The following is a 144179-nucleotide window of genomic DNA, read 5'->3' on the forward strand; positions in this document are numbered from 1 at the left end:
AATTCAAGCCAACCGAAAGAGACTTGCTTCAGTGCTGTAAAGTTCATGAAGTCAGAGTTACGGAAATTGCAGGAAAACAACTTCATAGATTCAAGAACTACATGTCCAAACACATTCAATGGCAAATCAAACAACGCTGCATGATTATCAAGGTTATCTTCTGCCCATGTTGGGTCAGAAAAATCAAAGCCTAAGCCTTTCACATTATGTGTGATGGCAAATGAAATGCAACGTTGTATATCCCCATGAAAATTTTCAGGCTTAGATAATGTGAGTTGAAACTTATCTATATCACGTCCTTGATAGTTTTGGATCTGTTGCAGTGCAAAATCCATGAAACCCCTTCTTTGAGAGGCTTGCATTTCTTGAGATTCACGAAAATCTACGAAGGCTCTCTCATCAAACTCAATGTTCCTTGTTTCATGCCATATGTAACGCCAACGTTTGGACAAAACGCTAGTCCTTACGGCTTCTTTGAAGGGAAGGAAAGAGATGATGATCACGATCAAATGCTCACTCAACTTTCTGAACATGTCCATGTTATCAGCCATGGCTATGGAGAGATCAGTGTGGTTGCTGTGATGGCGAGTTTCTAAGATAATATCCAAGAATGAATTTGCAAGAAGGGTTTGATGGGATTTGTATTGGTAAGGCCTGAGACCAATGGTTGCACCGTTTGGATTATAGTGAGTTTTGGCGAAAGGTTGTGTCTTTTTTATTTCTACCAAACCAAAGAGCATATATGGAAGATTTGAGGTGTGTAATTGTAACTGAAAAAAAAAATGCTTAGAAGATTCCTTTTTTTTTTTTCGTTTGATCTCTATTAAAATTTTTACACAAAAATCTCGAAATACATTTTTATGCATCAAGTTTTCAAAACAATACAACTTTTTTTTTAATAATAATTTTTTTTTTTGAAAACTTTTTTTAATAATAAATTCAAAATAAGACAACTAAACATTTAACGTTGTAATTGGTAACCACGGTGTCCTTTTTTCCCTCTCTTTAATGTTTTTTTTTGGGGCTGGGGAGTGTTAAGCAAGTAGTAAAAATTTTTTTTGATAAATGTGGTAAAAAGTTTTTGGTAACCATGGTATCCTTTTGTTTTTTCCCCTCTTTAATGTATTTTGAGGAAAAAATGTAGTAAATTTTATCGACCGGTGGATGGAAGATGTTTCTTTACAAGTACATTATGTTATTCAGGCTAATTTAGCCATTTTGTCTAAATAAAGTTTGATATCTTTCTTCTTGAGAAAAAAAAAAAAAAAAAAAAACTCAAAAGATATGTTTATATAATTAGAACTTTCTCAAAAAAAAAAAAATACGTTAGCATACTTAGTACCTGTTTGGTAACTAATGAATTTCCTAGCGTCCAGCGTTTTGTATTTCCCCTTTTTTTTTTTTTTAGAAGCGTTCTGTGGCTATGGTTTGTTTTCTAGTGGGTCCTATGCACTATTTATGGGACTCACAAATCTCTTTTTTCAACAAAACTTTTATTAAAAATGGGTATTACGGTACTATTCACACATTTAAAAATTATTTTGCTACAGTGTTTTCAGTTTTCAGCCAAATAAACAATATCCAAACGCACCTTTAATATGCTTAATAAATAAATATGCCACCTCAATAATATTTAGAAAACAACTCGCAATAACTCAACATTATTCTAACTTTTAAGTAGAGTTCATGATGTGTTTTTCTATCATAACTTCATTTCTTCTTCCTTGAATGTGTGTGTTTATTTCTCAAAACAACTCAAGTGACTCATTGCCACATATCTATATATAAGTACGGAATTACATTTAGTGGATCGAAATAGTAGGAAACAATCCATATTTAGGTATATATAGATTATAGAGTTTTATTGTTTCTGCCACTAGTCAACGAAAAAACGAAGGTGGAGAGAGTGAGGTATCAGCTTATTTTACTTTTTTTAAAACTCTTTGTTAAGACAAAACAAAATATAAATAAATAAGTAGAAGATTCCATTCTTCTTCTTTTTTTGCCTTGTTAAGTTAATCTCTATTAATCTATGTGCAATTTAAAGTTTTAACACAAAAATCTTTCGTAATAGTGCATCAAGTTTGAAAATAATTCAACTTTTTTTTTTTGGATAAATACAAAATAAGACAAGTGAACATTTAACGTTCTCATACAAAATAAAATATATCTGACTTTTTCACGTTCTCATACAAAATAAAATATCTGACTTTTTTAGTAACCACGGTATCTTCTTCTTTTTCCCCTCTCTTAATTTTTTCATAAAAGTTCTTTTTACAAAATAATTAATATATGCACTAGTGTATTTTTGAAATGAAAAAAAAAAAAAGTAGCAGTAATTTTGTTTAACCAGCGAATTTTAAACTCAAAAAATATATTTATATACATAATAATCTTTCCCAAAAAATTGCTAAGCATACTTAGTATGTTTCATATTTAAAACCTCATAATGACTTAATTTTACCATGACTTTTAAATAGATTATATGGCGTGCATTTGTATTAGAACTCTCCTTCCACTTCTTGGTATGTTTGTGTTTGTTTCTTAAAACAACTCATAATGACTCAATGCCACATACCTGTATAAGTAAAGAGTTTTACTGTTGCTAATACTAGTCAACAAAAAAACGGAGGCAGAGAGTGAGATTTAGATTGATATTAAGAAAGTTGACATGAGGCACTCAAGTATCATATTTCTACGCCACACTGGTATGGTGTGCTCTTTGAAAGAAAGAATCATTGTTAAAATTTATGGTTACAGGTTTAGAAATGTGGATAGGGTGGGAGTCTAATTAATTAAAATTTATATAAAAAAAACTAAAATTTAGGGTTGATTGTAATTTAAAATATTTAAGTTTGATTTATAAGAAAATAGAATCTTTACATTGGCCATTTATATAAATTTATTTATTTAGAGTTTGTGGTATGCTTTTGTGCTTAATCTCATTTCTTCCTTTTGTGTGTTTGTTTGTTTTCTTAAAAAAAATAGGTTCATGATATTCATGGACATAATAGATTGCCATTTCTTTTTCTCAAGATATTGCCAATTATTAGAATAGTTTTAAGGAAACTTATTAAGTACGTAGATAGCCGGTTAGACTTACTTGTTATCCAAATTTATAACCAAAACAATTTATTACTTGTGAATAATATCAACATTATTCATGAAATGCCAACTGTGCTTTCATTTCATAATAAATGCGAATTTCACTATGCCTTTTTAACATCAAATCACTTGTATCTTGGTCTTGTAATGCTATTTAAACATTATTTTTATGGGGCTTGGCTTATTCCTGTACTTTTTTAACTGGATATATATATGTCCTTTTGTTTTAATTATATACAATGACCTCTCTCTCAAAAATTCCTTTTTAAATATTCTACAAAAAATGCAGGCTATAGCCGCGTTTTTAAGTGGGGAGCATTATGCACTGGAGATAAGCTAAACCCATTTTTATGGATAATGCTTCCCACTTTCCACCTAGTCCCTAATTTTCTCAAGCATTGAAATTTGTAGTGCCAAACTAAGGAGGATTTACATAGTTACTATAGTGAAATATATTCGTATAAAAGTTAATTTGATCTTATTCATTTATTATTTGGGCTGTTTTAGCTAAATAATACATTTTGACAACTTATTTTGTCAAATCTCTCACTCTTCTTTAGCTTCACTCGTGGCACTTGGTGGGTTCCATTGTTGGATCACTGAGATTCTTTTTTTTCCTAGGAGGCAAATATGCATATCTATTATGTTACGATGCATTCTTCACATTGAGAACATATGAGTTCTTCATTATTCCCTTCAAAGCAACATTTTAGCAAGTAGCAGAGCTAGTGGAGGCACAACACCTTAACACAGAGTGAGTAGCATGGGGAGTGGCCAAGCATCAGTTGAAGTTGTTGACTAAGTCACATATATAGGTCCTGATCGAGCTTATGCTTCTCGTGATCGTGGTTGCCTTTATAGATAGTTATCGATGATTAGGACCTTCTTGATCGAGACCTAGAAGCATACCCCTCATTAAGGGCTACTCTTCCAACTTCTGGTAGATAGGCATAGATAGATCCATCCATTAAAGCAAGGATAGATGCTTCATAAGTTGATAAGTTTGAGCACCAGCTTACCTTCGTTGGGTTCCTTCTATCTTGACTCTATTTTTTTTTTTTTTTTTTTACTTTTTACTTAATGAAATGAAGGTCAACAAAACATATCTTTCAAATTTATATCCAAATATAGCCTCATTTTAAAATTCGACTCCTGAAAAGTCAAGTTCGACTTCAAACTCAACTCTTGTGACTAATGTAGCATTTTTAAAAAAAATTGAAACATGTCTATGTCACTCTCATTGTCGTTTGCCTCTCTCACACTCAAACCCCCTCTATCACTCTTGTCTTTGTCTCTCGCACTCTCAAATTCTCTGAATTTCGGATCTCACTCATCTCTCCTCTCCCTCTTTAAGTAATTGACAACAATAGTCCCAAAATCCACATCATTGGCACTCTATCTCGTCAATAATTACCATCATTCATCCAATTGCACATCAATCTTCTATCACTTTTTTTAGGGTTATGATTTTTTTAAGTTGTTTTTTGGTAATTTGGGGTTTCCCTGTTTGGTTTTTTACATTCCTTGTACTTAAGACATTACGTTAAAAAACGAGGGTAATTGTGTCATGCTTTCCAAAAAATTTGTGAGAAATCTTCATGTGGTTCTTTTCCTTAATCATTGCATGGCAAATATACTTGTTTGTGAAGTGTTTAGTGTATGATTATATGTCATGGGTTTTAATTAAAACTAGTCACTAACTCATGCGATGCACGAGATAGTTTAACAAAATTAAATTGTGGCACATTTACATAGCAAAATGGTAGAAAAATTAAGGACATTTATTGAAAGCTTTCTCTAATATTCAAATGCTAATAAGCAAATATATTAGAAAAGAGTACACGGTACTCATATTTTGCATGAGGACAATAAAATTATAAAATAAAAGATGAAGGAAAAAATATCAAGAGAATACAATTTGACTAAAGAGCGAGAGAAGTAACTCATACTAAATATTAACAATCAAAAAATTCTTATATGTAAATATCTTACATATTATAACAATGACAACATATTAAATCAACCACATATAAGTGGAAAGTCTTGTGCCACTAAGTTCGAAGCTCATAAACATGAACAACCTCCATATCATTAGGTTTTATATGGATTGGGGCATTCAAGGCTTTCGCAATATCAATGCAACATTGTAAAGAACTCCCCACACTTGAATTGTGCTCCATATAAGCCTATTAAAAATTACCTCTCGATACAGCTGGTTGTATTGCATCAGTTTGGGGATTTCAAGTTTCAGCCTTCAGAAAAATAAGAAAAAATAACATCTATCTGAATATAAAATTAAGTCAAAACAAATATAATATAAGTCATGAAGTCAGAAAAAGTAAAATCTTAGAACAAATTAAAACTAAATGTGATTGTCCCTTTTGTCCAACTTAATTTTGTCATAAAATATCTCTCTTCAAAAAGGACAATATTTAATGTTGTCCACTATTCAAATTTCTGTAGTTTGATTAATTTAAATATCCTAGTGCTATATCCAACCAAGAGTCATAAAGAAATGTAGAGGGAGGAAGGCTGATTTAAACGAAGAAAAATGAAGGCCTCTAGAAGAATTCAAACTCATATCAATAACAAGCATCACCTCCAACTTAAACATTAGAGCCCTTATGTTTGGAATTTGGGCAATTTATAAGATTGAAACCATGAGATATTTATCAGTGTGGTACTCTCAATTACAATGATTAAATTATCATGCATGAATGTGTTTATGGAGTGGTCTCACACCCTTGGCCCAAATGATATGCATTTGGCTGTAGTTTTTATTGAGGTCTTTGGGGTTTACTTTGGGTACACAATCATGAGGCCTCTCCTAAATTTTCAATAAAACCCAAAAACCAATGCACTTTCGTGGGCTTTCAAGTGTGAAATCATAATTTCAGCTATAATATTTAAGCTTGTAACTTTTATATACATGCAGAATCATTACTTCTTCTATTTTTTGGTAGTCGTAAAATCATTACTTACCTCTTGCATAATTGGATGCCAATATGCAAGCATCACAATGTGAATTGATTTAGGTCTTTTATTTATTATGTTTGATAAAAACATGTATTTTAGTGCTCAATGTTTGTTTCGTAATTAGAAACTCTTCTCAAAATAGTTTGTGAATTCAAGTATATCTTATGTTTCCTAGAATGTAAATGGAACACATAAATAACATTAAATCTCATGCTCAAACCTTATGTCCCCATTTAATCGTAGTTACTTGTAAAACTATTGAATCTTTGACTTGTATAATGGCCAATTTTGGGTATCATATCTTCTACCTAAAAAGCAACAAACCCCAAATAAGAAATTTGGGCAATAGCAAACCAATGTCTCCAAGACATTTATTCAAGAAAAGATTGATGTGAACATTGTAATGGAAGGGGGAAATAGAATAATGTAAAAATAAAAAATAATAAAATTATTATAAAAAAAAAAAGGGAAAAGCAAACACACGCGCACACACATAGCTGAGCAACCCAGATTTAAGATTTTAGCATTTGGTTCATTTCAAATATTCTAAAAAGATTAAACATACTAAACACAAAACATACTGACCAAATAGGATCATGCTCTTAACTCTTCGAATTAGTAAGTAATAGTTTGTCAGTGCCACCCTCCTCTTGAAATCAACATAGGTAAATAAGCATATCCATAAATAGAAGAATTTGTGCAAAAATTACAGCAGACTAATATGAAAACAATTGTAACTAATCAAATAATTCACCACATTTAGACCCTAAGCCTCACATTTGGTAACATAAAAAATCATGACAGCAATAAAGTGTAGGTTCATAAAAGAATTTTATGTGTTGTACTGTCCTGAAACGGTTGTTTGTGGAATTTTTTTTTTAAATTCATATAATAGCTATTTTTAGTGTGTTATAGAGTAGATCATGTGTGGCTCCCTTGTTGCTATGTTGCTACACTATTCACAGGTTGCTACTCTACACCTAGTCTAGTGCTAGTGTATTAGTGATTTGGCCATATGCTCTACTACCTGGCTAATATACCTACTGTGGGTCCAAATGCTAACACCAAAACAAAAACAAAAAAAATCAAAGCATCAAAAATACCAAATTGTAATCAGCCCATCAACATTTTTTTTCTCAACAAAGAATAGTAATCAAATAACATCACCCAAGCAAACAATAGAAACCATAAAACCTAGCAAAATAAAAATTGTATGAAACAATTCTGAAGTTTAAACACTATACTCTAACTTTGTACAGCTGATACATACCTTCAAGTACTCTAATTGGTCCAAAAGTCTTTCGTAAAGCTCTCCGGTCCTTTCAAACTCATCCTCTACTATTTCAAATCAACGTATGCCTATTATTAAACAAATAAGAAAAGAGAAAAAATTAATGGTAACAGAATTCTTTTACAACACAACAAAACCAAGGGCAAGTATATAAAACAATACTAAAGAGAATTGTTTTTTGAATTAATAGCTTTCTCTTTTTGTTTTCCTAAACTCTGTGTTTTTCAAATTTAATAAACTCAATTACTTATAATAAAAAAAATCTTCATTTACACATACCTAAACAATAATACAAATACAAATACTAATAAACAGGCAATTAAGCTAAGCTAAACCAAATCTGTAAAAAAAAAAAAAAAATTTAAAAAAACCTAGATAGCAAAGAAAGAAGAACTTGAAACTTAAACACATGAAAGCAAAGAACATTAAAGCAAAAGTTGTAGGATTGTTGTCTCCAAGTTGCTTAAGATCTTGAGGGTTGGAAGGCTCTTCAATACTATCTCCATGTCCCCACTACCAAATACATCCATATACACCAACTTATTGAAACTCAAACTTATACTTAAGCACAAAATCAAAGTGAAAGAATGCTATTAGTCTTATTTTATTGGTACCTTATTGTTATTGATGAGAAGCAAATGTAGAAGCCACAGAAACAATTCCATTTTTTGGTCTTCACCGCTGAGAGGTCACCAAAACAATCAAACAATTAAAGTAGTGGGATCTTCATCTGGTGTATAGTGTAAATAGAAATTTGGCTTTTAAAAATTTAAGATTAGAAAATAAAAATAAAATATTGATGATGTGGAAAACCTATGGGAGCTGCAAAGCTAATGAGCAACCTTCTTCGGCAATCCAATTAAAAAACTTAGCAATCAAAAACTCAATACCCTAAGAAAAATCATTTAGAAAGTAAAATCAACATAACAATCATCTATACCACAGCATAAAACAGGCAATAACAAAATGTAAAAAAAAAAAAAAAAAAACATCGAGCAAAAGAATAGAGCTCAAGAGAAACAGGAATTTAGAAATACCTAAACTGAATCATCCAGCTTCTGTCAGTATTTATATACTGTGAGGAGAGGAAGACAGAGAAGGGAGAGAGGCTAACGTGAACTAAATTTGAAACCGTAAAATAAAAGGTGGGGAAGGGGAAGGAACTAAATTTGCATGAGAAACAAAAGGTGAGTGTGAGAGGCCGCGGAATTTAGGCCCTCTCAAAATAGAGATTCGGGCGCTTGTAAGGGCACCTCTCTTTTGGGGTAGTGGTGTGGAGTTGTCACTTATTTTTTATAAAATAAATAAATAAATAAATACAAATTACATGTTCAAAATACTTCGAATGTCATTGATTGAATAAAGAAAAATACAATTTTGGTAAATTAACCTTACAAGGCTTTGGGTCCTAGTTACAATCTAGGCAAAAGAATACAAAGTTTTGATCCTAGTTACAATCTACTAAAATTAAAAGACAAAACACTAATCTACCTATCCAAAAATCCTAAGCTCAAGGGTTAGGCTACAAAATGGGAAGGTGTTAAGCACCCATTCCATCCAAACTGAGTCTGGTCTTCTAGACTCTAATGACCAATATACCATTTTTGCATGATGTAGAATGATATGTTGAACATACATGACAAACACTTGACAAAAATTAATCTAAATAAATTTGCCTTATGGATATGTCCTCTTTCTTAAAGAAAATTCGAATCTGTTTTGAGGATAAAAAATAAGACTTGGTTTGTTAAAAAAAATCAGATATGTTTTTGTTAAAAAAAAAAAGATTTTGTTAAAAAGAGTCAGGTCTGTTTTTGTGTAAAGTTTGAAAAAAAGTGATTTTATCAAGAAAACTCAGATCTGTTTTGTAAAAAAAATGAGATTTTGTTAAAAAGAACCAAATCTAATTTGCAAAGTAAAAAAAAAAAAATTAGGTTTGAAAAAGAAAAAACAGATCTATTTTTAAAGACCCAAAAAAAAAAAGACTTTTTTAAAGACGATTCACATTCATAAGGTAAATTTATTATGCATGTATCACATGTTAAAAAAGAAAAGACTTCAACCTAACTTTCAATCCCTTCTTTTAAATTTCAAAATCTGCAATTTTGTAACAAAAATAAACTTTTTCTGAAAGAAAATCAGATCTTTATTTAACGAAAATACAAATCAGTCTTGTATCAAAAAAGTTCAGGTCAATATTTAATGAAAATACAGATTAGTTTTGTGTTAAAAAAATCAGATCTATATTTAATGAAAATACTGATCAGTGTTGTGTGAAAAAATCAGATCTGAAAATACAGATCAGTTTTGAGTTAAAAAATCATATCTATATTTAATGAAAATACAAGTCAGTTTTGAGTTTAAAAAAATTAGGTTTGAAAATACAAATCAGTTTTGAGTTAAAAACAATCAGATCTGAAAATACAAAACAGTTTTTTTGAAGTTTAAAAAATCAGATCTGAAATACAGTTTGTTTTTGAATTTGAAAATAATCTTTGATAGTCATTAGCAGATTTTTTGACTTAAGAAAAAGAATTACAATAAACAATCATCTTCTAAGATTAAATTGTGAATGCAAAATCGAGTGTCTACAATCATCTACTTGCATTATTCTATCGGTCGCAACGGTATGTCATTAGCAGATTTTTGCATTATTCTAATAATGCAACTCTACATGTAATTAGATGATTGTAGACACTCGATTGAACAATAATACAACTCTAAATTTTGGGTGTATGAATGGTCACTCTAGTCATCTTCTAAGATTAAATTGTGAATGCAAAATCGAGTGTCTACAGTGGGGAAGAGGAAGTAACTAAATTCGAAATGATTAAACAAAAGCTGGGGAGACAGAAATTTGTTATCGCCAAACAAAAGGTGGGGAGACAGAAAGTTGAAAAAACAAAAGGTTTCGGTTGAAAAAGCTTTGGGTTTGAGCTTTATGGTGGAATTAAATTTATAAGAAATGGGCTTTATGGTGGAGATAGGGTTGGAAATTACTTTAGATTTATTAGTATTTTAAAATTGAGAAAAAATATTTTAAAATTGTAGGACAAATTCAAAAAAGATGATGGAAATGACATAGATGATGACATGGCTTAACGTGAGCGTAGAAACATTAAATACTACGCTTCAGCTTTTAGTAATATATATAATATATATTAGGCTTTTAATTGACATGGGTATATAAGTTTTGTAATCAATAGCTTCTTTTCATGTACTTAACTTTTATTTTATATATTTATGTGCTTGTTGTGGACAAGCTTTGTTACTATTCATATTAGTCATTGTTGTCCTTGTTGAGGATTTTATTTTGATACCTGTGGTTAATGAGATGCAATTTGAATTGTTCTAGAGACTTTGTATTAAGGGAATCAATACCATATCGTACTGGCCAAGCTAATATGACAAGTATTAATCCTACCAGCCAATCCCCCAATACATAAACATATTCAAATTAGGGCAAGACTTAGGTAGAGTACTTAGGTGATGTTCCTTAGGTTCCCTTTTTAAGATTTTGTCATGTGAATTTTTGCACATGAGACGGAAGTGTATTTTTTAGTTAAGTAACCACGTGACTGAATCTTAAGAGAGGAACCTAAGGAACAGCACCTAAGGTATTGTACCTAAGTTTTGTCCTTCAAATTAATTGTACTACTTTATATATTGGACTTATTGATGAAAATCGGACATTTCAGCCATAAATCACTACCAAACTGATACCAAAAAAAAAAAAAAAAAAAGGTCAATTGTTGGCCTACAAATCGATGCCATACCAATACAACAAAATTAAGTCAATCGTCGGTCATAGCAATTGTCATCGCATACCACTACATCACTAGTCACTACTACGACACTGATCATCCTCTTCCTAATGTCGTTGTTGCTTCTTCTTCTCCTTGTTTCTTTGTCTTCTTTTTATTAAGAACTTTAACTTTCTTATTCTATATGCATGAAGTGAATAATGTAAATAAATGATAAGGAAATTGAAAAGTTGAATTCAATTTTTCAAACTTTTTATTTACTTTTAATTATGTAAATAGATAGGAAAAAACTTAGGCGAAAATGCACTTTTATCCCTACATTTTGGGCCGATTCTCAAATTAGTCCCTAAATTAATTTTGCTACTAGGCCAGTCCCTGATTTCAAAAAATCGATTCTATTTTGATCCTTGTCGTCAGCCCAGTAACAAAAAAAAAAATCAAACGTGGCAAAAGGAGCGCATTGTTGGCATGTTAGATGTGACGTGACTAATAAAATAATAATAAAATTTTTTATTTGACATTTTTTAAATGCCACATCATCATTTTTTGAATTAAAAAAAAGCCATGTCAGTATTTTCTAAATTAAAAAAATAAAAATAATTTTTATATTTCAATATTAGTTTAATTAAAAATAAATAAATGAAAATAAAAATTATTTTTCAGTTTTAAAGATTGAGAAAAAATTTTATAGCAACTTTCTCAAATATTGTTGAACTTTCTTGACAAATAAACACATCACAAAATTTAAATATATCAATTTTTAGACACAAAATTAAAATTTCAAAAAAAAACATTTGAAAACCCCCCACAAACCCAAAACAAAATCCAAAGATTCATAACTCTCTCAAGCACTCTCTCTCTCTTCAAATGCAAGTTCAAATCTCTCTCTCTAACTCACCCTCTTTCTTTTCCTCTCTTACTAGTGGTGGTGGTGGTGTCATCCCACAATGAGGAGCGGAATGAGTAGCGGCGGACGGATTGAGTTGCAGTCAATGAATGGACCTCAATCTGCATTTGGAGGGAGTCGATTGGGTTGGAGGTTGGGGGAAGAGAGAGATCGTAGATCTGGGTTTGCTTAACCAAACGAAAATCTCTAAAGTTCTCTTTCTCAAATCAAAATATCCCTCTCTTTCATCTTTCTAAAGCTCTAAAGTCTCTTTCTCTCAAATTGTGGATCTGAGAAAATCTCTAAAGCTTTCTCTCGGATCAATGTTTGTGAAGTGGTGGTTGGTCTGGTGGTGGGTGGGTGTGGATCGTTGGATGGGTTTGATGTTGGTGTGGGTTGCAGTGGCTTGATGGACTAATTGATGATAGTGGTGGTGATTGGTGGTTTGTTTAGTTCATGTGGGTTTCAGATTGCAGGAGTAGTTGGTTGGTTGGTCAAATCGAGAATCGGCCCAAAATATAGGAACCAAAAGTGTCTTTTCGTCAAAAACTTATATAACTTTAAAATTTTGTCTTTTACTGTATCATATTGATATATAAGGTCATGTCTTCTTCTCGTCTCGTCTTTATATCTTTATCGTGTTTTTATTAAGCTCGTTAACTTTTCTTGTTTTCTTTCTCCACTTGATGTGAATGATGTAAATAAATAAAAAAGAAACTAAAAAGTTAAATTCAACTTTTCAAACTCACCTTTTATTGTGAATGATGTAAATAGAAATGATAGAGTTTATTAAACTTTTAAATTTTTTCTTTTAGTGTAAGTATCTCCATCCACCACCATATTGGTATATCAGGTCACGTGGCCTTCTTATTCTTCATTTTCCATCTTATCTCTATTTCTCTATCTTCTTTTTATTGAGTTTTTAAACATTTCTTGTTTTGTCTGCCTAATGTAACTTATGTAAATAAATGAAAATGAAATTGAAAAGTTGAATTCAACTTCTCAAACTCTTCACTTAGTGTGAATGAAGTAAATAGATGAGAAGGAAACTTACTTAAATTTTAAATTTAGCCTCTTAGTGATGTATATATCAGGTCACATGACCTTCTTCTTCTCCTCCTCCTCGTGATGTCCTTGTTAATTTCTTTGTCTTCTTCTTATTTAGCTTTTTAACTTTTCTTATTTTGTCCACTTAATATGAATGATGTAAATAAATGAGAAGGAAACTGAAAAGTTGAATTTAACTTTTCAAACTCTTCATTTACTGTGAATGATGTAAATAGACATAGGAAAGAACTTATTCAACTTTTAAATCTTGTCTTTTAGTGTGATTATCTCCACCAACCATCCTATTGATATATTAGGTCATGTGACCTTCTTCTTCTTCTTCTTCTTCTTCTTTTTGTCTCGTCCTTGTTTTTCTGTCTTTTGTTTTATTAAGCTTTTAAAAAAAATTTATATATTTTGTCCGCTGAGGTGAATGATGTAAATAAATGGGAAGAAAACTGAAAAGTTGAATTCAACTTCTCAAGCTCTTCATTTAGTGCCAATTATGTAAATAGATGGATATGACACTTAGGGTCCGTTTGGATAGAATTTATTATTAAAAATTAAAAATTGAAAACTGAAAACACTGTAGCAAAATAATTTTTAAATGTGTAAATAGTGATGTGAGACCCATTTTTAATAAAAAATTGATAAAAAGGTACGTGAACAGTGCACGCATAGTACGCGCACAGTGCGCGCACTGCGCATTTGTCCCCTACAGCAGAAGAAAAAAAAAAAAGCAAAACGTGAAAACTGAAACGTGGAAACGCAAAAACTGAATCCAAACGCCCTCTTATTCAACTTTAAATTTAGAGGGCGTTTGGATTCAGCTTTTGCATTTCCACATTTCAGTTTTCACGTTTTGCTTTTTTTTTTCTTTTTTTTTTTTTCTGCTGCAGCTGCAAGGGACAAATGCGCAGTGCGCGCACTGTGCACCACTGTGCGCATACTGTGCATGCACTGTGCGCGCATTGTGCGCATACTGTGCGTGTACTGTGCGCGCACTGTTCAAGTACCTTTTTATCAATTTTTTATTAAAAATGGGTCCCGCATCACTATTTACACATTTAAAAATTATTTTGCTACAGTGTTTTCAGTTTTCAGTTTTTAATTTTCAGTAATAAATTCTATCCAAACGGACCCTTAGTCTTTTAGTGTGAGTATTTTCACCCATCATCATATTGATATATCAAGTCACGTGACCTTCTTCTCATCTCGTCTCTGTTTGTCTTCTTCTTATTAAGCTTTTTAAATTTTCTTGTTTTGTCCACCTAAGGCGATGATGTAAATAAATGGGAAGGAAACTGAAAAAGTTGAATTTAACTTTTCAAGTTCTTTATTTATTGTGAATAATGAAATAGATAGGAGGCAACTTATTCAACTTTTAACTTGTGTTTTTTAGTGTGAGTATTTCAACCCACTCTCATATTGATATATTAAGCCACATGGTCTTCTTCTTCTTCTTCTTGTCTTGTCTCTATTTCTCTATCTTCTTTTTATTAAGTTTTTTAACTTTTCTTGTTTTGTCTATCTGATGTGAATAGTGTAAATAAATGGGAATGAAACTAAAAATTTGAATTTAGTTATTCAAATTCTTCATTTACTATGAACGATGTAAATAGATAAGAAGGCACTTATTTAACTTTAAATTTTGTCTTTTTTGTGACTATCTCCACCCACCATCATATTAATATATCAGGTCACATGACCTTCTTCCCCTTCTCTTGTCTTAAATTTCAATGCATTCCAATCATACCAGTCCATTTTAATGAATTTCAGCCTGAATTGGTTACACATTGTTTCTTCTCTCCTTTTTAACTAATTTGTCAACTATCGCACTCACACCATATCATTGTTGTGGGCACCAAATCCTGTTGGGATGATGGTATTTGGGCCCCTAATTAAATTGTTAGGTGGGCTATCACACAATCCTACCAATTGGGCTCTAAGCTTCGCCTAGTTTAGCTTCCCTAAGCCTTAGTTCCCAACCCTCACCAAATTTTCCCTTAACCCCTGTGTTTCCCCCTCTATGCTTTCCTTCCTCTAAAATTTTCCAACCCCTTGTTTTTTATTCCCCTTTCCCTTTTATAGCCTCTTGCTAGTGGGGTCTTCATCATTGCCTCCCCACTTCACACTTATTCCCACGTCCCTCAAAATCCCAAGGGATCCTCATGACTTTAAAGGATTCCCTCGGAACTTGTTCCAAACGCCAATGAGTACTCAACAGTGAACTTCCCCACAAGCGCAGCTTGCCCTCGATTACTGACCCTGCCATGTAAACGTCTTGTGCCTGCTTTCCTCTTTACCCATCAATGTATAGGCCGATCATCTGAAACTCCCTCTACGTGGTGTCCATTTACTTGTCATCCCGACCTTGGGGTTGGGCCTGCAGTTGTAAGGCCCGAGGTCAACTCCCTCCACGTGTATCACAACGAGTTACCCCGATGGGCCCCAAGCCCTATTTTGGGTTTTGATTAAATGGGCTTGTTAAGGCCTTCTGGGCCCAATCCCCCACAATAGCCCCCCTCTCCCCCCGCAATCCTATTATCACTTCATGATATTAGGGTTGGGGACTTTCAGCTCGACACACGGTGGAATCTTCGAATGAAACAACAGTTGCGCCTCGGGAAGGTAAACTGTGGCATTTATTTTGCATATTCAATGACCCAGATTGATTCAACACTTCGATTACTAAGGCACGCATGCGCTGAGATAGCGGTACACGTTGTTCAACTGCTTTTTAGTTTGCATTAAATGACCTCTCCCCCTATATATCTGCCTTTGTATCTCTCATAGTTTTCTTTACATCTTTTTAAATTCGTAACTCCCTTTGCTCTCCTTTCCCGAGCCCTTAGAACTCTCCTGTGTCTCTCCTTCTCACCAAGAAGTAACTCTTGAAGTCTTCCTTCCTACTTCTTTCTCATTTTCAATCTTCCATGGTTATCTTAGTAGACAAATATGAGTTTCTCTCATCTTTTAAAATCAGATGTTAATGTAGAGTTATTTAGGACCAAGTTCAACATCCCTCGTGATGTGAACATATTATACTGTCACGAGGATGATATTGAGGGTCAAAGGCTTCCCCACTTTGTCTTTTTTCCTTTGATGTTTATATTAGAGGGCGGAGTTAGGTTTCCTATAGATCCCCTCTTACTTAGGACTTTAGGTTTTTATGGGCTCTGCCCCGACTAGTGTCTGCCTAACTTTTACCAGGTAATGAGTTGTGTTGGGTGCCTAAACCGAATATACAACCTTAATCTAACCCACCATGACATTAACTTCCTTTGCGCCATTCAGGGGAGTCTAAAACACTATTACTACCTCCAAACCCGAAACACCATGGTTAGGCTGATTTCATACCTTCCAGATTCTAGTAGGAACTCCGCAGGGGAGTTTGTTAGGGTGAGCGAGAACTGGCTTAATGGAGAGCTGGCCTGCCCAACTTCTCCTCGCCAGATAGGTTGGTATTTTTATGATGCATAGATTTGATTACAACCCCACTGTTACTGTTGCTATTTATTTTGTTGGTTTTTTTTTTTAATTCCTAACCGACCTTTCTCCACTTTTTGTTTACAAATTCCAAAAGGTTCCAACCCGACCTCAACATTGTACGTGTTGCGGAGCTGAACTTCGTCCTCCAATCCGAAATATTTGTTCACTATGACAGACAACTGAAGGCCTCTAATTTGATCCTCGGGTGCACCCTCGCCTACACAAGTTATCAAAACTCATCGGGGGCTCTCACAGTCGGGAGCCCACTCCTATCATACCTAGACGTTCGTCTACCAGGGTTCCTGCCGCCCAATTTTATGAGCAGGAAGGCTAGACACCTAGGGCCTAGGATTGTCCAAGCAGGATCACTTGAACCAGTTCGGGACGGTTCAGGAAATACTGTGTTTCAAGGTCGGGTCGTGCATATCCCCATAGACAACCCAGTGGTGGACAAACCAAACCCGCAGAATCCTCCTGCCCCAATGGTTCAATGGCACAACATGGCCTTTAAGCGCTAGTTCCCAACAGCGCAACCGATCAATGGACAAGCAGTACCCCTGGCCACCTCTTAAGGGGCTAATCCAACCGCCGCACCGTAACAACAAGAAAAAAGGAAGAGGAAATGGGGGGCCGAAAGTTGTCGTACTGAACCAACCAACCAAACCCCAGTTACCATTGTGACCACAACGCCGACTACCCCTAATGAGGAGGCAGCCTGAGGGGCGAGCCTCGATCGACAACCAACTGTGATTGGCTCTTACGTGGCCTCCACCTCTTCTGCTGCTGGGTGGGAGTGCACCTTCTAGTTGGGAGATAAGGTCCTCCCGATCGACTCATCTGTCCGTACCTATTGGAATGGTCTCGGTGGAGAAGTCTCCAACAGTCTCGAGAAGGCTTTACTGCTTCCCAATGACATGGACCACTATGTTGACTGTTGGGACGATGATCTCATCTTCAAGCTAAAGTGGCACACTATAGCTGTGAGTGCTCTTACTTTATGAGTTTGCCTCTTGAATTTAATTTCTTCTTTATTTAGTTATGTTTCAATTTTTCTAAGTGTTAGCTTTTGGTTTGTACTGACTCTCCTTATAATTTTTGATGTCTCAAGCTACTTAATTGACCCACGTGGTAAAGGGTCGGTACAAAGGGATGGTGGAGGAGGCTAACAAGGAGAAGGCTTTGAAGCAAGTGGCAGAGGCCAACTTGAGTGAAAAGACCTTGGAGTTGAGCTCGGTGCAGTGCCAGGTGACTACGGTTGAGAATGCTTGGGAAGTTGCCGAGAAGACTGCCAAGCAGCTGCAGATGAAGCTAGATGAGACTGAGGTCAAGCTGGTAAAGGCATCTAGCGTCGTCTCAGCTCGGGACAAGAAGCTTGTTGATTTCAAAGAAACATTGAAGAATTCTGAGCAAGTCTTTTGCAACATAGGCTTTAGAGACGCCGAGAGCTCAGCCAGGCTTGTTATCTTCCAGTCCCGAAAATTCAAGTTTATGGAAGGCTGGATGGCCGTAGTGAATGCTCTCGGTCTACCAAAGAATTCCTCCTTTAGGGATGCCAACCAGGTCCCCTTGCCGAAAGACCCCCCTGTGGACACTCAAGCAGATAACCAAAATGGAGAATCTGATGATGAAGGGAATGACAGCCCGGGAATGAGGGGGTTATCTAAATAGATCAATGCCCATGTTGTGGTATTGAATGAAGAGAACCCGAGCAGCACTATCCCAACCGATGCCTAGAGTGCCCAGACAACGAACCCGAGCCTTACTATCCCAGACACCGTCACTGCTCCCAAGACGACGACTGCCGACCCCCAAAACTCGTCCAATTAATTTGCTTCTTTCTGTTTTTCTCCCTTTTTTTTTTTTGCTTGGTGTTTTGAGCGCTATGTTTCAGATTAAATTTAGTGCCCTTCTTGTAGTACACTTGAATTTTTCTTAATCGTTTTGTATGTTAATGCTTTTATTTCATTTCTTTCCTTTGCAAGACTTGTCATATTCTTCTTGCTATAATTGAATTTTCATTATCAAGCAATTGTTTAACTAAGACTCTCTCTTCCTTTTTGTATGTATGATTTAATAACCCAAAACGAGATGGTGCTTCCATGCTCGAAAAATAAAACTGAGACCATGTTTATGTCCTTAGAGAAAAGTCATTAAGGTTTCTACATGGTCGGTGACTGAGGTCAGGCCGAGGCTATGTTTATGTCCTTAGGGTAAAGTGATTAAGGTTTCCACTTGGTCAATGGCCGAGGCCATGTTTCTATCCTTAGAGAAAAGTCATTAAGGTTTCCACATGGTCGGTGACCAAGGTCAGGCTGAGGCTATGTTTCTATCCTTAGGGTAAAGCGATTAAAGTTTCCACATAGTCGGTGGCCAGGGTCAGGCCGAGGCCATGTTTCTATCCTTAGAGAAAAGTCATTAAGGTTTCCACATGGTCAGTAACCAGGGTTAGGCCAAGCCCATGTTTCTGTCCTTAGAGAGAAAAAATAAAATTATTAAAGCATGGCAAGCATTCTGTATAACGATGTTGATTCTGAATTGTTCATTCTGCGTTTATTTACAAAGTTGAAGTACATCTTACAACTATTACTTCCTTCACTATCATTTACTTAGGGGTAGTACTTCTTGAGATTACACGTTCCATGGTCGGGGTAGGGGTCGCTCTTCTATATCTTCAAGGTAATAAGCCCTCATTCCAGCTATGGCTGTCGGTAAGGCCCTTTCCAATTCTAAGCAAGCTTTCCTTCATTCCAATCCTTCATGTTCCTTACGGCCATCCACAGGACTAAGTCGCCTGGCACGAACTCCCTGGACTTCACTCCTCTATTGTACCCCTTAGCCAGCTTCTGTTGGTAATCTACCAAGAAAATGGCTATCGTGTCCCGCCTTTCTTCCAATGTATCCAGCATACCGACCAATCGGGCATCATTACCTTCTTAATCATAGCTATCAACCCTCATGCTCAACAAATTTACCTCAATCGTTACCACAGCTTCTGCCCCGTAAGTCATGGAAAAAGGGGTTTCGCCCGTTGACCTTTTCGATGTGGTCCTGCACGCTCAGAGAACGCTCGGTAACTCCTTAGCCCAGTTTCCCTTTGCTTCTTCCAGCCTTTTTTTAAGACCATTCACTAGGGACTTGTTCGTTGCCTCTGCATGTCTGTTGCTCTAGGGATATGCTGGTGCTGAATATCTGTTAACTATCCCATAGCTACCATAATACTTACGGAAGGTTTTGCTATCGAACTGCAACTTGTTATCCGAGAGAAGTGTACGAGGCACCCCAAACCTTGTTACAATATTTTTCCAAACAAACTTTTTCACATCCATATCTCGGATATCTGCTAGAGCCTCTTCCACCCATTTTGTGAAGTAATCGGTGGCAACCAATACGAACCGTCTATTCCCGATGGCCCAAAGGAATGGCCCTATTATGTCTAAATCCTATTATGTCTAAGCCCCATTGTGCAAAAGGTCAAGAACTGATGACTGGGTTCAGATTCCCACCTGGCTGGTGAATGATCGGGCCATGCTCCTAGCACCGATCACACTTTTTAATGTACTCAGCCGCGTCTCTTTGCATGCTTGGCCACCAAAAACCATGTCTCATAGCTTGGTGAGCGTGAAATCTCCCCCCTAAATGTCCTCTACATATCCCCTCATATAACTCGGCCAACAACTCGGTAACCTTGTCTGGATGGAGGCAGCACAAATAGGGACCCTCAAACGAGCATCGAAACAAAATTACCATCTTAAGACAGCCAAAACTAAGAGGAGGTCCTCTTAATCTTCTCCGACTCCTTAAGGTTATTAAGCAAAGACCCATCTGACAAAAAGGACATGTAGAGATCCAACCAACTCAGGTTCATTTCAGCTATCGACACAACTACTACAGTTTGCTATATGCTTGGCTATTCCAGCAACTTCATGGAGATCATTTAGGGCATGTTCTCGTATGATGATGAGGCTAAGGTTGCCAACGAGTCTGCGTGGATGTTCTGACTCCTCAGTATCCTGGCCACGCTCACTTTCTAGAAAGTTGGTTGTAAGGCTCTGAACAACTTCAAGTACTGCTACATGCGGGCATCCCTTGCTTCGAAGCTTCCCTCCACTTAGCTCACCACCAAATTTGAATTTGAGAACATATCCACCTCTTCTGCCCCTAAATGACGGGTTGCTTTGAGACCAGAGATGAGGGCCTTATACTCGGCCTCGTTATTGGAGGCACGGAAACCCAATCTCAACGACCTTTCCAGCCAAACCCCCTCGGGTGATATCATTACTATCCCGATCCTCAATCCCCTTATGTTCAGTGGCGATGCCACGTACAGCTCAGGGTGTTCCCAGGAACACCCTAACCTGAAAAAAGAAAATTTATATATAATAATAAAAAAATTTATATTTGCTATGTATTAGGAACACCCTCAATCACAAAATTAGGAACACCATCAAATTAAAAAAAAAAGATATTTGTTCTACTTTCAAGCAAAAAAAAAAAGCCAAAAAAAAAAATTGTAACAATTCCAATCCCACGACAAGCCCGCGGCAAGCCCAAGTGCCCAACAGATTACAAACAAACCCATAGATTCTCACTAAAGGCTTTATAAAAAAAATAATAAAAAAAAAGAAAGAAAAGAAATCACGAAGCTAACCGAAAGACAGACAGAGGTCACAAAGCAACACCGCTTGTTGAGGCTCATCCAAGCCAATAGACGAACGAAGATCGGATCGTCGTCGTCGCTCGCCCAGTCGGCAGTCGCCCCTCTGTGTCATCATCACTCATCGAAGGACTAAGATCGCCAAATCGACAGATCCCTCGCCGGCTCATCCACTCGTGCCTTCAGGCCTCCCTGCTCGCTGCTCGGTTGCTCTGGTGCTCCTTCCAACCCTCCCTCAAGGTATTTCATTTTTTTGTCTAAGCTAACTTCTCTCAATTTCTCTCTTTTTCTCTCTGACTCTCTATCAGTCTCTCACTCTCTTTTTGACTCTCTCTCTATCTGAACTGAAAAGTCTGAAATGAAAATTATGAAATGACTCTCTCTCTCTCTCTCTCTCTCTCTCTCTCTCTCTCTCTCTCTCTATTCTTTAATAAAACTAACTCAATAACTCTCTCTCTCTCTCTTTTGATTGGCCGAACTTTAGTCTTTAGCTTTATTAAATTTTGTCTGTTTTTGACTTTTTGAAAATTGAATTTGGCTTTATCAGTTTATCTTATCCATTGGTGTTGATATTGGTGTTGGTGTGTGTAGTGTGTTGGTGTTGGTGAGATATTAATTGTCTTTTAGTGTAATTTGTGATTGTGAAATTTTTTGATTGGTAGGGGCATCATAAGGCGGGCTTGTGTGTTGAGTAGGGTGGGGTGGATGGGCACATGGGGCCAAGTTGCACAAGTGCACATTACACAGTTTTAGTGCTTTAATTATTGTTGCTTTAATTACTGTGCTACACATGGGATGTGTAAATAATGTGCACATAGGTGGCTCTTTTAGTGCTTTTAGTGTAATGTGCACATGGGCCTAAACAATATAACAAATTAAAGTAGTATAATTAATGACAAACAAATTAAACTTTTAAAGCAATATAGTTTATTGTTAGGCTAAACAACAATAATCAAAGCAGTATAATAAACCAATACATTATAAAAGACAAACAAATTATATTATATTAGGCTAAACAACAATTAATAATTTTATAATTAATGAAACAACAATATAACAAATTATAACTTATAAAAGACAAACAAATTAATGAAACAACTAAACAACAATAATTAATAATTTTATTGCTTGGTTATGTATATTGAAAAAGATGTAGCTTGTAGCATTGATAATGAGACTATCATGTAACGATTTCAAAATATGAAAACTCGTAGAAGGTAATTGTAAATTTCATATATTTGCGTGTTTTTTGATTGTTGTTGTTGTCAATATATAAAATTTTCTTTTTATTAGATTGTGTAATTTATGCTTGTTAAGGAACACCCTAAAAAAAATTCCTAGAGTCGCCACTGCTTGTGTTCAAGGCTCCATCCACATATACGCGCCACTTTTTAGCCATAACTTGGCATACCCCAATTGGGGCCTTTGGTTCGGGTGTGAACTCTGTAATGAAATTTGCCAGCACCTACCCTTTTATACCACTCCTCAATTTATACCGCATGTCAAACATCCCAAGCCTAGTTCCTCACTTGGCTATATGCTCTATGAAGTCCGACCTCCTCAGAAAAGACTGGAGTGGGTGTTTGGTAAGCACCCATACCATATAAGCCTAGAAGTAATGCGGTAGCTTCCTCGTAGCATGTACAAGAACTAGCGCCGCTTTCTCTAGCAACAAATACCTGGTTTTAGAATCTACTAGTGTTTTACTAAGGTATTACACTGGCCTTTGCACTCCATCCTTCTATCTTAACAAAACCGAACTTATGACATGATCAAACACTACGAGGTACATGTACAGATCCTTCTCAGGGTCAGGCCAAGACAAGATAGGAAGGCTCATCAAATACGCTTTCAACTCTTTGAATGCCAAGTCACACTCCTCAGTCCATTGAAAACCCTTCTACTTCTTCAAAAGTTGAAAGAAAGGCTTGCATTTATCTGCTGACCTTGAAATAAACCTGCTAAAGGCAGCAACCATCCCCGTGAGCCTTTGCACTTCCTTTGAGTTAATGGGGGGTTAAAACAGTTGTATGGCCTTAATCTGATCGGGGTTGACCTCTATTCCCCGAGTAGTTATCATGTAACCTAGAAATTTGCTTAACCTTACACCGAAAGCACATTTGTCCACGTTAATTTGCAACTTATGTTACCTCAAAATCCCAAACACTTCTACCAAGTTAGGGACTTGTTCTACTTTTTTCTTGGTCTTGAAGACCATATCGTCAATGTAAATTTCCACCGTCTCACCGATCCAATCATGAAACATCCTAGTCATCATTAGCTGGTATGTTGCCCCCACGTTCTTTAATCTGAATGGCATCACTGTATAATGGTAGTTTGCATCGGTGTATATAAAGGCAGTCTTCTTTTGATCCTTGGGCGCTAGGGCAATTTGATGGTAGCCTTGGAACACATCAAGAAAACTTATCCTCTCATGGCCAACTATTACATCCACTAGCTAATTTATCTTCGGTACAAGGAACGGATCCTTCAAGCACACTCGGTTAAGGCCAGTGAAATCCACGCTAACCCTCCACTTCTCATTCTTCTTTCTTACCACCACTATGTTAGATAACCACTTGGGAAAAAAACACCTTTTTGATAGCCCCTGCCTTCTTCAATTTCCTCACTTCCTCTATCACTGCTTCCATGTGAGGTTTCACTGATATTCTAGGTTTTTGTTTCTTTGGAACAAAAGAAGGATTGACGTTTGATGGGGTGCAAACTCCAATATCGTCCATAGAGGTCGTCCAGGGCAAGACCAAGAAAGCAAAGGTTGAAAGAACCTCGTTTGTAAAAAGCTCGTCCATGCAGGAAGGTGCTTGGACGAAGCTTTGCGTGGTCAAATTTTACAAAACCACATCGTACCGTCCAAGGGAACCATCAACCTCGTCTTGGGAAGGTCGTCCATAAACTAGTCCAGGGTACCTTCGGATGAAGACCCCTGGACGAGCCCTTGACACTTAGGAAAATTCCTGAGTGTGTACAACAACTCTGTATCACACGCATAACTTTCAGTGACCGTTATGTGAGAAAAATGTAACTCCTAAACAGTTGAGGGAGTTATCCCTGAACCCTCGCACCTTCTCAAATCCAAGGGAGGTTACAAGTCTAATAACTGTTCTTAGGACACTATATAAACGCTTATTCAGACCAAACGAAGGTATGTTTTTACACATCCTAAAAAGTTGGAACTCCAAAATTTGAGAGAGAAAAACTAACTTTGCCATTGGAGGGTTCTTGGCCGGCAACCCCGGTCACCTTTGATTGCTTTTCTTCCTTTTTAAGGCCATCAAGACAGCCAGTAATCCTTTCAAGTCCGAAGCATCCAGCCTACTGATTTTCTTCGCATCATCAACGTTCAACCACTACACAATAAATGCCGAATCCACCCTGGGTACTTCATTCGGGCTCCAAGCGAAAACATCCAAATTCTGCACCAACGCCAGCAAGACCTTCACTTGATCCTTTGACTACATATATCTCCCCATTTGAAAGAACCTATTGTTATACGATAGAATTCGCACCCGAACCAATTCCTTCACACTATCTTACCCTGACTGGCCCTCAGCAACCTGTAATTAATATAACTGCTCGACCTCAACATGATCTTTCTGCTTGTTCTCATGGTCTATGGCAGTTACTAAGCACTGCCCTGCTACCATCTGGTCGGCCCACACCGTCGCCTCCCCATTTTCAAACGGGAACTTGATCTTCTAGTGTAGTGTGGAAGGTACCGCTCCTATAACATGAATCCACAGTCGTCCTAAGATCATGGTGTACGATGAAAAAGTGTTAACCACTATGAAATTCACTTTACCTTCCTTTCCTTTAGTCATTACGGGGAGTTTTATATGTTCCTTAGGTATCATTATCTTCCAGTCAAACCTAACCAAAGGGGTATCATACTTGGTCAAATCATCTAGCTTCAATCCCAACCCTTTATAGAAGTCAGGATACATGATCTCCACCCCAGTGCCCTGATCTACCAACACCCTCTTGACTAAAAATCACCCAATGCTCGACATCACCACCAAAGCATCGTCATTAGGCTGAGACATTCCCGCTAAGTCCTCTTCACTAAACATGATCGGGGTCGAGGTCTTTCTAAGCCTTCAATAATCCCTAGGGGCGGTGGGAGCACATTGTTAGCCCGACTCCCCGAGCTATAACCCGCGTTCCACCCTTCTTGACTAACCAGGAATTCTTTCAAATGCCCCTCTTTCACAAGCTAATCTAAATGGTCCTTCAACACTCGACATTACTCAGTGGTATGGTCTTTCTCCCTATGGTAAGTGCAAAACAAACTCTAGTTCCTTCTGGGTGGGTCCCCACCCATTTTTCCTGGCCACCAGAAGTAAGGCTCGTTCTTAATGCGTTCCAATATTTTGTAAATAGGCTCTTTGAATGTAACGTTTATCCCTTAGGGGTGCTGTGTCGATCCATCCTCTGGGGCCTTCGACTCTCTTTTCGCTCTTAGTTGGAACTTTTCAAGACGATACTCTCTACGATATTGGGACGTGGCCAGGACTTTGCCTTTGCCCTGCGATCGGTCATCTTCCAGTCTCTTATACTCTTCTATTCTCCTCATCAACTGGTGCATGTCTTCGGGAGGCCATATGGTTAGAGCGTCCCTTAACTCTGACTCCTCAGGAAATCCCAATCGGAAAGTGTTGGCTGCCACCTGTTCATTCCCTCCTTCGATTTCATTGTATAACTCCCAAAACCTATTTGTATAAGATCGGAGGGTCTCTCCTCTTCTCATTCTCATAGATAACAGTGAACCTATCAGTTGGGGAACTTTGCAACATGTTATGAATTGGGCACCAAATGCCTGCACTAGCTTTCCAAAGTTTCGAATAAAACCCTTCCATAGACTGTTAAACCACCTCATAGCAGTGGGTCCAAGACTGGACGTGAAAACTTTGCACATCTAACCATCATTCTGCGAGTATAGTGACATCATTTGTATGTAATGACTTATGTGCTCAACTGGGTCAGTTTTTCGATCATAAATAATGAACGGTGGGCGATTGAACTGCCTCGGCATCTTCGTGCGCTCTATCTCCTCAGAGAAGGGTGATCAGACTGCTCTCCCTAGCGCTCGACTCATGTCATCCAATTTCATGTTATCATGGCCGTGTCGACCATGACTAGGAGATTCTTCACAATGCCCAATAGTTTCGTGACCTGTCCCTTGACCTTCGTGAGTCGCCCCCTCAAAATGACTCTTCTTCATTGTAATCAAGATCATCAGAAGACTCTTCCTGGTCCTTTCTGCGGCGTCTTCCCCTCAGCTCAATCTCGAGGTCATCAACCTGCTTTCGTAGATTCTTCAGCTTTCGTAGCCGGTCCCTATGTTGATACCATTCAGGGATGTATGACATTGTTCGTTCCTCTTGTGAAGACCCTTATCATAATCAACTCTGGTCTCGTGTCCGTCCTGCATGTGTTGTTGTTCTCTCCTATGTTCCCTTTCCTGCCTCCTACGACCCCTCGAAGAGGCCCTTAATTGATTTCCCCCCACGAAACCCTCGCCAACCTATGGTCCTTCCATGGTTAGACAACACCAAACTTGCTTAAAACCTTGAGTGAAGTAGGATCCCCACAAATAGCACCAATTGTGAGCACCAAATCATGCTGGGATGACAGTATTTGGGCCCCCAATTAATTTGTAGGTGGGCTATCACACAATCCTACCAATTGGGCTCTGAGCTTCGCCTAGTTTAGCTTCCCTAATCCTTAGTTCCCAACCCTCACCAAATTTTCCCTTAACCCCTGTGTTTCCCCCTCTATGTTTTCCTTCCTCTAAAATTTTTCGAATCCCTTGCTCTTTGTCCCCCTTTCCCTTTTATAGCCTCTTGCCAGTGGGGTCTTTATCATTACCTCCCACTTCACACTTATTCCCACGTCCCTCAGAATCTCAAGGGATCCTCACGGCTTTGGAGGATTCCCTTCACGTGCATCATAACAAGTTGCCCTGATGGGCCCCACACCCTATTTTGGATTCTGATTAAGTGGGCTTGTTTAGGCCTTTTAGGCCCAATCCCCTACAATCGCTTTTTTTTTTTTGTTGCTAACATCACCTCTCTTTTTTTTTTACATTTTTTAGAAAATCTCTCTCTCTCTCTCTCTCTCTCTCTCTCTCTCTCTCTCTCTCTCTCTCTCTCTCCACCATAATACTAACAAAATGAAAGCTTTTACATTATAAAAATATAGTATAAATATTTTAACTAAATTCTTCTAAAAAAATATATTTCAACTAAGTGATTAGCCTTAATTTTTTTTATCCAATTTCTTCTCCTTTTTTTATGGGTTGTCCTTCTTTTTTTCTTTTTTATTATATATTTTGAAATGATATATGGTGTTGTTGTTATTATTATTATTACATAAACATAGCAATAATTTCAAAACAATACACCAAGATACACTGGTACTGTATTTCGTTCCAATGGATAAACCAAAACGGTTACTTCAATGGAATTCATAACTTTGATGTAAATAAATGGGAATGAAGCTAAAAAGTTGAATTCAACTTTTCAAACTCTTTGTTTAGTGTGAACAATGTAAATAGATAAGAATGAACTTATTTAACTTTTAAATTTTATCTTTTAGGGTGAGTATTTTCCAGACTTTTAAATTTTATCTTTTAGTGTGTGTATCTCTAGCCACCATCATATTGATATATCTCACACGGATCCTATTTTCTCTTCTTCTAATCTTGATCATCTCTATTTCTCAAATCTTCTTTTTATTAATTTCTTTTAACTTCTCATGTTTTGTCTGCCTAATGTGAATGATGTAAATAAATGGGAAGGAAACTGAAATGTTGAATTTAACTTCTCAAACTCTTCTTTTAGTGTGAATGATACAAATAGATGGGAAAGAAGCTTATTCAACTTTCAAATTTAATCTTCTAGTGTGAGTATTTTCTTTCTCATCCCTATTTCTCTACCTTCTTTTTATAAACTCTATAATTTTTCTTGTCTTGTCCACCTAATGTGAATGATGTAAATATGGTAAGAAAACTGAAAAGTTGAATTCAACTTTACAAGCTCATCATTTTCTATGAGATGTAAATAGATAGGAAGAAACTTATTCTAATCTCAAAATTGTCTTTTAGTGTGAGAATCTCCACCCACTTCTTCTTTTTTTATTAAGTATTTTTTTATATAACTTTTCTTCTTTTGCTCGCCTAGTATGAATGATGTAAATAGATGGGAAGGAAATTGAAAAGTAAAATTAAAATTTTTAAACTCTTTTTTTTTTTTTTGGTGTGTGTGAGTGATGTAAATAGATGAGAAGGAAACTTATTCAACTTTTAAATTTTGTTTTTTAGTATGGGTATCTCCACCCATCATTATTGATATATCAAGTCATACGGCCTTTTATTATTATTATTGGTTAGGCGTTAGTACCATTTTAAATACTCTTAAATTTTAACAAATTATATAAACTTTGACTAATATATATATATATATATATATATATATATAGAGAGAGAGAGAGAGAGAGAGAGAGAGAGAGAGAGAGAGAGAGAGAGATCCCTAAAACAGTATACTAGTATTAACTGATAGCAAAAGTTGATAGCAAAATATTTTGTTCTATCTTGAGCAAATTGAAACAACCTTGGTACTATATTAACTCTCTTGCTCTGTATACACAACTTAATTAACAGTCTTATTGATGTGATCACATATTTTTTATTTGCTTATCGTGCAAATTGTTTTTAATAACTATTATTGTGGAATAATGATGATTTTTATTATGAACTTTTGTTCATGTCTAAAAATTATTTTAAATTGAATTTTTTTTCCATTTTATCACAAGTGCTTCTCTCACATAAATTACTTGTGCAATTGTATTTGGATGATTCGTCAATGTAGTATTGTAGTTAATGTGAGCGGTTAAAGTTTGTTAGATTAGTTTTCATGCAGTTGATACAGTTACAATGTCTAGATTAGTTACAGTAACTTTATTATGATGCCATGTTTCCCTATATAGTGATTAAGGCTCATTGTTTAGTTTTTAGATCAATTAATGCAGCTTGCGTCTCCCTGATTCATACTAGTGAGCGCATTATCTCCCTTCATGTTACCTAAGCGCATAGGGTTGCTCTCAGTCTCAGAGAAGTCATTTCGTACCGTACCGATGAGTATTTACTGTACCAATACCTAGGGCGGTACATAAATACTCATATATCCTACCAACTTAAATATTAGTCATATCAGGTCCATTTCGGCTGTATCGAGGTAAATACATGATTTTGGTTGGTTAATAGATACCAGACCAATAAAAAATTTACAAAAATGGCCTTCTCTCTCTCTCCTTAGGTTGGAATGAACTTACGTCTGTCTTCGCCTCTTCTCCTCCTTACACTGGCAATTGGTGGTGAACAGTGGCACTGGTGAATAATTATATATGGTTGGAATTTTAGAGTTTGAAAATCAGTGCTAAAGTTGAGAGAGAGAGAGATAGATCTGTAAAGAGAAAGTGGAAGAGAACCTAGAAGAAAAAGAATAACATGTGGTATGAAGAGATAACGTATGTGAAGTGATATGAGCATCTCCATTAGCTTAGCCAAGTTTTCACACTTTTGGAGAGTAAACAGTTTTACCTACCAACTTTTTCAAATACATATTTCAACAAACTCTCTATCATTTTTTTATCACATTTAAATATTATTTTTTCATTATTTCTTTAATCCTTTTTATTCTTTATTCTTTTATCTATTTGTACACAGCGAAAAAGTGAGAGTGGTTTCACGGAGAAAAAGAGAAAGTGGTTGAATCATTTAATCAATAGAGAGAGGGGCTAAATATTTTAGTCATAAAAATTCATTTGGAGAGCAACAGTAAGACTCTAGGTGTGCAGAGCACTATAGCTAATCTATTCTATTTTTTGCATTTTGAAGAGGTTGTTGGAGCTGATTTTTTTGAGTTTGCTCTCCAAAGATGGCTTTGGAGAGACTATTAGAGATGCTGAATCTTAGAAATTGGAATTGCATTAGTAGGCAACTACCTAGGCATTATAAGGTGTGTAGTAGAAAAAAGAAAAGGGTTGAACGAAATAAGTGTGGGGGGGAGGTTTCAAGCATATGGTCGCGGTTGTGTTTTTTTTTTTATTATATATAGAAAATAAATATAAATAAAGTTAAAACTAAGGGGGGGGGGGGGAAACGTCTGGAAGAAGATAAATAGAATGGGTCAAAGGCATTGTAGTTGAATTAACACTTTCCTATGCACAAAGTGCTTGAGGATTTAGAGAGAAAGAGTTTGAGTTACAAGATTAGCAACATATTATAATTATCTATAAAAAAATATATAAATAAAATGGAAAAAGGGTTGGGTTTTTTTTTTTTTTTTTTTTTTTTTTTCTTAATTGATAAAAGGGCTTGGGCCAATATTATGCGTGTTATGCATTAAAAAAAAACACAAAATTATATTAACGGTTCAATTGTTATTAAAAAATATATATTAAATTTGTAATAGTTTATTTTTTAAAGATATTAATATAATTATATATTATATATTAATGAAAATAACTAAAATTATATTTAATTATATATATTTATATAAATAGCAGCAGTCTCGAAACGGTACACTAGAATCAGCCAGTGTTGAAATATATTATACCCTTGACCAAACTGAAATGACTTATGAAATTGACTCTCTTGATTACTGCCCTCCCCTCATACACCTTATCCCCTTTTACACCTTTTCTTTTAACCAAAAAAAAAATTCATTAAATGCGTGAATATTTCATTCACTTCTGTAACTAACTTGTTAGCATTTAGAATGATTTTTAGCACAAAGAGATAAGAGCACCTTTTACAAATATGGTCTAGTTTTTATCTCCACAATAAGATTATTGGTGTAGAGAAAGACCCCTTTCATTATACAATCATATACATTATAACCTATGGTAGTTCCCAATTTCCCATATCTGGCCATTTTGTGGATAACAACTTTTGGCAGTTACACTTGCAACTAGGACGACTCACAAATCTCAAATCTGGTAGGATTTTTTGTAAAATGGGTCTCTATCACTCTCTAATCATTTGTTTGCATTCCATCTAAAAAATAACATTGACAACAATGGTCAATTTTCAAAGTAAACACATATAAGTCATTGGACATTTTAGCCTTTTAGGTATGGTTTTAAAAATCAGAACGGTCAAAAAACACAAAATAAGTCGGGTTCTTGGTTTTTATTAGTTGAACCAACAATTTTCCAATTTAAACCATCAATTTTCTTTGATTTTGTTAAACTAGTTCTAGCTCTAGTTCTCGATTCAACTGATCGGTCTAATTCAATTTTTTAAATAGTGCTTTTAGATCTCTATTTGTGACCAATTTTACTAGACATTTTAGGCTGCGTTTGTTTCACATTAAAACCAGTTTCGGAAAGTATTTTATACCATTGTGTGTGTTTGGCACCAATTGAAAATGTTTTACACTTTGATCGTAAAATACCCCTTCTCACCCGTAAATCCATTTCCATAGTTGTTTTACCTTCAAACCACATTTTACAGACTGAAAAAGTGGAGAGAGAGAGAGAGAGAGAGAGAGAGAGAGAGAGAGAGAGATGAGTGTGAAACCAGAGAGACAGAGATCGGAGTCGCCATCATAGTCACCGCCGGAAGCTCATTGACATCGCCATCTAGATCGTCACCACCCAAGACCGATCCACCCAAAATCGATCTCGTTCTCAATCCACCCAAGATCGAGCTCGTTCTCAACACACCGATCTCGGTCTCCCTCTTGTTCAACGTCGCCAATCTGGCCGCCATCGACCATCAACCCACTTCACTCCACCCCCAAACCCACTCGATCTGGTCGCCGAGAAAGAGATAGATCGAGAGTCGTTGTTGGAGTGCAAGCAGAGGGATTTCTACAGCATCTTGGTGGCATCGATGAAGTAGGAGGAGGAGCGGCAGCGGGTCGAGTTGTAGTAGAGGAAAGACAGGCTCGTCGCGAAGAATCGGCTGATAGGCTCGAGGGATTTCTCTGTTTCTCTCATTCTGTTTGTTTTGGTCACACAATCAATCCATCCCACAAATCTCTCCATATATATATAAACTCCCCAAAACCCAATCCCTCTATAGAAATCCCCATCTTTCCCGATCTATCTCTCTTTCCCTCAATCTGTCACTCTTTCTCCCTCAAATCTCACTCTTTCTTCCTCTTGCTCAATGTTTTTATTTTGATTTTTGGTTGTGTTAAAGTGTATATTTTGAAATTTTCTATTATAAAATTTGTTTGGAAGCTAAGAAAATGTAAAAAATTTGTAGGAAAATAGAATTTTTAGAATGTTACCAAACACGAGAAAGAGTTTTCCAGACTAAATTCCATTGCAAAACCAAATACCTGGATTTCATTTTCTTTACGAGAATTTATTTTCCCCTGCATTCATTTTACACTCAGAATTCATTTTACATAGAACCAAATGCAGCCTTAGTGTTACCAATTTTATTAGGAATTTGTCAACTTGTAAGACTAATACAACAACATGGCATGTTTGGACTTTGACTACTTATTCGGTTTATTTTGAGTAAAATGTGTGTTGGTAGGAATGAAATTTACATGCTAAATCTGTATTAGGAAAGAAAAGCTAGTGAGTTATGTTAACGACAAACTTAGATTATCTTCATCTATCATATGATAAGTTTAAAATGCTAAGAAGATCAAAGCTCCAAGAGTATAAGCTTGTGTTCATCTTTCTAATAACAAGTTTAAAGTGGATGACAATTATTACGTGTGATGAAATAGAAATAATTAAAAAAATCAAGAAAAAATGATAATGTGACGTGTATCATTGAAAAACAATTATGTCAAATAGAAAATGCCAAATTTTGAAACTTACCCCCTAAGTTTCTATATTTTTCATTTTAGTCCTCTAAGTTTGTCTTATTTCATTTCAGTCCTTTAAATTTTTTTGGCTAAAATGCAAAACTCACCCTCTAAGTTTCACAACTTTTCATTTCAGTCCTCTAAGTTTGCATTTTGTCATTTCAGTCCTCTAAATTTCAAATCTCCTCAATTAAGTCCTCTGCTAACTCACATCCATATCTGCTATTAACTTACCCAAAATGATGTCATTTTGGCTATAATTTAATATTTGATTATTTATTTCTTAATTTTAAAAAATGTTAATTAAAAAAAAATGAAATTAAAATAACCCATTTACCCCACGGTCCCCACCCCACCTCTTCTAAAGAACAAAAAAAATCCCTAGGCTAACCCAAATATGAAAGACTAAGTGCCCGTTTGGATCTGCGTTTCCTATGGTGTTTGCATTATTATTATTTTTTTTTAAAGATCAGCGCCTGATGCACTATTCATGGGACATGAACAATGCATCAAGGCATATGAACAGTAAAAAAAGAGTGAATAGTGTTTTTTCACACATTAAAAAAAATATTTTGTTACAGTGTTTTCAGTTTTCAGCAATAAGTTTTATCCAAATGGACCCTAAGAGGGTGAAAGAGAGATCCAGAGGGAGAGGAGGTGTTTTCAATGGTTCTACTCCAAGGTTTCTTGGTGGCTCAGCTCCACTCTAGAAGGTCTACTCGACGGCTCCGACCAAGAAGAAGAAGAAGCAATAGATGGGAGAATATATGATTAGAAAAAAAAAAAGAAAAAAAAAAGAGCTTTAAAGTGGAAAAAAAAAACATAGCTCTTTGAATTATCATTTTTCTTTTCAAATTTTCCTCAAAGAACATTTTTTTTTTCTTTTCTGAGTCTTCTTTATTTTACCTTAACTACTTTTATTGCTATTGTTGTTGTTGTATAATTGTATTATATGTACATAACAAAAATTTGGATGAAAAGCGAGGCTTTGTGTTGTTGTATTTGGGAAGTCTTAGGATCAGTGTTTAGTTTGGAGAAATTTGTGTTCCTGTGGATTGGTTGGTGTCTTCAAGCTTTGTTGTTTCTCACAACTGCTACGGTTTTTAAGTCCTTTTTATTCTCATTTCTTCGACTTTTTTCTTCTTCTTTCTTGCTCTTTTAAAATTTGTATTTAAAAAACCCCATTATCTTAGGCTGTTGAGTTATAAATATTTCTCTCTTTCTCCCTCTCAATCTCCCACATATCGGATTAGGCTGAGGATTACATGTTCTTCAGATGAGGTGGGTTAGGGGTAATTGGGGTTGTTTTAATTTTTGAGTTTTTTTATAAGAAAATGTTGTTTTAAATTAATAAATAAATTATATAATAAATATTAAATTATGGCCAAAACTAACAGTACGGTGAGTTAATAAAAGACTGAATTGAGAAGATTTGAAACTTAAAAGACCGAATTGACAAAATACAAACTTAGATGATTGAAATGAAAATTGATGAATATATGACATTTTTTATTTTTTCAAAAACAATTTTTTTTTATTAGGAACACTTTTAACAAATGAATTTTTAAAGTTAAAATTTTGTAAAGATGAATAAACAGGCTTTTAGAGGGTGAGTTTTGCATTTTGGCCTTTTTTTTAGCTTTAAGGTAAAATTCTACTCTATTATAATCTAAGTGTGTATGTGTGAAGCTTCGTCATAAAGACTTAAATTCCGACTCTTACCTCTCACACATCATATCTCACACCTCACCAATATTTATATTTATAGAATATCCATCATACCAAGAGTGCACAATATTACGTTGCTATTAAGTTTTAAAGCACTCAAATTCAAACTTCCCATTGTTTTGCTTTAATTTAAATTTAAAATTAATTTTATTACTTTATTTTCTATAATAAAAAAAAATCCCCTTGTACAGTAACAGACACCCTCCCCGTAAAATAAGAGAAACCACCCCAACCCGAGTGAGAGGGAGGAGGAGTTTGCTACGAGTAGATAGGACACGATCCAAGCCGATTCCCACGTGGCCAATGCCCATTGGTCGCCAAAACCAACTGGACTGAAACCCACTAAATTGTGTATACACTCTAGCCTTCCCCCAAAACCCCTCTTCTCAATCACTGTGAAAACCACACACACACACACACATACAAAATACAAACCCTATCAGTATCACCACCGAGTTGGCGAGTTCACTCCGATTCTCCTCTCACTCACTCACTCGGTAAGTTTTTCTCTTTCACTCCTTTGTTTTCCTCACAACATTTCATTTTCCCTAAATGCTTTCCTTCTTCTTTGGAATTTTCTGTCCAAACTAACGGAGCCTTAGCCCTTAGGGTTTTAAATTCGTAATTTATGTCCGACATTGGGGATGAGAGAATGAATGTAGGGTCATATTCAAAACTGAGTTTTGAGATTATTTGTTTTATAATTTCATTTTACAGTGATTTTAGAAATTTACTGATGAATTAGTTAGGTCTTAGTTCAACTTTATGGCTTAGGTGATTTAAGTCCAACATTATGATTTTTTGTTTTCGAAAGTGAAATGATTGATAACTTTAGCTAACAACCAATGTGCTATGGAAATATACTTTTGGGGTTGTTTTTTGTATTGTGAGTTGGAAACTTATAATGGTTGCACCCAGTGCACGAAGCTTCGACTTTTGGGTTGGAAACTTATGTTATGTATAATGTCTAGATGCTTGTTTTGATGGGTAATGGCTGAATTTTTGTGACTTTATGTTGAACTTATTTTCAGTAGGTAGTACATTGTGGATCAAGTATGGGGCGCGATGTATCCAATCGTTCAGAATCTCCGGTTAGGGGGCGGAGGTCTCCTCATAGGAGGAGTCCATCTCGAAGAGAAAGATCACCCATCCGACATAGGAGTTCCCACAGAAATGGTTCGGAGGCAAGAGAGAAACATTCTGGTCGTGCCAAGTCTCCTAAGCAGGCACCTTTGAGCTCTCCTGTTGCTCGGTCACCTTCTCCCCGGACAAAACGGCTGAGGAGAGCTCAGGCTGAAAGGGAAGTTGATAGAGAAACTGAGAGAGCTCGCTCGCCTTCTCCCCAAACAAAGCGGTCGAGGAGAGCTCAAGATGAAAGGGAGGTTGAGAGAGAAACCGAGAGAGAGCATGAAAAGAATCATGGCAGGGGGAGTGATAGGGGGAGACAAAGGGATACTGGGGATGAGAGAAAAGAGAGAAGGCCAGCTAAGCATGATAATGAGGTTGAGAGAGAAACTGAGAGAGAGCATGAAAAAAATCATGGAAAGGGGATTGATAGGGGAGCACATAGGGAAAGGGGTTCTGAGAGAGAAAGTGGGGTTGAGAGAAAAGAGAGGAGGTCGAGGAGGGATGATAATGAGGTTGAGAGAGAGCGTGAAAGTAATCATAGCAGGGGGAGGAGGGATGATAATGAGGTTGAGAGAGAGTGTGAAAGTCATCATAGCAAGGGGAGCGATAGGGGGACACTTAGGGAAAGGGGTTCTGATAGGGAAACTAGGGGCGATAGAAAAGAGAGGTCAGGTAGAGATGATAGCAAGTCTTCAAAATCAAGACACGAGCGGTCTACTTCTCCATTTGATCGTCATCACAAGAGCAGGCACAGATCTCAATCACCTCAACCAGCTGCTGATTCCAGAGATCGTGACGAGGTGTCTGGTGATATCCACCCCTTCAAATGTCTTTCCTCATTTAGTTGTTTTCTTATGATATTTTTCACTTCAGGAAAACCAATGCAAGAAAATTGTTTTGCTTTTCATTGTAAGATGGAAAAAGTTATTTTGCAGATGACCCTTGATTCCTGAACATTCGTTTTCATGGGTCATCACAAAACTCATTATCTTACTATTTATATGTTGATTTTTTTAGGGGTACTACCTGTATAATTTAGATCTGAATCGAATTCATGCTCTTGTGACCTTCAATTCATAGTAAGGAGCAATTATTGTGTAACTAGTAGACTATATAGGACCTTCTAGTCAGTTGGATGATGTCACTTGATTTTATGAATGGATAGTTTTTGTTCCCCAATCTAACTATCCACAAGAAGGTAGGCAATTGGGAGAGATTGTAAAGAAAATAGGATTAAAGTAGAAGCATGCCTGTTATACTGGAAGGTTTAATGGTGCCTTTAATATTTTGTTGTTGTGAAACTAGGAAATAATATTTTATCATAAATTTAATTCATATTAGAACAAGTTTAATGAGTTCAAATTGGAAACATTAAATTAGAGTTTCCAGATTAATTTCAGCTTGACCTCTGAGCTCTAAATTTATTTATTCTTTTAATTTTGGCATGCATTTCTCTGATGCTCATAGTCATAGCTCAAAATTAAATTTAACAATCAAAGTATTTTGGAAATTATGATTCTTGATTTCTGAGCGTATGATTGGAGATTAGTGATGCATATTTGTGGATAGTGTTTTTCATTGCATTTTTTATAAAGTGACTGACTGTGATATCATTGGTCAACCTTTTCAGGTGACAGACTTAAGAGGATCTGAAGAGCGGTAAGCTGCTGATGAACTGCAAACTCTTCACTTAGCTTCAATAAGGAACTTGGTATCTCTAGTTTAGAGTTTACTTTTATGGAAACATTAATGATATAAGGTGAGGAATTTAAAAAAATAAAAATAAAAATAAAAATAGAAAACAAAGAAGTCACTTATGATGTCCAAATTAAGCTTGTAACTTGGTATTTTAGCCATATTATATACTTTAGGTGTATATTGATTGGTGCAATCCATTGGAATCATTATGTTGTTACCAAGGTGTAGGGCCAGTTTTTTCATAAAAGACAAAGTTTAGCCACAAAATTGGTTGTAGCCTTAGGCAACAACCTTATTCAATATCTTTTTATTGGAAGTGAATTTTAACAAATCCACCATTGGATGACATATTCTTCTTATATTTTCCATGCTTGCAAAATTTCTAGAAAATTGAAGATCAATAGCTATGTCATCAATAAGCTGTTTAAATTACAAATTTTTGTAATTTAAAGTTATGCATAAAATATAAGCTTATAGATTATATAGTAAATAATGTCCGATTAACACAAAATTTGATACGTGTATTAAGAGCATAAAGAACATGCAATTTAACGGTTAAATTTTCAATGTACTAATATTTATTTTATTGAGTAAGATTGTAGCTTAATGCGACAACCAATTTTGTAACTAAACTTTATTCTTTCAGAAATGCTTCTGCTTTCAAAAAGCAGAAGCTAATCTGCAACCTGTTGGGTATTTAGTTACTTTCATGGTGGGTTTAGGAAGATTTTAAAGAAGTAGCTCAATGGTAGCTCTTTAACACTGCTGAGATTCTCTCATTCCTAAAGCTCGAAAAGCTGCAGCCTGATCAACCTGCCCTATTTTATTGACTAATCTTTCATCAGTTTATGATGTGATGGAAGTGGTGAATTTTGCATTGGAGTAATGCCATCTTTTCCTTGTATTTGTGACGTATTGATTCTTTTTAAATTGATGGAGAAAGAAAAGGAATTTATGCATAGTGTTCCCTGTTATGTGAAATTTTCAGTTCCATCATCATAGTTATGTCTTATACCCTTGGTTCTGGATTTCAGCTCTCTCTTTCCCCTGCCAACAAGGGACAAGTGTCATGTATAGTTGATAAACAATGAAATTAATATAAAAATCACAGCAGCTGCAAAGAACAGAAAGAATAAATTTTGAGGGATTTGGCTTCAAAAGAAAAGAAATTTCTGAAGCAAATCTTGAGAATCACTTAACTGATGTCCTTAAAAATAAAAATGTAAAGTAAAAGATGTAATTTGGCGCTCTGTAGTTCAAGGATCTGAGTTTGCTCCAATTGCACCAAAAATGCCTTTTGAATTTGCACCTTTTAGCTTAAGTAAATTAAATCTGAGTTAATAGACTTAACTTTGTCTTTGTTTACTTTTCTTTTTCTTTTTTATTCTTTGATCTTTCTCAAGATTAAGAGTGCACTACTATTTTGAAATCAGTCTTTGATGCTGAGAGTGCAAGGACATATTTATTTATTTATTCTTATATAATTTTGGTGTCAATTGTATTTTTATTGATCAATTATATTTTAGTTATTAGTAGCTAATTAGGTTATTTGTATTGTATTAAATTCTTAGAGTCCTCTTTCTTGCTTAGTGCTGACTGCTGACACCAAGCAGGCTTTGGTGTTGACGGTTGCCTATCTTTTATTCATTGTCTTGGTTTTGGTTTTGGTCTTGTCCTGCGTCGGCCTTGACATAGCTTTTGACTGGTGGTTGCTTGCTGCTTGTGCAGGAATAATGAGAATGATTCAGTAGCTAAGATGAAGGCTGCCCAGGAGGCCTTGGAAGCAAAGGAAAAGGTATCATTTTAGCTTGGTTATTGCTTTGTGTCATAATGCCAAGATTATGGTTTGTTTCTTGGTTATCTGTGCTAACTTACCCCTGTTGACCTGAATACAAGTTGTGGCAAAAACAGGTCTTTGTTATCCTTAAATTCTGAGCAGTCTTATCATGGTGCAAAGTTTGTTGTTTTAAATGGGTAAAGGCCAATGGCCTATAGGCCAACCAGCATGTCATTGTCCACCCCATTGGGTGGGCACGTCTGGGGGTTGAATCCTCCCAACCTCTTTACCTAGCCAAAAAAAAGGGTAAAGGATATCGGTTGTAATCCTATTTACTCACTGCTTCGTTTATTGCAGCAAAAACCTTCATTCGAGTTATCAGGAAAGCTTGCTGCAGAAACCAATAGAGTCAAAGGTGATTTTTTATTTAGTAGAATTTGATACACTATTCACATTGTGCTGTTTGCTTGGTAGCAAAGGACTATCTGATTCAATTGTTCAATTGGATGTAAAAATGGTTTTTACCTTAAATTTTTTGTCCTTTTCTAAGCGGGTGTTACTTTGTCAGGTGTGACACTTTTGTTCAATGAACCCCCAGAGGCTCGAAAACCTGATGTAAGATGGCGGCTTTATGTTTTCAAGGGTGGTGAAGTGCTAAATGGTAAGTCTTATAGAGCTTATATTTGCAAGTTTCCAATTGCTCTCTCCTTGTTCTTGCTTCCCTTCTTGCGCCATACTCTGAGATACTTATTTTGTTCCGAACATAAATGTGTCATTTTCTTGGTTGGGCAGGTTTTCAGTTTTATTCACAAAATCGAGTAATTATTAGGTACTCCTAGAGCATAAAGAATAGTGCTTCCTTCTCTCACATTTATGATGGGTTCACTTATTAAATTCATAATGGGGTCCATTATAAATATGAAAGGAGGGAGTACCATTTTTTCATTGATACAGCGTGGGCGTGTAGAAGCAGAATCTGTAACACACAATTACTACAACTCTTTCACGAAATCTAAGTTCTACAAGAACACTAGGCTAGTAGGCAAAATAATAGAGAAAACATTTCTAACAAACTTTTATTAATCAACACATAACAATAATCAACCCCTCTATAAAGAGTATTTATAGGAATAGAATTTCTCCTACTCTTTTGAGGAAAAGAAATAATAAACCTACTTCTACTTGAGAAAGGAAATACTATTTAATTAGGAAAAGAAAAACAATTAAAATTCTAATTCAACTAGGAAAAAGAAAACAACATAAACTATTAAAATATTTTATTCTTCCTTATCCAATCTGCATCATTCTCTTGGGGTTGGGGAAAACTCGTCCTCAAGTTTTGTGGAAATCTTCCACGATCAATTGGAACCCCAAATAATCCTCTCCATCCTATTCTTTTGTGCAAGACAAGACGAATCAATATGTTACTTACCAATCTTTTCTCATTCATAATAAACCTTGATGTACAAGTTTTTATTCTTGACCTCTTTTGCCGCGGTGGGATATATGAAGCAAGTACTAAAAAAGAATCTATGCACACATCCATAAACTTCATATTGCCTCCTCTGCAAAAATTACTTAAAATCACTTGTTCGCGCCTCTTGTTAACCTCTATTAATTCTTGTTCAATAAAATCCTCCTAGAAGGGATCAATAAAGTTTTCCAAATTAATATTAAATATATAATCAGGAAAAATTTTGTTGAGGAGCTCATCAACCCCGGTGAAATCGTAGTGTTTAATGTGATCAAATTCAAACTTTAGTAGATTGAAACTTTGTTCATCAATAGAGAACTCATCTATTGTTGAACAAACCAATTGTACCAACTTATGATTGTAATCAATAAAATCAATGACCTCTTGTTTTTTTAATGTTGAAAATCTCATCAACTGTGTGAGTTATGGGCTCACCTCGTATGTTTATGACTTTATTTTCATCAAGCTCAATCTTGTCTCCTTAACTATAATGTTCAAGATAGTCATCATAAATTGGTGGAGAATCCCAATTTACTGCACAAACTCTTTCAATGTATTCATCTTCCTTTTTGATTTTGTAGTCCTCCTCCTCAACATCAAAATACTCCTCCTCCTCCTCCTCCTCCTCCTCCATATAACATGGATTTGGATGGCAATTTTGAGGTCAGTTTTCAACCGCTAAGGCGGCGAGCTGCTTTGAAAGCGCATCAAACCACTTATCTGCTCGTTGAAAGAACGCTTCTAATTGTGCATCGTGTGCAACCTCATCGCATTCATACATGTCATCTATGGCAACAAGTCTTCCCCCACGTGCTTCTCTTTGTGCCATGGTCGGAACCTAGCCTTGCTCTAATATCAACTGATGCAGCGTAGGCGTGTAGAAGCAGAATTTGTAACACACAATTACTACAACTCTTCCACGAAACCTAAGTTCCACAAGAACACTAAGCTAGTAGGCAAAATAATAGAGAAAATCTCTCTAACAAGCTTTTATTAATCAACATATAACCATAATCAACTCCTCTATGAAGAGTATTTATAGGAATAGAATTTCTCCTATTCTTTTTAGGAAAAGAAATAATAAATCTACTTCTACATGAGAAAGGAAAAACAATTTAATTAGGAAAAACAACATAAACTATTAAAATATTTTATTCTTCCTTAACCAATCTGCATCATCCGTGCTTCAGGAGTATCTAAAAATTTTCTCTTAAAGTTATCAAGGTTTGAAGATTCTCTCAAAATATTTTAAAATGTCCTTTTTGCCCCCACTCGGGGTGCTTCAGCGGTAAGAGAGAGTTCCTGGACTAATTGTAAACCCAGAAGTCTCTAATTCAACTCCTAGCTAAGGCATTTTGCAATTTACCCGATTTCTGCTCAGTGGGGGTGTGTAGGCATCTGGGGTTTGCTCCTCAAGGGTGGTCCCACTGACCCATACCTTGAGGGGGTTCCTTGTAATAAAAAAAATTAAAAATGTCCTTCCTGTGGATGAGACATAATTAGCAATCACTATATTTTTTTATAATTATATTCTCATAATTAAGGGAACATCTTTATTGAAAATTACCTTTTTTTTATTATTTTTTATAAATGGAAAGCACATGTATGTATCTTATACTACTAACATCTGTGAAATGGGGGTAAACTTCATTATTTATAATTGTTACTAAAAAAAAAAAAAAAGCTTTTCCCCAAGAAGATAGTTTTGACTGGTCAATTTTAGTTTCTCCTAGCCTTAAGGATTAATCCTTTATTCCGTTTTCTTTTCAATGACAACTTTGTGTTTGATGATGTTCCATGTGATACAAGCACATTTTTTCATTAAGATATTTTCTTGTTTTGCATGTAATAAGTCCTTTCATTCTTCTTGCATTATTAATTTATGTTTGTGATAAATATTCTTAATGATCAAAAAAAGTTTTTATAGTTCCTTGTAATATTTATGCGCTCTAAGAAGTACATATCTTCAACAGAGCCCCTTTATATACATCGTCAAAGTTGTTATCTTTTTGGGAGGGAACGAAGGGTGGCAGACATTCCAACAGACCACCCATCCTGCAGCAAGCAACATGCTGTTATTCAATTCAGGTATATTCATATTTAGCAGTTTCATATTTTTAATCGGCATTTTTGAACACTGTTTTAACTTTTGCCGCCTAAATTGTCAGACAAGTGGAAAGGGAGCAACCTGATGGTACAGTATCAAAGCAAGTAAGGTAAGACTAAAACTGAAAACTGATTTTTGATTTCTCTAACTCATTGGATAGAGATTTGTTTTGGTAATCAGAATATCTTCAATCTAATATCTAAGGGCCTTTTTTTTCTTTTTTTTTTTACCATGGCAGGCCTTACTTAATGGACCTTGGAAGCACTAATAAAACTTATATTAATGTAAGTTGCTCGTATTGGTATCTTGTTTCCATTTCTTTATATATATATATTGTTTCTTGTTTTTTTGGGTGTAAATAGTGTTGACTAATTGAAATTAGCTCATCTTTTATAGCAATTTTGTGTAACATGTTTTCTTGTGTTTGCAGGATAATGCCGTTGAACCTCAACGCTATTATGAACTTATAGAAAAAGACACTGTTAGATTTGGTAATAGTAGGTAGGCCACTAATTAACATTTAATATATGCTTTTGATCGCATTTAGTATTATTTTATTCAATTTGATGATGAAATTTTCAATTGAATGTGAATGTATGTTTTAATGTGTTAGTAATAGTTTGTGACTTGATTTTTTTTCAACATGATTTGATTTTTTCATAAAAGCACATTATAACTTTTTTGCCCCCCTTTTCTAAGATGGTCCAAATAAAGAGTTCATCCATTTTCGTGTAAGATTTGTAATCTCTACAACTTTTATTTTTTTCTAATTGAAGGAAACCATTGGTTTGCTCCCCCCCCCCTACCTCCCCCTTTCTTCTGTATTTAGTACTAGGAACATAGTCTGCTGAATAGATTAAGGTGGAAAAGGCAACTCCTGTGTCTAGATGTGGTGATGTTCTTTGAAATATTTAGGTAATTCTTGGTCTAAATATGGGTTGTTGTGACTAGTGACTCTTATACTGTCGGCTATTTTGAGTCTCTTCAACAATATCAAGTCATCTATTCATATTTGTACCCAGGGAAGTGTGAAATTTCAGCTGTAGGTTTGTGGTTTTACTATGGACTATCCAAAAACTGTAAGCTAACAAATCTTGTTTTGGTTTGCATTTGGATTTTTATGAAAGAAGCTGGGTGGGTATTGATGGAAAATACAAACATTAAAAAAGAGAGGAGGGATATTGAAATTGAGATGTCTGTGATCACAGCTAATTAATTGAGTGGAATCTAAAAGCATGTAAAGTTCAAGTGATGAATTATGATGCTCCCTTTAAATGTAGTGCAGCCCATCTTTCTCACGTTCGCACAACAAAGTTGGGGTTTGTTCTTGAAAGTAAAGAAAAGGGAAGTAAAACTTCGTTAATCGCTTGTAAATCCTAGATATATAATATTGTGCAGCATGAGAGTACCTGAGTTGAGTGTTATTTTATCATTGGAGTTTATCCATGCAGAAAAAAATTATTTGCAATGGTTCTAAGAAATAGTACTGTTTGTTTGCAAACGGTTGTTTTCTTATGGGATTGATGAGTTTCATTTTTCATATAGTAGTTATATTAGGGAGTTTTGGACTTGTAAAGGAACTCCTGATTTCCTCCGCCTTAAATTTTAGGGGTTTGATTATCTTAGAATATGAATTTGGTCATATTGATATGTAAAACCAGAGGAATAAGGATATTTGGAAAATGTTGAATACATTTCGTTTTTGTTCCCTAAGCAAAGTTGAATCTTTCTTGGCCATAGGATACCATAAAGATTTATGGTGTTAATTATAAGCAATAATTTGTTTCCAAGAAAAAAGGTTCCTATCACCTTTATAAGAGATAAAGATAGCAATTCTTGTGGCTTCTCAGCCAAAGGAATTCTATCCATGATGACCCCAAAAGCATTTTTTTCTTATAAACAGTGAGCACTTGTTTCCAGAAACCTTTGTAGGCTCAATCTACCCCTCCCTTCTCTTCCTCCTCTTCCAGAACTGGTTTTTCCTGTGACCTTATTTGTGTGTGCGGTTATGAGTTATGACAGTTATAATCGTTTTCTTGTTCAGAAAATTAATTTTTTTTTTATAGAAAGAAGTAACTAGAATGAGCAGCTTCAGAATATGTAAAGACTGGATAAAAGAGTGTTGAGCTCTTTACATTGGATTCCGATGTGTGAATAAGTTTGAGCAATTCTGCCTGATAGGCCTGCTTGTGAGTAATCTTACTGCGTACTAAACTCATTTAAAGAAAATTCTTCCGTAAACATGGGAGCTTATTAGTCATGTGTGGTTAGGAAAATTGATTTATTCATTGGTTGTCAAGTGGGTATGTATTGAACTGAAGAATTTTTTTAGAATCACTACACTTAAGAATTTCTTGTGTTCTGCTGCTGTTATGATTTCTTGACCTTACTGTATTAATCTGAACAGTTCATGTTGCATCAGTTTAATTTGTTTATATATATTGGTTTTTGTAGCCGAGAGTATGTGCTACTGCACGAGGAATCGGCCGAGTGATGGGCAAATTTTGGCTACTCGAATGTGCCTCCTTTCAACATGAGGAATATATTGATTCGTTGATGTGTGGGAACTATTTGAAGTGTATTTGTGCTGCGTTTTCTATGGGTGCAATTCAGTTTGATTGTCTTTTTGCCAATGGTGCTGGAAGGAACGGTTTAAATGGCTTAAGACATGTATCTTCATATACAAATTATGGAAGACAGTATTTTTTGTGGCAGTCTCACTTGAGTCAATCTCTCTTCATTTTACATTTCTTTGTGTCAGATCTTATTACTCTGTTGATTAGGACTTACGCTGCTGGGCATATAGCTTGCCTGATCACTTGCTCCAGCTCCAGGTTTTTTGGAAGTAGGGATGACAAATTGACAACAGAGCGAGGTTGGATCAGAGTTTTCCTCAGATTTCCTAATCCAATGTGCTATGCTGATGTTGAGTTTCACTTTCAGCCTTAACCCCCTGATTTTCCCCTTAATTATTGATAAGTTGCACATGCACTTGCTGAATTTTGAAATTATGATTAGGACCTCATTCTTCTCATTCTTTTAGGGAGAAAGTAAGTGTCACTTGGGAGAAGTGCCAGTTGAGTCCCAATCAATGTTCAGTGGTTCACTACAAAAGAAAAGCCATTTGATGAATTTGATACTGCAGACTAGTAAGGACCTCCTGTCAAAGATTGATTTGACAAATTTGAGGCTATTAGCAATCACAATAGAGGATCTCCTAGGTACTTGCTGAGTAGATTTAAAATGGAAAACATGTATGGACTATGCACAACTTTTTAAATTTTAGCGTTCATGTGATTAGTGGTTATTTTACCCTATTATAACAAAATATTGAATCTCAATCCATTTATTATAATTACTTGTTTGATGAATATGGTAAACAAAAAGAATGTAATTGTTATTTATGTTTTAAAAAATTATTATAATTACTTGTCAAGGTTATGGTTGATGGTTCAGTAATTAAGCTCTTAATTTGTGGTATATCCCCGTTTACAATATATATGAAATGGCCAAGAGTCTTGTATTTACAAGAGAGAGTTCAAATTATTGGTAAAACCTTTTTTCTTTTTTGAGAATCAAATTATTGGTAAAACTATTTGTTTCAACCTAAGGGGTTTGTTCGTGGTAAGACAAAACGGTGGGTTTGGCAACTTGGCACAGGTGGTGAACAATACGTAGAATGTGGAATGTGGGTAGGTAGTAGGTACATGCAAAATGAATAACATCACTTGCATGTCTTGATTTTTACATTTGGTGTAAAGTCACTAGCATTTTGGATCAAACTGAGATCAGCTCAGATTTGAATCCAAAAAAGAACGTTTCATTCATTTACGGTTTCCCTAAAAAAAGTGAGCAAATAGCCCCAAAACTTAAATGAATAAAACAACTTACTATCAAAACCCGGAAAAAAGCGAAAATCACTTCTTCCTAGACCACCACCAGCACCGACACCCCAACTTTTAAAATTATTTATTTATTTATTTATGGGAACCAGCACTACATCAACTTAACCTTTAGCTGTTTTAAAAAAACAACTAGCGTGTACACAGATATTTATGGAGATGGAATGGTAATGTTGTTTTACTAATATTGTTTAAATATTGTGAAAATACGGGTGAATGAAAAGGAATTGTAAAAATGCGTATTGTGTTGTTTAAATAACAAAAATTGTTGTTTAAATACCTCTACCAAACACCTCATATTATTTTATTGTAACTAATACCTAAAAAAAAATTAAATAATTTGTACTTGTCAAAGTCATGAGTCATGACCCTATAATTAAGTTTTTGATGTGCAGTATATTTCCCTCCAAAAACCACTAAATTTGAAAATGGTACTAAATATGTGTATAAATAGCATATAAGAAAAATTATAAGATCACAACTAATTCTACACTTGTTTTCATAACTATCCAATGTGGCTGAACGTGAGTGCTGAAAAAAAGTTATAGGTCTTAGTCACATTGTGCCACATAAAATTGTTGTAAAAAATTGGTGTGTAATTAGTTATGGTCTTAGAATAACTCATAATGTAATCCATATGATGGAGTGTTTACAATTAGGGTTAGCCCTATCACTAGGCCAATTAGTCAGTCGCCTAATGCCTCCAAGTGGAACAAGACCCCCAAATTTTAACCAATTGAAATATTTTTATATCCTTAAAAGTATTTATTATGCCCAATAGATTAAAAACAAAAGAGTAATGTTATGAACACAACAAAATATCACAATAATTTCACAACATTTCTAAATTAAAGTGCCAACTCACACATTGGGTCCACCACAATCTCTAATTTAAATCTTTTGCTATGTTAATTTAGGGATTTTGAATAATTATTGTGACTTTTTTGTGTGTCCCTAGCATTACTTAAAAGAAATTGTTTAACAAAGGCACACATAAAAAAGGAAAAGGAAAAGGAAAAGGAAAAAAATTAGTAAAGTGTAAGTGGATCACCGTCCACTCATTTCTTTTTAATAAAAATTGATATTTGTAGATTTATATATATATATATATATATATATATATATATATATATATATATATATCTATATATACTATTTAACAAAAAAAATTAATTAAGTTTTCTGAAAAATTAATCACATATCAAAAGGGTTTTCTAGATAATTTGTTACTAGCAATGAAAACGATATATAATAATAAAAAATTAGGTGAAAGTCTCAGCATTTTTAAAAGAAAAAAGTATTAAAAAAAAAAAGATAACTTACAAATGAACAAGAAATTCATTATAAAAAAAAAAACAAATTTTGCATCTAAACAATTTAGAAGAATAGATTTTAAGTTAAAAATTATTTAATAAAATTTAAATATATAAAAACCACAATTTAAACGTTGCCTTAGGTCACAAAATCCCTTAGATCGGCCTTGCTTACAATTTGTTATTGAAGTGCTTATACAAATGAATTCAAATAGGGCCTTCATGATAAATAATTTTATGGTTTTTTCAATAGAGGATTGATAAAAAAAAATTATATAAAAAGACCTAAGAATTACATCATAGTTGGCATTAAGCTTTAGGTGTTTAATATTGCCAATAAATGAATAAAAGTTTTAAAACTATATTCAATTTGAAGCCCAAATGAGTTATAAGACCCTTGAGTCTTTGCTAATTTTTGATATTTTATAAGCATAAAAATAGAGAGAAAGTATGGGCTTGTTTGATAGTAGAACTTAAAGACTGTTTTGTGTAATTTAAATGCTTAAACTACGAGCCTCACATTTAAGCTTTGTGTTTGGTAAGGAAACTCTTGTTAGGATATTTAGATAACACTCCTCACTTTAAGTGATTTAAAGAATGTATTTAGAGAACTCTTTAAAGCAATTTTAGAACTCAAGTAGTAGTATTCGGTGGCACTGTGATAAATATTGTGAAAAATGTGGGTCTCACCAAAATGACTTGACATGACAAGTTGACTGCTCCTCTCTCTCCCTCTCCCCCTCACTCTCTTTATGCTCTCCTTTCATCAACAATGCTCCTATCTCTCCCTCTTTATGCTCTCTTCAATAAAATAAATTATTTTACATTATTCATGAGAGTAATACACACTTTTTCTAAAAAAAACAAATACCTGTACCAAACACCCAATTTTGTGGTTTCAGTTTAAAAAGAATGTTACAAAAATATGCTGCCAATTTTTTTTTTTTTTTTTTGCATTATGAATACTCAAAAAATGCATTTTAGTACACTTTTTAAATCACAGCTTTCATATTGATTTGAAAACCAAAATTACAATACTCTTACCAAACGGACCCTATACATTTTACACCATTTGATTTTTTAGTTTTAAAGGGAGGTGTTATTTATTTAAGTAAACTACTTAGACATATAGAGCACCTTTGTGGGATACCCAGTCTACCCAGACACATTAAGTTTCATACATAATAATGGTACACAAAATAGAGACAACTAAGGTTGTCAAAATCGAGATCCTACGTAGGATCGTAGGAGGTAGGTGGGATCATGAATTGTAGAATCGAATCGTGGATCGTAAGATCTTACATTATTTGAGAAAAAAAAAACAAAAAATACACATTGTTGTGTTAAATAATCACATAAATTATACATTCATTGATATAATTACTATACATCACTACATCCATTTGTAAGTATCATTTAAAGATGCCAAAAACCTCAAAATGTGACACTCTATTAAGATATTTTTTATTTGAATCCAATTGACACTCTCTCTACATTACGGTGGAAAAACTTAGTCTATTAGGATTTTATTTTTCATTTGAGTCCAACTGAACTTTCTGTCAAGTTAAAAAAGATTACGAGAAACTAAGATCGTTTGAGATCATCAAAATTGTACGATGCTACTGATCCTGAACGATCGCAAAAATCCTTGAAAAATCCAAATCGTTTTGAATAGGTGAGATCGTAAAATCGTAAGATCGTAGGATTCAGATCGGGATTTTAACAACCATGGAGACAACTATCATATTCATCTAAATTGGTCTCTTTTTTGCAAGCCCTTTTTGTTGATCCATCTAGGCAACTAGTTACTATTGGTTTCGCACAAAAATGTGCTCTACGAGGATTGTCTAGTCACGTCCTACAATTATAAATCAAAATAGCAATGTTCAATGCAAGTACACCATTAGATGTTAACCAATCAAAGTAGTACTATTTTGTGAATCAAATTTTCAAAATTAGTACATATTGGGGGACCTTTGGTGGTGGTTAGGCAATAGGTAAATGTATACATATCAATTCATGATGAAAATTATGCGCATATTGTTACCTACTTTGTATGTCCTGATTTGGACACATAATGGTCCTACACAATTCCTTTATTATAACCAATAGATTAAAAAATGAGTAACGTTACGAACACAACAAAATATCACAATAATTTTACAACATTTCTAAATTAACATGCTAACTCACACATTGGGTCCATTACAATTTATAATTTAAATTTTTTGCTATGCTAATTTAGGAATTTTGTATAATTAGTGTAAAATTAAAAGAAAACGGGTTCATGCATTACTTAAAAGAAATTGTTTATCAAAGTCACACATAAAAAAAGGAAAAAAAAATAGTAAAGTGTAAGTGGACCACCATCCACTCATTTCTTTTTAATAAAAAATTATCTTTGTAGATTTATTTATATACTAGTTAAGGAAAAAAATTAATCAAATTTTTTGAAAAAATAATCATATCTCAAAAGAGTTCTCTAGATAATTCGTTACTATATATAATAAAAAATAATTAGGTGAAAGTCTTTAGCATTTTTCAAAAAAAAAAAGTTAAAAAAAATTAGATAACTCACAAATGAACAAGAAATTTATTATAAAAAAAAAACTAAAAAAATAATTGCGTCTAAACAAATTAGAAGAATGGATTTTAAGTAAAAAATTATTTAATAACATTTTAATATATAAAAGCCTCGATTTAAATGTCACTTTAGGCCCCAAAATCTCTTGAACCGGTCCTGTTTATAATCTTTGACTTAAGTGCTTATACAAATGAATTCAAATAGGGCCTTAATGATAAAGAGGTTTGTGGTTTTTCTAATAAAGAATTGAAAAAATTATATATAAAAGACCTAAGAATTATACAATTTTTTGGCATTAAGCTTAGGTGTTTAATATTGCCAATAAATGAATAAAAATTCAAAACTATATTCAATTTAAGGCCCAAATGAGCTATAAGATCCTGAGTTTTTGTTAAATTTGATATTCTATACACATAGAAATAGAGAAATATTTATGCATTTTACATTTGTTTAGTTGTAAAGGGAAGTTTTATTTATTTAAGTAAACTGTTTATACATAGAGAGCACTCTCGTGGTATACCCAAATACATTAAGTTTCACACATAACAATATACACAAAATAGAGACAACTATCATATTCTTCTGCATTGATCTCTTGTTTACAAGTCCTTTTCGTCGGTCCATCTAGGCAACTAGTTACTATTGGGTTTCGCACAAAATCGTGCTCTAGGAAGATTGTCTAGTCACGTCACACAACTAAAAATAATAATAAAAAACAGCAATATTGGGGGACCTTTGGTGAATCAAATTGCTACTATTTTGTGAATCAAAATTAGTACATATTGGGGGGACCTTTGGTGGTGGTTAGGCAGTAGCTAAAACGTATACCCATCAATTCGTGATGAAAAGTATGTGCAAGTAGTTGCATGTCCTGATGTGGACACATAATTGGTTATGGTCCAACACAATTCCCACTGCATATTCATAACATAAAATCTGGAGACCAAAGCTGATATGACATCATCAGAAAAGAATCCAAAAACGATACATTTTTTTTATTGTTTAAAAAGTGGTCAATAGATTTATGGTCCGTTTGGATAGAACTTATTATTGAAAATTAAAAATTGAAAATACGGTAGCAAAATAATTTTTAAAAAGGTAAAAAATACTGTTTATTCTAAAAGTTACTGTTCATTGGCCTAAAATTAATTTTCATGACTAATAAACAGTAACAAACACGCGTTAAAAAAAAAAAAAAAGCCAAAACTTTAGACGTGGACGCACGTCTGGGCTATCCAAACGCCCTCTCAATATTACCTAACCAAAAAAAAAAAACTTGCCATAAAAAACCCAAGTAAGCAAACAACTGTTGTTCATTACTAAAATGGCATCAGCTGCTGCTGCCGCCACCACCACCACACCAACCCATTCTTCTTCTATTAGAACTCACCGTTTCAAGCCCTCTACACGTTTGCCCTTCAGGTTCCGCAGATTTACGCCCACCTACCCCTCTGCTTCTTCGCTCGCTATCTCTTGCGCTATCTCCACCCGTGACCCGCCGGAGCTCCGAATGGACGACAACGGGTCTTCCACCCCACTCCAGCGACCCGATTCGTTCGGCCGTTTCGGCAAGTTTGGCGGGAAATACGTCCCCGAAACCCTAATGCACGCCCTCTCCGAGCTCGAGTCTGCTTTCCATGCTCTCGCCGGTGACCACGAGTTTCAGGTTCTCTCCTCCATTTCAATCCTTTCAATTGTGTTTGGTTCCGTGGAAATTTTGGGAAAAAGAGTGAATTTTTCTTGGGGGTGAAAATGAAATGCTTGTTGTTTTGTTTGGATTTTTAGTGTGGGGATTGATAAGACTATGAAATTGAACCTTAATTGCTTAATGTGATATTTACTTTGAGGATTGGATAATTTGTTAGTAAAAAAAAAAAAAGGAACTAATTTTGTGGGACTTGTTGGGGTTCTTCATTTGAATATTTCTTTTCAATTTTGGTTTGTTTTTTTTTAGCTTTGGCTGTGTTTGGTTTTGTTGGAAATTTGGGAAAAGAAATTAGTTTTGAGGGGCAAATTGGTATGGTATTGAATGCAGAAAAGATTTTGGTGTTGCTAGAGTAGAAGCTCTATATTGCAATTTGAAAAGCTTTGTTTCATTTTGTTTGGAGCTGTAACAATGTGGGCTAATGAGCTATTTAGCTCAAATGGTACTTCCTTCTCCTATAATAATGGGATGGACGGTGAGTTCGCGGGTTCTAGACCCACCCCAACATTTGCAGCTTACCAGTAATTAAAAATAAAAATAAAATGAAGGGGATAAGGATACCGAAATGTGGGGTTATTTTGGTTTCCTTAAGTTTTTCAATTACCAAATGGAGGGTATAAGGATGTAGGATTAAGGAAATGGTTATCTTGGCATAGGCTTTTATTGCCTTGATTTTCATGTGTTATGGAAGTATTAGCTTAGTGTGGGATTGATGAGACTCTGGTATGGGCCTTTACTGCTTATTATGAATTTTGAGGAATCCATTATTGATTACAAAAAAGAAGTTTTTGTCTTACGTCTTGGCATTGCGATGACCCTTCGTTTTTTTAGAGAAAATTTTTACTTGTTTTAGTTTGCCAAAGCTGAATTAGATGATAAAGTTTCAGTCTTCATTGAAAATGTAACTGCTACTCAAGTATCTTGGGGGGAAAAACTCTGATTGCGTGTTTATTTCTGTGTGAATATATGTCAAAGTTATTGAATTATAGGGAAAATATTTGATTTTGCAGAAAGAACTGAACGGGGTCTTGAAAGACTATGTAGGGAGGGAGACTCCTCTTTATTTTGCAGAGCGGCTGACGGAGCATTATAAACGTCCCAACGGTGAAGGTCCACTCATTTACCTCAAGAGAGAAGATCTGAATCATACTGGGGCTCACAAGATCAACAATGCCGTTGCCCAAGCTTTGCTTGCCAAGCGGTTGGGCAAAAAGCGGATTATTGCTGAAACTGGAGCTGGTCAGCATGGAGTTGCAACAGCAACTGTTTGTGCTCGGTTTGGTTTGCAATGTATCATTTATATGGGTGCACAAGATATGGAGAGGCAGGCACTTAATGTCTTCAGAATGCGGCTTCTTGGAGCTGAGGTTAGTTGCCATAGTTTTCATCCTTTAGTTCTTTGAGCTATGTAGCCTAATTTATACATAGACCATTTCACAATCCCATGGTTCATTTAACTGGTCTGATTATACATTGCATATTTTCCAGCACTGTTTCATTTTCTCTCTTCATAACAAAGTTAAAGTTATCCTAGAAATTGAGGAAACCTTTGTGATGTTAGCAGCCTTATTTGCATAATGTTTTTTTAACTGGCACTTCATTTGTGTAGGCATGATGGTTTTTTATTTTATTTTAAAATATCTGAAGCAAACTTCGTACTATGTACAAAGCAAGGCCAACAGAAACATACTTCTGGCTGTTCTTATAGGCAGACAGTGCTAAGTGAGATTGTTGCCTAGGTGTTCCATTCTGAGCTGGTTTTACATTCTTTCTTTGCTATTAAGCTTTTAGGTCGCCCATATTTTACTTATATTATGGAATCCTTCTGCTGATAATTAACAATCTCTTGGTTTTGCAACTGTTTGCAAGGAGTCTTTGGGATTGGGAACACAATTTGTATACGTCATTGATTCCTCTTTTAAATATTTTTCTTTCTTTCAATTATTTTTTTTCATTATATGCCACCATCAAATTCTCTTAAAAATCATTTTTAGGTTCTTGGGATGACAAGATTCATTTTGTTCCTGATATATTACTAATTGTAGTATTTAAAGGGCTCAGATGGATTTTTATGTTGCAGTTATCGTTTAATTTTTATATGAAATTGCTCTTGCCAATGTTGCATCATTAAATTATGAATTTCTCTTTTCCTATTACAGGTTAGACCAGTCCATTCTGGGACAGCCACCCTGAAAGATGCAACATCAGAAGCTATTAGGGACTGGGTAACAAATGTAGAGACAACCCATTATATTTTGGGCTCCGTTGCTGGGCCACATCCATACCCCATGATGGTTCGAGAGTTCCACGCGGTAATTGGTAAAGAAACCAGAAAACAAGCTCTGGAAAAATGGGGAGGGGGACCAGATGTTCTGGTAGCATGTGTTGGTGGAGGTTCGAATGCCATGGGACTCTTCCATGAGTTTGTAGATGACAAAGATGTAAGGTTAATTGGTGTGGAAGCTGCAGGGTTTGGATTGGACAGTGGTAAGCATGCTGCTACTTTGACAAAAGGGGAAATTGGAGTTTTGCATGGAGCTATGAGCTATTTATTACAGGATGATGATGGGCAAATCATTGAACCACATTCTATAAGTGCGGGGTAAGACAGTTGATTGATTTTTTCCTTTGTCACATTTGGTGTGTTTTATGTTGTATTCTTTCTAAATGTACATATTGTCTTTATGGCTTATAGCTTGGATTATCCTGGAGTTGGGCCAGAGCACAGTTACTTGAAAGATATAGGACGTGCTGAATATTATAGTGTCACAGATGATGAAGCATTAGAAGGTATGGCGTCTACAAACTGCTTTATGTTTTCTGTTGTATTCTTGGGGTTTTGCCCGGGGGGGGGGGGGGGGGGAGCGTTTGGAAGGGGGGTCAATTATGTCTTACATGATGATGAGTATTGCATTGCTTTGATTGTTGCTAATAATATGTTTGTATCTGCGACATTTGACATTATTATGGGGATGCATGTTGTCTCTTTGCCAATATGAGTTTAGTCCTTTGTCTAATAGGATAAAATTTGAAACTTAACATACAAGGCCTAATTAACACTGTTATCAAAGTAGAGTCCTCTAATGTACTATGATAGTATGATTTATTTGTCATTCAACCATCAATTCCTTGTCTCCTTGTAGAAGTCATTTTCTTTTCAGTTACTTTTCTTGCCAAGAAAAAGAAGGTAAAAAGGCCTCTAGTAGCACATGGTTGATCATCTTCTTCCTTTTTCTTTTGGGGAGAGAGAGAGAGAGAACAGTTTCTATGTATTTGAAGTTTAGACAAACTAGAAAAGAATTAAAAAGAATCACATTTTCTGAAAAAAAAAAAAAAATCCATTTTTTACAACACAGATGGTTGTTGATCAAAGATGGTTATGATGAAAACTTTTTCTGCTGTTGAAAACGTCAACCTTGATTCCATGTTACAAACGTATTTTGTCCCACACTCACCTTGTTTTGGATTTGCAATCTTGTCATGAATGACTTGATATGACGAACTAACCGATACAGTTTACTAGAACATTATCTTACCTCTAGCTCTACATGAACGGTTTATTTTCAGAAGAATACATGTTAATGATGGTTTAGGTGTTGGATTACAGTATATTGATAGTACATAATCTTAATAGTCTTGTTGGAATTCTATAAACTTGGGAAGCCACCATGTATTGGCTTGGAGGAAAACTTTGTCCCCCCATAAAATGCCTGTTTGCTGTTTCCAACCGATAATGAGTCCCTGAATGCTTTTTTTGAGGTTATGTATGAGCAATCTACCATCACTGACAAAATCTGATATTTCACTGTTGCCCTAGGTTGAAGTTGCTTTCAAAATTGTCTTATTATCCACTTAAATCAGTTCCTTTATTGGTTATTTTTGTATATGTAGCTTTCAAGAGATTATCGCGACTAGAGGGCATAATCCCAGCTTTGGAGACGTCTCATGCACTGGCTTATTTGGAGCAGCTCTGCCCTACTCTCCCCAATGGAACTAGGCTTGTGCTTAATTGCAGTGGCAGAGGGGATAAGGATGTTCAAACAGCTATCAAGCTTTTGCAGCTTTGATGGTGGTGTTCATGTATGCGGTATGCCATTACAAATAAACTAAAGAACACCCTCTTTGTTTTTTTTTTTTTGTTGGGTTGAGATGTTTCAGTTTTGTTTGTCACTTGTAAGACTATATTCAACTCTTTGACAATCAAGTTTAAAACAAATTTGGAATGTATAAATGCAGTTATGACTTATGACTGCAGATCATCTTTATATTGTAGTTTTCAGTGAATGGCTGCAGATTGCTTGAGAGTTTCATCTGGGCATCTAGGAGCATTCTGATGCTTATATTTGAAAGAGATACTTTGTCGAAGTTCATATTTGAAATATAAGAATACATGTTCGCATAATTTGGTGGTTCTCAAACACTGTTTTAATAGCTTGACTAGTTAAAATTCTGGTTTACAGATAATGGTGTTTGATAGCATTTTATCAGTGTGCAACATACCCATTAGTGTCCAGTTCCTAGATTTTTAACACACAGTGGAACACCTCTTGAAAAGATACCACTTGATCAACCTTGAACCGAAATCCACTCCACAGTCCACACCAACACTGCAAAATCACAACTCCAAAGCACATGAGAAACAGTTTCAGTCTCTTCCAGCAAGTAGAAGATATTCCTTTGTGAATTAAATTTGTTGTTGTAGGAAGTATACAGACCCTCACTTGGCTAACGCCACATAAATGATTTGATTCGCTTATGAGGAACCGAGACAGCCCAAAGGCCATTCCAAAAATAATGCACACCCATTTGATTGGATGAAGAGCCCTCTGATTTTATTTTATACCTTAGGAGTCGCATCCTTCACTAATAATTCATGAATTTTTCACAACAAATTTTCCATTTGAGGTTCCCATCCACAATGACGAATCCGGCTGCCATCTAATCGTCTATGAGACAAAGGTATACTTGATTTGGGAAGCTTCAAAGGGGGAGAAAAATAGAATCAGTCAACTGAGAATTCCACAGTGGTTGCATATTCTGGAAGAACTGTACATAGAGAAACTATCTTTGTCCCTGTTGTGATGACAGTCATTTATTACCTCTTTCTTGTTTGAGAAACTTCTCATTTTGAAACTGAAGCCATTTATTACCTCAAACCCGAGCTGTGTCATCAATCTCAAGTCTCAACCCGTTAGCAATCACACCCCTTGCCTGAGCTAGACTGTATGCATAAGAAAGAGCGAATAGGAACATTGAACTGACTAGTCTGGAATATATTTGATTTGAAGGCAATAAGAGTGATTATTGACGGCTCCACCCTTGTTTAGCTACAAGAGCTCAATTAAAAGCTTCTAGTCTCAAAATCCAATTCTTGGATCTACATAATTTATCCAAACTTTTAGTCAATCATTTTTCCCTTCCTCACCATTTTGGTCCCACCAAAATCTACTCATTAAAGAATTTAATTCAGAACAAAGCTGTCTAGTATTCTTAAGCAACTCATGGCATAGATTGAGATAGCCTGGGCTACTGTCATGGTCAAGATCTCCCTATCAGTTACAGATAAAATCTTCTCCTTCCATCCTTTCCTTCAATTTTTTAATGGACAGAACTCTTGATCTCTTCAAAAGCCGTTCTCTTGCCTCTGCCAATTAAAGGAGGCCACCCAAGGTATGTCTCAAAAGGAAATAGAGATGTTGCAACCATAACTCTCCCAATATCATTCTCCACAACAGGAAAAGTGTTTGAACTAAAGAACAAAGACATCTTATTACAATTCAAGGGTTTCTGCTCTGATACCATTACTACCCAGGATAGGCTGACCTAACAAGGATGAAAGTCCATCTCTAGCATTGTTGCTTGTAAATTCCCTCATTCCACTCTATCATACACCTTACCTTACTCAAATTCAGCTTAAGAACCATGTGTGGACTCCTACTCCTACCCCTTATCTTGGTTTTCGCCAAGATGTTGTTTATTATTAATCTCCTAGGAACTTTGAATTCTAGCGATGGTGTAGAGCAGCAGCTTTTTCATCCTGTTAGTTTGAACCTTCATCACAAATTCACACATCGATCACATCACATGAGCTAACAGGACGAAATTATTATTCTCTGTTCCCAATAGCCTGGCACTTTTGTCTCAAGAAAACCAAAGTTTCAGTCTACTCTCTCCACGCCCATGCGTCTTACACGGATGTATCGACTATGAACTATTAAGTGCTTACAAATTCGCGTAGGAATCCCATATCGAGCAGATACGATAAAGTTGTGTAAGATAGCTGATATAAAAAGGCAGCTCATTGTATAGCTTAAGCACGCAGCCACGCGGTGAGCACAGAGCGAACTATTCTTTCGCCTTTTACTAAAGAATACCGTGTGCACGCCGCAAATAGTGGCATACGCCTATTTTTGGAGGAGATTTTCTTATGGGAAAGCTCCTAAAATGCTAGTTTAACATTAACCGAGACATATAAATTGGTATAAATTTAAAATTAAATAAAATAAGATAATTAAATATAGAAATGTGTAATCTATTGCAAATTGTTTGGTCTAATAAGGGAGACATTATTAACCGCTTTAACCTTTTAAGAAAAAATAAGTTAAAAATCTCCTAAACTAACTTTAAACAAATTTATCAAAAAAATTATTTGAAAACGTTTTTTTTTAATAATTTGAATAAAGATGACAGTGGATATCACAATTTAAGTTTTTAAGTTTTTTTTAAATTAAAAAATGCTCCCACAAATAAATTAAGGGCATAAAGGAAAAATTAATAAATTTATAGTATTTGACTTTTCAAACTAGACATAATTTTGGAATATCCTAAAATAGAATGCAAGCCAAACAATTTAGGACAAATGGAGTATTTCTTTCGTGAAAGAAGATTAGGTATTTGGGTTACAAATTTATTTAATAAAATAAATATTATTATATATTTTGAAAATTTAGTATTATTTAATATATGATTTATATTTATTATTGATCATTAATTTTCTAAAATTTTTGCAAGCATGAAAATTATAAGAAGATGTAATCTAATGGAATGAGTAAGGTTGTAGCTACAATCAATTTTGTAACTAAATTTTGTCCTTATTTTATATCATAACTCTCACAAGACAAATAAGAGAGATCAAATCTTAAGCAAACCATGGTCTAAGATAACGCAATATAAATATAAAATGTTAGTATAATAGTAAAATGTTGTATTATTGTTATTTTTATGCAAACTATTGTTCATTTTTAAAGAGTAATGTTATTTGTATGCAAGCATGAAGCTTATAAGAAAATATAATTCAATGGTAAATTTATCAGAATTAACCTCCAATAAAATGATAATGAGTAAGGTTGTAATTTTATGCTACAATCAATTTTATAACTAAATTTTGTCCTTATTTCATATCATAACTCTCACAAGACAAATATGAAAGATCAAATCTCAAGCAAACTATGGTCTAAAATAATGCAATATAAATATAAAATGTTAGTAAAATAGTAAAATGTTGTATTATTGTTATTTGTATGCAAACTATTGTTCATTTTTAAAGAGTAATGTTATTAGTATGCAAACTATTGTTGTAGTGTACAATCTTTATCAGCTAAAGTCAAAATGTTTAAAGTCAAACCCAATACAAATTGGATTTTTTTTTTTTTCGTTTTCGTATTAGTTTTAGTTAGTTCTTCCTCTATTATCTCCCTCTCACTCGCCAAAATCATGTCAAGATCTAATCAAATGTCGGACCACATTTATTTATTCCTTTTTCTTTTTCTCAAATGCTCTCATTTTCATACGTTTAAAGCACTAGCATCAGGTGTGTCAAATGCCAAATATTTGACATTTGACACACCAAACACCCAAAAACCCCTCACATCAGATATTTTAAATGTTAAAAGATTTGGCATAGGCGAACAATACCATTCCAAATTTGGAATGGTATGGATACAAATGGTAAACCAACAATTTAATTTTTTATAAAAAATTCTTTCCTTTCAAATATTCGATTTTTTCTCTCTCCTCTCATAGATCTGTCTCCCCGTTTGTCTCTCAGCCCTTAGCTCCTCTCTCTCTATCTTAGCCTCTCTCACTCTATTCCCTCTATCACAAGCCGCCAATCTCTACCACAGATCTTTGCCCACAGCTATCTTGCCAAGCCCCGATCTCGCCACGGTCTCTGCTTCCACTCACCATAAAGGTGGCTCTATTCTCATGGATTCTCTCCGTTCACATTTCTCTCTAATAGCAATGATAGGTGGGTCGGCATTGGTTTTAGGGCTATGTATATTGCCTTTATTGGTGGTGGTGATGGGTTATGTGGGTCATTAATTTGGTGGTTTGTGGTTTGTTGGGTTTTGTGGGTCTTTAGATTTTCTGGTGGATTGGCGTTTGTTTTGGTGGTTTTGGGATTATTTTGGTTGGTTAATTTCTAATTCGATCTCTTCATTTGTTTTTGTTTTGTTTTTTTGTTTTTTGTTTTTAAGTAGAATTGGGTGGTGGTGAGTTTGTGGTGGTTGGTGGTGGGTTGCACCTATGGGTGGTGGTGGCGGGTTGTACTAGTGGGTGGAGGCAAAGGATTATGCTCATTTACGATGGTGTAGGCTTTATAAATTATTTGTTTTTTTTTAAATCCTGTAGAAGTTTTATTTATAATATTTTAATGTGTTATGATATTAAAATAGAACATTTGATGAATGGAAAATTGTAAAATGATGTGTTAAAATAGATAAAATAAATTTTTTTTTTGGTGTGAAAATGACATTTGTTTAGGATAATTGATGCTCTTACTCCTCTTTACAGCTCACCTTCCTCCTATATATATATATATATATTTTTTTTTTTTTGCTTTATTTTTTTCCTCCTCATAACTCTCTTCCTTCATCAGCCTTATCATTTTCCTCATCCCCATTGACTCCACTTATTTTTTAACTTCTCCCTCATCTCCACCTCATATCAGTTACTAGTTTTCTTTCTTGCTTTCTCTCTTGCCTCTCTCTTTTCAATTTTTTTTTTCTTTTTCCTCTTAGGTGTTATAATTTTGGGCTGGTGCACTCATTTCACTTGGCATACCGAAATTTTGACCGGAATTCTGGTAAAGGCTGAAACTTGTTACTAGTGTAAGTACTTTTTTTTAAGCTTTGATCTAAATCGCAAGAACCATCCACAGTTTTCAAACCTGGGCAGTTCAACCTTAGTTTGCATGGTTCACTATTTTTTTGGTATAAAACGGTTGTTGAGATATTTAGACTTTTAGATATTTAGGCCTTGTTTGAATGTAGGAGACCCCCTCGCTCATCACTCATTACTCAAAACCCATCACTCATCACTTATCACTCAATAACTCATCACTTTTCACTGAAAATTCCCCAACTTCCTTAGGTGGCATGTTTGACACTTGTTTCCAACTTCTAATGACTCAAAAACTTCAACTTTTTGTGATACCCATTGCCTAAGCACCATGTCAGTAGTTGATCTGAGCTCGGGCCGGCAGGGTTGGTTAAGGTGAGGCTCAGTAGGCGTGGCTAGGCTGAGGGTGTGTAAGGAGCTCTGAGCTTGGATATGAAATTTGGGTTTATTTTTTGTGTGGGTTGGTTTTTGGTGTGAAGGAGCCATTGGTGGGGTGAGTGAAAAGTAGCGCCTGATGTGACAATGCTCTAACCGTGGGTCCCTCACATGTGTGTGTATTTACAAAAATACCATCATAACTCAATTTCCATAACTCAAAAACATCTAAAACTTGTTTTCAGTTTTTGTAACTCACTACTCAAATATGTGAGAATTGAGTGATAGAAACAAAATCTAAAAACTAATCCAAACAAGCTGCATTTTCATGGGTTGTACCATTTTTGAGTGATGAGTGATGGAAATTGAGTGATAAGTGATGAAAACAAGGAAATCCAAACAGCCCCTTAACATTTCATATGATGAATGGCTTGTTGGACGGACAAGATATCCATGTCCAAAATCTCTATTTAGGGGTGTTCGTGGTTCTTGCTAGAACCACTACAAAACTAAGATCACCAAAAAAAAAAAAAAAAAAAATCCATTATAGATTATAGTAAACTAAAAGTACCACAAATATATACAAAACAACATCAAAATCCATGATAGTAAAACCATACACAATTATACATGTTAAACAAATATAACTTGTAACAAATAAAATGCTTAACAAGCAACAACCATGAGATCCATAAGTATAACAGTGTATACACTACTAGACTACTAGCCATACCAACTAGTTTCAATTATCACTACTATAATGGAAACAAGTCTAAAGCAAAGCATGAAATAAATTACAAACCCAAAACAAGTAATAAATTACAAATCCAACAAGAAATTGTTTAAATAAATATGAACGCAACAAAAAAGGTTCATCCATCCAATGCTATACTTGAGAGAGACTAAGAGTGTGAGATGAAGATGGAGAATTGAATGGAGCTTTTTTGAACTTTTGATTTTGTATACCAAATGAAGCAGTTTTTAATGTGAAACTGGAACATACTAACATTGGGCTAGCCACTTCCTTCATATAATATTCTATTATTATTAATATATGGGTGCGGTTTACTATCACTTTTGGTGTGGGGCAGTTATTCCATTTTTGGATGGTTTTGATCAATTTGGACGTGGTCATGTAGTTTGAGTGGTTTGGTAAACACCCCTATCTCAAATCATGCTAGCCAGCCATCATAATCTTATGAGCTATTGTGGATTTTGAAAAGAATAGAACTCCAAATCCTTTTCCTTCTCAAACATAGCTAAAAATAGCTAGACATTTTCTCCATCGTGGCTTTACAAAATAAAAGACTATCATAAGCGAGCGAGAAAATTGAGTTTCTCTTGAGATTGACAGAGCCCAATATTGCCTTCTCCCTTAGCATGTCTCATTAAGGCAAACAAACCTTAGCACAAATGATAAATTGGTAGGGAGACAATATTCCCCTGCCTAATTCCTTGCCCGTCTAATGTAGCCCATAGAGACACCATTAATTAGAATAGCATATAAGACTCAGGAAATACATAAAGATTATACAATGATACTAACCTAACAAAAATGAAATTCCATCTCAGCATTATTACTTAAAAATATCCCCATTCCACTTTTATCATATGCCTTACTCAAATTAAGCTTATGAGCCATGTGTGGACTCCTGCCTATTGTCTTAGTTTTCATATAATGCAACATTTCAAAAACCACCAAGATGATGTCTGTTATTAATCTCCTAGGAACAAATGCTCTTTGATTTTAAGAGATGACGTAGAGCAGCACCTTTTTCATCCTGCTAAGTAGAACTCTCCACGGTCATAGATATGTCTTAACGCATGTATTATGTGCTTTCAAATTCGCGTAAATGTCCCATATAGAATAGATACAATAAAGTCGGGTAAGATAGCTGTTATAAAATGGAAACTGATTTGATTTACAGACCACGCAGCCACGCGGTGAGCACAGAGCGAACTATTCTTTCGCCTTTTACTAAAGAATACCGTGTGCGCGCCGCAAATAGTGGCATACGCCTATTTTTGGAGGGGTTTCTCCTAAGGGGAAGCTCCTAAAAATACTAGTTTAATGTTTTCAAAACCTTATTTCAGTCTCTTTTAAGAAATATAGTTAAAGAATACGCAAACGCAATTACAGGATGGAAGTTTTAGTTATTTAACTACATAGGAGGTGATGTATATAACGTATGATGAGTGTCTTGTTGGATGGACTCATACTAGCCAGCCATCATATATAACCTCATCACAATGAGACTCCACAGCTTGAGCTATTGTGGATTTTAAGAGAATAGACTCCAAATCCTTTTCCTTCTCTAAATCTTTAGCTGTGATATATGTAAACTTTAGATATTTAACTACACAGGAAGTGATGTATATAACATTTCATGATGTGTGACACAAGGTTTTCAGGTCATAACCTCATCACAATGAGACTCCACAGGTCACACTTGAAGTATGACGTTTCCAGAAACATACTTAGGAGGTTGAGGTTTTGATGCATACAAGTTATAAAATATAACACTTGAGGTGAACATGCTTGTGTGATCATAGGAGTGGCAAAATTCGACACGACCCGCGAACCCGACACGACTAACCCGTTTATAAACAGGTCATGGGTTGAGGTTGAACGGGTTCGGGTCATATTCGGATTGACACAGCTGGCCTGTTTATTAAACGGGTCGTGTTCGTGTTCAACATGTTTAACCCATTTGACCCGATTAGGTTATAAAAGTTATTTTACCATTTTACCCTTATAACCTAGGTATATAAGCTTAGATATTTGGTCTTCCCCTCAAAACCAAACCTCACGCCTCTCTCAAATCTCAATCTCAATCTCAATCTCGTCTCTCTTCGTTTTCATCGTCAATCCTTACTTTGTCTCTAACTCTTGTTCTTCTCCTCAAAGCTCCAACCGCCCCTCTTTCATTTACACCACACTACGGATACAGATCTACAGATTGATTCTACACTATAAAATCAAAGCCTTCCCATGTCTCTCAACCTTCTACTCTCTCTTCCCCTCAAATCCCTAGCCGACCCCTCTAATTTCTCTTCTCCTCAAAACCGTGGCTGCACTCTGTTCTTTTTCTTCAGCTTTCAACCACCAAATCCACTAGCAAAGTATATATGTCACATCAAAATAGGGGAAAACCAAACCCTATTTTGCAGAAAAACAAATACTGCAAAAAACAACACAGCAGGAAAACTACACTGCAGAAAAATAACACTGAGCAGAAAAAATCACTGTGCAGAAAAACAGACACGGCAGAAAATAACACTACAAAAAACACCACTGTGCAGAAAATAGACACTGTGCAGAAAAACAGACACTGTGTAGAAAATCTAGTAATTTTATTGAATTTGATAGTATGGAGGGTGGAACCTTTTGGACTAGTAATTTTATTTTGAAGGAATGAAAGAATTATTTGCTTTTGTTATTATTTGAATTTTTATTACTTGATTTATGGTTGAATTATAAATTTAGATATATGAGAGTCGATAACAGGTTATTCAGTTTAAGTTTGATTAAACAGGTTGTTTGGGTCATAATCAAACGGGTCATAATCAAACAGGTTGTTAATAGGTTATTTTTGTCAACCTTAACATGACCTACTAATTAAACGGGTTAAACGTGTCGTGTCGGGTTACCCGTTTAATAAACAGGTCGTGTTAGGGTTGAGGAGTCCTGACCCGTTTACTAAACAGGTCGGGTTCGTGTTGATCCATATAACATAATGATGATGCAAGAAAAATTAGTAGGTTGGATGCTCCGGATTTGAAAGGACTACTCGCTCTCTAATGGCCTGAAAAACAAAGGAAAACGATCAAAGGTGACTGGGATCGCTGGCCAAGAACCCTCCGATGGTAAAGTCAGTTTTCTCTCTATATTTTTTGAGTTTCAATTTCTTGGGAAAATGTTCAACGTACCTTCTTTTGATTTGAATGGCTGTTTATATAGTGTCCTGGGGGCAGTTATTGAAATTGTAACCTCCCCCGGACTTCAGGAGGTCCGGGGTTCTTGGATAACTCCCATAACCACCTGACCGTTGCATTTTCTCATACAACGGTCATTGGAGGTTATGCGTGTATTACGGAATGGTAAAATGTGCTTAACAGTTTCAAGTGTAAAAGCCTCGTCCATGAGTCTTTACGTGGACGAGTCCTCTCGGGGTGGGCTGCGCGCATCCTTTGAACGAGAGATGTAGCTTTGCTATCACCCAAGGACGGCCTTGCGCGTTAGCTATCTTGATGCTAACTCCTGGACGGCTGCCGAGGTGAAGACCGTCCAGGGACGGTCTGAGTGCCTTCATCCCTCATCAGTTGCCCCCTCGTCCAGGGGTTATGCAGCGTATCAACAGGCTTTAGGACAAGCTTCTTCTTCCCCCACTTTTTTTTTTTTTTTTTAGAAGCGTTCCACGTGTCACACATTCATAGGGGGTTGGTCATGTAGGTTTACTTCTTCGAGGCATATGGCACGTGTCGCTTTTTCATTGGTTCCATCATTGCGATTACCGAGACTTTTCTACCTATAAATAGTGGTTTCCCTCTCATGCCCCTTTCACTTTTTCAAATTTTCTGCTTTGACACTCTCGTCTGTCGCTTCGTCTAAGAGTATCCCAGCGTCCTTAGAATCCTTCGTCTAGAGCCAGGTACTTTCTTTACTCTAACTCAAGCTTTCCTTTTTAAGTGCTAGGACGTTCTCAATGGCCTCCTGTTCGTCTAGCGACAGTGTGGTCAAGGCCATAGACGAGTATCACGACTCCTCTAGTTATAGTACCTCCAACGTTGACGGTAGTAGTAGTGGTCACACAACTGAGGAATACACATCTGGTGTTCCTGGAGTTCCTGTAGAAACCTTTCATGAGAGTATTAGGACGAGGACGGCCTCTGGGGCTGATACCTCGACGAGCATCCCATCGTCCTCTCCTGAAGAGGAAATAGTATATAGTTGTGCCATGGAAATTCCTTCAAAGACGGACGAAAAAAGGTTAGACGCTCTTAGGAGTTGGTTCCAGATTCCAAATGATCTGAACCTTAGGTTAGCCATCCAAGAGGAATGGTGTTGTCAACCCCATTTCGGGATAGGTGTTTACGAAACTTACCTGTTAGGGGGGCTTAGATTTCCTTTAAATGCCTTTACGAGGGAATTGCTTACCAGACTGGGCTTGGGGGTTTGCCAGTTTAACCCCAATGCGTGGAGACTTATTGTCTCTATGCAAGTCTTGTGGAAGGAGGTTTTTGATGGGAACCGTCCTATCACCGTGGACAAGTTCCTGTATTGCTATAAACCCTTCGAAATAGGTCAATCTCAAGGCTTCTATCAGTTTACAGCTAGGGGCAATGACTGTAGATTGATTAAGTCTTTGCCCTCGTTTGACAGAAACTGGAAGACATAATTTTTCTTCGTCTCTGGTTTCTGGGCAGGGCGTTCTATTGAGGTTGGTAGAGATACATTCCCTCCTTATACCGGAGAATTAGGGAACCTTTGTCAAGAAGGTATGTCATGTTTTTCCTTCACTCTTTTTTATTGATTTTGTTGTGTTTTATCTTTAAACAGTGGTCTAATCTTAATTTTCCTCTTCTTTTTGCAGCTGCTAGGCGTCCTTCTTTGAGTAAGCTCCATCACGATCGCGTCCACAGGGCTCGTCTACACCCCGAGAGAGATTTTCACTCGTTGGTGACCCTTCGACGTCTACATAGGTGGGGACTTGGCCCTGACCCTTCCGTCGAAGCCCTTGCACACGAACTAACCGTCCGTAGACGTGAGTGTTTTTATCCTTTAAGACGTGTGTATTTTATTTTATTTTATTTATTTTTATTATATATTTTTTTATATATAATTCATTTGTTTGTTTTTATTTTTAAGAATGGCAACCATGAAGGAAAATAAGGGAAAAGAGGTGGTTGAGGAAGTGGCCAGACCTGAAGCTCGTCCTGCTTCTGGAGACAAGAGAAAGAGCTTGTCCAAAAATTTGGATTTGGCTAGCCTACCCAGTCGTCGGGAAAAGAAGGCCAAGCATGGGTCGTCCAGGGCTGAAACTGCTAGGCCTAACCCTCCTTCCCAGCCGTCTGTCCCAGTTGTCGACATCGACTCATCCACACCTGTCAGCGTTACTCCGTCTAAGTCCCCTGCCCCTGATTCGTCCCAGCCTCCTCAAAGGATTTCTACAAATTTGCTGGAGAACGAGGATTTGGCTTGGGAGCGATTCCAAGAGGCTGTAAAAGGCGAGGTCATGGCTGCGTGCTACGACATGTCTTTGAAGGAGTTCGAGCACTCTGGCATCCACGATCTCTTTAAGGTAACCATTTTTGTCTCTTTAACCCTCTATTCTTCCATGTAGGCAATGTCGAAGTTCATAGCTGCGTCCAGGCAGGCCACAGAGATGGACAGGACGAGGATCCTTCTAGAGAAAAGAATAGAAGAGATCAAAAATGACTGCAGGACTTGGGCCGAGGTGGCAAGCAAGGCCAAGGACAAGGCTGAGGAGTTGAAGGCTTTGGTGGGAGGGTTGAAATCTGACGCTGCCAGGAAGGACGACCATCTCGACTTTCTTGAAAAGAAGAATGAAGAGCTAAGTCTCCTTCTTAAGAAAGCCAAGGACGAGGCAGTGGAGAAGTTCAAGGCGTCGAAAGAGTTCACTGACCTGTTGGACACTAACTATGCAGCAGGGTTCGAGGATTTTAGGATGGACGCTATAGACAACTTTCCTAGAGTTGACTTTAGCTCCATTAAACTTAATCTTGGCGCTGCTACAAGTTTCCTTCTCCAAACAGGTTTAGACGACGTTAATATTGAGGACGACGCCTCCACCAAACCAGCCTAGGACGACCCCAACGTTGACGCTCCCCCTTCTTGACAATTTTTAAATTAGTGTTTTCGTAGTTCATGTTGTTTTTCTTTTGGTCCGCTGTTTTTGGACCTTTCTTCTCTTTTTTTTTTTTCTTGAAATGTATTAGAGTACAATTACTTCGTCCAGAGTATTCTGGACGAGTTTATTGACAATTGCCTTTTAAAGGCGTATTTTATAAGGGTTTTTGGACGGTAGTCGTCTACCCTTTTTAATTCTTAATATCTGTTTTCATCTGTCATCGTTGTTTCATGGACGAGATTATACATTGTTTTCACCATTTATGCTAGTTTTTTTTTTTTATTTTTTTTTTATTTTAAAAAACAATGTTCTAAGTGTTGAATAATCGTCTACACAATTTCTTTATGGACGACCCACTTGGGACAATAATGACGATCGCATTACTTTCGCTCGCCCTTTAGGCATTATTACTCGTCTTCTCGCAAGGAGTTCATAACGTTTGTTTTACTCGTCTTGACTAGCTGCTCGTCTTTAGAATGCTATGCCTTAATGCCTACTTTCTTTATTAGACGAGTGGGCCTTGGCCTTTTCTTTTTGCTTTATACTCAATAAAAGGAAATCTGGGACGAGCATGCCTTAGCTTTTTCTCTATGCTTTATCCTTGTTTCAAGGAATGCTTTGGACGAGTGTGCCTTAGCTTATTTCTCTTTACTTTATCCTTATTTAAAGGAAAGCCTTGGACGAGTATGCCTTAGCTTATTTCTCTTTGCTTTATCCTTATTTAAAGGAAAGCCTTGGACGAGTGTTTCTGCGTCCGAAGATTTCTATTTGTCTTAGGCTTTTGCTCGCCCCTTCTGTGGGTATTATTATGGAGACTAGATCTATGCATCAAATGCATAAGAAATCCACACCATATTATTACATGAACATTGTTCACAAGCGTGGCACATGCTTATAAGCTAGTGCCTTATTAAAATACTTAAGAGAAATACATAACCTCGTCTTTCATAAGCTGGTCTGTAAGCGGTGCAAAAGTTTGAGAACTAGTGCACTTTTTATTCACAACACACCATAATAGTAGTAAGAACACAACAGTAAATATAAGCGAACATGCAAATCATAGCTGTAACTTTGCCACTGGCTTCCCTCGTCCCTGCTCATTGCTGATAGTACCTCCTCCACGTTCCAGGGATGCTCTAACTTCCGCCCGTCCAGAGCTTCCAGGTAGTAAGACCCCTGCCTCTTGCAGTTGATTACCCTGTAGGGTCCCTCCTAATTGGGTCCCAATTTTTCATGAGCTGGGTTCTTGGTTGCCAAGGAGACTCTTTTGAGGACAAGGTCCCCCACACTGAACCGTCTGGGTTTCACCATGGCATCATGCTGTTTGGCCATAAGGTTTTTGTACCTTGTTGTCCTTTGCTCCACATCCATTCTTACCTTGTCAATAAGATCGAGGTCAAGACGAAGTTGTTCCCCATTCTCTTTCTCCTGGTACTCCATCACTTGGTGACTAGCCATATGAACTTCCGCCGGTATGACAGCTTCACTTCCATAGGCTAGTTTAAAGGGGGTCTCCCCTGTCGAAGTTCGTACAGTCGTTCTATAGGCCCAAAGAACACCTGGTAGCTCGTCTGGCCATATCCCTTTTGCCCCCTCGAGCCGAGTCTTGATTATTTTCAGCAGGGATCGGTTTGCTACTTCTGCTTGTCCATTTGCCTACGGATGGGAGGGTGAGGAATAGTGATTCTTAATCCCAAAATGATTGCAAAAGTCCCTAAAAGGCGCGTTGTCGAATTGACGTCAGTTATCTGATACTAATACCCTGGGTACTCCGAACCTACATAGAATATTCTTCCATACAAAATTTTTCACGTTTTGCTGAGTGATTGCTGCAAGAGGCTCGGCTTCTACCCACTTGGTAAAGTAATCGATTCCTACCACCAAAAACTTCATTTGCCGGGTTCCCATGGGAAAAGGGCCTAAGATATCCAGTCCCCATTGTACGAAGGGCCATGGGGCCATCATTGGGGTCTGGTACTCTGATTGCTGTCTAGGTACATTGCTGTAGCGTTGACATTGGTCACATACCTTGACATAGGCTTTAGCATCTGCCTGTATTGTAGGCCAGTAGTAGCCGGCACGGACGATCTTATGGACCAGTGACCTCGCTCTTGAATGATTTTCACATGCTCCTTCATGAATTTCCCTTAGAACATAGTTTGACTCGTCAGGAGCCAAGCACCTTAAGTAAGGTTGGGAAAAACCTCGCTTGTACAATACTTCATTTCTGAGGACGTACTTGGCTACCCTGACCCTTAACTTTCTCGCTTCATCCTTGTCTTCGGGAAGCCTTCCATCTTTGAGATAAATCATTATTGGACTCATCCAATTTTCTCCTCCTTCTATCTGCAGTATGTCAGGGATGTCTATGCTCGGCATATATTGGATGTTGTTGTACTCGTCTGTAACTCCTGCCGAAGCTGCTTTTACCAAGGCGTCCGCTTCCGTATTTTCCTCCCTGAGTAGTTGAACAAAACTTACAGCCGAAAATTTTCGTGCAAGTCGTTTCACTTTGTTGAGGTATTTCTTCATTCGATCTTCCTTAGTATCACACATTCCATTTACTTGGTTAATGACCAGCTGAGAATCTCCTCTGATTGTTACCGACTCCGCCCCTAAGGACTTAGCCAATTCCAATCCCTTGAGTAGAGCCTTGTACTCAGCCTCGTTGTTAGTAGTTTGATACTGCAAAAGGGCTGCATACTCCAGCCTGTCACCCTCAGGGGACTTCAGTATAACCCCAATTCCTCTTGCATACAGTGTGGACGACCCATCGACATTGATCACCCATTTCTCAACACTTTCGTCCTTGTCCAGCTCAATTTGGCTGGGGGTGAACTCTGCGATGAAATCTGCCAATACCTGCGCCTTTATCGCACTCCTCGGGAGGTATCTGATATCAAACTCGTTAAGCTCAATAGCCCACTATACTAACCGTCCAGCAGGTTCCAACTTGCTCATTGCATTTTTTATGGGATGGTCTGTTAGGACGTTGATGATGTGAGCCTGGAAGTAATGCCTCAGCTTCCTGGAAGCCGTGATCAGTGCAAAGGCTAGCTTCTCCATCATCGGGTATCGTCCTTCTGCTCCTCTCATTGCACGGCTCGTATAATAAACCGGTTTCTAGATTCTCCCTTCTTCTCTGACCAACGCTGAACTTACTGCGTGTGGGGACACTGCCAAATACAAATACAACACTTCCCCAGGTACAGACGGACTCAATAGCGATGCTGTCATGAGATATGTCTTCAAGTCTTGGAAGGCCCTTTGACACTCGTCCGTCCATTCAAATGCCTTCCTTAGGACTTTAAAGAAAGGCAAGCACTTATCAGTAGCTTTCGAGACAAACCTGTTAAGGGCAGCGACCCGTCCGGTAAGAGACTGGACTTCCTTGATATTTTTTTGTGGTTCCATGTTCAGTATCGCCTGGATTTTGTCTGGATTTGCTTCAATTCCTCTGTGCGACACCATGAACCCCAAAAAATTTCCTGACGAAACTCCAAAAGCGCACTTGCTTGGATTTAATTTCATGTTGTACCGTCGCAATGTATCGAAAGTCTCTTGAAGGTCGTCTAGATGTTTGCCCTCGTCCTGGCTCTTTACCAGCATGTCGTCTACATAAACCTCCACATTTCACCCGATTTGAGGACGGAACATATGGTTAACCAGCCTTTGGTAAGTTGCCCCTGCGTTCTTCAAACCAAAGGGCATTACCTTGTAACAATACAACCCTTGGCTCGTAATGAATGAGGTCTTCTCCTGATCCGCTTCATCCATCTGTATCTAGTTGTAACCTGAGAAAGCGTCCATGAAGCTAAGCACTCTATGACCTGCCGTCGAGTCAACCAACTGGTTAATACGTGGCAATGGGTAACTATGCTTGGGGCAAGCTTTGTTTAAATCAGTGAAGTCCACGCACATTCGCCACTTGCCATTAGCTTTCTTAACCATGACCACGTTCGCCAACCAATCTGGATAATAAACTTCTCGGATGAACTCTGCGGCGACTAACTTCTGTACTTCTTCCTTAATGGCATTGTCTCGCTCAGGAGCGAAAATCATTTTCTTTTGACGCACTGGTTTTGAGTAGGGACACACATTCAGGCTATGGGTAATGACGCTCGGATCAATGCCAGGCATGTCCTCATGACTCCATGCAAAGACATCGAGGCTTTTCTTTAGAAACCGAATCAAAGCGTGCTTTGCCCCCTCTTCCATGCTCACCCCAATTCTAGTAGACTTCTCAGGCTGGTTATCGTCCAAAGGGACGTCTTCTAATGCTTTAGTGGGCTCCGCCGTGATCCTTCTCCCGTCTATACTCATTGCCTGCATGTGCTCGTCCATGGCCAGCATAGCTAAGTAGCATTCTCTAGCGGCCAGCTGATCTCCTTGTACTTGGCCTACTCCGTGCTCGGTTGGAAATTTGATGGACAAGTAGTAGGTAGAGGTTACTGCCTTCCAGCTATTCAAAGTTGGCCTTCCAATAATTGCATTATATGACGATGCACAATCAATAACGAGGAAACTTACCTCCTTGGTTATCTGCTGTGGATATGTTCCGACGACCACTGTAATGTGATGGTGCCCACAGGTTGCACCTTCATTCCTCCGAATCCTACCAACGGCGAGTTCACTGGTCGAAGCTAATCTCGTTCTAGCCTCATTTGTTGGAATGCGGGGTAGTAGAGAATGTCTGCAGAGCTGCCATTGTCTATCAACAGCCTCTTGGTCATGTAGTCAGAGATGAGTAGGGTGATGACTATCGCGTCATCGTGTGGGTGGTGAAGTCGTCCGGCCTCCTCGTCCGTGAACGTAACAGCCTGATGGTCTACTTCCCTCGTCTTAGGAGGTCGTCCAGACAGTTGGATGTTCTGCACCACCTTCAGGTACGTCTTCCTTGACTTGGATGACTGCGCTGCCGAGTTTCCTCCTATAATTACCCTTATTTCTCCTAGTGGGGGACGTGATGATTCTTCCACCTTGGCCTTCATTTTCTCATCTCTTTGGTCTCGTCCAAGGAAGTTCCTCAGTTTTCCTTGTCTAATGAGATTTTCTATCTGCTGCTTCAAGTCAAAACACTCGTCCGTATCATGCCCATGGTCCCTGTTAAAATGGCAGTACTTGCTCCTATTACGCTTGTTGGGGTCTCCCTTCATTTTATCTGGCCACTTCAAGGACGGATCATCCTTGATCTGCATAAGAACCTGCTCTAGTGGCATAGTCAGGGGCGTGTATTGCTGATTCCTCGCAGAGGAACTGGCCTTCTTACCATCCTTATCTTTCCTCTCGTCTGTCTGAGCTTTCTTTGGACGAGGTCCTTGATCCGAATAACGATGGTGACCCGCTTCCGAGCGTTCTGCCCTTTTTCTTTTCTTGGCTATGATAGCGTCCTCAGCATTCATAAAATTCTGGGCCGAATGGACGAGAACGGCCATGGTCTGTGGTTCCTGCTCGTAGAGCTTATGAATGAACAAGTCAGAATTGACCCCATTGTGGAAAGCAGCTAGTAATAACTTGTCATCCATCTTGTCCACTGTCAAGGCCTCCCTATTAAACCGGGTGATAAAGGATCGCAAACTCTCATTTTCCCCTTGCTCTATGGTCAGTAGACTAGAGGAGGAACGCTTGTGACGCTGTCCTCCAATGAAATTGTTGACAAACAACTTACTCAACTCTTCAAATGATCCCACCGAGTTTGGGGGTATCTTGCCGAACCATACTCGCGCTGGTCCCTTAAGTGTGGTGGGAAAAACTCTACACATAATCTCGTTCGGGACTCCTTGTAGGTGCATGGTCGTCTTGAAAGTTGCAATATGATCGCAAGGGTCGCGATTTCCATCGTACGAGTCCAGAGAAGGCATTTTGAATTTTGGAGGTAGGGGGTGACTGCTGATGGAAGCCGTGAAAGGGGAGTCCGCTCGGTGAACCATATCATCCACTGGGTTCGCTCGCCCTATGTTTTCCCTCATTTCATCCATGGCTTTTCTCATCTATTCCATCTCTTTTTCCAAGTGTGGCACCCTTCTTGAAGCGGTACCCCTTGTTTGATCTTCGGACTCGACGTTTTCTCCTCCACCTTCCTGACTCGATGCCCGTCTATCCGCGTGCCCATCTTGGCGCTGCCTCCTAAGGTTGATCTCCCTATTCAACTCTTGGTTTTGACGTGTCAGTTCTGCCATAGCGGCGGCCATGGATTGTATATGTTGAATGTAAGGCGGTTGCATGACAGGCGCTGACCTGCGATCGCGAAGGGGGTTGCTAGAAGCATCCCTACTCTCCTGGTGGCCTGGGCTTGTAGCCCTTGATCTTGTTCGAACCATTCAGCCTTTTGTCTGGGAAAGACTAATCCTTGACAACGAAAACGCAATCGAATGAAAAGAACAGTGAACAGTGCTCGTTTGTTTTTTTTTTTTTTTATCTTATTTCCCACAGACAGCGCCAACTGATGATGCAAGAAAAATCAGTAGGCTGGATGCACCGGATTTGAAAGGACCACTCGCTCTCTAATGGCCTGAAAAACAAAGGAAAACAATCAAAGGTGACCGAGATCGTCGGCCAAGAACCCTCCGATGGTAAAGTCAGTTTTCTCTTTATATCTTTTGAGTTCCAATTTCTTGGGAAAATGTTCAACGAACCTTCTATTGATCTGAATGGCTATTTATATAGTGTCCTGGGGGCAGTTATTGAAATTGTAACCTCCCCCGGACTTCAGGAGGTTCGGGGTTCTTGGATAACTCCCATAACCACCTGACCGTTGCATTTTCTCACACAACGGTCATTGGAGGTTATGCGTGTATTACGGAATGGTAAAATGTGCTTAATAGTTTCAAGTGTAAAAGCCTCGTCCATGAGTCTTTACGTGGACGAGTCCTCTCGGGGTGGGCTGCGCGCATCCTTTGGACGAGGGATGTAGCTTTGCTATCACCCAAGGACGGCCTTGCGCGTTAGCCATCTTGATGCTAACTCCTGGACGGCTGCCGAGGTGAAGATCGTCCAGGGACGGTCTGAGTGCCTTCATCCCTCATCACATAATACTTACAGCTCAACCCGACACGTGAGCACGAATTGCCACCCCTATGTGATCATATATGAAAATATAAATATTGGTATGTATGAAGTGTACAAGTGTGAAAATATTTATCGTATTTGAATTTTTTTTTTAATTAAAAAAACCACTTTCTTTTATTGATTAAAAAAAAACTACTTGTAAAAGAGCATATTTGATGATCGATCTTTATAGAAATATTGTTTTCAAGAATAAATTCTTTAAAAAATTGAAAATACGACAATGAGGTATTTTTACATGTTCTACGTCAAAACTATTATTGATACCTATTTTTGCTAATCCATGCCCAAAGGCCCAATGAAGAGAAAAGCCCAAGTCAGCCTGAAGAATGAGTTGAGGTGTGGGCAAAGAAAAGGTAACTGGGCCATACTCCAGGAGCTCAAAAGGTAAGAAAACACAAATGTGGCCCAGGCAATAGCAAAAAAAGAAGAATATATGTTGAAAATAGAAAAAAAAGCCCAAAGTAGGCCTATGGACCCTCTTTAAGAGAGGGGTAATGCATAGGAGTAGAATGACCCTTCTTGAAGAGTAAAATGGGTCTTGAAAAGCCCAAAAGTGAAAGAGTAAGATAAGGCCCGACAAATGTTGTCCAGCAAAATCCAATGAAAAAGAAGGGAGAGGAGCCGAAAAGCCAATAGGTCCAACCCAACAGGATGTAATATGGCAAGCTCAAGAAGCCCATGCCACAATTACACAAGAGATGAGGGAAAACCTTAATTTTGCGAGGATAAAAACAGTGAAACAACACCAGGTAATAGCGGCAGAGAATACATGGGAAAGAAAGAGACAAAGCATAAGAAAGAAACAAAGTGGAACAACCAAAGTCCCACGAACTTGTAACCTAGCCAATGCAAGGGAGGTGGGAGCTGTGGCTAAAGAGATTACAGAAAGGATGGTTTGGAGGAGGAGGAGATGGCCTAATTTCAGCATCCTGTCAGGACCTCTTTTGGGAGATTCTCTACTAGGAAAGCATGTTTGCCAAAACGGATAAGAAATTGGTGAGAATCGTTTGATGCATGCTAGAGAGTGAAGACAAAGGGAATTAAGACCCAGGAGATACATAAATACATTACATAATGATACTAACCTAACAAAAATGAACCTAATGGGGTTGGTTGAGTAATTGGGCACTTAGTCCCAAAGTGGTTGTCTTGACTCTCAAGTTGAGGTAAAAGAGCCTAAGTTTGAGCCTAGCACTTTGAGAAGACTCTCTAGGCTAGTGATTTACCTTTTCCCACTTATCGCAACAGTGATTAGTTACTTGGTTGAAAGTTTTGGGATACACTAGGTAAAAAAACCTAACAAAAATGAAAGTCCATCTCAGCATTATTGCTTTCCACTTTAATCATATATGCCTTACTCATCAAGCTTAAGAGCCATGTGTGGACTCTACTCCTTGTCTTGGTTCTCATATGATGCCACATTTCAAAAGCCACCATGCTGATGTGTGTTAGTAATCTCCTAGGAACAAATGCTCTTTGATTTTCAGTGATGATGCAGAGCAGCCCCTTTTTCATCCTGTTAGGTAGAACTCTCCACGGCCGTAGTCTTAGCTCTTAACGCACATATGAAGTGCTTTCAAATTCGCGTGGATGTCCCATATAGAACAGGTACAAAAGAGTTGTACAAGATAGGTGTTATAAAATGGAAACTCATTTCATTTTCAGGCCACGCAGCCACGTGGTGAGCACAGAGCGAACTATTCTTTCGCCTTTTACTAAAGAATACCGTGTGCACGCCGCAAATAGTGGCATACGCCTATTTTTGGAGGGGTTTCTCTTAAGGGGAAGCTCCTAAAAGTACAAGTTTAATATTTTCAAAACGTAGTTTCAGTCTCTTCTAAGAAATTTAGTTAATGATCAAGCAAGTCCAGAAACTAGAGATCTTTAGCGGTGGTATATTGACTCTTAATTACGTAGGAGGTGATACATTTCATATGATGGGTGACTTGGTGGAAGGACTCCTATTCATGCCAATGAGACTGCACAGCTTGAGCTATTGTGGATTTCAAGATAATAGACTCCAAATCCTTTTCCTTCTCGAACACAGCTAAAAATGGGTTTTCCTTTTTTGTGTTGAAAGCTTCATTAAACTGCTTGAACAATAAACTAAATTAATATTTGAGCTTGCTTTTCTTCATCAAAATTTCAACTCTTTCCCTACTTCGGCCACAAAGAGTTTCAAATTCTTCCATAACCTCACAGAACCATCAACCATTTTTCTACAAGAGAAGAAGAGTAGAAGCATAGAGAACAGAACAAAAACAAAACGATGAACGAGGAGATAAGAGGTTTTAAAGCTTGGGGCATTGACCATTATACATTCACTAACAGCAAACTCACGCGATGTGTGGAAATAGATAATTATATTTTAGTTATAGTATAATATATAATTTTTTTTCTAAATTTTGTGGAAAATAATTTGTTCTCTCAAAAACTTAAACAATTTTTAAAATTATTTTTCATTTATTTATCTCAAAAAATATATCATCATTTTATTATTTGGATTTATTTCATTGATATTATTCATTTTTTAGGCGGTCCATATTTTGATAAATTATGTTACCACGCGTGCATTATATTTTTCTAATTTGTTTTTCCTATACAACAAAACTGTTTGAATTTCAAATATATTATCCAAAATTTTCATTCTCTTAAAAAGAAATATTCTATTTATAATTTTTCTTATCGTAGCGATAGCTTCGAATTATTGATTTAGGTTTTTTTTTACTAATATAGATATATGAGATTGGAACTGCATATTTCTTAAATATTCTTAAGAAACTATACTATATTTTAAATTTAATATTTAAAATAATATGTAGGAAAAAAAGTACACTTTATGTCTAAAATTGAACGCTTCACCTATCGAAACGAAAGAAGATAATTTGTATAATAACATAAAGAGAACATAATCTTTTTGTTACCACATAAACATTTATTTATTAAGATTTAATTGGCTTTAACTGGATCTTCATATCGCATTTTTATTGCTACACTCCTGTTGAATCTTCTCATCCATCACATCATTGGCCACACATTGTTCTTTTTGTTATTTATTTTTTACTATTAATTTTGTGACAATATTAAATATATTAGCTTTACAAATTCATCTTAGGCAGTTTTAGCTATACATATTCATTTACTTTAATTTTGATGTTATAACTAAATAATAAATCAATGGAAAAAAAATTGTCCATACATATTCACCTTGGGCAGTTTAATTTTAATAGTTAGTAGACACATTCAAATACATACCCAACATTGTATTTTGATATAAATTCAAAATCTCACTTCCAAAATAACTAAGTATTATGTCCAAAAAAAAAAAAAATCAAACAAAAGCTAAAAGAGGGAGAGAGAAGACTTGTGATGGAAAACTTAAAAAATCAAACACTACCGAATCGTGATAACTCAAAATAGTATTATATAAAAAAAAATACAATGATTCATCAACCTAAAGTAAAGTTGCAAAAAAGAATAAACAATATATATATATATATATAGAGAGAGAGAGAGAGAGAGAGAGAGAGAGAGAGAGAGAGAGAGAGAGAGAAATCACATTTCTGTGGGAGATAATAATAGAAAATAAAATGAGAAAAAGAAGCATAATATATATATATAGTCATAAGTCAAACACCAAATTATCCAAGCCATGATATATAATAGAATAACATTATATTTTTGAAAACTATATTTATATGCAATAGAATAACATTTAACAATTATAGAAAAGAAAAAAAGATGATAACTTAAAAATACAAAATAAAATTGCAACCCAAAGTAAAATTCTAAATAACACATAAATACATCAATCTAACTAGAGATACAAAAAAATAAAAAATTCACACAAAAATAAAACATGAGAGAGAGAGAGAGTAACAACCTTTTTCATGTGAGAAAATATGTATAGAATTGGAGAGAGAATGCCAAATTTGTAGTAATAGAATGAGGATAAGAAGAGTCAAAATAAAAAGAAGAGAAAAAGATGGATGAAGAGTAACATTAAAGTTGAGAATAGTGGAGAGATGACAAGGTAAAAGGAAAATTATGGTTGGAAGTAGTGGAGAGAAATGAGAAATAGGTAGATGAGGTGGCTGCTGATGTGACTCAACAGGAGCGTAGCAACAATAAATGTTATTCTTCAGCTTTTAGATATAATATAGATATAGATTAGTGTACATGGCCCTATACATCATCTATTTCATGTGTTAAATGTGAATATACTTATGTGATCATATGTGAAATTATGAATATACTTATGTGATCATATGTGAAATTATGAATATTGTGTGCATGATGTGTACAAGTGTGAAAATATTCATGGTATTTGGTTTTCTTTTACTAAAAAAAACCACTTTCTTTTTTTGATAAAATATAAAACTTGATCTTTATAAAGAAATTGTTTTCAAGAATAACTTATTAAAAAAATTGAAAATGCGAGACAATAGGGTTTATTTACATGGTTTACGTCAAAACTTTTCAAGAGGAAAATTTTCAAAGAACCTAGCAACCTAGTGACCCATGGTCACTTCTTAGGCCACTAACTCGACTCGAAAAGCCAACTACAAAAAAAATGTTAAATTACTATAAAATTTATTACAAAAAACTTATAAATTGATATGACAGTGAATATAACTAGTGTTACTTCAATAAGATAATAAATGAGCATTTGAATTATTTTTTTGTGACTAGCGATATATTAATTTGTAAGACCTATATAATAAACTTTTATAATATCTTTAACACGTTGTTACCTTTAAAAGTTGTAAGTACCACCAACCTCTGATTTGTTAATGAGAACACATTCAGTTCATTCATTTTGGAAGACTTGTGAATAAACATGGTAAAACTCTATGGAAAAATTAAAATTCACTGACTTATTTTGCTTATTTAAATAAGTTAGAGAAGTCATGGGTTGACAGGTTGTGCGGATTGACGATTTGAGGTTGCAACGGTTTTCGATGATCTTGGTGTTGCAACAATTGAGTTCAACATCGGTGTCCAAGCCTTTTTGTGTGTGTGAGAGAGAGAAACGTTGGAGGTACTAAAAAAACAGATTCATTTGCTAGGCTACAATACCAAAGAGAACAAATAACTTGCTAGGCTACTAATACGATACCTGACCAAGCCTGACAAAGATTAATCAATTAACTTCTTCACAATTTAGCTAGCTTGTGGCTAGCACGGTGAGAAGCATAGGTTTTGGGCAGGGCTAGCAAGAATTTGACTGGGAAATTTATCTATAAGCTAGTAGCTAGCCCAATGTGAATGCTGAAAGCTAAAACAAACATACAACTGAGTATTTTACCAATTTTGCTAGATTGACTGTATGAGTGAGTATGGAGCACTCTGAGTCTTCGTTTTGAAAGAGATATGTTTGATCAAAGTTCATATTTGAATGATAAGAAAACACGTTCACATAATGTGGTGGTAGAAAGTTCTCAAGCATTATTTTAATAGCTTGGCTATCTTTAGATAGTTGAAAATTTCTGTTTTCAGATATGCAATTTGATATCATTTTATCAATGTGCACAATCCCTGGAAAGGTTCCTCTACCCTATGTTTTGGATGGAGGGAGATGGAGGTAGGGGAGGGGAGATATTCAGAATATAGTCAATATACTAAAAATAAGTACATTCCGACTACCTTCCTAATCCTCTCTCCTCTCCCTCTTATCTTCTTCCATCTCAAACATAATCATTAGTATTGTAAGGTCACAATTTGCACCCAAATCCAAAGACAAGATTGGGGTAGGCCCAAAAAGCCCAATACAATGAATTTGTAGAGAGTGAACTTGAAATCTAGATTCTAGTGATGTTAGATAACAAAAATGATGGGTTAGATTGCAACACCATACACCTGGGATAGTTTATATATCAGAAATTGTCCTCGAACTCAAGCCGAGGATATTGGATCTTATATATCACTTTTCTCAAAGACAGATTACAGTTATTGATCTTAACATCTATAGTCTTTTTTCTCTCCTTTTTCTTCTGATCCCCCTCTTCTCCGGGACCTCTCTCCTTATACATCCCCTTTCTCCCCATTCTCGCTCTCCACGTGTAGCTCTAGGCAGCTCTCCTGGATACTTGTTTCATCCGCACCTTCCTGTAGTTTTTTAGGTAATAGCTATAGAGCTGACGATCACCGTTCAGATATTACTTCCTCATTAATGCGGCCAGAGACTTAGGTACAGAGCATTCAATGCGGTGGTAGCAGCTTTCTTCAAGATATTTCCTATCCGTTCTTCCTCTCTATTCTCTTGTGAAACATATCTTCATCTACAAGACCTTCTAAAATATCATTCTAGTCAACATGGCGTACCATCTGATCTTTACTTCACTTAGCCGAGGAGATTCCCCTTCTCGGACTACTTCTACAAACCTATTTCACAATAATCTGCTCATGGGCCTTTAAGCTTGACATCCTCACTACCATCAACCTGTTCTCGAACAAGTAAGTATCCTCAGATCAAGCCCATGGCCCAAAAATATGCCTTGAGCCTTTTATCCTCACAAGTCTCTAATTCCTAGATTTTTAACACTTCAACCACCTTTTGACATGACAATAATCTTGTATAGGCCCCGTATTTAGTTGGAGCTCACTTGTCAATTTCACATAGGTCTTATATGCCAGATATATAAGATACTTTCTCCTCAAAAGTATACCACTTGATCAAACAAATCCACTCCACAACAACTCTGCAAAATTACAATTCCAAATCACATGAGAATTAGTTTCAGCCTCCTCCAAGGTCCAAGCAGTGGACACATGCAAACGTAGAAGATATTCCTTTATCAAGTAAATGATTTGATTCATTTATGAGGAAACCGAGACAGCCCAAAGGCCATTAATTCCAAATATCATGAACAACTTTGAGTCTCATCTTTCACTAATAACTTGACTTTTCACCGTGAATTTTCCATTTGAGGTACCCATCCACACTAACGAGTCTGTCTCGAATTTGAGAAGCTATAAAGTGGTGAAAATAGAACTAATCAACTGAGAATTCCAAAAAGATGGGGACATGGTTGCATTTTCTGGAATAACTGTATATGGCGAAACTATCTTTCATCCCTGTTTCGATGCCAGTCATTTATTACCTTAAACCCGAGCTTTATCACCAATCCCGATCCTTCATCTAGCATCCTTTAGTAATCACATGATCACGTCCCTTGCTTGAGCTAGAATCCATGCATAAGAGGAGTGAGTAGGTACACGCCTTCATAAACTGAGAAGTCGAAAAATATTTGGAGTTGGAACACTTTGAATAAAAGTAAATCTTGGAGTTGAATCAATTTCCACCATGTTTAGCTACAAGAGCTAAATTAAAAATTTTCTAGTCTCAAAATCCAATTCTTGGATCTACATAATTTAGCCCAACCCTACTCATTAAAGAATTTAATTCAGAGCAAAATCCGTCCAGTTCACTAAAGCAACTCATGGCGTAAATTGAGATAGCTTGGGCTACTGTTATTATCAAGATCTTCCTACCATCTTGAAATAAAATCTTCTCCTTCCACCCTTCAATTTTTTTATTTATTTATTTTTTTATGAACTGGACTCTTTTATCTCAAAAGCCAAACTCTTGCCTCTACCAATTAAAGGAGGTAACCGAAGTTCCTTAAAAGGAACCAGAGAAGTTGCACGTAAAGTTCTCCCAATATCATTCTTCACACAGGCATAGTGTTTAAACTGAAAAACAAGGACGTCTTACCAAAATTCAAATTTTGTCCCGATGCCCGTTCATACAACTCAAGGGTTCTGATATAGCCAGACATTCCTCCGTTGTGGCTTTACAAAACAAAAGGCTATCATTCACAAAAAATTAGGGAAAAATCTTTGGACCTCTCAAGATGGACACGGCTCTAATATTGACTTCTCTCTCATCAGTCATCAAGTCTCAATAACGCAGATGGTCCTTAAGCACAAATGAGAAATGGGTAGGGAGACAGATTTCCTTGCCTAATTCCTTGTCCCGGTCTAATGTAGCCCATCTTTAGCGTTATTGCTTGTAAATTCCGCATTCCACTCTATCATGCACCTTACTCAAATTCTGCTTTAGAACCATGCTTGGACTTATCTTGGTTTTCATTCTGTTAGTTACAACCTTCCACTCCATTTTATACAGCACATTACATGAGCTAAAGGAAGAAATTATTATTCTCCGTTCCCATTAGCCTGGCACTTTTGTCTCAAGAAGACCAAAGTCTCTCCACGGCCATAGTCTTATTTTACGCATGTATGAAGAATTGCTTTCAAATTCGCGTAGATGTCCCATACTGAACACATACATTAAGGTTGTGTAAGATAGCTGTTATTAAAACAGTAAGTCATTTCATTTCCAATCCACGCAGCCACGCGGTGAGCACAAAGCGAACTATTCTTTCGCCTTTTACTAAAGAATACCGTGTGCACGCCGCAAATAGTGGCATACGCCTATTTTTGGAGGAGTTTCTCCTAAGGGGAAGCTCCTAAAAATACTAGCTTTAACATTTTCAAAACCTTGTTTCAGTCTCTTTTAAGAGATATATAGTTAAGGAACACGCAAACCCAATTTCTCTAGCTGATATATGGAAGTTTTAGATTTTAACTACTTGTTGGATGGAGTTGATTACCTTCCCAATGCCTCTTTTTCTTTCCCAATGTCTAGTTGCCTGCACGTTTCTTCAAGGAAGTGGGAACTCTTTCTCTTCTTTGATGAACACTCCTCTCTTTCTTCTTCACAAATCTCCTTAGTCCTCACAAAACTCTTCCTCTGCTCCTTCTCAGTCTCACTCACGGAAACAATCATGGTTTTTTCTTTTTTGGTAAAAAAACTCTTGCAAAGCATTGCATTGTCACCGTGCAGTGGCTGCTCCTTTCTTCTTCTTTTCTTTTTTGTTTTTTGTCAAAATAAATTCGCAGAAGCACTTATTGCCGAAAAGAAATTTTCGCCTGAAACTATCCAGAACATTGATGCGAGTTCAACGTTTGACAGAATGTTATGGTTGAAGCTTCAACAATGGTGATTTGGTGCTGTGAGTCTGTAATGTTTTTATTTTGTAAATAAAAATAGCTCTGACTTGAACCGTGAAAACCGTTCACGGTTCTCAAACCCGGGCGGTTTAATTGTGGTTTAAACAGTTCTCTGCTTTTCTTACTTAGAACGGTTTTTAGAGGTAAAAGAACCGTAATAGGAAGAGGTTCGCGATTTTTCCGGTCGGACCGTACGGTCCAGTCTAGGTTTCAAAACCTTGCTTCTTAGGCCACTAGCTTGACTTGAAAAGTTGTCTACAAAAAAATGTTAAATTACTATAAAATTTATTACAAAAAAATTATCAATTGATGTGATAATGACTATGATCAATACTATATCAATAAGATAATAAATGAGTGTTTGATTTTTTTTTTTGTTTTTGTTTTTTTGTGATTAGTGACATATTATATTGTAAGACCTATATAGCAAACTCTATAATATCTCTAACACGGCTGTTGTAAGTACCACCAACCTCTGATTTGTTAATGGCACACATTCAATTCATTCTTTTTGGAAGACTTGTGAATAAAAACGGTAAAACTGTACGGAAAATTTTAAATTCATTGGCATATTTTTCTTATTTAAACAAGTTAGACAAGTCATGGGTAGTGCCGATTCACGATTTGAGGTTGCAATGGGTTTCAATAATCTTGGTGTTGCAACAATTGAGTTCAAGATCGGTGTCCAAGCCTTTTTGTGTGAGAGAGAGCAACATTGGAGGTAATGAAAAAAGGTTCATTTGCTAGGCTAAAATACCAAAGAGAAGAAATAATTTTCTAGGCTACTAATACAATACCTGACCAAGCCTGACTCAAAGATACTATAGCTTTTTCACAATTTAGCTAGCATGTGGCTAGCACGGTGAGAAGCATATGTTTTGGGCAGGGCCAGTTAGAATTTGACTGGGAAAATCATCTATAAGCTAGTAGCTAGCCCAATGTGAATGCTGAAAGCTAAAACAAACATACAACTGAGTATTTTACCAATTTTGCTAGACTGGATGTATGAGTGTCAGTATGGAGCACTCTGATGCTTCTTTTTGAAAAAGAACAGCTTTATCAAAATTCATATTGGAATGATAAGAAAACACGTTCACATAATGTGGTGGTAGAAAGTTCTCAACGCATTATTTTAATCTCTTGGCTATCTTTACATAGTCAAAAATTTCTGTTTTTTAGATATGCTGTTTGATCTCATTTTATCAGTGTGCACAATCCCTGGAAAGTTTCCTCTACCCTATGTTTTGGACGGAGAGAGGAATATACCAAAATGTAGTACATTCCGACTACCTTCATAATCCTCTCTCCTCTCCCTCTTATCTTCTTATGTCTCAAACATAACCATAGTGTCCGGGTCCTAGATTTTCAACACAGTGAACACCTCTTGGAAGGACAAAAATCTTTTATCCGTCCAGTGTATAGCTGTGGGACTCATATGTTAGTCTCACATAGGTCTTAAACGCTGGGTGAATAAGATACTTTCTCTTTGAAAGGATACGACTTGATCAAACCTTGAATCGAAATCCACTCCACACCAACTCTGCAAAATTACAACTCCAGAGCACATAAGAAACAGTTTCAGCCTCCTTCAAGCAGTGGACACAAGTAAATGTAGAAGATATTCCTTTGTCAAGCAAATGACTTGATTCATTTATGAGGAACCAAGACAGCCCAAAGACCATTCCAAATATCATGAGCACTACCCTCGAGTCTCATCCTTCAGACCTTCACTAATAACTTGACTTTCCACCGTGCATTTTCCATTTAAGGTACCCATCCGCACTAACGAGTCCGGCTTGAATTTGAGAAGCTACAAAGGGGAGAAAATAGAATCAATCAAGAATTTCTAAAATATGGGAACATGATGCATTTTCTAGAATAACTGTATATGGTGAAACTATCTTTCGTCCCTGTTTTGATGCCAGTCATATATTACCTCAAACCCGAGCTTTATCACCAATCTTGAGTTGTATCAACCTTGTTTTTAATTTCAAACACTATGCTAGGCATCAAAACAGAGGAAGTTCATTGCTTGGAAAGCATGGGACAGACTTTATTACCTATTTTGATGCCAATCATTAGTCGCCAACATTCAATTCTTGTCTTGATGCCCGTTCTTACAACTTAAAGGTTCTGATATAGCCAGACATTCCTCCATTGTGGCTTTACAAAATAAAAGGCTATCATTTACAAAAAATAAGTGAAAAATCTTTGGTTCTCTTGAGATTGACACACCTCTAATATTGACTTCTCTCATCATGTCTCAATACGCAGATGGACCTTCACCACAAATGAGAAATGGGTAGGTAGACAGGATTTCCTTGCCTAATTCCTTGTCCCGGTCTAATGTAGCCCATCTTTAGCATTATTGTTTGTAAATTCTGCATTCCACTCTATCATAGACCTTACTCAAATTCAGCTTCAGAGCCATGCTTGGACTTATCTTGGTTTTCATCCTGTTAGTTGCAACCTTCCACTCCATTTTATACAGCACATTACATGGGCTAAAGGAAGAAATTATTATTCTCCGTTCCCATTAACCTGGCACTTTTGTCTCAAGAAGACCAAAGTCTCTCCACGGCCATAGTCTTATTTTACGCATGTATGAAGAAGTGCTTTCAAATTCGAGTAGATGTCCCATATCGAACAGACAATAAAGTTGTGTAAGATAGCTGTTATTAAAACGGTAAGTCATTTCATTTCAAAACCACGCAGCCACGCGGTGAGCACAGAGCGAACTATTCTTTCGCCTTTTACTAAAGAATACCGTGTGCACGCCGCAAATAGTGGCATACGCCTATTTTTGGAGGAGTTTTGCCTATGGGAAAGCTCCTAAAAATGCTAGTTTAACATTTTCAAATCTTGTAATTCTTATTTTCTGACTATGGATACGTACGTATAATGCAAGAAACTATTCCCCTAGCTGTGATGCTGGTTTAATAAATCATACAGATTTTTTAGATATATAACTGAAATTTAAACAGTAAATTAAACTCATTGGTGAAGCTGCTACATCTTTTTTTCTTCATAAAAATTTCAGCCTCAAATGAGTATTAAATGCTTCCATAACTTTACAAAATCGTCATCCATTTTTTGTTGAAGAAAAGAAAAGTAGAAGTAGAACAGAAAGAAAATAAAAAAGAAAGCCCTTAGGAGCGAGGAGATGAGAGGTTTGAAAGCTTGCTATGCAAAACGGAATGAGAGACTCCTGAGCAACAAAGAGACAGGATAGATGAGGAGTTTATACCACTTTCAGAAGAGTATTTCTCTATTTAATTGGTGGTCTTTAACAAATATATCGTTTCAAGAATAATTTCTTGAATAAAAAAAAAGGACAATAGAGTATCTTTACATGGTCTACCTCAAAAATATTAAAGATGATAGTTTTATGAGAACCTTGCAACCTAGTGACCCCATGGTCACCTCTTAAGGCCATCAGCTTGACTTGAAAAGCCATCTACAAAAAATGTTAAAAGTTATAATAAAATTATAATTTAAAAAAAACTTACAAATTGATGTGCAAAATTATTATAAACAAAAATTATAAATTGATGTGCAAAGTTATTATAAAATTTATCTTTTAAAAAACTTAGAAATTAATATGCAACGAATGTGATTGATGTCACTTTAACAAAATAATAACCAAGACCTCCTTGGCACTACCTGTAGTGGCTAGAGATTTTAGAGGAAACATTATTAAAGTTTGGTCCAAAATCCATACCAAATGCTCCCCCGTTTCAGCTGAAGCCTCTGCAATTCTTTGGGTTGTCCAGCTAGTGCATCAAGAATTTTGCAATCATATCACGTAGAAGGTGACTTAAAAAAATTGTTTTGATCCTCTTTCTTCAAAAGAAGTAACCCCCTATTCGTCCATAGCTAATATTATGTTCAATACTTTAAGCTTTAAGTCTAGGTTCTCATGATGTCTTTTTGGTTGAATTAAGAGGGAATGTAATATGGCTGCCCATGCTGCTGCAAAATTATCTCTCAATGCCAAAAAAAACTTTTGTTTCAATAAAGAAAAAAAAAACCATCCTTCGATTTATAAATGGCCACAAATTCAAAGGTAATACTTGTTGCACACAAGTTATGGCCACAAATTCAAAGGTAATACTTGTTGCACACAAGTTATTACGCACGTTTTATTTTTTAACTAAAACCATGATATGAAGTCACAATTTTCAAGTTTAAAATTGACTTCAAGTCATTATTTCAATTTAAGAATGGGGTGTTTAAAAATGTGTAACAGTTTGTGTATAATAAATACTCCTAATCCAATTCATTCTTTTTTAAAAACTCGTGAATAAACAATTCATTGTCTTATTTTTCTTATTTAAATAAGTTAAATATGGGTTGTGCTGGTTTGCGATTTGAGGTTTGTTAGGTTTTGAAAATAAGTTAAATATTGCAACAGATTTTTTTTAATAAAAAAAATTAATAATTAGGCGTGAGACATCTCTATTGTAAACACAATAAGATACCAGTTGAGCTACAAAGCTTTTCACATGGTATTGCAACAATTGAGTTCAAGATCGGTGTCCAGGCCCTTTTGTGTGTGAGGGAGAGAGAGAGGAACGTTTGAGGTAACATAAACAAGAAATTCATTTGCTAGACTGCAAATAGTAAAGAGAAGAAATCATTTGCTAGGCTACAATACCTGAACAAGCCTGACAAGAAACTATTACTTTTTTACAATTTAGCTAGCTGGGGCTAGCTTGGTGAGAAGCATATGTTTTGGGCAGTGCTAGCTAGAAGTTGACTGGAAAAATCATCTATAAGCTAGTCGCTAGCCCAATGTGTATGTCCAAAACTAAAACAAACAAACAGCCGAGTGCTTTACCGATTTTCTAAATTGGCCGTATGAATATGATACTCACAAATCCAATCATCTATTTAGCCCAAAAATAGTCCAACCATCTATAACGTAGAAGATAGACCATTGCTGACTATTCGGCACACTGTCATATGGCCAACCCAAAAAAGTCAAAAACTCCAAACAACGTATTGAATTTCTCACAGGATATGTCCCACATGAAAACAGTTGCCACTAATAACTCAACTTTGCCGCAAAATGTAATTACGAAGATGCTGTTTTATATCCAGGCACCCTACCCCCAAGTACCTATAAATTACTCATACCTCTCCATCTCCACCAACCCCACTGGACCGCTCCCATAAATAAATAAAAAACTTTAAAATAAAGAACTGTGAATAAATCGAAGTACATATTTTGCAATTTTATGCTTATCAAAACAGACAAGGTTTAAGACATTATCCTTATTCAGCGAAAAAAAAAGACATTATCCTTGTTTATTAAAACATTTTTCCTTCCAACCTCACAAGGGGATAAAAAAAATAAAAAAACCACATAGTAACCCTGTATAACAGTAATGTTGATAACTAGATAATTATTATTATTATCTACAAAAAGATAAAACTGCTAGTTCATCGGAATAAAATCCGGTCGTAGACTCTGAAAAGCAAATTCTTAACAATGCCTCTGGCGGAGCAGATCTCATAGATCTTGACGCCACACTCTTCCGCCTTCTTATGCTCTAAGTAGTGAATCTAAATTGCAGAACCCCAAGCTTTTCATTGCTTCGCCTGTAAAATAGAAAACATTTAAGTTCATGGCAATCTTATTAGACAAATGTGATACAAGGCTCTAATGTAAAGGGAAAAAATTAAGCATAGTCCCATAACATATGGCTACAGTCAACTTCACTCAAAGTCATCCTGACTTTAATAAAAAATATAAGCAAAGGAATATCCTAGTTATTTTTTTAATAATAAGTTACACGTGCACCCACTTGGTCTTAGAAACACAATCTTATGGCCCTTCACCTAGTACTTGAAAAGAGAGACTGCCATCTGAAGTTTTGAACTACAGCTTATCAGCAGGAATATTATAATTAGTTACCCAAAAATTATTACTTTTGAGCTAACATAAATTCACCTAACAAATCAATCATAATTGGTAGCTAAGATCCACATTCATACTCCCCAACCCCACCCCACCTAACCCCAACACCTAAACCAGCTTGTCCTGAGGGCAACTAATCAACCCAACTGGTGTTCTATCAAATTAGCCTACCACGTATATAAGACTCCAGAACCGCTGAGTTTGAGTCGTTGTTCAACCTAAACTTCAACTCAAACCCTTCCATGCATTCAGAAGTAGGTAAAGATATACTAGTGTGGTCCCCCTATGAAGGACAATTTTAAATTTGTCAATTTATCTTTATGTTTTTTATGTCTTTTTATTAGATCATTTTCATTTAGGTAATAAGGTTATTTTTTCAAGTATGGAAAAATCAACACTAAAGAGTTCTATTCCAATTATATATATATATATATATATATATATATATAGAGAGAGAGAGAGAGAGAGAGAGAGAGAGAGAACAGCAATATTGTTCAACAAATAAAGAGAACAACAAAATACCTGGGAATACAAGAAGGTTCCAAGGATAGCTATGGCAGCTCCAAGAGCATTGATGGGCTGGACTGGTGTTTTGAATATAATGATTGATGAGACTATGACAGATATACGTTTCATGGTGTTACCAATGCTAAATGTCAAGGGCGAGATCTGGTCCAGGGACATGTATGACACCTGGTTGTAGAGATGATAGAACACACTCTGGGCCGCCACCCACCTATGTGTTCAATGAACAGCCACACCATTAGTAAATGGAAAAGGAAAATAACACCAAAATTTTTAAGAGAACAGAATCCAAAAAAAATTACAATGTACACATTCTGTCACAAAGCCTAAACATCACATTACCAGAGAAGGAAAAAAAGAATAGAAAAAACCTGACGGCATCATGAGGAAAGATCTAACACCTTCAGTCATAAATTTAAGTTTACTATCAGCATCTGATCAATTGGTGGAATGGCATAATATTAACATAATAGAACACCAAAATTATTAGAATCAAGTCTTTGAGCAGAATACCAGATAACCCACAACTAATTCTGTAGAGCCATCTGCAATATATGAGTGAAAAACAGCAAGAAACAATTTTTCAAATTCACCATGGTCAAAAAATGCTGGATGGATCATTAAACCAGTCCAAATAATATGCGTCAACTGCCACATAACTAAGTTTCCTATTTTTCTTTTTCTTTTCTTTTTTCTTGTCGACGATGAACCTTAAGACCTATCACCTATCACCTATCCCAATCCCACCCAACCCTCCCCACCAGACCTGCAGCCCCAGGGGCCAGGACTGATGGACTCAGTTTTTCTTTTCTAGTCTACATAATAGTTGGGTACATTTGAAATAAGGCATTCAAGTAAATTTTTTGAATGAATTTCCATGAGTAAAGCTACAAGGCTGAGTTCTATTGGAGACAGGACAGCACATTCATTCAGATATGAAAATCTAGAACCTTCAAGAACACTACATTTTGCAGATTTGAGCATGAATAAAAGCAAGAAAAGAGATTATTAAAAACTTACATGAGCTCCTAGGTTAAATATCACAAGTTGGTTTTAGATTTTCTAATTTATCTGGGAGGAAAAAAACAAGAAAAGAAAGACACAAATGGTATGCATATTATCATCTGAGAGGATCAACTTAACGTGCACAACATCCTAAGCAATATGTGCCGTGTGCACCCTACCCAGAAGATCCAAAACGTCTCTAGAAGACATTTGACTTGGTAGAAAAAATATACGGTATATAACATGTTAAACTTGAATTATTAATTAGATAGTCATACAATATGAAAAGCATATACAGGTTCTCAAAAATTAAAGGCAATAAATACGGCATAAAATGTTTTCATCTGAATCAGGAATAATTATTACTTTCAAGAATCAATTTAACATACATCTCTATGATCTACCACGGAAAAACTAATACGTAGAACCGAATAGTGCAACTATGCAACCAAACAAGGACATTAGGCTAGAATTGACAGTTGTTACATAATTACCATATGAAATGGGGTCCAATTTGAGAGATGGCTGTTTGCCAACCAGCTGCCCACATTTGTGGTCCCTCTATAGCAATAGCAAACGGTGTGAGAATCAAAAGGGACATCATAGACAGACATGCGTAATAGTTCATCCCACTAACAGACTTCCCCTTCATGCCCTTCTTTGAGAAGATGTTCCGGAAGACAAATGCCAAGTTTGATATCATGGCACCCATAAAACCTGAATAGTGAAGATCAAGAAACCAAATTCAGGGCTCTGAAAACAAGACACAAAACAATAAAAATTGAAGTCCAACCATATAACCTCCTCCAATGACAATATACTCTAAAACACAAAACAAAACTGTCATCAACAAATTAGAGACTCCTGGGTTGAAAAATAAACAAACAAACCAATTTTGACACCTTCAATTTAAGTCACCAGAAAAGGCAAAAAGATCAATATGAAAAACATAAACTAAAAGATTCACCTTCAAATTGGTTGCTGAGAATATTAGAATAAAGAGAGAAAATATTTATGATTTTTATGTCACAATTTTAGGCAAAACACAAAACTTGCCCATACTTTGCTTTATTAACAAAAGTAGTTTTGATCCGAAGTCCCAATATTAAAAAAAATAAACAAATAAAAATTCAAAATTCAATGTTTATCCTTTCCTGAGCAGTCAACACAGTGAAAAATATATATTTGGAAAATGAAACATCAATATAAACAGATGATAAGATGATAGATCAAGCAATTAAATAATCGCAAGTGTATCACATAATAAAGTTTCATTTTTACCAGTCATGTTGAAGTTGAGCTCAGTTGCAGCAGAAAGTGCACAACCACCAATAATTGGGATAAGGGACAGGTATACTGGCACAGGGAAGCTCTCACCCAACAGGAACCTTGAAACCAATACACTGAAAGCAGGCTCACCACTCTTGATGATGTGGGTGAATGAAACTGCAACCTTTGACATACTCACTGTTGCCGCAACATGCCCAATCGTATGTGCCACAGCAACCTATTGAAACACAGGCAAACACTAAGATCACAATCCATTCCAGAAAGTCAAGGAATTCAATCATTGAGATAAAATCCGAGCCATATAATAAACCCAAGAGACACCAGAACCCTGATTGTTTCCTTGGTTGCCAATAAAATGTAGGTAAAATCATGGAATCATAATATATATACCTCCAAATTTTTATCACTAAAACCCCCAAGCACAAAAAATTCCAGTGAACTGGACAAAATTCAACTACTTGGCCTACTTGAGGCTATTAGCTATCTTGTGTATTTAATATCAAACAACAAAAACATACAATTCAAAACATCACTTTCTTTCTCTCTCCTGAACTTTCTCAGCAACCAAACAAAAGGGTAACTTTCTATATTTTCTTTATTCAAATATATTCACAATTTCTAAAATCAACTAACAGACCACAAATCCTCAGATCAAACCAAAAATAACATTAAAAAGGCCTAAAATTGAATCAAACTCTTTCCATCTTCCTCCTTCTCACCAACCAATCAAAACCCAAATTTTCACTCACCTCAAACAAACTCTTCCATCAAACATCAAAACAAAATCAACAGAGACACAACCTTAAACTTCATAATAAACTCTCAACTTGCTCCACTTTTCCCACCAAATCAAATCAAATCAAAATCACAAGAATCAAAAAGTCTTCCATCCCAAAACAACATGCAACCATAAAAACAAGACCCAATTTTAAACTTTTTTCAAACTCACCGGGAACAAAGTCTTCCAAAACTCAAAGTCAGTCTTGGGAGCCTCAGCGATCCTTGTGACCCAAGAGATTAACATCATGAGAGACCCACATGCAAGCGAGAGAGTTGAGGTCAGCCATGGGTAAGGGAAAGCATTCAACACCTTCTTGTTGTAGATATTGAACACCACATTCAGAGCCCACCAAGTAGCGAAGTAAATTCCGATCTTCAACTTCTGCGCCGCCTCCGATTTCGTCTCGGCCGCTTCGACCGGTTTAGACTGATCCGCAGCCTCATACGCCTCGCATTTGATCCGATCCTCCCGATATCTCACCGACCCAACACTCAGTTTCTCAACTGAATTCACATGCAAAGGCCTCGACACCGATACCAAGCCGAGTCGCTCCGGTTTTCTCAACGCCGGTACGACTTGCAGAACCGGCCGTGCCGTATACGGCTTTTTTCGGAGAAACAAATCGGACCCATTAATCGTTGGGGACACGGATTGCTTCACAGAACAAATCATGGCGTAAAAGATTCAAACTTTGAGAGCAAAATTCCAGGTGGGTTTTATGGGTCTTTCACAAAAACACGATCACAGAAATATATATAGTTATACTTGTTCAAAGAGATCAAACTTCAAAGAAGCAGTAAAAGCCAAGACCTTCACGGCTTTGCTTTGCTTTGCTATTGAAAAACCTTTTTCCAAAAGCCTTTGACCTAAAAAAAAACAACGATCTTATAGGTATTTATATATTTATTTTTCAACTTATGAATATGACCAAGGCTTAAAAGAGTAAAAAATAATAATAATAATTTTGATATTTGGGTTATGATGATCTATAAAAAATTATAGGCAGACAGTAGGAGTGAATTACGGGTGTGATCTATAAATAACTTTGACACAGTAATGAGTAAAAAAGAGAGAGCGAGAGAGAGGATTTGTTTGGTTTGGGATGAGGAGGGTAGGTGAATTTTGATGAGGAGGACAGAAAAGGGTTGGGAGTCGGAATGCTTGGCAGTGAAATCTACGGTGGGTTGTTTTTCTGAAATCTCAGTCCAGTCTGTGTTTTTGTTACCAAATATTCATGTGACTTGTTTCCATCTTTTTCTGTTTTTGCATTTAAAAAGGCCATTTGGACCAACAACTCTCTCTGTTGTAAGAAGGTCAGGAAAGTTGGTTTTATTTGGGTTTTGCTATGCTGTGGCCATGTGTATGTTTTTGGCAAATGTTTTTTTTTTTAAATTTTAATATAAAATAGAATTTCTACTCTAACCTAATCTAAATGTATATATATATATATATATATGTGTGTGTGTAAAACTCCATGTAGGAGATTTGAACTCCGATCTTTGCCCCCACACCCTATAAGCATTTATACTTGTAAAGTGACCGTGGCAAATGTTAACAAGCATAAAATTCTACTCAAGTGGGTCTCATTTAATAAAAAATTAAATAAATAAAAGAAAATGACATAAAATTAGTCCTTGGTTATTTTAATATTTTTTTTCTTTACAAAGTTGGCTCCACACTAAAAAAAAAATGACAACAAACAGTAAATAAATAAATAAATAAAAAATTGCTATTAATGAGCATCTTATAGTGCTCATTAACGAAACCTTTCTTAGCAAAATGTTTACAAGTAATGCATATACTCTTAACTTTACTAATCTAATCTAAATGTATATGTATGTAAAACTCTCCATAGAAGATTTGAACTCCAATTTTTGCCCCACACTCCACAAGTATTTATACTTATAAAGTGACTACCGTATCAAAGGAAAGCGATGGTGACAAACGTTAACAAACATAATGTTATACTTAAGTGGGTCTCATTTAATAAAAAATTAAATTAATAAATAAAAGAAAATGACATAAAATTAGTCCTTTGGTTATGTTAATATTTTTTGTCTTTACAAAGTTAGCTCCACACTAAAAAAAAATAAAAATAAAAGACAAAAAACTGTATAAAAAAACAAAAAATAAAAACCTATACAAAAAAAAATTAAAAATTGCTGTTAATGAGCACCTTACCTCGTTAACGCATCCCTTCTTAGCAAAATGTTCACAAGTAATGCATATACGCTTAACTGTACTAAAAAGTGGGTCCCCTTTAATAAAAAATTAATTAAATAAAAGAAAATGACACGAAACTACACCTTTTGATTATTTTAATATCTTTTCTTTGCCGCCAATAATCCACTCTCTCACTGTAAACCCGCTGTTACTCGTGTGAGTTGTACTGTACTAGAAAGTAAAGCTAATTACAAAATCTATTTTTTGGAGGAGCATTTGGATCCGGTTCTTTTAAAAATTTATATTTATTTTAGTATAAGGACTTATTTTTATATTTTTACACAATTATTTTAAAAAAATACTTATATTAGATTATTTATTTTATATTATATTTTATTCAAACAATAATTCTTCATTCTTTGTTTATTATTATCTTCATAGGGAGAAAGAAATTTGATGAGGGAAGAGGTGAGAGAAAAAAAATTAAAATAATGATATATAAAACTACAGCAAGAGTATTTGCATCAAACAATATAAAATAGAAAAAAATTTCAATTTTACATATTCAACCCAAAAAAAAAAAGTCAACTATATCAGTCAAGTTAAAAATGTGTAAATTTATAAAATTTCTACAGTAATTGTATAAATTTATACTAATACTATTCAGTTTGCATCTTTACATATCTAGAAGTTGAAGAAAGAAGGTGGATAGTAATTATTGTGTATGAAGAAAGATAAATAATTTTAAAAATTAAGAAAATTTGATATTTTAATGTAATGTAGAGTAAAATAGATAATCTGAAGTAGATTGTTTTAAAAATTGAGTATATAAAATAGAAAAAATAGGTTCTTATGCTTAAATAAACGAAATTTTTTGCATAAGTTGATGTAAATGCTCTAATAATGTATATTTACATGGTTGATGTGAGTGACTTGGAGCTTGAATGTGTAAATTTGACACATTTTTTTATTATGCAGATACTGATGCAAATGCCCTTAGACCATTTGAAACTATTTTCCACAATGTCAGTGTAGCCATTGAAAAGATCATTCATGTATATCTTTAATCATGTCATTTTTTTTTTAATAAATCATGCAACTTGTATAAATAATAAAATAAAGGTTAACTCTAAACTAGTTTGAAGCGATCTTACTCTGATCCATAATTAAAAAAATAATTCATTTGTAGTTTTAGTCGTGTAACTTTTTTCATGTGTCATATGATATGTTTAAATAATGCAATGAATAATCTTATAAATCATCACGTAATTAGTTGGAAAAGATAGTTACAAATTAATTTGCAACCAAACTTTGTTCTAAATAATATACATGAATAGTCTTACGAATTTTCACGTTGTGAGTTGAAGAATAATGTTCCAGGTAAATTTAGAGCTAAAATTTTGCCCTAATATTTTTAACAGACTTTTAAACAATATCACTTTTACTTGGTTTAGGTGCAAGTATAAGCAGTTTCTCCACCAAAAAAAAATGTGCAAGTATAAGTATACACTTTACATTACATTTGAACAAAAAAAATATGTACTTACACTTTCTCTTATTATTATTATTATTATTGTGAGGTGCCGAAGACCCAAGAACCCGAGGACCTGAGGAAGGGAAGCTCGAGACGTAGTAAGCAAGGGAGAATATAGGAATAAGGAAACTTACCTGAGGATACCAGAAGATGAAGTAGCATGGGCTTTGATGACATAGGGGACGCATTGCGAATAGCTGAATGTGGCAGGATAACTTAGAAGGTTGCATTAAATGTCCGGCACCAACCTTTCTGGCCGCATTAATTAGAAAGTATCGACTTTGTCCGTTGCATTAATGTAGACGTGACCTGAACAGTGCGGAACGCAAAGTTAGGACTTAGCTCCATTACCGACGGACAGGTGTCGGGAGAAGAAGCTTAATAGATTGCAAGGTGTAGGGCTGAGATGATAGGAGCCAAGAATATAAATAGGAACTGGAATATACAGAGTGGGGACTTTTGGTTGTTGAACCCTCTCTACCAAATATATTGTATTCGGATCTTTAGTCCAGGAGCTAGCAGAGATATTCAAGGCTGGTTTATGATTTTTTGGTCCTTACAATTATTATTATTATTATTATTATTATTATTATACACCAATAACAACAAATCATATAAATGTATATATATATATGTGTGTGTGTGTGTGTGTGTGTGTGTGTGTGTGAGAGAGAGAGAGAGAGAGAGAAAAACCCTGATGATAGCTTTTTATCATCAGACCAAAACACCAATCAGTTTTTTGTGTAAGCTGAGATTAAATCTCAAATCTCTTATACAGCCATTAAAGACTTTACTAGTTGAGTTGAACCTACTGTATCACTAAACTTATTGATTGTTAATACCACCTTATTGGGGAATTTTTTTTCTTACGAGGGATTGGTCAAGCGTAATAAGCAAGGTATGACAATGTTTTCTAGAATTTGTTTAAGAAACTTTAAGTGATAAAGGCTGTTTTTTTTTTTTTGAATAACTAAAATAAGTAGGAATGGGAATTTGAATTTAAATTTAAATTTAAATTTAAATTTTCTTTCATGGAAAAAATCAAACAGTACCTTTAAAGGATTAAAGGATAAGATTCTTGAAGGTAAAGTTTGAATCCTAATTAGTTAGAAACTATTGTACATTTGTACTTGTGATTTTTCTTTTTTGAACTAGTTATTAATCTATCATAATTTATCCTAACATGCTACCCTGGAGTTAGAACCCGAGACCCACCCTCAATCCCCATGCTCTAAGGCTTAGGAAGGTACTATCCGGCCTAAAATGGGGGTGTTAAAGGGTTGTATGTTTGGTTGCTGGTTCATGGTATTTTTGTTTTATACATATTAACTATTAAGTAGGGTGGACGCAAACCTTGGACATTTTATTGAAAATGTAAAAAATATATTAATGAAAATCAACCTAACGTTTTAAGAAATTGTCTAGTTTAAAGAAAATTTTAATGAAATATAAAATATATTCAAGGTCAAAACTTGAAAATTTAATAAAATGTCACATTATGATGATTTATAAAGAATGTGATTAGAGGCCAGAATACTTCATTGAATAATGAGTTGGATTGAATCAACTGTTTGAAAGTAAATAATTTACGATAACACAAGCTAAAAACTAATGGTAACAAAATAACATATCTTTAAAAAATTAATATAGTTTTAAAATAATAATAGAAGGATAACCCTTCAAGTACAAGAGTGAATATCTATCAAGAGAAATGAAATTTTCAAAAAGAAAAATAATAATAATAATAATTTTTTTAAAATAGAGAGATGGGACTGAATAAAAAATGGGTCTTGGGTATAGACTCTTCAACCCATATCATGTGTCAATAAGGATAACATCATATGCACCAACAAGACACAAAGGCCTTGATAAGTCTATCATTATAGGCATAATACATTCTTGGCGTAAATGCACTTTTAGTCCTTACATTTTGACCCGATTTCTATTTTGGTCCCTACATTTTATTTTTACCACTTTTAGTCCCTAAACCAATTAAACCAATTAGCACGTCTCATTTTAGTCATTTCCGTTAGTCAATCGACGGAAAAGGGTGACGTAGCTGACGGTGGAATAAAAAAATAATATAATTACATATAATAATTAATTAAATTAAAAACAAACATTAAAATAAATAATAAAAAATCGTTAGTTTTTGGGAAGAACATGACTGTTCATGTTCTTCCCTAAACATGTTTGATTGCCCAGAAATTTAAAAGGTCACATTCGTAAATAATTAAAAAAAAAAATTTATCAATTAAAAAAAAAAAAAAACAACAGCAGAATTAAAATTCAAAAAATTCATAAATTTAGATATGAGTTCATCTTCAACAATAACACAATAAACACAAACCCAGATTTAAATATAACAACACACACCCAAACATAACAGATCTAAGTTTCTTTTTCTTCTATATTTTTCTTCTTCCCCAGATCTTTCTCTCAGTTTCTCCGCCTCCCTTTCTTTCTTTAGCCTTCTTTCTTTCTTCCTCTTTTTCTTCTCTCATCTCCGACAAAATCTACTCCCACAAGTTCTTGTTCGACTTCGGCTTGAACCCGCGTCTCAACTCTCGTCTTGGACCCACATCTTGGCTCGCCTTGACTTCGACTTCGACTTCATGGTCCTCGTCCCCATCTAGGTCCTGGTCTGTGCGTTTTGAGCCATCGTCTTTCTATCTATCTTCCCGATTTCGAAGCTCCTCCGATTCTCTCTTTCTCTTTCATTCAATTTCTCGTTGTGTCGCTCGCCACCGGTAAGGCCTTCGATACCTATGAATTTCTTAAAGGTGAAGCTTTGAAAAAATAAAAAAACAAATAAAAGGATCTAAATCACCGCCAACGCAAGAGCCATGGTGACGAAGGTTTGGGAAGTTAAGCCTGGCAAAAAGCTGAGGGTATTTGAAGAACAAGAACCATGTTGTGGCTGTTGATTTTGTGGGTAAAAGTGTTGGTTTTGGAGGTGGATCTGAGATGGGGTTAGTTGGTTTAGCCCAATTGAACTCAGTTGCTCGAAACCTATAAGGTTTTGAGTCAAGAACTCATCTGAACACATGTGGGTCATCAAGGTGGAGCAACCATCTGAGCATGAAGAAGAGGGCTAGGTTTGGGTTGGGACTGAGGGAGAATTCGGTCTTGAATGGTTGATTGTTGTTGTTGTTGTAGGTTTTTTTTTTTTTTTTTTTTATAATTTCTGGGATTGTGTTCTTTGATCTGGATTTGTGTTCTTGTTCAAGCAATCTGAGATCTCAATTATTGTGATTTTTTTGTTTTTAATTTTTTTCATTTAATTAAAATTAATAAATTAATTTTTTAAATTTAAATGCTAATGTGGCAATTTTTTAATGTTAAAATATATTTTTTAATTACTATTTTACTGTGCCGTTAGCCACGTCAGCATTTTCTGTTAGTTGACCGACGGAAAGGACTAAAATGAGGCGCACTAATTGGTTTAGGGACTAAAAGTGGTAAAAATAAAATGTAGGAACCAAAATAAAAATTAGGTCAAAATATAAGGACTAAAAATACATTTACGCCTACATTCTTTAAATCACTAATGTTCGAAGCACTCAACTCCAATCAAATATCACGTAAAACAATACAATTCTAATATCTAGCCACACCCTGCGTCGGTGAAAAGGGAATATTCTTGTGTTTGTTTCATGAACAGAGGAAAGAGTTAACATTCGAAAGATATTAAAAGAAAGGAGGAAATAGAATAATAGATTAGGGGGAAGATCATGTAAGCTTTGCTCCCTAGAAAAGAAATAAACAAAGAAAAAGAAGAACCAAAACATACCGTAGGAGAATATGCCAAGCAAGTTGAAATAGAATAATAGATAAGGGGGAAGATCATATGAGCTTTGCTCCCTAGAAAAGAAATAAACAAAGAAAAAGAAGAACCGAAACATACTGTAGGAGAATATGCCAAGCAAGTTGGATTGACATTTACTACGGGCTGATTTAGCACACCTCAGTTCTTTTTTTCTTTTTCTTTTTTAAATTTATTTATTCAATAACAAATACTAAGTTATACAAATCTGAGTTGTATATATGCCAGTCAAGCCGTTCTTTTTTCTATTTTCCTTTTGTTTTTAAAATTTTATTGTATTTCAATAGTGAAATAATGAATTCACTAAACAAGTATTGTATTTCTTTGTAAAAGAATACACATGAGTGCCTTTATATAGGAGACATATGAGTGCAGTAGAAAAACGTGTGCTATACAAGTAATTTAGTTGAACCTAAAGCTCATAACACTATACACGTTAACAACCTCCCTCAAACTTAAGGTAAATGTGAGACCAACTTGAGGTTGTCAACCAAAGTACAAAGGCGTCTCTTAGGATGTGACTTGGTGAAGATATTTGCAAGTTGAGCTTTAGAGGAGATTGAGATCAACTTGAGAGCACATGGATAAGATGATAACAGATAAAATGATAATCGATCTCGATGTGTTTAGTCCATTCATGGAAGACATCATTGTGAGTAATATGAATGACACTCTGGTTGTCACAATAAAAAGGAGTAGTAGAGGATGTAGACACACTTAAGTCTTTGAGAAGCCATCGTAGCCAAAGGAGCTCAGATGTGGTATCAGTAAGGGCACGATATTCTGCTTCAGTACTGGAGCGGGCCACATGAGTTTGTTTCTTACTTCGCCGAGAAATCAGAAAAGAACCAAGAAGAAAGTAATAACCAGTGGTGGACTTGCGATCAGTGGGATCTCCTACTCAATTAGCATAAAAAAATGCATGGAAAATAAGAGGAGACTGAGCAGAGTAAAAAAGACCATGGAAGAGAGTGCCCTTTAGGTATCGAAGAATGCACAGAACAGTAGCATAGTGAGTCAATCGTAGAGTAGACAGATATTGGCTCACCTAGTGAAAAGCATAGAAAATGTCTAAATGAGTAACAGTGAAATAAACTAGGCTGCCAACCAAGCGTTTGTAAAGAAAGGGATTAGACAATGGTTTCCCCTCTGAGAGAGTCAGATGCGCATTAAGCTCAATTGGAGTGTCAACAGTCTTGCTATTAGTGAATCCAGCTCGAGACAGAGTTCAGAGGCATACTTGGCTTGAGTAATGTAAAGTCCATCTGTAGAATGAGTGACATCAAGACCCAATAAGTAGTTGAGATGTCCAAGATCTTTCATCTCAAATTGCTGACTGAGAAAATCTTTGAGTTCTTAAATGCCACTAAGGTCATCACCAGTTATAATCATATCATTCACATGTAGGAGAAGTAAAATAGTGTCTTTGTTAGTACGACGAAGAAATAAGGCAGAATCATAATGACTGGCTATGTAACCCAAGCGAGAGTAGTAGAGCTGAATTGGGCAAACCAAGCTCATGGAGTTTGTTTAAGCCATAAAGTGCATGTCGAAGATGACAAACCTTGTTTGATTCAACAGAGAGACCAGGAGGAGGTTGTATATAAACTTCTTCACTTAAATCTCTATTAAGAAATGCATTTTTGACATTCATCTAGAAAATGTCCCATTCATAGGCAGCAGCAACAGTTAAGAGGGCACGAACAGATGAGATACGAGCAACCGGAGCAAAGGTCTCTTCATAATCAATCTCATACTCCTGTGTAAAACCTTTTGCAACAAGACGAGTTTTATAGCGCTCAATGGACTCATTAGAGCGAGTCTTAATCTTGTAGATCCACTTACAACCAACCATAGATTTCCCAGGGGAAAGAGTGACCAAATCCCAAGTATGTTTTTTAGATAATGCATCAAGTTCCTCTTTCATTGCAATCTGCCATAAAGAGTCAGTGGAAGCCTCACGATAGGTGTAAGGCTCGTGCAGTGTAGCAAGGGCAGTGTAACAATGATAGTCAAGTAAATGTACAGGAATGGATCTTACTCAAGTTGAGCGACGAGGTGAAATGTCTTGTGCAAGATCTTCAGGTGGAGTAGGAGTAGGGGACCCAAGCTCGAGGTTGGGTACCTTGTCTTCGACTTGTTCATTAAAGGGTAAACTAGGAAAGGGATCAAGGATATCTGGTGGTTGGATAGAGAAGTCTACAAAAGAATCAGGAGCAGCTACAGGAGGATCAGGAGCAGCTACAGAATAAATATGTGCCTCATCTGGAAAAATATCTAAGACAGAGGAGGAAGATAGGGAAGCACGGAAATGAGAGAGCTCGACAAAGAGGCGATGTTCCCAAAAGACAACATTGCGGGAGATTCGAAGACAATGAGAAACAAGATCATAACATCGATACCCCTTTTGAGTTTCGTCATAGCCAAGAAAACAACAAAGCCTTGACCGAGGCTCAAGTTTGTTATGCTTATGTGGCTGAAGAAGAACGAAACAAGCAGAACCAAAGGAGCAAAAATGGTGATAGTCTGGAGGTGACCCAAAAAGACGCTCATATGGAGTTTGATTTTGGATGACAGGACTGGGAATGCGATTAATAGTATGGACAGCATGAAGAGTAACTTTGCCCCAAAAAGGTGTAGGAACTTTAGCAGAGAGAATGAGAGTACGAACAGTGTCAAGAATATGACGAAATTTTCGTTCGGCTCTACCATTTTGCTAAGAGGTACCTAAGTTAGTTGATGAATAGTGCCATAGGAATGCAAAACAGTTTGGAAAGCATATTAAGTGTACTCAAGAACATTATCAGATCAAAAATTTTTGATACGTTTGGAAAATTGAGTTTCAACCATTTTGGCAAAATTAGAATATACTTGCAATAATTTAGAACGATATTTCATATTAAAAATCCAGCTATAGCAGAAGTAATCATCAACAAAGACAACAAAATATCGAGATCCACCAATACTAGAGATAGAGGAAGACCCCCAAACATCAGAATAAATAAGTTCAAAGATATCAGTGGATATTGATACACTAGTATTGAAAGGTAAAGCTGGTTGTTTTCCTAACTGACATGAAATACAATCAAAATTTTCTGTAGACACTGAACCTAAAAAACTTCTAGAAGCCAATTATTGTATTCAAGAAGAAGATGCGTGACCAAGTCAAGCATGCCAAAGTGCAAGGGAAGGAATAGAAGAAACTGTAGCAGCTGTGACAACAGAAACAGGGGCAACAAGTGGAAGACGAAGGCTGTCCACTAGAAACATACGCCCAACTCTGGGACCAGTCCTAAGCTCCTGCCCTGTCCTCGGATCCTGCACAATACACACAGAATAGTTAAAGATAATGCAATAACCCAACTTAGCTAATTGTCCCACAGAAAATAAATAGTAAGAAATGTCAGGAACATTAAAGACCCTAAGAACTGAGAGGTTGGAGGTCGAAACATAACCTATATTATGACCAGACATTGTGGAACCATTTGTTATGCAAATATTAAGAGGGTATGGTGCAAGTTTAAGTTCAAAAAATAAGGATGAGTGAGGTGTCATGTGATTGCAACAAATCCATAAGCCAAGAGGAAGGAGACATACCAGATAAAGCTAAGAGAGAAGAGGAATAAGATGCATTACCAACCATACAAATGACATTAGCGATGATATTTTTTAGGTCATCTGTGGACATGGTGAAAGTGCGACCTGAAAACTTAGACTATGCAAAGACGGGAGCCATTGGTTGGACATTCTCAGTGTTAGTAACAGTAGCAGCAAAAATTGAAACAGCTGATTTGTTGCAATGATAGCAAGTCTCAATATTGTGGCCAAAATGTTTGCAAAAATTGCAAAAACGTTTGCTGGATTGTCGACGATGATTATCGCAAGAAGAAGAAGACTTGTCATTATTCTTTATTTAGAAGCAAAATATGCAAAAATGGACTATAAAAATGAAATCTACGCAAAAAAATGAGTAAGGAGCACCTGGACGGCAAAAAAAAAAGTTTATCCTAGAGAAAAGTCAACAGTCAAAGTCACCTTCAATAAAAGTCAACGACCTAGTCACCATTGGTCAACAGTATGGTCAACGGTTTGGTCAACGATGACGTCAACTAACGTCAGTAGGTGATGGACAATGATGTCATCTGATGATGTGGCAGTGATGACATCACCTAGGGCTGATGTCAGCAGGTGCAGATCTAGTGTATGCAAGTGCGTGTAAGCTCGTGGCGGCGCGTGAGGAAGACTATTGGCGCATGGCAGCACCCCAGGGCGTGAGCTTCAGTGCAAAATCTTTGGGCGGCGCGTGAGGGCGCGTGCAAGCTCCGATGACTGCGAGGTTTCCGCGATTGAGTAGATTGGGGCAAGACGATCACTGTGGTACTTGAAAAATACTTATTGGAGCAAGATGCACGACGAAGACAGTAAGTGCAGTGGTCTGTATGGTGTAAGACTCCTCAACGATGGCGGCTGTAGGTTCGGAACCCAAGGACAATGGCTGGAAGGCATCGGAGGTCCTACAACAAAATGCTATTGTGGCTGTAGTGACAGCGGAAGCTATGTTGAGAATGAAGTTACACTAATAAAGACAAGACTGCTAAGAAAAGGTCAGAACAGTGGCTCTGATACCATGTTAAATATATTGAATTTAATAGTATTGTATTTCTCTGTAAAAGAATACACATGAATGTCTTTATATAGGAGGCATATGAGTGCAGTACAAGCATGTGTGCTATACAAGTAATCTAGTTAGGCCTAAAGCCCATAACACTATACACGTTAACATTAACTATTTAAATAATATTTTTTTCTTTTCTTTTTAAATAATCATATGACAATACATATAGTACTAAATTACACAATATGAGCATATAATAATTATTTTAAAGAAAAAATAAGGATAAAGTTTAGCTGCAAAATTGGTTGTAACCTTAGTCTACAACCTTACTCAATATCTTTTTTATTAGAAGTAAATTTTGAGAAATCCATTATTGGATTATTTCTTCTTCTTATATCCTTTATACTTGCAAATTTTTTAATAAATTAAAGAGTAATAGTTATGTCATCAATAAATTGTTTAAATTACAAGTTTTTGTAATTTGAAATTATGCATAAAATATAAGTTTATAGATCATATAATAAATAATATCCAATTGACACAAAATTTGACATATGTATTAAAAATGTAAAGAATATGCAATTCAACGGTAAGATTTTTAAAATATATAGTAATGTTTATTTTATTAAGTAACGTTGTAACCTTAAGCTTACAACTAATTTTGTAGCTAAATTTTATCTGAAAAATAATAATAAAACCACCTGACACAAGCCTCAAGCGCTCACCTAGCATTACCTTTTTGTTTCAAAAGATTTTCTTCCAATATTACTATAATTAAATGAACATAGGTCAAGATTGTCTCCTCGAAATGTAGTGTTATTTTTCTTTGCTGGAGGAATATGACAAACATTAAATGACTATTCCAGTTTGATTATCAGGATGGAAAATTTTTTTATATCAATTTTACTCTTGTATACTACTTTGAGGCAACAGTTTTTTTTTTTTTTTTTGGCTTCATAAGTTTTCAAAAAAATGTTGGCAAAATAGTACTTTTAAAAAAACTGATGATCAGATATAGTAGTTTTAGTTTTAGTTTTTTTTTTAAAAAAAAATTTTAAAAATTTTGTCTTTACATTTTTTTAGAGAGTTTCAACTTATGATGTCCGCTTCTGATTTTGTCTCTACATATGGAATTAGTTTCTTGAGTGACAATTCCTTAAGCATGTGTTGTTCTTGCTAAAACTAATGTGACCATTTTAAAAGTTTTGGTCTACCTAAATCTCATCTCTTCAAAAGACAAGTTACACTAACAAAATCTAGAACTTGTTTTCTTGAAAAGATGATATTGAGAGTGTGTTTTGAAAGTGATGAAACCAAGCTTATTAGAGTTTTTAACTCTCTCTCTTTTTTTCTTTTTCTTTTTTTTCTTTTTTTATATACAAGATAAAATTTTTACTCTAGCCTAATTTAAGTGTATATGTGTGAAGCTCCCTCCTGAAGACTTGAACCTTGGTCTTTGTCCCCCACACTTCACAAGCACTTATATCTGTGGAGTGATCATCGCACTAAGGGTGTGCGATATATTTTTGTTATTATTTATGGATCTTATTGTATTTTTTTAGTATTATTTATAAGTTCTACTATACTATTTACTAGCTAGCTTTTAGCATTTTTTTCGATATTTTCAACAAAAAAAATTTTAATTTTAGTTAAAAAAGTTGTTCCCAAAGAGCCACTAGTAAATAAATAAAAAAAATTTAAGAGACTTTTTTAATATTTATTTATTAAGAATCAAGGTAAGAGACTTGTTTGTGTAATCAAATCCCCTCTTCTAACACCAACACACAAAATTATCGGCCTAAACTAAACCCACATTAATTTGTCCCTTTTTCCACGTCTTCAACCAAGATTTCAACGGAAAAGACCCAATACAGTGCTCTAATACTACACTCCAAAAATCAAATTACCTTTATATCTCTATAAAAAAAGAAAAAAAAGAAAAAAGGAGGGTATCTCAGGAGTACTAGTCAGACTCGGTGGAGAAGTCGGTAAAGCAAAACGCCAAACCCTTCTTTTTGTTTTTGTTGGCTGGGATCTTTGGGGCAATCATGTTTTTTTGATAATCATCTTTGGGGCAATCATGTTTACAAGAAATTAGTCTAATTATTTTCTACAAACTTTCCATTTTGTTTGTAGGAAGCATTATGCATGACTATGTTTGAGTGCACAAGATGACAAAGGGACATTGTAGGCATTGTCTTTCTAGACTTTGGAGTTAGGGGTGCGTTTGGCTTTAGTTTAAAGACCAACTTATTTTATTATTCAGTTTATTTTTGGCACTATTTATGGGTTTTACTGAACTTTTTTGGCACTGTTCATGTGTCTCATTATATCATTTCTGCTAACTTTTACCTTTATCTATAGTACTTTTAGTAAAAGTTTTTAGTTTCAACAAAATAAACGGATCCCAAATAGATCCTAGAATGAAAGAATTCAAGAATAGTTAGCAAATTATTTTGACGTGTGTATTAGGGCAAATTACAACTTACTCATATATAGTTTGATCGAAATTTAAATTATCTAATTTTGGTTTGAAATTTGACACTTTACCCACCTAAGGTTTAATCAAAATTTAAGTTGTTTATTTGTGATTTGAAATCCCATGATGCAAGTGTTCTATTGGATTATTTTTTATCTTATTTGATCTCGTATTTTTATGTTTTTTTTTATGTTTTTGGGGAAGAGAGTCATAAAATTAGAGCAAACTTACATATTTAACCATATTTTTAACAGAAGTGAGTTACAGAATTCTAATTGAGTTAACTTCAGATGGGTAAAATGTCAAATTTCAAATCATAAATACGCAACTTAAATTTCGGTCAAATCATATGTGACTCAGTTGTAATTTGGTCAAACCGAAAACGATACCTGTAAGAACCAAAAACTATTGAGAAAGTGTCCAACACCGCCAGCAACTATCTCGCTGAGTACCAGAAGAAATTTCCAATGATCAAACCGAAAACTATACCTGTAAGAACCAAATGGAGACCTCTGATAGGGGAGATTTACAAGACAAACTTTGATGGGGCAGTCTTTGCAGAGTCTAGAGAGGCAGGAATTGGAGTTGTTATTCGGAATTCAAATGGCGAGGTGGTAACAGCGTTATCTGAGAAAATTCCTTACCCAGATTCTGTGGAGGTCTTGGAGGCCCTGACTGCAAGAAGGGCAGCTCAATTTGCAGTGGAGGTGGGTATATGTCAATCTGTGTTTGAAGGTGACTCAGAGGTGGTGTGCAACGCGTTAAAGGCAGCTGATGGTGGCCACTCGTCTATTGGTCAGTTTGTTAAAGACTTTTTGCCTATTGTGAATTCACTTAGAACTTTCTCTTTTTCTCATACAAGGCGGCAGGGCAATAGTGTAGCTCATGCCTTAACTAAAAGAGCAAGAGGGTCTTTACCTTTGTTAGTCTAAATGGAGCATGTTCCTCCGGATATTTATGAGTTTGGTGTTTCTGATTTTGTTTCAGCTTAATAAAATTGCTTCGTATTGATTCTCAAAATAAAAAAAAGTTGTAATTTGGTCTTTTTTTAATATAAGAAAGTTATTATAGTTTAACGTTGAAAAGAGGAGATTTTTGTTTATCACATGTGGACATAAACAATTTCCTTCGTTTTCAGCAACCCAACGAAAAATGAAACAAAATCCAGAAAAAGAAAATGCCAATAAGAAAGGAGAACCCAACTCAATTGTCAATTAACCAAATGAATGCATTACAATTAGAACAAAAAATCAAAGAGAGAAAATAACGTAACAGAGAAAGAGAAGAGTGTTTACCCGTGAATGTGAAGTAGAGGAAGATTGTTCACTTAATATTAGATTCAACCCAGCAACTCTGAATCAACCTAACAACTTCAGTCTTGTCGTCTTCCTGCTTCCCTGTTCTTTGTTTTGTTTTAAGTATTCAGCCTTTTTTTTCTCCCTCTCCAGGTAAAGTTAACAACATGTTGTCAAAGAGTTGAACTAGGGATGGAGTCCAGACTTATAAATAGGTGCGACTTTGCCGCTGGTTGTGTACGATGGCTTAGCCACTATGGTATCTTTTTTTGTGACTTTGATGCATGTTAGGTAAGGACAATTATTTTGATTGAAAATTTTTAAAAGGTTGGGTTATTTGTTTTTGGTAAAATTGGTTGATCAAACTTAATTTTTTTTAGTTTTACCAACGGTAATTTTTGTTGTTAGACTAATTTTTTTGGGCTTATATATATATATGTGTGTGTGTGTGTGTGTGTGTATTAAATTCTAAAATTTTTTTATGGTTTTTAAAAAGAAGAAAATGCGAGAGTTACAATTTTTTTACAAATTATTAATATGGTTATTATTTATTGGTAAGTAAAAAAGTAGTGTAAGTGGTGGGTTTAGAATTTAGATTCAAACCAATAAGAATTTGCTATCTCAAGAGTTTATAAAAATATTGTAAAAAAATTTGTAGCTATAACATCACTCTTAAAAGAATTAATGATATTACTAAATGGGCAAAGTGTAATTTTATAAAATAAAATTACTAAAATTAATATCCGTATATATTCTAATATTTAAAATAAAATAAAAAATAATATGGGAGAGGCGATTGCCCCAAGTCAAAGGCTACCTCTATCCCTGAACAATGGCTTTTGGCTACCTCTGTCCCTGAACAATGGCTTTTGGTGTTATCGAAGAGTTGAACAATGAGATTAAAGTTATGCTCCATTAAAGTCTCTAATTAGCAATAATTCTTTTCTTTTTATTAGAAATACTGAATTGAATAGTATTGTATTTCTCACTGAAAGAATATACATGAGTGCCTTTATATAGTAGGCATATGAGTGCAGTACAAGTAAATATGAGTGTAGTACAAGTAAAAGTGATATATAAGTAACAGTGCTATACAAGTAAACTAGTTGGGCCTAAAGCCCACAACACTATATATGTTAACAGCCCCCCTCAAACTCAAGGTAGATGTGAGACCAACTTGAGGTTGTCAACCAAAGTACGAAGGCGTCCCTTAGGATGTGACTTGGTGAAGATATCTGCAAGTTGATCTGTAGAGGAGACTGAGATTAGCTTGAGAGCACCATGGACAAGATGATAACGAATAAAATGACAATCGATCTCGATGTGTTTAGTCCGTTCATGGAAGACATCATTGTGAGCAATATGAATGGCACTTTTGTTGTCACAATAAAGAGGAGTAGCAGAGGATGTAGACACACCTAAATCTTTGAGAAGCCATCGTAGCCAAAGAAGCTCAGATGAGGTATCAGCAAGGGCACGATATTCTGCTTCAGTACTGGAACGGGCCACATGAGTTTAGGCATACTTGGCTTGAGTAATGTAAAGTCCATCTGTAGAATGAGTGATTTCAAGACTCAAGAAGTAGCTGAGATGTCCAAGATCTTTCATCTCAAACTGCTGACTGAGAAAATTCTTGAGTTCTTGAATGCCACTGAGGTCATCACCAGTTATGATCATATCATCCACATACAGAAGAAGTAAAATAGTGCCTTTGTCAGTGCGATGAAGAAATAAGGCAGAATCATAATGACTAGCCATGTAACCCAAACGAGAGATGGTAGAGTTGAATTTGGCAAACCAAGCACGTGGAGCTTGTTTAAGGCCATAAAGTGCACTTCGAAGGTGACAAACCTTATTTGATTCAACAGAGAGACCAGGAGGAGGTTGCATATAAACTTCTTCACTTAAATCCCCATAAAAGAATGCATTTTTGTCATCCATCTGGAAAAGATCCCATTTACTGGCAGCAGCAACAGCTAAGAGAGCACGAACAAATGAGATACGAGCATCCGGAGCAAAGGTCTCTTCATAATCAATCTCATACTCCTGTGTAAAACCTTTTGCAACAAGACGAGCTTTGTAGCGCTCAATGGACCCATCAGAGCGAGTCTTAATCTTGTAGATCCACTTACAACCAACCACAAATTTTCCAGGGAGGAGAGTAATCAAGTCCCAAGTATGGTTTTTAGATAATGCATCAAGTTCCTCTTTCATTGCAATTTGTCATAAAGGGTCAGTGGAAGCCTCACGATAGGTGTGAGGCTCGTGCAGTGTAGCAAGGGCAGTGTAACAATGATAGTCAAGTAAATGTGCAAGAATGGACCTTACCCGAGTTGAGTGACGAGGTGGAATGTCTTGTGCATGATCTTCAGGCGGAGCAGGAGCAGGGGAACCAAGATCAGGGTTGGGTAGCTCGTCTTTGACCTGTTCATCTTCCACTTGTTCATTAAAGGGGAAACTAGGAAAGGGATCAAAGATTTCTGGTGGTTGGACAGAGAAGTCAATAGGAGAATCAAGAGCAGCTACAGGAGGATCAGGATCAGCTATAGGAGGGTCAGGAGCAGTTACAGAAGGAATTTGTGTCTCATCTGGAAATAGATCTAAGACAGAAGAGGAAGATAGAGAAGCACGAAAGTGAGAGAGCTCGACAAAGAGGTGATGTTCCCAAAAGACAACATTGCGGGAGATACGAAGATGATGAGAAATAGGATCATAACACCGATACCCCTTTTGAGTTTTGCCATAGCCAAGAAAACAACAAAGTCTTGACCTAGGCTCAAGTTTGTTATACTCATGTGGCTGAAGAAGAGCGAAACAAGAAGAGCCGAATGAGCGTAGGTGGTGATAGACTGGAGGTGACCCAAAAATGCGCTCATATGGAGTTTGATTTTGGATGACAGGACTGGGAATGCGATTAATAGCATGAACAGAATGAAGAGCAGCTTCGCCCCAAAAAGGAGTAGGAACTTTGGCAGAGAGAAGAAGAGCACGAACAGTGTCAAGAATATGACGAAGTTTTCGTTCGGCTCTACCATTTTGCTGAGAGGTACCTGGACAAGTTAGTTGATGAACAGTGCCATAGGAATGCAAAACAGCTTGGAAAGCATATTGAGTGTACTCAAGAGCATTATCAGATCGAAAATTTTTGATATGTTTAGAAAATTGAGTTTCAACCATTTTTGCAAAATTAGAATACACTTGCAATAATTCAGAACGATGTTTCATATTAAAGATCCAGCTATAGCGAGAATAATCATCAACAAAGACAACAAAATATCGAAATCCACCAATACTAGAGACAGAGGAATTTCCCCAAATATCAGAATGAATGAGGTCAAAGATATCAGTGAATATAGATTCACTAGAATTGAAAGGCAAAACTGGTTATTTTCCTAATTGACATGAAACGCAATCAAAATTTTCTGCAGACACTGAGCCTAACAAATCTCTAGAAGCCAATTGTTGTACACGGGAAAAAGATGCGTGACCAAGTCGAGCATGCCAAAGAGCAAGAGAAGGAATAGAAGAAACTGCAGCACCTGTGGAAATAGAAACAGGAGCAACAAGTGGAAAACGAAGGTTGTCCACAGGAAACATACGCCCAGCTCTGGGACCGGTCCCTAGCTCCTGTCCCGTCCTTGAATCCTGCACAATACACCCAGAAGAATCAAATATAATTCGATAACCCAACTCAGCTAATTGTCCCACAGAAAATAAATTGTAAGAAAAGTTAGGAATATTAAAGACCCCAGAAACGGAGAGGTTGGAGGTTGAAACGGAACTTATATTATGACTAGACATTATGGAACCATTTACTATACAAATAGTAAGAGGGTGTGGTGCAGGTTTAAGTTCAGAAAATAAGGATGAGTGATGTGCCATGCGATTGCAACAAGCAGAATCCATAAGCCAAGAGGAAGGAGACATACCGGATAAAGCTGAGAGAGAAGAGGAATAAGATGCATTACCAACCATACGAATGACATTGGCGATGATGTTTTTAAGGTCATCTGTGGTTATGGTGAAAGTACGACCTGAAGACTTAGACTGTGCAAAGATGGGAGCCATTGGTTGGACACTCTCAATGTTAGCAATAGTGGCAGCAGAAATTGAAACAGCTGATTTATTGCGCTGAAAGCAAGTCTCAATATTATGGCCAAAACGTTTGCAAAAATTGCAAAAATGTTTGCTGGATTGTCGGCAACGATTGTTGCAAAAGGAAGAAGACCTATCCTTATTCTTCATTTAGAAGTAAAATATGCAAAAATGGATTGCAAAAATGAAATCTACGCAAAAAACTGGGTAAGGAGCACCTGGACTGAAAAATATTTATTGAAGCAAGATGCACAACGGAGATAGTAAGTGCAGTGGTCTGTGTGGTGCGGTACTCCTCAACTACGACGGCTGCAGGTCTGAAGCCCAAGGACAACGACTGGAAGACGTTGGAGGTTCTATGGCGAAAAACTGCGTCGGCTGCTGTGATGGCGGTAGCGATGTTGAGAATAGAGCACCACCAATAAAGACAAGACTGCTAAGAAAAGGTCAGAGCAGTGGCTCTGATACCATATTAGAAATACTAAATTGAATAGTATTATATTTCTCACTGAAAGAATATATATGAGTGCCTTTATATAGTAGACATATGAGTACAGTACAAGTAAATATGAGTATAGTACAAGTAAGAGTGCTATACAAGTAAACTAGTTAGGCCTAAAGCCCACAACACTATATATGTTAACACTTTTAAATGATGGCATATTCTAGCCATAGATTTACTTCATACCAATCCTGACAATGAAACGGATTCTCCAATTATCCCAACAAAGGTCAAGCACATTGCGTCGAGGGAATGTACCAAAATTCTTCCAACAAGAAAGAATTTGAGAAGCCGAGTGGTGGAGATTGAAGCATCATGCGGCATTTGCTACGTTACGTACAGCAAGATGAAACTACATCGCATATCTTGATGCAATGCCCTTTAGCAACAAATACATCATCATCGACGAAGGAAACTTTTTATAAGTGGCGCAAGGATTCAGATAGAGATTTTGCAGCCTTCCTTGAACAAGTTAACACCGAATGTGGGCATAAATAATTTGAGCAATGGTTTTGATGCTAACATGGGCAATATGGCCGGGTTGCTAGGAATAGAGATTTGTTTCCAACTTCATCAAAAAAGATCGTCAAGCTTGCACTGGTAACGCTACAGGAGTACAAACAAGCCAAAAGGCGGGCCATCATTCAAGGTGACCTCAGTCCAAATGAGGAACAGGTGTCAGTCTTTTTAACACTGGTACGTATGCTTCCTTATCGTTACCTATGATGGCTTATTTGTGGAATTTAAATAAGAAACAAAGGATAATTTCTGGATTGATTTGAGGTAATCCGGCCTCCTTAAAAGATAAGTTTAGAAGATAAATTTTCTGATAACTTTTATTCCAATAGCCACTGAATTTATACAAGTAGATGGCAACGTTCGAAAGCATAAAATCAGGACCATTAACACAATCATGATCCTCTGAAACTCCAACTCCTAAAAAATAGAACTAAATAACAACAGACTCCAACTCCTGAAAAATAGAACAAACTAATAACTCAACGTTAAAAACTACAACTAACATAACATTCAAATATTAACTATCTTAGCATAAATCAAGGAAAACACCACAGCTACTAATCTTCAAAGATCCCACCTGCCTTGCAACAACTTGTGCACGTAACAAACACAAGTATTGTAGTAGTGTAACAAGACAATAGCATAAGTTGTACGACCCTGTTGTGCTGTTTTGTATTTGCTTACCCTTATAAAGTTTTCAATGATAATAAATTTCTATACAAAATAGGAAGTAGAATCATGAAAATACAACCTGACATGTCTTTGAGCCCCTTGGCAACAACTTCTTACTAATCTTCAATTCTTCTTCTATAGTCAAATTATTATGAGATTTTACACTGAACACACTTAAAACGCTTGCATTCTGCAACAAATACTTCACCAGCTTGTACTCACCTTTCTGCCCCTGAAATTGCCAAATTAATATTTTCTTGAGACAAGACAACAAGCAACGAGGAACCCACTCAGGTTGATCCCACCGGCACTCTCCTCCCCGCTCATGTACAAGTCCCTAATCAAAATAGAAAACCAAGTTTCAGAATTACTGCTTATCAGCCAGAACTAATCAAATACAAACTCACCATTGGAAAGTAGAGAGCTAGTAGGTTAGGCAAGCTTTTGAGTAAGTCCGGCAAGAACTGCCATCCAGCATGTTTGTTAACGCTCAGCTTCAAATGGCTCACATTACGTAACGTAGTTAGGTTGCAAACTGATAACTTGAGAACCTTCAAGCAACAGAAATTAATATTCAATCGAGCGAGAGAAAAAAAATTTATAATGATCAATGATTTAATATAAGAGTTAGGTAAGCTAACCTTCATATAATCGCCAGTTAAATGCAAGACCTTGACACTACAAATACCTTTCATTAGCTCCAGATGTCTTTGACCATAGTAAGCATAGCCTTTTTGTTCCAACTTTGGAATGCTTAATTCAACATGCAATTGAGCTTCAGTTAATGAATTTAGATTCTTTAAATCATACCCTTCTGCTACAAAATCATGCAATCTAAAGTACTCAAGGGCTGGAGTATCAATGATAATTTTGTACTCAGAACTCTGTATTATATTCATCTTCTATGGCACATTCAATGGTCAAGCACTTCAATATAGGGGCAGAAATCTTAAAGCAACGTATTCTTTTCATTCCGCATTTCACTATAGAAAGTTCTTCTAGCACAGGGCAGCTAGAAAATAACTTATGAGCTGAGTCATCATCTGAAAATTCAATTAAATTCAGATGGAGAGTCCTGAGATTTGGTAAAAGTACGGAAGCAGGAACATTGATCACAAATTTTGTTCCTAGTTTAAGGTACACCAGTGATGAAGATGTAAAAAGGCCACAATATAGAGAGTATTTAGAGTTTCTCATGGGGACACAGTGATCAAGCTCTTGGACTTTACCCCATACTGCACTGCAAATCCATGCATTCACCTGTGAGGGTTCATAGTCTTGACCACATTTCAAATGAAACCTGTGTATGCATGGTGCATTGTGTACTTTAAGCACTCTATCCACAAAACTTGAGAAGCTCACGCTCAAATCTTGCGTTGATTTACTGCCAGGCCTTCTTCCATGTAACAATAACTCATCATCAAAGTCCAAATTGGGTACTGAAGTCCAAAGATTCTTCCACGTGGTGGATAAAACGGATGTTCCCACCGCATATTTTGTTGGAAGAAAAGATAGGATGTGGCAAAGCACTTTGTACGGTAATCTGTTGATTCCATCTTTCTCTTCCTTTTTTCTATGATAAACCCTGTCTTCGGCTTCTTGGACTACGGCTTTCTTAAAAATGTTGTGGCTAATTGTGGAAATACTGCCCTTGCATTCCGCCACTCCCCACTTGCTCCCAAGCCCCTAAAAAAAATCAACTATGTTTTAGAAATACAAACTCAAAGTCGAGAGCTTGTATGTTAGACACTTGAGTTGGTTAGACAGAAACTGCCATCCAATATGTTTGATAACAATAACAATAACAGAAACTAAGTTTCAGAAATAGTGCTTATTAGTGAAGATTATTCAAATACAAACTCACCTCTCCAAAGTCGAGAGCTTGCATGTTAATCACACTTTTGATTTGGTTCAACAGAAACTGTCATCCAATATGTTTGATAACAAAAAGAAAAAGAAAAAGAAAAACTAAGTTTCACAAATAGTGCTTATTAGTGAAGGCTAATCAACTACAAACTCACCTCTCTTAGGGCGAGAGCTATGTTAGGCACACTTTTGATTCGGTTCGATAGAAACTTCGACAGAAACTGCCATCCAATATGTTTGATAACAATAACAAAAACTAAGTTTCAGAAATAGTGCTTAGTAGTGAAGACTATTCAAATACAAACTTAGCTCTCCAATGTCAAGAGCTCGTATGTTAGGCACGCTTTTGAGTAGGTCCGGCAAAAACATACATCCAGCAAGTTTGTTAGCATTTACCTCCAAATGGCTCACGTTATGCAATGTAGGCAGGACGCTACTTGATAACATGAGAGCCTTCATTTATTAAAAAATACTAGTCAAATCAACAAATCTCGAAAGGTGTCTTGGTTAATCGTACTAAGTAATGAGAAATGACGAGTGCACATAACTAAATGTATACGTAATAAACACAAATTACAATTTACAAGGGAACTCGTGACTTTAAGTCATTATTAAAGTGTGTGTAATAGACACTACTCTTAACTCTTAAGTAATTAACTAGCATACTGAAAGAGAGCCAGAGAGAAGATTTTAAAAGGACAAAATGTAAGTGTTAGGAAAGCTAACCTCCATAGAATCACCAGTAAGATGCAACACCTTGACATTATGAATACCTTTGATTAGCTCCAGTTCTTTTTGACCATAATAAGCACGGTCCCTTTGTTCTATCCTTCGAGTGCTTAAATCCACATGCACTTGAGCTTCAATTAGTGACTTTAGATTCTTAAAATGATACCCTTCTGCTACAAAATCATATAGTCTAAGGTATTCAACTTTTGGAGCATCAACAACAATTTTATACTCACAGAATTCTGTAGCATATTCATTATCTAATATAGCACATTCCATGGCCAAACACTTGAGTGCATGGGCAGAAATGTTAAAACAACGTATGTTTTTCATTCCACATTCCTCTATAAACAGTTGTTCTAGCACAGGGCAGCTTGAAATGAGCTTATGCGAAGAAGCATCATCTGAAAATTCAATTGAGTTCAGATGGAGAGTCTTGAGGCTTGGTAAAAGTACAGAAGCAGGAACATTGAGCACAAACTTCGTGCCTAGTTTTAGGTAAACCAGTGATTCAGATCTAAAAAGATCACCATGCACCGTGGGAACAAACAGATCAAGCTTCTGTACATGACGCCGAAGTGCTTGGTAAATCCATGCATTGACATGTGAGGATTCATAATTTTGGACCACATTTCAAATGAAACCAATGTAGGCGTGGTGCATTGTGTAGAATGAGCACTCTATCCGCAAAACTTGAGAAGCTCACTCTCAAATCTGCTACTCGTTTATTGATTAGGTTTTCTTCATGTAACAATAAGCTATCCTCAAAGTCTAAAATGGGGACTAAAGCCCAAATATTCTTCCACTTGGTGGATAAAACAGACGTTGCCACTGCATGTTTTGTTGGAAGAAATGAGAGGATGTGACAAAGTACTTTGCATGGTAAATTGCTGATCCTATCTTCCTTTTCGCGGACTATGACTCCCTTCAAAATGTTCTGGCGTCTTGAGGAAACACCACCCTGATATTCTATTTGCCTATTGCTTTTCACAGAATAAGAAATTCTCTGGCGTTTTGAGTTTGATTCCATTGTTTCTTATACTTACCGGCCGTATGATATTTAGTTGCTGAGAAAACAAAAGACAAGCAGTTAGAACTTATACAACATTACTTGGGATACAATATTACACTTAGTCACAATATAATATTATTGAGATAAGCTCTCCAATACTAGGGCACAAACAAAACATGAAAAGATCAGATTCTAATATCATGCTTTATGTATTGTACTTTATAAAACCATAAGCATCCTCCCACCAAGATCAACAATCTAAAACATAGATAATTATATATTACTCTAGCAGCCATTTTGAGACCTAATCTAACAAGTATATAATGGGGAATATATTAACCTTTGTAACTTGGGGGACCAAAGTATAGCCATTGTGTTTTAATGCAAACTAGTATTTATTTATTATTAGTATTAATTTCCAAAATATCAACAAGAGAAACTTTGTAACGGCTACTAAATTTTATAAAGAGTAAAACTTAGATAATGCTCATTAACAGCAGTAAATTAGATTTTCCAATTAATTGAAACACATATACATTGAATCAAATTGGGAAACCTAATGTATTAATTGCATCTAAGGAATTACACCTAGATTTTGACATTTTGCAAAAAGCTTATAAATTGATGTAACAATGAACATGATTTGTCACATCAAAACCATAATAAATAAATAAAAATGAGATTAGGGACACTACAAATTTACTACATAAATCATGCAAATTGACATGTCATTGATCCCCAATAATAGTAATTTAAATTTTCATTTATTTATATCCTCCTCACTACCCCTCTATTAAAAAAAAAAAAAAAAAAGTAAAACCAATCATATTCTTGAGACATTAAAATTTGTAATAAATTTAGTATTATCTAGGTTAAAAAAAAGTCATAACTATTACCAATTTTACTATATAATATTTACGAACTGATATGATAATGAATGTTATTAGTGTCATATTAACAATATAATAAATAAAATTTCTAATAGCTTTTTGTTGTTTTCTAAAAATTGATACATTAATTTGTAAATTCTATGAAGTAAAATTTATAATAGTTGTGGTGCCATTCTAAATAAATTCATTTGACCAATCAATAAAAGAAAATGCATAAAATAATTGTTTTTTTTTACTTATTTGCATTTTTCTGTTGAAAAAACCAAATAGATTCCCCATATTTTACCAATAAAATAAGATTATATTTGTGGGGAGTAAAAGGACCCTGATGAGGATGTGGGCATTTGGGCCATGCTAAGGAAGGCCGACCTGCTCTTGGGTTTAGAACTGTTTAGTACTACGGGTCGGCCCATACGCCGAGGATCCGAGGATGCAGCCGAGGATGAATTTTCCTTCGGACGGACACCGGAGAACTCGGGATTTCATGGTAAAGGTTAGGGAATGACACGGTCAAGACCAGTGGTTAAAGGGGGTGAACCCTTGAATGTCCTAGAAGCACTGATGTTTGAGAAATATCAAAGATAAAGGCTGCTACCTCCACATTAAAGACCCTGCACCTACCACCCTGGCCGCATTAATGGGAAAGTGACACCTGAACAGTGGAAGGGAAACTTTTGGTTACTATTCAAAGACACTGAGAAAAGAAATATCTAGGCTAAGGGGGAGTTGGGACAACACGTGTACAAAATATAAAAAAGAAGAGTATTTAAGGAGGAACATAGAACAGAAATGAGGATTCACTTTTTTGTAATCTAAAAAGGAAAAGAAACAAAGAGCAAGAAATACTATAAGAACAACTCTTGGCATACGTCCGAGGAGGTTGATTTGCAATATTCCTTGTTGTTTCCAGGTGTTTATAATCTGTGGCTTGTCATTTAATCCTCACACACTTCTAACCTGGGTTTCAAGCCCACACTCTACAAATTCATATTGTTTAAGGCTCATTGGGCCTGAACCCGTAACTGTTCTTGGGGCCAGGTGCAATTGTGCACTTACAATATTTATCATCTAATTACATGTTAACTGTTTTTTGATCTAAAAAACTAATTAATGTTACCAAGATTAATAAAAAAAAAAAAAACCTTTTTAACTTTGGGTTCCAAAAAATGGACAAATATAGTCAAACAACTTAACAACACAACTCTTTTGAAAAAAAACAAAAAGAAAACAATTAATAAATGTGTTTTGAAGTTAACAAAAAGTAAAATCCAACACATTACAAAGGCACATTTCATCTCACAATGCTTACATGAGTTTAACGCCTAATTTTTTATATTAGATTCTTCTAACTAAATTTTTAAAGAAGCATACTTATTTTAGATTTAAATTTTAAAATTGCGTGTATACATATGTTGTATTTTCTTTTTTTTAAAATTAAATATCTAGGCCATGGACCCCCTGTATATATAGCTTTGTCTATGTGCATTAACGATTTTACTATATAATGTTTACCTTCTAACTTGACAATGAATATGATTGACTACTTTTTGAACTAAAAAACTGATTAATGTCACCAAGAAAAAAGAACTTTTTGTTTGGTTAAAAAAGTGGGAGGATAGAAAAGATTTTATTTTCTTTCTTATTTGTTTGGTTGAGGGTGAAAATGTGGAGGGATGAAAAAAATGAGTTTGAATAAATTTACTCATATACCCTTGTTAAAGAATGATACCCAATTAAAACAAAAAAAATGACAAATAACCACTAAAAAAAAATCACCCAAATTTATTTAAAAAATAAAAATCATGTAAAAAAAATCACAACTAGTTAAAAAAAAAAACTATCACGCCCAAGCCTAGAAAATCAAAAGAAGAAAAAAAGAATAGGAAAAAAAAGAAAGAAAAGGCAACTGCGGGCCTGAAGAAAAAAAAAAAAAAAAGAAAAAGAGAGAAGGCACGCACGCCCGGGCCTGAAGAAAATAAATAAATAAATAAAAAGAAGGAAGGCAACGTAGTTACCCAAAAATAAATAAATAAATACACACACACATAAGCCAAAGCAACAAAACTGAGAAGAAAAAAAAAAAAAATAAAGGCAACTCGAAGAAGTGTGTATATATGTACTGGGCATTTTTGTCAATCAAGAAAAAATTTATCCTCACTCAGTTTTCTCTCCATTTTAGAGAGAAAACATTATGGTGGGCCAGGGGAGAAAATACTTGGGCTCCACCATTTATTTTCCTTCCTCCTCACCCAACCAAACACACTCTAAAAAAATTTCCCTCTTATTTTCTCTCCAAAGTTTTCCATCCACCCAATTTTACCTCCAAACAAACACACCCTTAACTTTGGGTTCCAAAAAATGAATAACTATAGTCATAAAACTTAACAACACAAGTCTTTTGAATTAAAAATAAAAATAAAAATAAAAGAATTAACAAATGTGTTTTTAAGATGACAAAAAGTAAAAAACAACACATTACAAAGGCTCACTTCATCTCACAGACTGCTCATATGAGTTTGATGCCTAATTTTTAATATTTTAGATTCTTTTAACCAAATTTTCAAGAGGCATACTTATTTTTAGAGTTAAACTTTAAAATTGTGTGTTCATATATATAGTATTTTTTTAAAAAAAAAATTAAACTGGGCCATGGGCCCCCTATTTAGCTTTGTTTTCTTCTGTAACGAGCATTAACAATTTTACTATATAATGTTTACAATCTAAGTTGACAATGGATATTGTGGGGGGTAAAAAGATCCTGATGGGAACATGGGCCTTTTGGGCCGTGTTAAGGAGGGCCGACCTGACCCTGGGTTTGGAAATTGTTAATACTATGGGTCGGCCCATGCGCCGAGGGTCCGAGGACCCAGCCGAGGGTGAACTTACCCTCGGACTGACACCAGAGAACCCGGGACTTCATGGTACAGGTTAGGGAATGACACGGTCAAGACCAATGGTTAAAAGGGGTGAACCCTTAAATGCCCCAGAAGCACCAGTGTTGAAGAAATGTCAAAGACAAAGGCTGCTACCTCCACATTAAAGACCCTGCACCTACCACCCTGGCCGCATTAATGGGGAGGTGACACTTAAACAGTGGAAGGGAAACTTCTAGTTACTGTTCAAAGGCACTAAGAAAAGAAATATCTATACTAAGGGAGGAGTTGGGGGCAACACGTGTATAAAGTATTAAGAAGAAGAGTATTTAAGGAAAGACCTAGAACATAAATGAGGACGGAACTTTTTGTAACCTAAAAAGAAAAAAAGACAAAGAGAGAGAAATAATATAAGAACAGCTCTCGGCTTACGTCCGAGGAGACCTATTTACATTACTCTTTGCTGTTTCCTAATACTGGCAATCTTTAGTTTGTCATTTAATCTTCACTCACTTCTAACCCGGGTTTCAAGCCCACTCTCTACAAATTTTCATTGTTTAAAGCTCATTGGGCCCGAGCCCATAACTCGTTTCTTGGGTCCAGTGTGCAATTGTGCACCTACAATTGGCGCCGTACGTGGGAAATCTAGTCCGGAAGTAGTAGAGATATTATGGCAGGCTTAGGCTCTCACCATGCAGAGTCACAAGGATCACAACCGGAAGATCATTTCGAACGTCTTGAACGTCATAGGGATCGTGAGGGAAGCGTCCATACAGAATACCCAGGGGATAGCCATACTCAAGGAGGGGGTAGCACTACCCACGATGAGGGCTCTAATCCATGCAGAAGGAAATTAATCGTTTGAAGAGGAAGTTACGCCATGCTAAACGTAAGGTTTCTCCGTCCTCATCTAGTTCTTCCTCAGAGAAGGATAGGGGAGTTGGCTACAGTTCAAGGTCATATTCCCCCACTAGCGCAACATCCTCCGGCGAGGAGGACGACCAATCAACTCGCAGACGTAAGAAGCTTCGTTCTAGGGGCTTAGGCAACGATACCATGAGTAGAGCGTTGCACCAACTCTCTAAATCTCCGTTTTCACGGAGGATTGAGAGGGGAAGGCTTCCCAGGAGGTTCACCCAGCCCACCTTTACCATCTACAATGGCCGGACTGATCCGGTGGAACACGTGAGTCACTTCAACCAAAGGATGGCAGTGCACTCTCATAACGAGACTTTGATGTGTAAAGTCTTCCCCTCCCGGCTTGGGACTCCGTGGCTATGAGATGGTTTAACGGTCTCAAATCGGGGTCCGTGGGCTCGTTTGGGGAGTTAACTAGGGCATTTGCTTCGCGCTTCATCACGTGTAGCGAGTCCCTCGGCCATTGGATTCGTTGCTATCCATGGTCATGAAGGAGGGGGAGACACTGAAAGCATACTCCGACAGATATTGGGAGATGTTTAATGAAATAGATGGCGACTTTGATGAGGTGGCGCTTAATACCTTTAAGGTAGGCCTCCCTACTGATCACGACCTAAGAAAGTCTTTGACGAAAAAGCCCGTCCGCAGCGTACGCCGTCTTATGGATCGTATGGACGAATATAAAAGGGTAGAGGAAGACCAGCAGCAAGGAAAAGGAAAGGAGAAGGTTATCCCGCAGGAGAGAAGGGATTTCAGGTCGGACAGATATCACAACAACAAGCCGAGGAGGGATTACATCGGACAATCCGGCTTGGCAGCACCCCAGGCTGTAAGTACGGTGTTCCGAGAACCAGTGCATCAGTTATTAGAAAAAGTTCGCAAGGAGCCCTTCTTCAGATGGCCCGGCAAGATGGCAGGGGACCCTGCGAGAAGAAATCAAAACCTTTTCTGTCAGTACCATCAGGATGTGGGCCATACTACTGAGAACTGTCGGACCCTGTGGAACCATCCGGGAGCAACTCGTCGGTGAGGGAAAGTTAAAGCAAAGCACTTGTGTCGGCCACCGGGCAAGTAAGTCAAGTTGGTTCAAACAACCGGAGGAACAGTTCATCTCGGCCAGCATTGGGAACAATTAATGTTATCTTCGATGCACACAGTAGGACCGGTTCGGGTCCCACTAGGATTATGGCGGTTTCTCATCCGCGGGCCGAGGATGTCGGTAGCGAGGCCGAAGAGATTAAGGAGCACCTTACCTGTCTTGGGTTTCTCCGAGGAGGATAAGGTAGGGACTATCCGGCCCCGTGACGATGCTCTTGTCGTTACCCTCGAATAGGCAACTATGATGTGAGAAGGGTGATGATAGATCGGGCGGCGGTGCGTATATCATGTACCACGATCTATTTAAGGGGTTAAGGTTGGAGTTGGAAGATTTAACTCCTTATGACTCACCTCTTATCGGCTTTGAAGGGAGAGCCGTTGTGCCAAAAGGACGGATCCGTTTACCCGTTCAATCTGGCACGAAACGGTTGAAGTAGATTTCATTGTGGTTGACGCGTACTCTCCATATACAGCCATCCTCGCGGCCATGGCTGCACGCTCGGGAGCCGTCTCCTCTACCTTGCACGTTAAGGTTAAATTCCCCTCGGGGGAACACGATGAGGAGATCCTCCGCAGCCGGGTAGTGGCCAGGCAATGCATATCGGCGGCAGTACTTCGTCAGTCAGAAGTCGAGTTATCAACCTTGCCCATCCAGGAGTCATAGCAATTAACAGCTCCGGAGGCACCTGGAGCGATAACAGAAGATGAGGCTGTTTGCGAGGAGTTAGAGAAGTTTGTAATAGCAGATGATCCAGAGAGATTCTTCCAAGTTGGCATACTTTTGCCATACCAAGAGAAGATGGAGTTGTTGGAGTTCCTAAAGGACAATATAGATGTCTTTGCGTGGGACCCTTATGAGGCTCCAGGCGTGGATCCGAGCTTTATTTGTCATCGTTTAAACGTCAACCCGGCCATTGTTCCGAGGAGGCAGCCACCTCGGCGATCTTCCCGAGAACATTCTGAGGCTGTGAAGGAAGAGGTTCTTAAACTCAAAAGGGCGGGGGCTATCAAAGAAGTTTTCTACCCTGAATGGTTGGCTCATACTGTTGTCGTTAAGAAGAAGAACGGCAGGTGGAGAGTGTGTGTAGATTTTACTGATCTGAACAAGGCCTGTCCTAAAGATTCGTTCCCAATGCCACGGATTGATCAACTGGTAGATGCTACTGTTGGACATCCTCGGATGAGTTTCTTGGACGCCTTCCAGGGTTACCACCAAATTCCCTTGGCGTTAGAGGATCAGGAGAAAACTGCTTTCATTACTCCAACCGGAACTATCATTATAAGGTCATGCCATTTGGGTTAAAAAATGCGGGGCTACTTACCAAAGAATGATGACCCGAATGTTTGAACGGCAAGAATCGGGGAAAAACATAGAAGTATACGTGGATGATATGGTGGTGAAGAGTAAGACAGTACCTTCGCACATGACAGATTTGGCCGACACCTTCAAAATGCTGAGGAAGTATAAGTTGCGCCTTAACGCCTCCAAGTGTTCTTTTGGCGTGGGATCCGGAAAGTTCCTAGGGTATATGATCACTCATAGGGGCATAGAGGTGAACCCAGTGCAGGTTAAGGCTATTCAGAATTTGCAGCCGCCTCGGAACCCAAAAGATATTCAAAAATTGACCGGAATGATTGCTGCGCTGAATAGATTTATTTCTCGGTCAGCTGACCGGTGCCGTCCTTTCTTTCAGTTGTTGAACAAGTGGAAAGGGTTTCAATGGACCGAGGATTGCGAGGTAGCTTTCCAACAGCTTAAGCAATATCTTTCTCGGCCACCTATTTTATCTCGCCCTGAGGTGGACGAGGTTTTATTCGCTTATCTGGCCGTAGCCATTCACGCGGTGAGCCTAGTCCTCATAAGGAATGAAAATGGATTACAGAGACCGATCTACTACGTTAGTAAGTCCTTGAATGAGGCCGAGATGCGCTATCTGCCTTTGGAAAAAGCACTTCTGGCTGTAGTCCACGCCACGCGCAAACTCCCTCATTATTTTCAATCTCATACTGTGGTTGTTTTGACCCAGCTGCCTCTCAAGGCTGTGTTGCGTAGTGCTGATTATTCTGGCAAGGTGGCAAAATGGGGAACCATTTTGGGAGCCTTTGATGTTAAATACAGGCCTCGCACATCGGTGAAGGGACAGGTCCTCGCAGATTTGGTGGCAGAGTTTACTGAACCATTGATAGAAGAAACTTCAAAAGAAGCACACATGGGTGGAAAATCAGTTGGTGTGATCACAGATGTATCACCCTCGGTTTGGAGAGTTCACGTGGATGGGGTTGCCAATCAAAGAGGGTCTGGTGTTGGGCTTGTTCTAGTGTCCCCTGAAGGGATTGTCTTTGAAAAATCTTTGAGATTGGCCTTCTCGGCTACTAATAATGAGGCCGAGTATGAAGCGATCTTGGTAGGCATGCAAATGGTACATAAAATGGGTGGCAAAGAAATCCATGTGTTCTCGGACTCTCAATTAGTGGTCGGCCAAGTCATGGGGACCATGGAGGCTAGAGACCCCAGAATGCAAGAATATTTGGCCCAGGTTAAACGTCAGCGAGCTGAATTCGACTCATTTGCCTTAGCTCATGTCTCTAGGAGTGGAAACACTCATGCAGATTCTTTGGCTACATTGGCCACATCCTCGGCTCAAGGTCTACCTAGGGTGATTCTCGTTGAGGATTTGATAGAGCCTTCTCTTATAGCTGCTAACGCACCTCGCATCCATTTAATAAGGCCTGGTCCTAGTTGGATGGATTCAATCATATCTTTTCTCAAAAATGACATCCTTCCCGAAGACAAAGTTGAAGCAGAAAAGGTATGTCGAAAGGCGCCGCGTTTCTGGTTGTCGGAGGACCAGAAGCTATACAAACGATCCTTTTCGGGACCGTATTTGTTGTGTGTACACCCTGAATCAACAGAATCATTACTGGAGGAATTGCATGAAGGAATTTGTGGGAGTCACACTGGGGGAAGGTCCTTAGCCCATAGAGCCCTGACTCAGGGTTATTGGTGGCCTAATATGCAGAGGGAGGCTCAGGATTATGCCAGAAAGTGTGATCAGTGTCAGAGGTTCGCCCCTAATATCCACCAACCGGGAGGGGTTCTTAATCCTCTGTCTAGCCCTTGGCCTTTCGCACAATGGGGCTTGGACATTGTAGGGCCATTCCCGAGAGCTGCTGGAAACAAAATATGGCTGCTTGTAGGGACAGACTACTTCACTAAATGGGTCGAAGCTGAGCCCTTAGCCAATATCCGAGATGTTGATTCCAAGAGGTTTATTTGGAAGAATATTGTTACTAGATTTGGTATACCACATACTCTTATCTCGGACAATGGCGTTCAATTTGACAAAGCAACGCCTTTAGGCGATCTTGTAGTGACATGGGCATCACAAACAGATACTCTACCCCAGCTTATCCTCGAGGAAATGGACAGGCCGATGCCGTTAACAAGGTCATAGTCAACGGGCTCAAGAAGAGGTTGGATGATGCGAAAGGCAGATGGGTAGAAGAGCTCCCTCATGTCTTGTGGACGTATCGGACCACTCCGCGCAGGTCCACTGGAGAAACGCCATTCTCTATGGCTTATGGAGCCGAGGCGGTGATACCATTGGAGTCTGGATTTCCTACTCTAAAGACAAGTTCTTTTAGTCCAGAGAATAACAAGGAACTTCTAGAGAGAGATCTTGATTTACTTGAAGAACGGCGTGAGGCAGCTATGGTCCAAATGGCTTATTATCTGACGAAGCTAAAACACGGAAATGAGGCCCACGTGAAACTAAGGCCACTTGCGCCTGGTGATCTTGTATTAAGGAAAGTTGTAGGCACTTCTAAGAACCCAGCATGGGGTAAGCTAGGACCTAACTGGGAAGGCCCCTACCGCATTGTTTCAATAGCAGGCGTAGGGTCGTATAGGTTAGTTGACCTTGATGAACGAGTTGTACCACGTCCATGGAATGTAAATAATCTTAGAAGGTATTATTATTAATCAAATAAGCTTTTGTCAATTAATGTTTCAAAGTTATGGCTGGCTCTCATATTTGAAGTTACTGTTCTAAAGAATCAAACAGAAACTTGGTTAAGTGTAGTCCTCGGACCACAGACCTTGTGGAAATTGATGTCTTATCATTTGTTAAACAGAACCCTAGTTATGCCGGGTCTTCGGACCTCCTACTTTGGGAAAATTAACATTTGAAATTACTGTTCTAAAGAATCAAACAGAAACTTGGTTAAGTGTAGTCCTCGGACCACAAACCTTGTGGAAATTGATGTCTTATCATTTGTTAAACAGAACCTTAGTTATGCCAGGTCTTCGGACCTCCTACTTTGGGAAAATTAACATTTGAAGTTACTGTTCTAAAGAATCAAACAGAAACTTGGTTAAGTGTAGTCCTCGGACCACACACCTTGTGGACATTGCTGTCTTATCATTTGTTAAACAGAACCTTAGTTATGCCGGGTCTTCGGACCTTCTACTTTGGGAAAATTAACATTTGAAGTTATTGTTTTAAAGAATCAAACAGAACCTTAGTTATGCCGGGTCCTCGGACCTCCTACTTTGGGGAAAACTAACATTTGCAGTTAAACGAAAGATTGCTTAAGATTTGTCTTCGGACTATGACTTTGCTTAAAGTTAACTTCTGATTGTGTCTGGATGTTAATACCTTACTATTTATTAACTCGGATCTTAAGTTTTATATCTTTAAGTATTGAGTGAATTTGTGTAAGGAATGGTCCTCGGATCTTACATCCTACTAGAAACAGTGTTATGCATTATAAGGGCTTAATCGTTATATGAAGTCCTCTTTCCTTTTTTATCAAGGCATTGTTCAAACGTGTTAACTATTTCACCTCGTATTAAATCTTTAGTAATATACGCATGATTATGTGGAAGTTACGATTGTGCAATCCTTGGAGTTAGATTTTTATACTCTGAGAAACTTTTGATATGACTTAATGGGAAAACTTTTGTAATAAGTACATAAAGAATAAAGAAAAAGCAGACACAATCCAAGTGAAAAGCAAACGAAATTGTTCTTCATTAATCAAGTTGAATATACATTACAATATATAATTCAAAAAAAAAAAAATGAAAAAAGAGAAGCCCTAAGCTAAGTCCTAAGCTGTTGGAGGAGGATCTTGCTGAGAGGTACTAGTGCCCTCGGTCTTTCTCAACTCCAGCTCAAAAGGAGTCATAACCTGCTTTCCTTTATCCGCTGTCTTTGTTGGAAGGACGTTGGGTTCCACTATCTGGTTCAAGTCCTTCTCTGCATCTACTCCTCCTTCCTTTTCTTTATTGGAACCAAAAGGTTCTGTAGGATCAGGAATCTGCTGTGGGACCATCGGAGGTAGAACAGGAAGAGTTGTCTCAGGGGTAGGAGTAGCAGCAGGAGCCTCTTCAATCTCCTGTATTTCTAGGGGAAGCCAAACATTCTCGGACTTCCTCAAATCCGAAGACTGGGGAACTCCTGCCACGTTTAAAGCTTCCCCCCATACTTTTTGACAGTATTCGCGGCATAAAGCCGCGAATTCCTCTGTCAGCTGTTCCTCGGTGGTCGCTACCCCTTCGTCAAAACTTGCACGCTTGGCGGCTTGAAGAGAGAGTTGGAAGGAGCCGGCTTCTTCCTTCATCGAGCCGAGTTGTTTCTTCAGATCCGAGCACTCCCTTTGAGCTTGGGAGAGCTCTTCATTTCTTTCCTTAAGGAGTTTGCGCTGTCCTTCTATCTGGGTCTCTATGGTCTTTAAGTTTGACTCGACCCCATTCTTCTCTCTCCTCAGCTCTGCTACCTCCAAGGTCAGCTTCTCGTTCTCGGCAAGGGCTGTACCTAAGGTCTTCTCAGTCTCCACCCTAACTTCGAGCTCGGCCACGGCTACTTTCCGAGCGTCTTCAATAAACTTTTCAGCTACAAAGACCTCCTGAATAGCCTGTAAAAAAGCATGATGGAGTTAGGAATAACAAAAACTAATTTACTTATAAATATTGTTGAAGGGAGAAACACTTACCAGCGCTAAGTCTCTTTTTAGAGAGAGGAATAGTTGTGGTTGGCCCATCTTTTCCAAGGTCTCCATGTCCTTGGGCAGCAGAAGAGGGCGTTCTAGGACCTCGGCCAGGTGGTGGGCGTGGCCTTGTTGAACTGCCCTTATACCGGAGCGGGAGATAGGAGCGCCGTCCAGCCTTAGATCGGGGGACCAGGTGGCCGGTGCTCGGTGCACTACAGCCTCATCCCTGATTTCCCCGAGTTCAACTGATCGGGATCTACCCTTGCCCTTATCCAGCTTCTGCTGATGGGCCGGGGGGAGTTGTTGGCGTGGTTTCTTGGGCTCTTTATTAGTCGTCCCCTCATCATCCCCCTTCCTCTTCTTCTTGGGATCCTCGGCTAGCAGTTTGGGCTCAGCTGGAGGAGGAGGAGGAGGTAAAACTGGGAGAACTTGGGACGTCCCCTTTTTCTTCTTCTCTGCAACTTTGGCAGCCCTATTAGTGAGAAGACCCTCCATTCGTCCCATGTCTTCTACGGATTCGTCCTCGGGAAGGGCAACTACAAACCCTGCAATTCCAGAGGCCTCGGTTGCTTCTTCTTCCTCGTCGGAAAGCACTACAAACTGGTTCCCGTGAGGTCTCTCGGTGTCTTCGAGATGGAATTGATCTATCTCGTCGTCAAGGGTGTGTGAAGAAGACACCTGCTCTTCTGGAATGACAGCTGTTTGTGCATGCACGGCAAGGGGGACTGCTGCTATCGCCCGGTTGTACAGAACGGTGTTAGGAGCGTCCGGGAGGTCACGGTCGTCCAAAAAATGGCGCCGAGCTACGTTGATCCTCTTCCGTCTTCGGTCGCCTGCAATAATGGCGTCCTCTATCTCTTGGAAGTCTTTGGAAAGGGGAGTGTATCCGAGAATGAGATGAGCCGCCCGGAGTTGTAAGTCTTCGCTAACGAACACCTCGGAGCGAAGTTCCCGGTTTAAATCGGCAACGTTACAGTGACTCAGGCGAGGACGCACGTGCTGCTTATCTGCAAAAAAGACTTCAAAACAAACAAAACATATTAGATTCACACAAATATTTAACAAGTTTAAGTAAATACAAATACGCATTTCTGTGTGTGTGTTAGGAGAAGTTGTGTTGTGGGGAGATTAATCCTACGGCGTCGCACCTGGATCCCCCCACTGAACTGGGCAGTGAAAGCCATCGTGCCAGTTCCCGGACACGATCAAGTAGTCGTCCTTCATGCCTTTGTTTGATTTGGGCAGACAGGAGATTAGCCTAACGGTGCTAGACCGAGATTTCATATAATAACCTACTTTAGAAAGTTTGTGGGACTCATATAGGAACACGACATCGTGCCATGTGAGGTTTAAACCCATCTGCTCGTTTAGAGCATCTACACTACCTAGAACTCTAAAAACGTTTGGAAGGCATTGGTCGGGACACAACCTGTGGTTGCGAAGATACTCCCTCATTACGGGTTTCATTGGAAGGGTCATCCCACCCTCTATGAAGGCTATCATAGGGATGATAACCTCTCCCTCTTTCCTAGAACCGGCCACGGCTGTTGCCGGGCAGTATTCTAACCCTACGTCGCTGGGAATATGGTATTTGGCTCTAAAGCCTTCCATCCCAGCGGCGGTATCAACGAGACACTTGAATTTTCCCATTACAGAGAGACGATAGACTAAACTTTAAAAGGGAGAGTGTTTGTAGTGGTAGCCGAGGACAAATATTGAGGAGAAAAGGTTTAGAATAGGAGCAAGAACTTACAAGGTTCAAGATGTGCAAATCTCCACGGTTTTCTGCAGAGTAAGGTATGATGGCTGATGTCTTGATGGGATTACCCCCTGAGGAATTAAATGAAGGCGCGGGTTCCCGAAGCGTCACGACGTGCGAAAAGGCGGCCTCGAAATTATGTCTGTCCCGCCTAAAATTTCGTGGAGTAATGAGAACCGTTGGATGCCCATCTCACCGTTGAACGTGGGAGACAAAGAGTAACTTACAGTAATAAATGCGCGCGTTTTCGAAAATAAAACCGCCAAGTGTCATCTTCTGGGACGCAAAACGATTTCCACACGTGCCATCACTTATAAAGTGTGTAGAGCAGGTTCTCGTCGGATCAAAACCCTATTTTTCTCCTCGGACGTTGAAAATTAGAGTTTTGAGGGGCTATTGTGGGGGGTAAAAAGATCTGATGGGAACTTGGGCATTTTGGGCCGTTTTAAGGAGGGCCTACATGACACTGGGTTTTGAAATTGTTAATACTTTGGGTCGGCCCCTGCGCCGAGGGTCCGCGGACCCAGCCGAGGGTGAACTTACCCTCGGACTGACACCAGAGAACCGGGACTTCATGGTACGGGTTAGGGAATGACACGGTCAAGACCAATGGTTAAAAGGGGTGAACCCTTGAATGCCCCGAAGCACCGGTGTTGAAGAAATGTCAAAGACAAAGGCTGCTACCTCCACATTAAAGACCCCGCACCTACCACCCTGGCCGCATTAATGGGGAGGTGACACTTAAACAGTGGAAGGGAAACTTCTAGTTACTGTTCAAAGGCACTAAGAAAAGAAATATCTATACTAAGGGAGGAGTTGGGGGCAACACGTGTATAAAGTATTAAGAAGAAGAGTATTTAAGGAAAGACCTAGAACATAAATGAGGACGGAACTTTTTGTAACCTAAAAAGAAAAAAAGACAAAGAGAGAGAAATAATATAAGAACAGCTCTCGGCTTACGTCCGAGGAGACCTATTTACATTACTCTTTGCTGTTTCCTAATACTGGCAATCTTTAGTTTGTCATTTAATCTTCACTCACTTCTAACCTGGGTTTCAAGCCCACTCTCTACAAATTTTCATTGTTTAAAGCTCATTGGGCCTGAGCCCATAACTGTTCTTGGGTCCAGGTGCAATTGTGCACCTACAGATATGATTGATGCCACATTAACAATATACTAAATAAATTTCTTAATTACTTTTTTTATAATAGTATTTTAAACATTGATATAGTAAAATTTATATTTGTTATTGTGCATTCTAAATTAATTCCTTTGACCAATCAGTAGAAGAAAATATATAAAATAAAATCATATTTATCATCTAATTACATGTTAATTTTTTTTAACTAAAATAATAAGCACACTGTTACCAAGAGAAAAAAAAACTTTTAAGTTTGAGTTCTTAAAAAAGAACTTAACAAGACAAATAGTTTAAATTAAAAACAAACACAAAATAATAAAATGTTTTGAAGTTAACAAAAAGTAAAAATGAACACGTCACAAAGGCAAATTTCATCTCACACTGCTCATATAAATGTGATACCTAAGTTTTTTTCTATCGGATTCTTTTAAACAAAGTTTTGGATATAAATTCTAAAATTTTGTGTGTATATATGTAGTATTTTAAATATAAAAATAAAAAGAGTTAGGGCCCTTTGGTCTAGCTTTGGGCCCGTCCTTGTAATGGGCATTAGCAAGTTAGCAACTGGTAATGCAAATGCATTTTTATCCATTCTAGACTTTTTTGTATGTAGCTTCAGATCCACAAAAGTCTCTGGTGAGGCATTTGGGGGAAAAAATTGCATCTTGCTACATAGTAAAATGTGTAAGTTTTTTATTCTCTTTTATTAAAATCTTTGAAATATTATTCCAATTCTATTTCGCTCCTCTGATATCAACAAAAAGAATTAAAAAAAAAAAGTTTTTTGTTCTTTGTTTTCTGCCTTCTATATAAAATATAGTGTTCTTTTAGTAAGATGAATTGCAAAATAAATGACGGGATGTTGGGTGTGTTATTAAAGTGGTTATGTAAAAATTATTTTTGATGATGTAAAATGCTTGTTTTTATGTTTTTTTTTTGAAAGAAAAAATAAACCTTACACCTAGTTGATCGTTTAAAGTTCACTACAGTGCACTGTATGAAGCATGCGTTGTTATTTTGGGTAAAAGTTAGTAATTTGTATCTATTATAATTTAGGAAAAAAAATTCAAACAAATAAAAGTGATAAACTTTAGAGATAAATAGTAACTATAATTTCTTTTTTGAACATAAAGGGAAAAAAAAATTCTAAATTTTAGGAATTCTATTTTTGAATTCAAAATGAAATTTGTTATTTGACATTTATAACATTATTTTTAAATGAAGTTACCCTTCATTAATGGAGGTATTTTTGAACCATATAAAAACCCAGTTGAAAAATAAGAATCCTCTTATATATAGTATAGATATATAAGGCTCACTAAATCTATAATGTTAAATATCTAAATAAAATGCATGGAATAATATCCATAGATTCCGTACACAATATACCAGACAAAACAAGGAATAAGGAACTGCTAGCAACAAAAAGAAAAATTACTGGAAAATGAAGGACAAGTAAAAATACTCATTTAAAAAGAAATAGTTCTGAAAGACGTTTGTGAGCCATTATTTTTTGTTTGATGTACTTTTGAGGTTTGGAAGAGATTAATAAAAATAAGGGTCATATGATTGGAGAGATTTTAGAGAGGATGAAATAGATAGGAGAAGAAAGTTGAGAGAATAATTTTTTTTGAGTGTTTGGTTGGTGTGATTTTAGAAAGGAAAAATGGAGAGAAAAAATCTGGACTAAAGCACCCCTATGCTGCAACATCCAATATGTATTTTTATACATTTTTTATCTATACATATTTTTTAAAAGGGTCCAGTTAATGTGTGCCATAATATTAAAAGTTATTTATCCTAAACTATTTTTATATTAAAAAAAACTAAATTATTTTTTATCTTTCCACTTTTCCACCTTTTCAACTAAAGGGACCACAACATTTGTATTATCACCACCTTAGCCAACTTTGGATTGTGACAAAAAATTGTAGCAAAAAAATAACATTCCAAAATTTCCTCTAATAAAAATTGTATTAGTGGTGTAACAGTAAGGTCTATAAATTCAACAATGGGAGAGGTGTCCAAAAATTTTAGGACCGCAAAGCATACACACTTTTTACCGCAACTAATTATAGTATGCAACATATGAGAATTGTGAAAAAGGTTGTAATCTTAGAATAACTCAAGAGGCATGTCTATTTCTTCAATATCCTGGCCATTGGTATGAAGCAAGAGACCATGTCTGGCACAAGTGCACCTTTAACAAGAAATTATTGACTCCTATTGAAAATAATTAAAAAAAAATTAAAAAGCTAGAAGTTATTGAAAAAAAAGACTATATATATATATATATATAAATTATTCTAGAACTATAATCTTTACCATACTCTTTTTCACAACTATTCTATGTGGCAAACTGATATCAACTTCTTGTTATTTTTATATGGACCCGCTACTTTTTTTTTATCACTCATAATTAATTATATAAAATAGTTGTGAAAAATGAAGTGATAAAATCTATGGTACTAACATTATTGGTCTAATAATGGTTAGAAGAATTGATAGTGACTAAGAAGTAAGAAGGAAAGATGACTTATGTGTCTACTCATGCTGCTTCGTCCTTGTTTGGAAAAAAAAAAAAAAAAAAAGAATCGAGGAATAGAACATTTTGAGAGAATAAAAAAGTGAGAAGATAAAACTATTTGGGTTCTTACATGATGTATTTGCTAGAGCAAAAAGAAAAGATGGGTCAATTCTAAGCATTTTACTTAGCACGTTTCTGGTCCATGAGTCCAATGGACATGGGCAATGGCCAAGAAGACAAACCCAATGAGGCGCCCAAGGTGGGCCCTTGGATCCATGTGGCAGAAACGGATAGCAACCGGAACAAACAAAAACCCTAAAACGACTCATAAATTTTTTTTTTTTTTTTTTTTTTTGAGGGGGACTCATAAAATAAGTGGTTGTTTATTTTCTCCGGTTTATATATCTAAATTATATAAATATAGAGAAATGATTCCTCCCGCAATATTTTCATAACACTTTTACAATAAATTTTAGGTATTCAATTGTTACTCGTTCTAATTTGAATTCATCACAAAAATTATTTTTTTATCCACTATTAACAGACAATAATAATTCACTATTTAAGATTTATTGTTATTGTGAAAAATGTGTAAATTTATTTCATCACGCATGCATAAATATAACATGCATTATTGTGTACATATTTGCATAAATATAAAATAGAGAATTGATATGTCAACAACATTTTCTCAATATTTCTATTATAAAATAATAGAATGTAAATGTATCTATAATCACAACTCACAAGAATGAAAACATATATATATATATATATATGTATATGGAATAAAGACCTTCTTCCTTCTTTCTCCCTCTCGCCTAAAAAATACTAGAGTCTGTTTGGTCTCCCCTCTCAAATTCACATTTTCACATTTTAAAGAACATTTCACCCATTTTTACACACTATTACACACATTTTTACACACTTTTTCAGCCACATGTATTTCATAAAACTACAAAAATCTCATCTCAAATTTATTTATTGACTGAATTTAAAATATCTCAACACGTCATTGGGTTTGTGTCACAAACAGGCCCAAACTAACACGAGACCCTAACCATGGATCAAGAAGAGGATATCATATTTTTGTGCTTGAAAATGGATTTACTCATTAGCCATAAGAACCCTAATTCAAACAAAAACACACACAAGAGTAGGATATTAATCTAATCACAACAAGACAATAAATAAAGATAAACACACCCACACAATTGACAAAACGCAAAGAAAGTGTAAAACAAAGTTTTACCTTATGTGAGATGGTGGGAACAATGAGATGGTTGTTCTTGATCGGGGATGGGTGGATATATGGATGAAAAGTGTTTTCTTGGAATTTTTAAGAGGATATGTGTATGAAAAGTGTGTTCTTGAGAAGGGATGAGAGGATTAGAGGAAAAAACAAAGAGTTAGGATTTTTGGTGTTCTTGGAAGTGTTGTCAATCGACCAAAGTGGAGAGAAAAATATGAAAAGAAAGCCAAGGGAAGAAGGGAGATTCCTATCATGCTCTCGAGCTCAACTTTTTCTCTCTGTTTGCTGTGATATAATAATTTAATTTATAACTTTTAAAAAAAAATAAGCTAACTTTTAATTTTTTTTTATTGTATATTTAATTTAAAAGTTACAAAAAAAATTATATTTTTGATAAATATTAAAAAACTACTCATGTTTATTGGTATCCAATTAGAAGTTAATTTTTTGCTTAAATTATCAATTATTTGTGAATTCTACACTATTTTTTGTCTTAATTTTATTTAAAATAATATAAATTTTAATTTTTTTTTAAAATAACCTTTGACATTTCCTCACTTTATACAAATAAGTTTTGAAACATTTTACATATTTTATGAGTGATTTGCAAAGGCCATTTGGTAGCAATGTTTAAGTATTATTATTCAGTTTTCAATATTATAAATATACATATTTGAATATTATAAAAATACATATAAGAAGTATTATTGTTATTTAAACACTAAAAATTATTGTTTAAAAGCCACTACCAAACATGCCTAAATCTCCTAATTTTTTTTATCTTATTTTTCCTCTTGTACCCCTTTAAAAATAATGCAAATGCTTTTTGTTCTTCCTTCAAATCAATCTATTCCATTACTGTGCATACAATTAATGCATGACAAATTAAGACAAAGAACTTGAAGCTCTTGTAAGGATTAAGCACAATAGAGCTCTAACGAATTCAACCAATTACGGGCTATTTAGAAGTATAATTTAAGCAACAATTTTTAATATTTAAACAATATTACACATATTTTTATACACTTTTTTAATTATACATATTTTTTAAAATGATCCAGTTAATGTGTGCCTTAATAACACACTTTAACCTATCCATTTTTGGAAAAAAATTTCGATAATTGAAAAAGCTATCAAAACTTTTTCAATTTTTGAAATTTTTTTTCAAAAATGATAAATTATTATATGCTTAAGAACATATATTAATAAAATCATTTTAAAAAATACAAATAATATTACTAGAACTACGTTACCAAAATAACCTTTAATGCCAGCAATCATATCTTTGGTAAACAGGCTACCCAGCTCAAAATGGTAGCACATCATTATCATCATTTGAGTGAACAACATACCATACATTTAATGCATGTAAGAAGAAAAATAATAATAATAATAAAATTATATTTTAATAAAAGAAATAAAGGTTCAGTTAATGTATGTCCTTAAAGCATAAATTAATTATCTGTTTTAGAACAATTTTTACGATGAATTGAAAAAGTTATTAATAATTAATTATTTTTTCATTTTTTTATAAAAAATTTTCTAAAATAATTTACTAATATATGCTCTTAAAAAATTTGTTAATAAAAACCAAGAAATAATGCTAAGAATGCATTCCTTATTAGAGTATTCATATCTGTCAATGTTCTCTTTCTCAAATATATATATATATATATCCTCAATGTTCACATCTCATGCAAAAGTTCTCGTCTAGCTTAGAACCTATTTTTCTATTTTACATATTTACTTTTTAAAACACCTCACATTAGATTGTCTATTTCATACTATATTACATTAAAATATCAATTTTTCTTGATTTATTTAATTGTTTTTCTTTTTTTACACACAATAACCATCATTCACTCTCCCCTTTAACCTTAGGATACGTAAAAAAATAATATTAATAATAATAAAAAACTATATACAAGTGAATAGTGTTAGTGTAAATTCACAAAGTTACTATATCAACTTTGCAAATTTACACATGTCTAGCTAGACTAATGTGGGTGGTTTTGAGGTTGGATGTGTAAAACTTTTTTTTTTTCCTATTTTTTATTGATTAATACAAATGCTCTAAGGATTTAGACATGGGAAAAAGTATGTAATAATAATAAATAAATAAAACTATATGCAAGTGAATACTATTAGTGTAAATTCACAAAGTTACTATAGCAACTTTATAAATTTACACATGTCTAGCTAGACCAATGTGGGTGGTTTTGGGTTGGATGTGTAAAACTATGTTTTTTTTTTATTTTTTATTGATTAATACAAATGCTCTAAGGATTTAGACGTGGGAAAAAGTATGTCTGTAGGTGAAATAAAATATCTCAATCATAAGCTTCATTTGGTTGATGAATGAAAAAAAAAAAAAACAAAAAAAACCTAGGGAATAGAAAATTGTGGGGATAAAAAAGATTTAGTTTTCCCTCAAATATATTTGGTTGGAGTGGAAAGTGGAAATTGAAATATTCTTTTGTTTTAGTTGAGAATAAAATGAAAGATTGAAAATAATGTTTGTATAAATTTACTTCTATTAGGCTACTACATAAAAAATTAATAGTTTAAAATAATAATAATAAATTGCAGTTAGTATTAAAAAAAAAATCATCCCAAATGATGGGTAAGGAAAAAAAAAAAATCTTAGACCTCACCAAAATATCTCCATTTTTTCTCCCTAACCAAACACACTCACATACTATTTTCTTCCCACTTTTTTCCTTCTCATTTTCCACCCACAATTTTTCATCCTAACCAAATGCACCCTTAATTTTGGTGACCACTTTCACGCCACTCCATTTTAGGCTTCGTTTGGTTTGCGTTTTGGAGCCCGGCGCTTGTGTCTGGCTTCTTTTTTTTTTTTACCAACCCCTAGTGCACTATTTATGGAACATGAACAGTGCACTATTCATATAACAGTAACCGAAATATTTTTTTTATTGTCTTCAGTTTTTAGTAAAATAAGCAGTATTCAAACGCACACTTATTATCACGTCACTTCTTGCTTTGTTAAAAGCCCCTTCTAGAGCATTTGCACAAGAGAATGTAAAAATAGAAAAAAATGCTAAATTTTACGTATTTAAATTCCAAAATCATTCACATAATTCAAGTAAAATATGTGTAAATTTTAAAAAAATTGTTATTCTAATTATATAAATTTATATTAACAATTTATATTTTGCATTTATTCTTTTTTTTTACATATTTCTTTTATTTTTTTGATACAATCAAAAAACTATACTATAACTTAATTTAAGTTAATGTATGTGAAACTCCTTTCTAGAGACTTAAATTTTAATCTCTGTCTCTTACACTTCACAATCATTTAAACTTGTAAACTGACCACTACACTAAAGATACACGATGATTTTTTTACATATTTTGAGGATAAAGAAAAATAGTGAATAATAGTTACTGGGAGTAAAGAAAACAAATTTTTTTCTCATTACTCACCTCAACGTTTTTCATCTTGATTTTTTTCTTTTGAAGCTTTCTTTATAATAACTGCTTGCGGTGGATGGTGAATTGCCAGCGAGCAGCTTCATTCTTTCAAATTAACTTGTTAAGGTAACCTCTTTCTCCCAAAAAAAAATAACTTATTAAGGTAACCTCTCTCTCTCTTCCTTTCTTTCAATCGCTTTCCAAAATGGAAGAGTATTGTGATAAGTGATAACCCATTTCTTTCTATCACGCACATTGACACACGTTATCCTTCTTATACTTTTTGCATAGTGCATCGTGCACGGCACACTAAACCCAATGATTTATTTTCACTTCTTATATTTTTTTTAGAAACTAACTGTAGTGAGTGTGAATAGTCAATAAATTAGAGTTTTTGCTTTATTATCTGGATTGGGAATTTGATGTATGTTGTACTATGGAAATGCTTAGTTATTAATCCATATAATGAATTAATTTTGCCACAGCCCATAAAATCACAAATTGTGAGGGATAGATGTGTAAGCCTACATAAAATCATCATTTTTATTTTTACTATTTACGATTTTTATATGGTGAGTTATAATAAAAGTTGTAAGTTTTATTGTGACTTTGTATTTTTTATGATTAAGTCCATAATTTTATAAAAGGTTTACTAACATATGTTTTTAGAGTATATATTAATACGTAAATCATTTTAAGAAATTTTTTATTTAATGAAAAAGTAAATTTTTTTGACTATTTTTAATTTCTCATAATTTTTTTAAAATAAATTATTAATATATTAACCTATCACCATACATTCTTGGTGCAACAGTCACTTTACAAGTATAAAAGTGCTTGTAGAGGTGTGGGAGATAAGGGCCGAAATTTAAATTTTCAAGAAGAAACTTCACACACATATACAGTTAAATTAAATTAGAATAAAATATAATTTTATCTTGTATAGTATATGATGATGCCAAAATCGTTAGTTGGGTCACTCGTCCAATCCGGAGCATTAGATGATCTTGTAGGACATACAAGATAAATGAGAGATAGATCGATGCTTAAGTTAGTAACAACCCCTATTTTTCGTATATAGATGATGTTTTGTAGTAGTTTTTGACGTACCTTAACAAGTGAGGAAGATTGTACCTTTTATAGATGACTTAGTTAGTTGTTGGACATAAATGAGGTGATTATTACCCTTATTGTAACGTTTTTTGTCTTGATAGAGATATTAAGGTCTTTGATAATCGTTATTGAATGTCTTGGGCGATTACTCATCTATTTTTAATGGTTTTTGACGTACCTTAACAAGTGAGGAAGATTGTACCTTTTATAGATGACTTAGATAGTTATTGGACATAAATAAGGTGATTATTACCTTTATTGTAACGTTCTTTGTCTTGATAGAGATATTAAAGTCTTTGATAATCGTTATTGAATATCTTGGGCGATTACTCATCTATTTTTAATGGTTTACTAATGATGCAATGACCGTTTATTAAGATAGACGAACTTAATAATTTTTATGGGCTCATCAGCATATATAAAAGGAGTTGGTTGAAAGGGTATTTGGGTCTTGTTTTGTTCTTGTTCAATAGCTGTCTAACACACATTGTAAATTTAAAATTGTTTTTTCTATGATAAATATTAGTATTATAAAAAAAATACATAATATTTGTCACAATTTTTCATGTAATAAATTATAAAAGATAAAAAATATAAACCTCATAAATTTACTAATTTTTCTCCGTCAATCAAAACTTGCGTGTAGCATTTCCGCTTTCTCTTCTGTATGAGTTATCATATCAATCATTCTTTTATCTTTGATGCAATCACGTCAATATCATGCAACAAAAAGGAATTATCACATCAACCCACGTGAGTCGTGAGCTGTGAGCCTATATCTTCTCTGTCCCTAAAATAAAAAAGAAAGGAAAAAGAATTGGCAATTGGCATCTGGATAACTGGTAAGAGCATCATGGCAGTGAATGGTATCCTATTTTATTTTATCATCTTAAAAAATTATTTTATCAATTATATTATATCATTTTACAATATTTTAATTTTATTTTACAATACAATATATTAAAATAATATATTTACACAATAAATTAATATATTTTAAAACATAAATAAAAGCTAGCAAAGAGAGACAGAGATTGAGATGTGAGAGAGAGTGGGAGGAGAGAGAATTGAATAAAAAAATATTACTTTTTACAATTATTCTACATTACCGTCACAGATTTATGATGATACTGTAGTACAATTCTACTTTTTTATAAGGATACAAGACATATACAACACTTGATGTTGGCTTGTCTGTTTGTTTTGAATTGTAAATTCCTCACCATATACCATTTACCTTGGGCCACTGCTGATGCTCTAACAATCAAATTTCATAATCAATTTGCTTTCTACTTTCTCTCAAAAAATTTATTGGCGGTTTGGTAAATGAATTTAAATGTAAGTTTTTAATTTTTAATGGGTATTTAGTGGAGTATTTTGAGATGAGATTTTTGTAATTTTTTGA

General features: G+C 36.1%; 4 protein-coding genes and 5 non-coding genes across 14 annotated transcripts; 8 read left to right on the forward strand and 1 right to left on the reverse strand.

Annotated features, from left to right (window-relative positions):
* The first annotated feature begins 35168 nt into the window (after nt 1-35168).
* On the forward strand, nt 35169-46334 carry LOC142640653 (uncharacterized). Of its 6 annotated transcripts, none has more exons than XR_012845218.1 (11): nt 35169-35292; nt 35827-36723; nt 37554-37582; nt 39350-39416; nt 39756-39813; nt 39967-40059; nt 42846-42960; nt 43041-43083; nt 43218-43263; nt 43410-43480; nt 45434-45722. XR_012845218.1 is itself a non-coding variant. In XM_075814838.1 (11 exons), exons 2-11 carry the CDS (start codon nt 35851-35853, stop codon nt 45471-45473), a joined length of 1440 nt encoding a protein of 479 aa, XP_075670953.1. In that variant the 5' UTR covers nt 35169-35292; nt 35827-35850; the 3' UTR covers nt 45474-45722. The 6 variants fall into 6 exon arrangements, 5 of the variants coding, with proteins under 5 accessions (XP_075670953.1, XP_075670950.1, XP_075670952.1 ...); XM_075814838.1 differs by having other exon boundaries at nt 43041-43088; XM_075814839.1 differs by having other exon boundaries at nt 35173-35292; nt 35830-36723; nt 43041-43088.
* A 5711-nt stretch (nt 46335-52045) lies between these two features.
* LOC142640680 (tryptophan synthase beta chain 1) lies at nt 52046-56748 on the forward strand. Its single transcript, XM_075814884.1, has 5 exons — nt 52046-52444; nt 53494-53850; nt 54643-55085; nt 55179-55273; nt 56375-56748. Exons 1-5 carry the CDS (start codon nt 52103-52105, stop codon nt 56548-56550), a joined length of 1413 nt encoding a protein of 470 aa, XP_075670999.1. The 5' UTR covers nt 52046-52102; the 3' UTR covers nt 56551-56748.
* Nucleotides 56749-58803: 2055 nt separating this feature from the next.
* On the forward strand, nt 58804-58921 carry LOC142641853 (U5 spliceosomal RNA). The gene has a single exon (XR_012845527.1). It is a non-coding gene; the product is annotated as a U5 spliceosomal RNA (small nuclear RNA).
* Nucleotides 58922-63913: 4992 nt separating this feature from the next.
* Nucleotides 63914-64029, forward strand: LOC142641859 (U5 spliceosomal RNA). Its single transcript, XR_012845533.1, has one exon. It is a non-coding gene; the product is annotated as a U5 spliceosomal RNA (small nuclear RNA).
* Nucleotides 64030-77590: 13561 nt separating this feature from the next.
* Nucleotides 77591-77706, forward strand: LOC142641861 (U5 spliceosomal RNA). Its single transcript, XR_012845535.1, has one exon. It is a non-coding gene; the product is annotated as a U5 spliceosomal RNA (small nuclear RNA).
* A 6567-nt stretch (nt 77707-84273) lies between these two features.
* On the forward strand, nt 84274-84389 carry LOC142641858 (U5 spliceosomal RNA). Its single transcript, XR_012845532.1, has one exon. It is a non-coding gene; the product is annotated as a U5 spliceosomal RNA (small nuclear RNA).
* Nucleotides 84390-87649: 3260 nt separating this feature from the next.
* LOC142641857 (U5 spliceosomal RNA) lies at nt 87650-87767 on the forward strand. The gene has a single exon (XR_012845531.1). It is a non-coding gene; the product is annotated as a U5 spliceosomal RNA (small nuclear RNA).
* A 2375-nt stretch (nt 87768-90142) lies between these two features.
* LOC142639088 (glucose-6-phosphate/phosphate translocator 1, chloroplastic-like) lies at nt 90143-95735 on the reverse strand. The gene is made up of 5 exons (XM_075813190.1): nt 94629-95735; nt 93671-93896; nt 92884-93106; nt 91382-91595; nt 90143-90540 (listed from the first exon to the last, which is right to left on the reverse strand). The coding sequence occupies exons 1-5, from the start codon at nt 95130-95132 to the stop codon at nt 90529-90531; spliced, it is 1179 nt and encodes a 392-aa protein (XP_075669305.1). The 5' UTR covers nt 95133-95735; the 3' UTR covers nt 90143-90528.
* Nucleotides 95736-109464: 13729 nt separating this feature from the next.
* On the forward strand, nt 109465-110688 carry LOC142638032 (uncharacterized). The gene is made up of 2 exons (XM_075812021.1): nt 109465-109872; nt 110526-110688. The coding sequence occupies exons 1-2, from the start codon at nt 109545-109547 to the stop codon at nt 110555-110557; spliced, it is 360 nt and encodes a 119-aa protein (XP_075668136.1). The 5' UTR covers nt 109465-109544; the 3' UTR covers nt 110558-110688.
* The last annotated feature ends 33491 nt before the right edge of the window (nt 110689-144179 follow it).

The sequence above is a fragment of the Castanea sativa genome, chromosome 6, assembly GCF_040712315.1.
Source record: "Castanea sativa cultivar Marrone di Chiusa Pesio chromosome 6, ASM4071231v1".
In the NCBI taxonomy this organism is placed as follows: Eukaryota; Viridiplantae; Streptophyta; class Magnoliopsida; order Fagales; family Fagaceae; genus Castanea; species Castanea sativa.

Excerpts from the sequence above, each read along its gene's own strand:
- LOC142640653 (XM_075814835.1), top strand. The coding sequence starts at position 35,851 with ATGGGGCGCGATGTATCCAATCGTTCAGAATCTCCGGTTAGGGGGCGG. Across the intron at positions 39,814-39,966 it reads AGAAACCAATAGAGTCAAAG|GTGTGACACTTTTGTTCAAT; the intron begins GTGATTTTTTAT and ends TTACTTTGTCAG. Across the intron at positions 42,961-43,040 it reads CATGCTGTTATTCAATTCAG|ACAAGTGGAAAGGGAGCAAC; the intron begins GTATATTCATAT and ends CTAAATTGTCAG.
- LOC142640680 (XM_075814884.1), top strand. The coding sequence starts at position 52,103 with ATGGCATCAGCTGCTGCTGCCGCCACCACCACCACACCAACCCATTCT. Across the intron at positions 52,445-53,493 it reads CCGGTGACCACGAGTTTCAG|AAAGAACTGAACGGGGTCTT; the intron begins GTTCTCTCCTCC and ends TTGATTTTGCAG. Across the intron at positions 53,851-54,642 it reads TGCGGCTTCTTGGAGCTGAG|GTTAGACCAGTCCATTCTGG; the intron begins GTTAGTTGCCAT and ends TTCCTATTACAG.
- LOC142639088 (XM_075813190.1), bottom strand. The coding sequence starts at position 95,132 with ATGATTTGTTCTGTGAAGCAATCCGTGTCCCCAACGATTAATGGGTCC. Across the intron at positions 93,107-93,670 it reads GCTCAACTTCAACATGACTG|GTTTTATGGGTGCCATGATA; the intron begins GTAAAAATGAAA and ends TTCACTATTCAG. Across the intron at positions 91,596-92,883 it reads ATTGGACCCCATTTCATATG|GTGGGTGGCGGCCCAGAGTG; the intron begins GTAATTATGTAA and ends TTGAACACATAG.
- LOC142638032 (XM_075812021.1), top strand. The coding sequence starts at position 109,545 with ATGATCAAACCGAAAACTATACCTGTAAGAACCAAATGGAGACCTCTG. Across the intron at positions 109,873-110,525 it reads TGGTGGCCACTCGTCTATTG|GTAAAGTTAACAACATGTTG; the intron begins GTCAGTTTGTTA and ends CTCCCTCTCCAG.